A 144,179-nucleotide genomic window follows, 5' to 3' on the forward strand; every position below is an offset into this window, starting at 1 on the left:
TAAAGGCAAAATGCTCACTCTATATTCAATATCCAAAGTATTTACAAGGTGTGGTGCCTTGGGTATTTATAGGAGTGGAAGGCATCTAGGGTTGCATTAGGAGAGTGCATGGCCGAAATTCACAATGCCAAATGCACTCCAAATGAAATTCAAATTAACCCTAGATGCAACTTGGTGGCCAAGGATGGAATCTTTGGGTTTAGTTAGACTACATCTAGGTGCATGATAAAATCATGCAACCTTTGCCCTCCACTTGGGCCTAAGCCTTTCTAACACCAGAAATAGGTCCAATAGCCACAAAAAAATAAAATCCTATGATCTAAAGCACCCCATAATACAAGGGTAAAATGGGAAATATAAAAGAAAATAAATCCTATGACTAAAATACCCCAAAATACAAGGGTAAAAATGGAAATACAAGTAAAATAGATCCTATGTCTAAGATACCCCAAAATACAACGGTAAAAATGGAAAATTAAAGACAAGGGTAAAATAGGCATAAAAATAAATTCTAGGCTACCAAAGCTTAGGAGAGTAATTAGTGTATTTTAATCTTGAGAAGCATGTTTTCTAGGTTTTTGACTTTCCTATCCTCTTCCAATCTCCTAGCCATTAGCCTAGTGATGGGTCCCACATGAAGTTCCATGGATTGTCCTCCATCACGAAGCTCCCCTCAGCTGATCCATCAAATCATCAATCCTCGAAAGTGGATATTTATTCTTTATCGTCAACTTATTCAGTTGTCGATAATCTACAGACAAACGGGCCCCACCATCCTTCTTCTCCAACAAATCCTCAATCTACTTTTTCAGCTCTATCAACTCAACTAGAGTCATCCTATAAGAGGCTATTGATATTGGTCTTGCACCTGGCACCAGATCGATACTAAACTCTATATCACGCATAGGTGGTAATCCTGGCACATCATCTGGAAACACATCAGAAAACTCACTAACAACCTCAATCCCAGTGGCCCTCTTTGTCTCAACACTCAAGGCAGCAAACAACATGAAGTACTCGGCTCCATCCCTCATCAATTGCTCAGCCTGACCTGCTGACAACAACACCTCATCCTCCAACTGAGGAAATACCAACTCTCTGAGCACAATCTATAAGGATGTGATGGGCAGGTAACCAATCCATACCTAAGATTATGTCGATATCCACCATGGGCAACACAATCAGGTCCACTCGGAACCTCTTACCAAACACCTATATCGGTCATGTTACACACATATCCAACGTCACATAGAAACTGAAGCTAGAGTAGACACATACAAATCAACATGCAATGCAGATACCGATAAATCCAATCTCCTCACACAATTAATAAATATAAATGAATGTGTAGCACCAGAATCAAACAAGAAGAAAACCTCCTCACCTACTACCTTCCCCTTCCCCTTCACCAAGTCTGATGAAGTGGAAGCCTCTACACCTGACAAGGCAAACACTCTCCCCGCAACTATAGGCCTAGGTGGCCTCGGGGCACTCCTAGATGGACTCGGTGGCATCTGACAATCTCTAGAAAGGTGGCCTAGCTTGTCGCACCTGAAACAAACATTCCCCGAATGAGAACAATCTCTAACCACATGTGCTCCTCCATATCTGTAGCACCGCACTGGCTGTGATCCACCCTGAGGAGTAGCAGGACGAGTTCCCTTATTGATAGCATCACTCTAAGACTGAATAGGCCTATCATAGGATCCCCTCTATTGGCCTCCCCTCCTGGATCCTAATGATCCATCCTGAACTCTAGCAGCCTTACTGCTGCCACCACCATCCTTCAGTCTCTCAACCATCTTTTCCTTATCAACTAAGCCAAGAAACTCCACAATGGACATAGGAACAATGACCCTCTTCATCTCATGTCTCAACCCCTCTGCAAACTTCCTACATCTTCAAGCCTCAGATATGGCCTGAGAGTATAAACGAGCTAGATGTTCAAATCTCATAACATACTCTGAAACAGACATGCTCCCCTACTACAATCTCATGAACTCAACCTCCTTAGAGTATCTAACACTATCCGAGAAATACTTCCACAAAAAGACTCTCTTGAAGCAATCTCAATCGACAACTACACCTCTATTCTCTAACATCTGCCTGGTGCCTCTCCACCAGTCCTCAGCCTCACCCGCCAGCATATACACTACATAGGCCATCTTCCTCTCCTCAGAAGATCCCAAAATGCTAAATATATTCTCCATCTCACACAGCCAATGATCTGTCACATCAGGATCAGAATCCCCCTTTAACTAAGGAGGCTGACATCTCCTGAACTCTGCCAAATCTCTCTCATCCTAATAGACGACCGATCTAGCTACCTTAGTCGCAACTCTACCCGCCTTCATCTAAGCAAAGTGAGCACTTTGTTTCTGCATCACCATGGTCATCATCTCCATGGCCCTAACGATCTAATCATACTGAGGCCTCACCATACTACAGGAATTCAAACATTCTTTTAGTAACATTATACCACCATAATTCACCAAAACTAAACGCATATCAGAGATATGGCACAACAGAAACCTAGAGGGATCACTCCCCACAGAGTATCCAAAAGACTCGACCGGCTTTGATACCATAAAAGTGTAACGACCCACCAATGGTCCTTACACTTAGTGGAATCGCACTACTACCATTTGTAGACACCTAATTTCGTCTAGAGGCATACAAACAAGGAAAAAGAGCTCCCAAGTTGATGGAATCATGCTTTGGAGTGCAAGAGGTGACATACTCAAAGAACCAAGAGGAGTTGGCTAGACATGAAGGTTTGGGCCAGTCAGGGCCCAATGGGCCTGATGGGCCTGGGAAGGCCCAAGTTGAACTTTTCATGGGCCATATTTTGTTATAGCTATTTTCATATGTTTTGTATACATCATGTTAGTATAGGTATCATATATTTTGGTCTTGTATTTTGGACCACATAGAGTAGCATTTTAGGTTTTAGGCTAGTTGGGCCTAGTTTTGGGCTTCATGGGCCTTTGGGCTTTTGGTACCCAATATTGGGCTCATTTTCATTCTTGTAATTTTTCCTTTCCATTGTAATTGTTTGACCAATGTAATTAGGTCATTAGAATAGGAAAATACAAGGAATACTAAAGTATGCTAATTAGGTTAAATTAGGTTTAATTTGGAAGTCATTTAAGTTACATTTGAGTCACATGTTTAGCACCATGGGTGGCTGAACATGTGCCACTCAAATTAACCCTAAATGACTCTCAAATCACACCTAAATGCACCTTGGCACCTAAATTTTCGGACTTACACATGTGCACCAAAGTTTGAATTCAAAATTCAAATTTGAATTCAAACTTTAGGCGCCATTTTGTGAGGCTTTAGTTTAGGCACCTATGGGTCATAATTCCGTGCATACTTAAGCCATTCTTTCACCTTTTGTATTCACTTTTGATCATAATTGAAATTTGTGAGCCATTGGCCGAGTTTCCTCTCTCAAAAGTCCCTTAGAGTTCATCTTCAAAACCTTAGGATTTCACCTTAGAATCCTCCTCTTTGAAGTGTGCTCTCCATTGATGCTTGAGCTTGGATGCTTCCCTCCTAGTTCTAGGTTGAGTTCATCCGTGAGTTCTTAAGCTTCTAAGTGTTCTTGAGTTGAAGAATCAAGCCTCCATTGAAGAAGATCCGGCCTAAGCAAATCCGTGGAGAAGATCATCCATCACTTCTCCTAGTATTTCCATCATTTTTGGTATCAAGAGCAAGGTCTTCAAGGAGATAAGTGTTCTTGAGTTTTTGGTCCGAATAATTTGTGTTCTTTGTGTTGTTATGTTTGTCTTAATTGAGTTTCAATTCGGATCTATATTTTGATGCTATTGAGTTCATAGATCCATTGTTGATTGTCTTGAATTTTCTTCCATAATCAACTTGTAGGAACTTTTTGCTTTGTGCTAATTTTGAGTTTATTTTGAGTCTCTCCATTCCTTGTATGTGTCCGTGATTGGACCTCATGCATTGCATTTAGATTTTGTTTTTAAATCTTTGTTTTGTCTTAGAAGTTTGTGTTTAGTCCTTACTTGTTGCAAATTCCTTGAATAGCATGTTTAACCTAGTTTTATTTTGAGTTTTGTGTCCATATATTGTTTTCGGTTTACCTATTGTTCTTGCCTCCTATATGTGCTTTTTCTTTTGCCTTTTTGTGTTCATAACTTGCTATTAGTTCTAGTAAGTTTCCTTAGAGTTAGGTTTCCTTTATGTTCTTAAGTTTTCAAATCACCTTCCATTAAAAATCTTCTAAAAAAAAATTTCAAGTGTAATCCTATTTCTAGTGCACTTTCTTGTGGATTCAAATTTAATAAAAAAAAAAAAAATTAGAGGCTGAAAAACAGAGATAAAACAGAGCCTAAACAAAAGAAAAGACCTAAAGTTCAAAAGAAAAATAGTTCAAAAAGAATCCAAACCAAAACCTAAAACTAGTGCACTAGTTTATCATTCTCACTTGAAATTTGACCTAATTTTTGGCTGATTTGTATTCTCGGTTTCTATAGCTTGGAATCTCTAAAAATTTTGAAACAAAAGGCAAATATACTCTCTGGACTCTTAATTTGATACTGGAAAAAGAAAGAATTAAAAAAAAAATAGAGAAAGAAAATTAAAAGGAAAAAGCCGAGAGGTATACAAGTTGAAAAAACCTACTTGATTCCTTTGTTATTATTTTGGCTACTACTTTTGCTATACTTGTCCAATTGTCTTCAAATTTTTTTTGTTTTGTTCATCTATTCTAGTACCTATCTAGGAACTCTTCTCTCTGAGTGCTAGCTTTTATTTGGAGTCTTAATTTTCAGTTTTACTTGTTGAACTTCTTTGAGTCTTGTCATATACACATATTACTCTTACTTTTGGTATAAGCCTTTCAAATTGTGCTTCTATTGCTTGTCTAGTTTTCTTTCAATAATTTCCTGTGCTGGAAGTGGCCTTAAATCCTTGCTCAAGGATCAAGCATTGCTCAACAAAGAGTAGGAAAAATTTTGGACACTATAATCACCAAATTTGACCTAATTTAGTGACCAAAATCATCCTAAATCTCCTTCACTTGAGTGACCAATTCCTTCACCTTGTGAGGCAGCCACCTTAACCTCTTTGTTGTGTTTCTTTTGCAGGTCCAGGAGCAGCATATTGAAGGATTAGTGGTGGATTAAACACTTGGTTAAGTGTTAGAAAAGTTGAACACAAAACCGCCACTAATTGGTCACCAAAGCCGCCACTTTATTGCTTTTTAGGCTAGTTTAATTTTTGTCAATTCTCTTGTATTTTTAAACCAATTTGTAAAGCTTGGAGGGAGTATTAAGAAGCTGGTCAGGTATATCTACATCCTTGATAGACTCTCACGTGTAGTACTAGTGGAAGTGGCTTGGAAATTTCATATGTTTCAAGCTTCCACTTAGGATATCCGACTAGTTGCTTAACTTGCTTCTTTCAAGTTTTCTTGTACTTAATTGCTTTACTTTGTTGCCTATAAACGTCTAGAATTGTGTAGTTTTATTTGTTCACGTTTAGTTAAGTGTTAAAAACAAACCAATTGTGAAAAAGCATACAAAAAAAATTTTTGTGAAAAGTTTTGAGGAATTGGAAATACCACAAAGGAGTTTAGTGATTTCCACTTGAAAAGGCTTGGTTATTAAGTGGCTCTTTGTAGCTCACCTCCCTTGATAGTGCAACTTGTACACTTAGACTTCCAAGTGCTATTTTCATTCCTAGAAAATACTAAAAACATTTTATAACTTTTTGCATAGCATATAAAATCTTATTGCTTAATCATGAGTCTACATTCCCAAAATAGTAGTGACTTTGAATCTCCTAAAAGTTTTAAAAGAATTGTCAAGGAGGTTGAGGCACTAAAACTTTGGAAGCATGATGAAATACTTCAAAAACAAAAAGAAAAGCTTGAAAAGGAAGTACAAATCATGGCTTTAGAACAAGAGATTCAACAAATTAAGCAACGAGAAGAAAAACTTTTGAAAAGATTGAATAAAAATAAAAGTCCAAAAGGTTCTTCTAGGAGCTCAACCAAGAGCTCCAATGATTCTCAAAGCCAAGAATATGATGGTAGTTTGAACATGGATGCCTACTATCAACCTCATCCTAGGAGAGTCATTAAAGAACACAAAGTGAGGGAATCAAGGGTTGATCTCCCTTACTTTCATGGAAAAGAAGATGTGGATGCCTACTTGGATTGGGAAATGAAAGTGGAGCAAATCTTCACTTGTCACCAAGTAGGTGAAGAAAGAAAAGTTCCCTTGGCCACCTTAGCTTTCCAAGGACAAGCTATGTATTGGTGGACATCCTTAGAGAGAGAGAGAAGACTTCACAATGACCCTCCAATCACTTATTGGAATGAGTTGAGGAGTGCTATGAGAAGAAGGCACATACCTTCTTATTATAGTAGGGAGCTTATGGATAAGCTCCAAAGACTCCAACAAAAGAATATGAGTGTTGAGGAGTATAGACAAAAGATGGAGTTGTATCTCATGAGGGCTGGCATAAGGGAAGAGGAAAGATTGACCATTGCTAGGTTTTTGAGTGGTCTAAATTTTGACATAAGAGATAGAGTTGAGTTACTCCCTTATAGGGACCTTGATGATTTGGTCCAACTTTGTATAAGGGTGGAACAACAAAATTTGAGGAAAAATTCTTTAAAAGGAAAAACTCAAGCTAACTCTTATATCAAGAATGACTACAAGAGGGAGGGTCAATATGACTCTTCTAAAAGCTCTAGTAAAAGTCAAGAAAAAGAAAAAGAAAATGATAAAAATGTTGTCACTTCTAGTAGTAAAACTAGTGACATCAAATGCTTTAAATGTCTTGGGAGAGGCCATATAGCTTCTCAATGTCCAACTAAAAAGGTCATGATTTTGAGAGGACAAGACATTTATAGTAGTCTTGATGAATCTAGTTCTACCACTTCAAGTGGTAGTGAGACTAGTGAGGAAGATCCTAAAATTGAAAAGTTATATCCTGTGGATGGTGATCTTCTTATGATCAAAAGGCTTCTTGGAAGCCAACCTTGTCCCACTTCACTATCTCAAAGAGAGAACATCTTTCATACAAGATGTTTGGTTTCTAAAAGAACTTGTTCTCTCATTGTTGATAGTGGATCATGTTCTAATTGTTGTAGTACAAGGATGGTTAACAAGTTAGCCCTTACCACCATTCCTCACCCTCACCCTTATAAACTTCATTGGCTCAATGAAGGTGAGGAATTGGAGGTGAATCAACAAGTGAAGGTCAAGTTTTCTATAGGGGATTATAAAGACAAAGTTTTATGTGATGTGATCCCTATGGAAGCTTGTCATATTTTGCTTGGTAGGCCATGGCAATTTGATAAACAAACTATACATGATGGCCTCACTAACAAAATATCCTTCACTCATAAAAATAAGGAAATTGTTTTTAATCCTTTAACACCATCCCAAGTGTTTGAGGATCAAAAGCAAATGAAAAAGAAAAGAAACAAAGAAAAGAAAGAAGGAAAGAGTGTGGATAAATGGGACTCCACTAAGACCTTTATGACAAAAGAGAGTTATTTTATGACCAAACAAGACTTAAAAAGAACTTTCTTTATTCACAAAAGTCTTGACTCTTATCCTAATACTGCCACTTATCTTAAAGTTGAGAATGAGGAACAAAATGAATTTCAAGTAAAGAATTCTGCTCAACTTCGAGATATAGTGAAGAAGGAGTGGACTATACCTAGTGTTACTCCTTATACTACTTCCTTGAAGGTGCACAAGGAAGGAAGTATTTCTTTAGATTTCATAAAGCACCCAATTTTCGGTTTACATTGTTTAGTAGATATAACTTGTAATAATCTATATTCTATGTTTGATCTTATGGGAAGTTCTTATTTTTTTGAACTTAATATGTTTCCTTCCCTACAAGACAAAAATAGATTATATGACTATGAGTATCTAATAAACAATCAAATCCAAAATTGTTTAGGACGTTTTTTAGTAGTATTTTCTTTATATTTTAGGAAAAGCCTAGGATACCATTTAGGGTACTTTAGGCAAGATATTGTAGTGTTTAAAAATCAGTCTTTTCATTGTCTTAGTCATAGTGTTCTTACAATTTTAGGTTTTACTTCTAGGTTATGCTTAGAAGAGGAGCCTATTTCTAGAGAGTCTAATATTTTATCTTTCTTTGTTAGGTTAGATACTAGGACTCCTCTTAGGATCCATGATCTTTTATCTTATCATGTTACTTCTTATTCCTTGCATGTTTTATATGTAGGTGTTAATTTTTCTTCTTCCATTCATCCTCGAGATTTGAGGACAAATCCTTTTCAAGAGGGAGGGGATGATGGAATCATGCTTTGGAGTGCAAGAGGTGACATACTCAAAGAACCAAGAGGAGTTGGCTAGACATGAAGGTTTGGGCCAGTCAGGGCCCAATGGGCCTGATGGGCCTGGGAAGGCCCAAGTTGAACTTTTCATGGGCCATATTTTGTTATAGCTATTTTCATATGTTTTGTATACATCATGTTAGTATAGGTATCATATATTTTGGTCTTGTATTTTGGACCACATAGAGTAGCATTTTAGGTTTTAGGCTAGTTGGGCCTAGTTTTGGGCTTCATGGGCCTTTGGGCTTTTGGTACCCAATATTGGGCTCATTTTCATTCTTGTAATTTTTCCTTTCCATTGTAATTGTTTGACCAATGTAATTAGGTCATTAGAATAGGAAAATACAAGGAATACTAAAGTATGCTAATTAGGTTAAATTAGGTTTAATTTGGAAGTCATTTAAGTTACATTTGAGTCACATGTTTAGCACCATGGGTGGCTGAACATGTGCCACTCAAATTAACCCTAAATGACTCTCAAATCACACCTAAATGCACCTTGGCACCTAAATTTTCGGACTTACACATGTGCACCAAAGTTTGAATTCAAAATTCAAATTTGAATTCAAACTTTAGGCGCCATTTTGTGAGGCTTTAGTTTAGGCACCTATGGGTCATAATTCCGTGCATACTTAAGCCATTCTTTCACCTTTTGTATTCACTTTTGATCATAATTGAAATTTGTGAGCCATTGGCCGAGTTTCCTCTCTCAAAAGTCCCTTAGAGTTCATCTTCAAAACCTTAGGATTTCACCTTAGAATCCTCCTCTTTGAAGTGTGCTCTCCATTGATGCTTGAGCTTGGATGCTTCCCTCCTAGTTCTAGGTTGAGTTCATCCGTGAGTTCTTAAGCTTCTAAGTGTTCTTGAGTTGAAGAATCAAGCCTCCATTGAAGAAGATCCAGCCTAAGCAAATCCGTGGAGAAGATCATCCATCACTTCTCCTAAGTTTGCTATCACAAGTATAGAAACAACAGGACATGACATCAAAAGGCCTAAAGCCCAAACAAGCTGGTTTTAGTAGCCTAGAACATATCGTTCCAAAATTGAAATGGGTCGTTCCAAGTTCCTAAATAGGCCTAAAACCCTAGTTTTGAATGGGCCGTTCCAGCACAGTTTGTCATGAGTTAAATTTCAATCCAGAACAGGCCGTTCTGCTTCCAGAATGGGCCGTTCTAGATTCAAAATTTACTCTCCATAGACTAGTCTAGAACGGGCTGTTCCAAATCTAGAACAGGCCGTTCTAGCCATTTTTGATGTCTATAAAAACAATATTAGTTTCAAATTTCTTCACCAATTTTTTATTCATTTTGAGTTTTTCTACTTCTATTTTTTTATTTTTGGAATTTTGAGCTTTACTTGGAAAATTTGTGAAAATTTTCCAGCAACATAAACAAAAGAAAAATAGTCACAAATTTTCTCCAACATAAAAGAAAAGTAGAAGTGTAAAAAAAGAAATAGAAAAGGAAAATACAAGAAAAAGAAAATAAATATATGTGATATAAAAACATATATGAGGAGTATTTTGTGAAAGAGAAAATTCAAAAATATTTTTGTCACATTTCATTTAACTTGAAGTTGCATTGAATTTAGAAGTGGACTTGAACCTTTATTGATTTTGTAGTCCAATTCTAGAACCATTCCTAGAACTGTTCCTTTGATGTTCTAGCTTCCAAATTGTACCTTAATTTTTTCTTGTCTATTTTGTTTATATTCTTTGAGTTTTTTCACATCAAATTCCATTTGAGTTTACCTATATTATAATTGTACATTTATTGTTTGTCTTCCAAAAATTTCTCTAGTGTTGTTTTTAGTATTAAATTTTTCAGTGAAGGTAATCAAGACACTTGCCACAAGATAGCATCTTAGAATGTTGATAAAGGCCTAGGAGGACTTACTCCTTGGTTGAGGCTATCTTTTGGGAGAACTTGAAAACCAAACACTAAAGAGAAGAGTGAAAACACTAGAAGATCTCTTACACCAATAAATTTATTCATTGTGTAGGTGAAAACTTGGAAGACTTGAATACTTGTTTGCATTTTAATTTTAATATTAATTTTATTTTGATTTCTTTTTGTAAAGGTATTTTTCTTGGAAGTGATTTTGAGAAGTTCTAAGTGTTTACTCAAAAATTCCAATTTGTTTGTAATTTTGATAGTTATTTTCGTTAGTACTTGTGAAAGTGTGTTGGGAGACTCATAAATATCCACCCAAACATTCACCTAGGAACACATCTAGCTTACATCTTTTATTTTCTTTATTGTTTTCTTTTGTATTCCTTTCAAATGTTAAGGTGTTTAACATATTCCAAAGACTTATTTAAACACATTAGGTTTCACTTTTGTTTAGCTAAGAAAAATATCTTTTCTCCAATTTGCATCATGCCTAAGAACACATCATACACTTCTCAAAGTGGTAGTAAATTTAGTTCACCTCCAAATCCTGAAAACCTCATTGTGAACTAAAAGCACTATGTGAATATTGCATCTAAATTGTTAGTGCCTTGTTGAGAAGGTTTTGTTAACCAACATGGTTGCCTGCTCTATGGAAATTTTGTGACAAAAGCTCAAGTTGCTTAAAAAGGAGCTGAAACAATGGAATAGTGAGATATTTGATAATGTACATCTTCGAGTTCAAAATGCTACCAAGGCTTTGTTCGGTATTCAAGGGAGTCATGAGGTGTGCATGGCAAATGAAGCTCGTGCTTAATTGGAACTTCAACAGGCATTTGTGTATGAGGAAGGCTTTTGGGATGAAAAGGCTAGATTGAAGTTATTTGCTCATAGGTATAGGAACAATGTCTTGTTTTATAGAGTGGTGAAGAATCAACATGTGACACAACACATGAGAAATTTCTGTGATGGTGATTCCATTATTGAATCTCTTACACTTATTGAACAATGTGTGTGCTTGAATTTTATTTTGACTTGTTTGCCTCTGATAATGTATGTGTCCATAATGAGATGGTTTAGAAGGTAATTCCCTTTTTGGTTTTAGATTTAGATAATTTGATGTTGACTAATACTCCTATGAGGGAGAAAGTGAAGACAAAAGTGTTCTTCGTGAATAAAGATGGTGCGCCTAGTCTAGATGGCTTTGGAGGTAACTTCTATCATGCATTTTAGGATGTTACTGAACATGATGTCTTTGATTCTATGTTATAGTTCTTTCATCACAATTGGATTATGTTGGGCATGAATTTTAATTTAGTTGTACTCCATCAAAAGTTTAAGGGTGTTGATAAAATCTCTGACTAAAGGCCTATTGCCTTGGCCAACTTTCAACTCAAGATTATTACTAAGGTCGTGGCTGATAGGTTGGTGGCTTTGGCTCCTAAGATCTTGTCTTGCTAGCAAAGAGGCTTTGTCAATGGGCGTCACATTACGGATAACATTTGAATAACTTTTGAAGCCTTCAACATGTTGGACCACAACATCTTCAGTGGTAGCTTGGCTATTAAATTGGATATTAAAAAGGTTTTGACACCTTGGATTGAAATTTTTTTACTTCTCACAATGAAACCTTTTGGATTTAATGATCTTTTTAGCGAATTGGTTGAAACTATTCTTCATTCAGCTAGGTTATCCTTTGGAGTTAATGGATCTTTCATGGGCTATTTGGCTTGTAAGAAAAGAGTGTGGCAAGGGGATCCTCTTTCTCCTCTTTTATTTTTCATTTTTGTAGACATTTTGAGTAGAAGGATTTCTTTTTTGGCTAATCATGGGTTGTTATTGCATATGGCTAGTCCTCATGGTTTTCAATCACCAACTCATGTTTTCATTATTGGTGGTATTATGGTGTTTTCTAATGGATCTACAAAAACCTTAAAGAATCTCATGTTTCTTATTAAGCAATATGGTTAAGCTTCAAGCAAGTTTATTAGTCCATAAAAATGAAAGTTTTTTATGGTTCCATGTCTTCAGCTATAGCTACTAGATTATAGTCCATTTTGGGTTTTCTTGTTTGATAGAGTTCCTTTTACTTATTTAGGTGTTCCTATTTTCAAGGGTAAACCTCAAGGTAGCTATTTACAAGGCATATTGGACAAAATCAAGGATAGATTATCCTCATGAAAGGGTGCCTCGCTGTTTAAAATGGGATGAGTTCATCTTATTAATGTTTTTATCTCAAATATGCTTCTTTATAGCTTCTAGCTCTATACTTGGTCTAAGTTGGTGGTGAAACAAATGGAATAGCTCACTCGTAATTTTATTTGGTTTAGAAACATATATACATCTAATGTGGTTATGGTTGCATGGAAAAGTTTGTAGACCATTTGGCGAAGGGGGTCTTGGTGTTATTTCTATTTCAGCTATGAATAAGGCAGCTACGTTGAAATTATCTTGGAATTTCATGCATTCTTCTGAGCAATGGGTTGCATTTATGTGAGCTAGGCTTTTATGTCACAAGGTACCATGAGTGGGTTTTAAGTCATCTTTTGTTTGGCCCTCCATTTCTCACCATTTGTGTGATGTAAAGCATCATACATGTTGATTAATTTGTGATGGTAAAAATATTAATCTTGGAATGATGTTTGGTGTTTTGATGAGTCAATTGGGGATATTCTAGATTTTCTAGTTAAGATTCAGTGCTGACTTTGTTCAACTATTGGTTGTTTTGTTGAAAATGGCTTATGGTGTATATCGACCTTGTTATTACATAAGTTGCCTATTCTTTTTGTCGTTGTTGCACAAATTACTTTTCCCCTGGTTCAGAACCTAATCAATCTGTGTGGAGGCTACCCAAAAATGGAGTGTTGTCATTCAAAATGGCATGTCATCATGTCTTGCCACCTATGCAACATTTTTCTTAGAGGAAGCTCATCTGGGCCAACTTCTTACCACTTGCACATTCATGCATTTTGTGGAAATTGATTCATCATAAATTGCCAATAGATGATAACTTGATTTCTAGGGGTGTGATGGTCGTATCAATGTGTAGTTTATGTGGGGCTGTTGTGGATTATTCTAATCATTTGTTTTTGTAGTGCCCTTTTGCAAAATCATTTTGGTTGTGATGCATGTCGCCACCGGCCCGAAACGAGCTTTCGGCATTCGCGATGGATGGTTGGACTCTTTTATTTGTTTAAAAATATGGATTGCTAGAATGACTTATTCTCAAACTGAGACCTTGTCAAACGAGCAATTTTATTAAAAGGTTCACCAATCCATGTTAATCCCAAGCGGGACCCTCCATGGATTAGCGGTTTTCATAAAAAGGAAGGGTTCATGGAGTCGCCACCAATGTTTTACTCAAAACATTGGAAAAAGAAGTTTAAGGCAATCGATTCAAAAATCGACTTCGGCCATGACAACCAGAGTCGGGTAAGGGAGTCGGTTACGCGTGGGGAAGGTGTTAGCACCCCACAGCGCCCCTTTCGGGTTCCCTATGACAGATTATTTCTAAAAATAATAGTGCGAAATTACTAAATTACCCCTATTTATTCTAAACAATTATAATTTAACTATCTACATGATGACAGTTAAATATACAAACAGAAAGCAGTAAAAGGAAGGTCTTAAGAAGAAACCTTTGAAGCGTGCTTTTATATTCAAGTAAAACTGGGAAGCTTTTTGGCGTTCCCTCGCTCTACAAGCCCGCTCGCTCCCTCCTAGAAAATTTTAACTATGGAAATCCGGAGGATTTCCCTTCGACTCAGTTCGAGACTCAAGCAAAAAGCTCAGAACTCGAGAACTTTGTCGGATCAACTCTCCGAGTGATTTCTAGGCAGAGCACTGCTCAAAAAAACCCAGAATACTCAAGAAGAGGGTTAAAACTCAGTGTCCAAGTGTAGAATGACGTCCAAATGACGTCTTATTTATAGGGAACAGGCGCAATACGGGCCCTGGAGTCAATACGGCCCGTATTGAAGTTTTGAACTACAATACGGCCGTATTGAATTCAGTACGGCCGTATTGAAGTTCAAGAAACCTCAATACAGCCCTATTGAGTTCAGTGCGGCCGTATTGAAGTTCAAGAAACCTCAATACGGCCGTATTGAGTTCAGTACGGCCGTATTGTAGTTCAAAATGTTCAATACGGCCGTACTGAACTTTTGGGAGGCCGTATTGGGCTTCATTCCCTCCACTTCCTTATTTTGAGCTATTACAAGACCTCTAGACCTACAGAGAATCCTCCTAGGGCCTTCCATGAGTCCTTCTGGCTGACTTTCCTTCAGTCCTCAAGAGTCTTCAAGCTTTATTTCCGACCCGGACAATTTTAGGGGTCTACAGCTGCCCCCCCTTTACTTAGTCGGACGGCCTTTTGGTGTACCGGCTGACAAGTAAAGGAGTTGACCCAATTGTCCGGGTGATGTGCCAACCTTCTGACTTGTAGCGTCTTCCGGTGGAAAATTGTTGAGTAGCCTCTCCAGGTTGTTGCATACCTCGGCGCTTCTGACAACCTCGGTAGCTAAGTTTACCCTCTCCAGGGTCAACTTCACTCGACGCCCGAGCCGGAAGTTGAACACCAACGTGCCTCTGACGACGCTGATGGTTGAGTACTGTCTCTCCAGACTTTGAGTACCGTCTCTCCAGACCTTGAGTACCGTCTCTCCAGACTCTGAGTACCGTCTCTCCAGACTCTGAGTACCGTCTCTCCAGACTCTGAGTACCGTCTCTCCAGACTCTGAGTACCGTCTCTCCAGACTCTGAGTACCGTCTCTCCAGACTCTGAGTACCGTCTCTCCAGACTTTGAGTACCGTCTCTCCAGACTTTGAGTACCGTCTCTCCAGACTTTGAGTACCGTCTCTCCAGACTTTGAGTACCGTCTCTCCAGACTTTGAGTACCGTCTCTCCAGACTTTGAGTACCGTCTCTCCAGACTTTGAGTACCGTCTCTCCAGACTCTGAGTACCGTCTCTCCAGACTTTGAGTACCGTCTCTCCAGACTTTGAGTACCGTCTCTCCAGATTTTGAGTACCGTCTCTCCAGATTTTGAGTACCGTCTCTCCAGACTTTGAGTACCGTCTCTCCAGACTTTGCTTCGGTTGTCTCTGACGACCTAGGCAACTGAGTTTGCCCTTTCCAGGGTCTGCGTCCGTGTCTTCTGATCACTTCGGCAATGCGAATTTACCCTCTCCAGGGATCTGAGATGATTTTTTGTCTCCACAGTCCACTATGCTGCTTCGATGGTTTTTCTGATTTTGTGCCACTGAGGGCTGGATAACGCAGGGATCCGTCTAGGGGATGTGCAGTCATTCATAGGTTCTTGTGCCCCAACTTGCATTTGCATAGTTGGTACCCATGGGGAATTTCTGACTCCTTGGGGTGCAGACACAGATGCTCTTCTTGAATTGAGCGATGCCTTATGTTTGGCTGACGTCCTTTGACGTTGGTGGAGTATCCCGGTTATCCTTATTCGGGTATCTCTTTTGGATTTTCTGATTTTTGCTGCCTCTGTGTAGGCTGTTATCCGCTGTGGGATTCTGTCATTCAATTCTTGACTGGCCTCTTCTGTTAGGCAAATCATCTTGATGTTCGGTGTTTTGGCTGGATGCCGAATTCCGCTTGGGGAATATTTATTGATATTTTTTATTTTTCTCCTTTTGTAGGGGTGCCTCTTGAGTAGGCGACTGGGGATTTGGGGATCTTATGTATCCCAGAGTATTATTTAGGAAGCCTCTGCAGGCTTAGCCTCACTCAGCGCTTGAGTCAGAGAGCTATCTTCCACTGAGGAAGTTTCAAGTCCTTTGACTGAATATTTTGCTTGGATGATCGCGCTTCCATTGGGGATTTTGACGATCTTGCTTTGATAGCTCTCGCTGGGGATTTGTTCCATGAGCTTAAGCTGAGGTTTCTCTGGGGAGTATTATTTCTGCGAGCCTCTCCAGGCTCAGTTATTCTGAGAGAGTATTATTTCGGCGAGCCTCTCCAGGCTCAATTATTCTAAGAGGGAGTATTGTTTCGGCAAGCCTCTCCAGGCTCAATTATTCTGAGAGAGTATTATTTCGGCGAGCCTCTCCAGGCTCAGTTATTCTGAGAGAGTATTATTTCAGCAAGCCTCTCCATGCTCAGTTATTCTGTGAGAGTATTATTTCGGCAAGCCTCTCCAGGCTCAGTTATTCTGTACAATTGGAATCTTTGCCTTTTTTTTTGTCGAATTTTGACTTTTTCTGTATTTGATTGCTTTTTCTGTCGATTTGCGGCTTTTTTTGTTGACCGCTGCCATACACAAGCAATTTTTCCTTTTTTCTATTTTATGCAATTGCCTCATGATAAGGTCTTTGAATGTGCAACTAATGTGTGTGTGATGCACAAAAATGCAAGTTAATTTTGTTGATGTTTTTTTTAGAAAATGAATGGCTCTCCCTATCCTCTTCTTCTTTGGAGGAGTTTCTATCATAGACGCGAGGGAGGATTTTTGTGAGCCAATACGGCCGTTATTCATTTCAGTATGCCCGTATTGAATCGAAAATTTGTTCATAACCCTAATTTTGGTACGGGCATACTGAACATGATACGGGCGCATAGTTTTTTCTGAAGTTTGATTTTTTTTTTTTTTTTTTTTTTGAATAAACAGAGAATAAGTGATTTTCCATTACACCTATCATCTGTATGCATGTATGATGTATGATGCACCTAATTCTATTTGATTCATTTTTCAAAAGAATTAACCGATGCGTTTTTTCTGTTTGGATTTTTGCCATTCCTCTAGACGGGCTGTGCGCTGCCGATTTCTGTAACCGAGGAATGATGCGTGTTATATTGAGATTTGGTGTCATCAACCAAATGATCCTTCCCTTCCTTTAAAAGATATGTCAACCCTCCTATTGACCACTATATCTCCATGTTTCCACTGGATTATTCAAAAATCGTTTGGGACAAGAGAGAAAAGAAGGAAAGGATATTTTTTCGAAAGTTTGTGTTTTAGAGGGGATTATTTATTTTTTGAAAAATGGATTTTGTAAGAATGGCTTGGCCAATGGTAGGCTTAAGTGTTTAGGCTTGTTTGATTAAACACTTATGTAGTTAAGCACGTCTTGGTTATTAACGTTTGTGATTTGATAACTTGGATAGCTTTTCTTGAGCCCCTTTGTTGAATTCAGTTGGTGGTACCATCATGGATTTATTATGTTTTTCGATTGCCCTAACTTTTGCCTAAAACACCCATTTGTGGAGTTTTAGCGGGCTTTTGTTTTTGTTCATTATTTTGTAACCCTAATTTTTGCCTAGGTCACCCTTTTGTGGGATTCCTAGCGGGTCTTTTGCTCTTATTTTTGCGCAGTCCCCTTTTTGGGTTTCCTGCCGAGCTTTTTGTTTTTTAGGATTTTTGTCCTGAATGGATTTCTTTTTATCCATGACGACACTTATTGAGGCCAAGGAAAGGTGCTCCAAGTTGTCACACACTTCCACATAAAAAAAGATGCGGGTTTATTTTTATTAAGACGATTTTAACCTCATTTATGTTTATTCAAACAGGGTTAAATAATGCGGTCTAGAATTTTATTGTAAGCAAGAAAAGAAGCAATAAGAAATAATGAAGAATGATTTTATTATAATCATAGTGGAAACATGTGCCCTATCGAGGCTCGGGGGTCGGGCTGTCCCCGAGGAGTAATCTCTAATAGTCATCAGGTTTACACATCCCTATCGGAAGGAGGAGAGCACTTGATGACGACGACCGGCCTCGATGCTTGTGAACCGGCCTTCCTAAAGATCTGGCTTAAAGAACGTCGAGAAGGATCTTGATTCCTCTTCGTTCTTTGATCTTTAACAGGGTTGTATCCTAACCCTTGTTTCCCCGGATTATCCTTGATGATGGGTAGCTCCGGAATTCCTTGGGAGTCCTTGCCAAGTCCTTGTCCCGGCAAGTATCCATTCTTGGTGAGCATATGGGCTACCTTCTTCATTTCTCGGGGAAATGTCTCAACATTGGCGATCTCCAATGCTTGGAAGGCGGTTTCTAAAGCTTCCTCTGCTGCATCCACATAAGGTATGTTGGATGGCTTGCTGATGAGTATGTCATCTTCAGCTTGTACAGTCACCAGTTTGTCACCCACTATGAACTTGACTTTCTGGTGGAGCGTAGAGGGTACAGCTTTCGCATCATGAATCCAAGGTCGGCCAAGGAGACAGTTGTATGCCGGAGTAATGTCCATCACTTGAAATTCGACGTTGAAGATAGTGGGTCCAATTTGGATTGGAAGATTGATTTCTCCCACTACTTCTCTTTTAGATCCGTCGAAAGCTCGAACGATCATGTTGCTCGGGCGCATTTGGACTCCCTTGATTGACACTTGATCAAGCGTTCTTTTGGGCATCACATTCAAGGAAGATCCGTTGTCTACCAAGACTTTTGCGATGTGATACTCCTTGCACTTTACGGAGATGTGCAAGGGCTTGTTGTGATTAGGTCCCTCGGCGGGGATCTCTTCATCGGTGAAAGTGAGGTGATCATTAGCCGTGATGTGACTAACAATCCCCTCAAACTTGTCTTGGGAGATGGTATGCGACACATATGCCTCGTTCAAAACTTTCAACAGAGCTTGCCGATGCGGTTCGGAGCTTAGGATCAACGACAACAGCGTAATCTTTGCTGGCGTCCTATGAAGTTGATCCACGATGGAGTACTCGCTCTGTCGGATAAACTTTAACAGCTCGTCTGTCTCCTTCTCGGATTCTTTTTCCTCGGTTTTCTTTTCTTCTTTTTCTTTATTCTTGGGGGCTTTATCATGAAGATCTTCGGGAGTGTAGATCCTGCCACTCCTAGTCATGCCCCCAAGTCCAGCGATGTTGGAAATATCGCTGTCGGCAGAAGAATGGATGTCGTATATCCATGGCACAGCCTTATTTGATTCGTAGGGAAAAGGCCTTGGAGCGATGATCCTTAACGGCGTTGGACCTTCCCCTTTGTTTGTCTTGATTACCAACAACGGAGTTGACGTATGCTCGCTTGGCGCGGTTGTTGGCTTACACTTAATAACAAACGGCGTGCGATCCATCTTGAACATACGCATCGATTAATTCTTTCTTTTTATTAATGTTTATTAATGAATTACTAGAAGGGATGTATGAAATGCAAATCTAGATCCCTCCATGATCTTTGATAAGAATGCATGATATGAGATGATGACGTTGAATATGCATGCATTGTGTTTATTCAACTAAGCATTATCATGTTTTTAGGATGTCCCTAAGATGATGCATGATATTGCTTGGTTTGGATAAATATCATTTTTCTTTGTTTTTTGAATATATATTTTTTTTGTATTTTTAGGGTGAAAAGGGAAACTACCTATATGAATGTGATGAAGGTAGATGTTAACACCATGTAATGGAAGATTCTTATTTCTATTTATTCTTATTTAAAAAGGAATAGGAATGTTGTATGTTTAAAGAAATGCAATGTATGCTCAAACAATGTCACATAAACAATGCACAAACAATTCACTCATCCACGAACAGTCACGAGCGAATCACGAGGTAGGGGTATCCTGCAGAAAAGTGCATATTCAAGGTGGTTCTAACTGTTCTCACCGGTCTGAGGCCCCCAAGGTGCCCCCATTATAGGGACCCAATTCCTCTCGTCGTAAGTCGATGGAAAGTTCCAACGCACTGTCGGATTTGAGTTCATGGTTATCACCTTGAGTGATGTTTTCCGACAACGGTCTACGGGCACCTATAGACCCATTCGACAACCGGCCGTACTAACATCCACTCCCTATGGTTTTCCACTCATGCCCCCGGGTATAGAGGGAACTGTTGTGTGCAAAGGTTTGTGTGCAGTTTATATTTCAAACAATTGCGAGAATTTAAACATACAACAATTATTAAAGCCAAATAGATAAACATGTTATCATACAAGCAAGGGGTAATGAAGTAATTTTAAACTATTATTTGTTAAAAATAATCTGTCACTAAATGGGACTGACTCTCGAGGCTTCCCCAGTGGAGTCGCCATCTGTCGCCACCGGCCCGAAACGGGCTTTCGGCATTCGCGATGGATGGTTGGACTCTTTTATTTGTTTAAAAATATGGATTGCTAGAATGACTTATTCTCAAACTGAGACCTTGTCAAACGAGCAATTTTATTAAAAGGCTCACCAATCCATGTTAATCCCAAGCGGGACCCTCCATGGATTAGCAGTTTTCATAAAAAGGAAGGGTTCATGGAGTCGCCACCAATGTTTTACTCAAAACATTGGAAAAAGAAGTTTAAGGCAATCGATTCAAAAATCGACTTCGGCCATGACAACCAGAGTCGGGTAAGGGAGTCGGTTACGCGTGGGGAAGGTGTTAGCACCCCACAGCGCCCCTTTCGGGTTCCCTATGACAGATTATTTCTAAAAATAATAGTGCGAAATTACTAAATTACCCCTATTTATTCTAAACAATTATAATTTAACTATCTACATGATGACAGTTAAATATACAAACAGAAAGCAGTAAAAGGAAGGTCTTAAGAAGAAACCTTTGAAGCGTGCTTTTATATTCAAGTAAAACTGGGAAGCTTTTTGGCGTTCCCTCGCTCTACAAGCCCGCTCGCTCCCTCCTAGAAAATTTTAACTATGGAAATCCGGAGGATTTCCCTTCGACTCAGTTCGAGACTCAAGCAAAAAGCTCAGAACTCGAGAACTTTGTCGGATCAACTCTCCGAGTGATTTCTAGGCAGAGCACTGCTCAAAAAAACCCAGAATACTCAAGAAGAGGGTTAAAACTCAGTGTCCAAGTGTAGAATGACGTCCAAATGACGTCTTATTTATAGGGAACAGGCGCAATACGGGCCCTGGAGTCAATACGGCCCGTATTGAAGTTTTGAACTACAATACGGCCGTATTGAATTCAGTACGGCCGTATTGAAGTTCAAGAAACCTCAATACAGCCGTATTGAGTTCAGTGCGGCCGTATTGAAGTTCAAGAAACCTCAATACGGCCGTATTGAGTTCAGTGCGGCCGTATTGTAGTTCAAAATGTTCAATACGGCCGTACTGAACTTTTGGGAGGCCGTATTGGGCTTCATTCCCTCCACTTCCTTATTTTGAGCTATTACAAGACCTCTAGACCTACAGAGAATCCTCCTAGGGCCTTCCATGAGTCCTTCTGGCTGACTTTCCTTCAGTCCTCAAGAGTCTTCAAGCTTTATTTCCGACCCGGACAATTTTAGGGGTCTACAATGCAAAATATAATTCAACATCCTATTAATCTCTCATTTGTCCATACTATATTGGACTTTCTGGATTTAATTGGATCACGCAGGTTAGGGAGGTTCTTTGTTCAACATTAGTACATGTCATTTGGTTGATTTGGCTTTGTAAAAATAGTATGCACTTTCAAATTAGGGATTTTGGCTCTCAACATTCTAAATCTCTAATCATTTCAATAGTTGCATTATCTAGCCCATTTATGATAGGTTGTATTTCTCACTCTTGGAATGATGTTCATATACTTAAAGAATTTATGGTTGTTACTTGCCCTCCTAAACCCCTAGTGGTCAAGTAGGTAGATTGGCATCCTCCAACTTGTGGGTTTTAAAAATGTAATTTTGATGGTGGTAATAGAGGCTTTCTTGGCCCAATTGCTTGTGGTGGTCTTTTTCGGGATCCTTCAAGGGATTTTCTAGGGTTTCCTTAGTTTTTTAGGTATTCAAGATGCATTGTATGTTGAACTAGCAGTGGCTATATGGGTGATTGAGTATGCATTTGATGTAGGTTGGCATAATTTGTGGTTGGAATATGATTGAAAGTTGGTGTTGGCTACTTCTCATAATGTTTTTATTGTTCCTTAGCCTTTTCGGTTTCGATTGAAGAAGTGTCTACAATTATGTTCGCATATTCATTTCTTTTCTTTGCAATTTATAGGGAAGACAATGCTTGTGTTGATAAGCTTGTTGCTTATGGGTTAGATTATTAGTGTAATTTTTTTTGTGGGATTTCCTTCCTAGTCGTATTAAGGAGGATTTTTTTGCAATCATTGTGAGTCGCCTACTCTTCATTTCTGTTAGTGTTTCATGGGTTTTGATCTAGTTCCCTTATGATCTTTGTTATTTTATTTTCCCTTATTTGATATTGGGTATGTTGTAGATGATTGGTAGGCCTTAGGGTGCCAATGTTGTTGGGATGTCTTGGTTATATAGTGATGTTTTTTTATCCCTAACTTTATAAAAGAAAAAACAAAAGTCACTAAAACCTTGGAGAAAATAAGAAATCAAAGAAAAAGAACCAAAAAGGATAGAGAAGGAAGAGTTAGAAGCACGCTTAGAGCAAGAGCTTAAAAAAATTAAAGAAACATAAGCACTTCTAAAAAAAACATAAGAAAAAGGGAGAGGTCATATTGTCTCTTAATAGCCTAGCAAAAAGACCATACTCTGAAGAGGCATAGACCAATATAGTCGTAATGAGGAAATTATATGTTTTTCCTCCACTTCTAGTGGTAGTGAAGAAGAAGGGAGAGAGTGCTCAAGTGGAGAGGAAACTTATCCATGTGATGGTGATCTCTTGATGATTAGAAGGCTTCTTAGAAGCCAACTTTGTAATCTTTTGATGGTTAGAGGCTTAATTACCTCTACCACATCTAGTGGTAACATATCTGCTATTGTAGCTACATTTGTTGGACATGCAATGACAACACTAATCTCTACACATATAGCACATGTAAATGAATCATCACAAGTATAAACCAAATTAGTAAAATTAGAGAAGTCATCAAAATCAGAATATTCATCTATGCAATCATCAACTAGAAAATTAAGAACATCTAAATAGAAAACATAATGGTTATCTATATGATGCTTCATGGGCTCAAATACATTGAACTGCACAAGATTATCACAAAACTACTGTCGCCACCCGCCGAAACGGACGTTGGCATTCGCAACGATGGTCGGACTCTTTTAAAGTTTTGAAAAATGATGGATTGTTAGAGCGACTTATTCTCAAACTGAGACCTCATCGAACTAACAATATTTATTAAATGATTCTCACCAACCTATGTTAATCCCAAACGGGACCCTCCATAGATTAGCAGTTTTCGTAAAAAGAAGGGTTCTTGGAGTCGCCACCAATATTTTACTCAAAACATTGGAAAAAGATATAAGGCAATTGATTTTCGTAAATCAACTTTGGCCATTACAACCAGAGTCGGGTAAGGGAGTCGGTTACGTGCGAGGAAGGTGTTAGCACCCCACAGCGCCCCTTTCGGGTTCCCTATGACGGATTATTTCATAAATAACAGTATAAAGTTACTAAATTACCCCTATTTATTAGAAACGATTATAGATAAAATATTTACATGATGAAAGTTCTAAACATGCAATGCAATAATCAAAAAGCAATGAATAAAAGCAGTAAAAGAAAGGATTTAGAAAGAAACCTTCGAAGCGGGCTTTTATAAACGAAGTTTAGGAGGCTTTTTGGCGCTCCTTCCCACTACACGTCCGCTCGCTCCTTTCCCCTAAAGATAATTTTTACTATGGAAATCAAAGAGATTTCCCTTCGACTTGTTCGAATCTCAAGCTAATGGCTCATGACTCAAGAACTTCGTCGGATCGGCTCCCGGAGAGATATCTAGGGCAGAGAATAGCTCAAAAACCCAAGAATACTCAGCAGGAGGGTTGAGGAATGTGTAAAAGTGTGGGAGGACGTGCAAATGACGTCCTATTTATAGGATTGAGGCGCAATACGGCCTGGGAGGTCAATACGGCCCGTACTGGGTTTTTGAACTACAGTACGGCTGTATTGAATTTGGTACGGTCGTACTGAAGTTCAAAAACTTCAGTACGGCCGTATTGATTTCAATACGGCCCGTACTGAGCCATTTTGAACTACAGAACGGCCGTATTGAATTTGGTACGGCCGTACTGAAGTTCAAAAACTTCAGTACGGCCGTATTGATTTCACTACGGCCGTATTGTAGTTCAAATGGCTCAGTACGGCCGTACTGAACCTCTGGGAGGGCGTATTGGGCTCCAATCCTCACACACCCTTATTCTAGGCTACTCTAAGACTTCTAGACCTACAAAGAATCATCCTAGGGTCTTCCAGGAGTCCTTCCGGCTGAATTTCCTTCGGTCTTTGAGAGTCTTCGAGCTTTACTTCCGACCCGGACAATTTTAGGGGTCTACAGCTGCCCCCCTTTACTTAGTCAAACGGCTTTTTGGTGTACCGGTTGACAAGTAAAGGAGTTGACCCAATTGTCCGGGGAACAGGCCACCCTTCCGACTTGTAGTGTCTTCCGGTGGGAAAATTGTTGAGTGGCCTCTCCAGGTTGAGTATTAGTCGTCGCCTCTCCAGGCTCGTGCATACCTCGGTGTTTCTGACAACCTCGGTAGCGTGAGTTTGCCCTCTCCAGGGTCTGCATGCCTCCGTGTTTCTGACGACGTTGGCAGCTGCATACCTCCGTGTTTCTGACGACGTCGGTAGCTGAGTATTGGTCGTCGCCTCTCCAGGCTCGTGCATACCTCGGTGTTTCTGACAACCTCGGTAGCTGCATACCTCCGTGTTTCTGACGACGGGGTAGCTGAGTATTAGTCGTCGCCTCTCTAGGCTCGTGCATACCTCGGTGTTTCTGACAACCTCGGTAGCTGCATACCTCCGTGTTTCTGACGACGGGGTAGCTGAGTATTAGTCGTCGCCTCTCCAGGCTCGTGCATACCTCGGTGTTTCTGACAACCTCGGTAGCTGCATACCTCCGTGTTTCTGACGACGGGGTAGCTGAGTATTAGTCGTCGCCTCTCCAGGCTCGTGCATACCTCGGTGTTTCTGACGACCTCGGTAGCGTGAGTTTGCCCTCTCCAGGGTCTGCGGTTTGCCCTCCCCAGGGTTGCATACCTCCGTGCTTCTGGTCACTTTGGTAGCGTCAGTTTGCCCTCTCCAAGGATTGCATGCCTCCATGTTTCTGACGATGTTGGCAGCTGCATACCTTCGTGTTTCTGACGACGGGGTAGCTGAGTATTAGTCGCCGCCTCTCCAGGCTCGTGCATACCTTGGTATTTTTGACAACCTCGGCAGCTGCATACCTCTGTGTTTCTGACGACGGGGTAGCTGAGTATTAGTCGTCGCCTCTCCAGGCTCGTGCATACCTTGGTGTTTCTGACAACCTCGGCAGCTGCATACCTCCGTGTTTCTGACGACGGGGTAGCTGAGTATTAGTCGTCGCCTCTCCAGGCTCGTTGCATACCTCGGTGTTTCTGACAACCTCGGTAGCTGCATACCTCCGTGTTTCTGACGACGGGGTAGCTGAGTATTAGTCGTCGCCTCTCCAGGCTCGTGCATACCTCGGTGTTTCTGACAACCTCGGTAGCGTGAGTTTGCCCTCTCCAGGGTCTGCGGTTTGCCCTCCCTAGGGTTGCATACCTCCGTGCTTCTGGTCACTTTGGTAGCGTGAGTTTGCCCTCTCCAGGGATTTGTGATGATTTTGTCTCCACAGTCCACGATGCTGCTTCGACGGTTGTTTTTGATTTTGGTGCCGCTGAGGGCTGGATAGCGCAGGGATCCGTCTAGGGGATGTGCAGTTACTCATAGGTTCTTGTGTCCCAACTTTCCATTGCGTAGTTGGTGCCCACTGGGGAAATTCTGATTCCTTGGGGATGTAGACACAAAGATGCTCTTTCTGATGTGAGCGGTGCCTTATGGTTGGCTGACGTCCTTTCGACGGTGGTGGAGTATCCCGGTTATCCTTATTCGGGTGACTCTTTTGATTTTCTGGTTTTGTTGCCTCTGCGTAGGCTGTTATCCGCTGGGGGATTCTGTTGTGATGATTTTGTCTCCACAGTCCATGATGCTGCTTCGACGGTTGTTTTTTATTTTGGTGCCGCTGAGGGCTGGATAACGCAGGGATCCGTCTAGGGGATGTGCAGTTACTCATAGGTTCTTGTGTCCCAACTTTCCATTGCGTAGTTGGTGCCCACTGGGAAATTCTGATTCCGTGGCGATGCAGACACAAAGATGCTCTTCTTGAGGTGAGCGATGCCTTATGATTGGCTGACGTCCTTTCGACGTTGGTGGAGTATCCCGGTTATCCTTATTCGGGTGACTTTTTGATTTTTGGTTTTGTTGCCTCTGCGTAGGCTGTTATCCGCTGGGGGATTCTGTCGTATGATTTTGATTGGCCTCTTCTGTTAGGCGGATTATCTTGACGTTTGGTGTTTGGTTGAATACCGAATTCCGCTTGGGGAATGGGTATTGATCTTTTTGGATTTTCCTTTTTTTTGAGGAGTGCCTCTGAGTAGGCGAATGGGGATTGAGGATCTTGTGTATCCCAGAGTATTATTTAGAAAGCCTCTTCAGGCTTAGCTTCACTCGTCGCTTGAGTTGGAAAGCTATCTTCCATTGAGGAAGTCTAAGTCCTTTGACTCGGATATTTTCTTTGGATGATCATGCTTCCATTGGGGAATCTTGTTGATCTTGCTCTGATAGCTTTCACTGGGAATTCGGCCCAAGAGTGCAAGCTGAGATGTCTCTGGGGAGTATTATTTCGGCAAGCCTCTCCAGGCTCAGTTATTCTGTATGATTTGTTGGATTTTCTGAATTTTTTTTGCCTTTTTTGTCGATTTTCGGCTTTTTCTGTACGGAGGGATCTCAAACACACTCACAGACAAAGTATGCAGAGGAATGAAGATGTTGTTGATGTACAAAAGAATGGGCCAATACGGGCCGTATTGAATTCAATACGCCCGTATTGGTGTGGACGTTATGGCCAATGCTGCCGTATTCATTTCAGTACGCCCGTATTGAGTTGAAAATTTGTTCATAACCCTAATTTTAGTACGGGTGTACTGAACATGGTACGGGCGCTTTGTTTTTCTGAAGTTTATATGTTTTTTTGTTTTTTTGTTTTTTTGTCTTTTGTTTGTTTTTTTAATAAACAGAGAATAAGTGATCTTCCAGTACACCTATCATCTGTATGCATGTATGCGGTATGATGCACCTAATTCTATTTGATTTATTTTTCAAAAGAATTAACCGATGCGTTTCTTTGCTTGGATTTTGCCATTCCTCTTAGACGGGCTGTGCGCTGCCGATTTCTGTAACCGAGGAATGATGCGTGTTATATCGAGATTGGTGTCATCATCCCAGTGATCATTCCCTTCCTTTAGAAGATGTATTAACCTTCCTATTGACCACTATATCTCCATGTTTCCGCTAGATTACTCTAAAATCGTTTGGGACAAGAGAAAAGAAGGGAAAGATATTTTTTGTTCAGAAGTTTGTGTTTTAGAGGGGATTATTTTTTCGAAAATGGTTTTTGTAAGAATGGCTGGCCAAGGTAGGCTTATGTGTTTAGGCTTGTTTGATTAAACACTTATGAAGTTAAGGAAGTCTTGTTATTGACGTTGTGATTCGACAACTTAGATAGTTTCCTTGAACCTTTCTTTTTGAATTCAGCTCATGGTACCATCATGGATTTATTTTCGCTTTTTGATTGTCCTTATTTTTGCCTAAAACGCCCTTTTGTGGCGTCTTAGCGGACCTTTGTTTTTGTTTATTTTTGCAACCCTAACTTTTGCCTAGGTCACCCTTTCGTGGGATTCCTAGCAGGTCTTTTGCTCTTATTTTTGCGCAGCCCCCTTTTTGGGTTTCCTGCCGAGCTTTTTTTGTTTTTATGATTTTTGTTCTTTAAAGGATTCCTTTTTTATCCATGATGGCTCTTGTTGAGGCCAAGGAATGGTGCTCCAAGTTATCACACCCACTTTCGCATAAAAATGATGCGGGTTTATTGTTATTAAGACAATTTCAACTTCATTCATGCTTATTCAAACAGGGTTAAAAATAACGTGGTCTAGAAATTTATTGTAAGCAAGAAGAGAAGCAGTAAGAATTAATAAAGAATGATTTTATTATAATTCTAACGGAAACATGTGCCCTATCGAGGCTCGGGGGTCGGGCTGTCCCCGAGGAGTGATCTCTAACAGTCATCAGGTCTATACATCCCTATCAGAAGGAGAAGAGCACTTGATGACGACGACCGGCCTTGACGCTTGTGAACCGGCCTTCCTAAAGATCTGGCTTAAAGAACGTCGAGAAGGATCTTGGTTCCTCTTCGTCCTTTGATCTTTATCCTCGGATTCTTTATTTTCCTCGGTTTTTTTTTTTTTTTTTTTTGTTCTTGGGAGCCTTATCATGAAGATCTTCAGGAGTGTAGATCCTGCCACTCCTAGTCATGCCCCCAAGTCCAGCGATGTTAGAGATATCGCTGTCGGCAGAAGAATGGATGTCGTATATCCATGGCACAGCCTTATTCGATTCGTAGGGAAAAGGTCTTGGAGCGGTGATCTTCAACGGTATCGGACCTTCCCCTTTATTCGTCTTGATTACCAACAACGGAGTTGATGTGCGTTCGCTTGGCGCGGTTGTTGGCTTACACTTGATAACAAATGGCGTGCGATCCATTCTTTGAACATACGCATCGATTAATCCTTTCTTTTTATTAATGTTATTAATGAATTACTAGGAGAGATGTATGAAATGCAAACCTAGATCCCTCCATGATCTTCGATAAGAATGCATGATATGAGATGATGGCGTTGAATATGCATGCATTGTATTTATTCAGCTAAGCTTTATCATGTTTTCAGGATGTTCCTAGGATGATGCATGATATTGCTTGGTTTGGATAAATGACCCTTTTTTCTCTTTCTTGGGTATTTTGTTTTTGTATTTATTTATTTTTTGGGTGAAAATGGAAACTACCTATATGAATGTGATGAAGGTAGATGTTAACACCATGTAAGGGAAGATTCTTATTCCTATTTATTCTTATTTTTTTTTATTTTTTTAATAAAAAAAAAAGGGAATGTTGTATGTTTAAAGAATGCAATGTATGCTCAAACAATGTCACATAAACGATGCACAAACAATTCACCCATCCACAAACAGTCACGAGCGAATCACGAGGTAGGGGTATCCTGCAGAAAAGTGCATATTCAAGGAGGTTCTAACTGTTCTCACTGGTCTGAGGCCCCCAAGGTGCCCCATTATAGGGACCCAATTCCTGTCGTCGTAAGTCGATGGAAAGTTCCAACGCACTGTCGGATTCGAGTTCATGGTTTTCACCTTGAGTGATGTTTTCCGACAACGGTCTACGGGCACCTATAGACCCATTCGACAACCGGCCGTACTAACATCCACTCCCTATGGCTTTCCACTCATGCCCCCGGGTATAGAGGGAACTGTTGTGTGCAAAGGTTCGTGTGCAGTTTGTATTTCAAACAATTGCGAAAATTTAAACATTCAACAGTTATTAAGGCCAATTAGATAAAACATGTTATCATACAAGCGAGGGGTAACGAAGTAATTTTAAACTATTATTTTAGAAATAATCCATCACTAAATGGGACTGACTCTCGAGGCTTCCCCAGCGGAGTCGCCATCTGTCGCCACCCGCCGAAACGGACGTTGGCATTCGCGACGATGGTCGGACTCTTTTAAAGTTTTGAAAAATGATGGATTGTTAGAGCGACTTATTCTCAAACTGAGACCTCATCGAACTAACAATATTTATTAAATGATTCTCACCAACCTATGTTAATCCCAAACGGGACCCTCCATAGATTAGCAGTTTTCGTAAAAAGAAGGGTTCTTGGAGTCGCCACCAATATTTTACTCAAAACATTGGAAAAAGATATAAGGCAATTGATTTTCGTAAATCAACTTTGGCCATTACAACCAGAGTCGGGTAAGGGAGTCGGTTACGTGCGAGGAAGGTGTTAGCACCCCACAGCGCCCCTTTCGGGTTCCCTATGACGGATTATTTCATAAATAACAGTATAAAGTTACTAAATTACCCCTATTTATTAGAAACGATTATAGATAAAATATTTACATGATGAAAGTTCTAAACATGCAATGCAATAATCAAAAAGCAATGAATAAAAGCAGTAAAAGAAAGGATTTAGAAAGAAACCTTCGAAGCGGGCTTTTATATATTCAAAACGAAGTTTAGGAGGCTTTTTGGCGCTCCTTCCCACTACACGTCCGCTCGCTCCTTTCCCCTAAAGATAATTTTTACTATGGAAATCAAAGAGATTTCCCTTCGACTTGTTCGAATCTCAAGCTAATGGCTCATGACTCAAGAACTTCGTCGGATCGGCTCCCGGAGAGATATCTAGGGCAGAGAATAGCTCAAAAACCCAAGAATACTCAGCAGGAGGGTTGAGGAATGTGTAAAAGTGTGGGAGGACGTGCAAATGACGTCCTATTTATAGGATTGAGGCGCAATACGGCCTGGGAGGTCAATACGGCCCGTACTGGGTTTTTGAACTACAGTACGGCCGTATTGATTTCACTACGGCCCGTACTGAGCCATTTTGAACTACAGAACGGCCGTATTGAATTTGGTACGGCCGTACTGAAGTTCAAAAACTTCAGTACGGCCGTATTGATTTCACTACGGCCGTATTGTAGTTCAAATGGCTCAGTACGGCCGTACTGAACCTCTGGGAGGGCGTATTGGGCTCCAATCCTCACACACCCTTATTCTAAGCTACTCTAAGACTTCTAGACCTACAAAGAATCATCCTAGGGTCTTCCAGGAGTCCTTCCGGCTGAATTTCCTTCGGTCTTTGAGAGTCTTCGAGCTTTACTTCCGACCCGAACAATTTTAGGGGTCTACAGCTACATAGAAAGAATGTCTGCATGCACATCAATCTTGGTCCTAGCTTTCCTTAGAAATGGTCTCCCTATAATCAATGTGCTATGGCTAGATGACTTATCCTACACGTCTAAAATGTAGAAATTTGTAAGGAAGAGAAAATCCTCAACATTGACTCATCCTACACGTCATTGTGGTGTGGCTCGAGCTATGTGATATATGTTGTTGTCTGTTGATCCACATGCAACTTTCTTAGTGCAGGATAAAAGAGCTTGGCTTTTATCCAATTTAAAGTCAAATTGTGATATCAATAAAGTGGCTTTTTGACCAAAGTAGGGTTGTATGGAAACTTAATTACGTAAATGGGGCTGTTTCGAAATTATTTACGCCTTTGGGGCTGTTTACAACAGTGTCGCTGTGGGCCACAGCGACACCATTGCCACGTGGCATTTTTTACATTTAAGGATAGCCATGAGAGCCATATTTATAGTGTCGCTACAGCCGAAAGCGCTACAACACAGCTTAAGTAAGTCGCTTTAGCCTACAGCGACGAGTTTATAATAAAATATTTTTTAATTAAAAAGTGATAATAAAAAAATTGATTTATTAATTTTTTTTTTAAAATAAAAAAACAGTGACGCTGTAGGCCACAGCGTCACTTTTTTTACGAAAATAATTTGTAAAAATACAAAATGCAAATAAAAAATAAAAATATTAAATAAAAATTAGAAATAGGTAAATATTTATACGTATATATTTTTATGTATTGGTAAATAAAAAAAAATGTGATTAAAAACAATTAAATTATTAATTTATATAAAAAAAAATAATAATAAGGTAACGCTGTGGCCTACAGCGTCACTTTTTTTACGAAAATAATTTTAAAAAAAAAATGCAAATAAAAAATAAAAATATATAAAATAAATAAAAATGAGAAATAGGTAAATATTTATACGTATATATTTTTATGTATTGGTAAATAAAAAAATATAATAAAAAAAAATTAAATTATTAATTTATATATATTTAAAAAAAAAAAAAAAAAAAAAAAAAAAAAAAAAAAGGTGGCGCTGTGGCCTACAGCGACACCTGGGCGCTGTAGGCCACAGCGACACAGTTGGTGGTTGTGGTATTTATTACAGTGGCCACGTGTCAAATTACCGCTGATTCAGCCAGTAATAACGCGACACGTGGCAACAAACAGTGAAAAAAAAAAAACCTTTCCCTATATATACTCGTTTTTACCTTGATGGTCCCCTCCCCCCTTCCTTTTCGTTTCCACACCTGAGAGAGGTAAGTTTTTAAATTTTTTTTTATTTGTTTATAAATTATTTATTTTCTTTTAAATTTTGTTAATTTGTTTATTTAATTTCAGGGAAATTTTTATTTTGTGAATTTGTGGAAAGTTTGTTGAAGCTTCCATTCCAGGTATTTTAATGTTTATTATTTTCTTTAATTTTGAGTTTATTTAAATTTATTAATTTTTATAGTTATTGTAATTTAGTTAGAATTATTTATATTGGTTTTTTGTTATTATTTGAAAGTCGCTGTAGGGTACGTCAATTTTATAATTAGTATAATTTAGTTAGAGTTATTTATATATTTTTTGTGTAAATATTTTCTGTTTTAGTTAGAAGTATTTAGATATTTTTTGTGTAATAATTTTCTGTTGAATAATGTGTTATTTAAATTGTGTAAAATAAATGTATTTGAATATAAAATAGAATTAAATAATTTCTGTCTAAGTTTTATGTATTTTAAAAATAAAGATATTTAATTTTTAATTAATTTATTTGTATTCTGTTTAATTTATATTTTTGCAGAGATGAATTTAAATTAAAATAAAAATAAATTTAATTAATTAACGTGTTATTTAATATAATAACGTGTTATTTAAGTTTATTTAATAAAAATTTATTTAATTTTAAAATTGAATTTAATTATTTCTGTGTAACTTATATTTTTTAATAGAAAGTGATTTTTAAAATTTGAATTCATTTATTCTAATTTTGTGTAAATTGTATTTATTATGAAAATAATTTTTTTTAAAATATAAATTAATTTATTTTAATAACGGTGTAATTTAAATTTAATTTTAAAAAAATTTAAAATTTAAAATTGAATTTAATTATTTCTGTGTAACTTATATTTTTTAATAGAAAGTGATTTTAAAAATTTGAATTCATTTATTCTAATTTTGTGTAAATTGTATTTATTATGAAAATAATTTTTTTTAAAATATAAATTAATTTATTTTAATAACGTGTAATTTAAATTTAATTTTAAAAAATTTAAAATTTAAAAAAATTTAATTTAAGTTGTTATATTAGTTTTATTATGTTTTATATAATGGATGAAATAATGTGTTGTTAAATTTTGTTATAGATGGCATCATCTTCTACATCTATGCGTGTGAGTTGTGGACCCGTTGAGGATGATTTATTGTCATTGCAATCCATACATGTTTCACAACATGTTTGGAATAGAGAAGAAGATAGGAGATTATTAGCACGACGTGCTGCTCCGACACGTAACGGAATTGACGGAATTCCACATCAAATAGTTCCGTTAATAGACCAGGCTGGATTTGGATGGATTGCTCGGTTGAGTTATATCAAAATGACTCCTGGATTATTAACTGCTCTGGTGGAACGATGGAGACCAGAAACACACACATTTCATATGCCATTTGGAGAGTGCACAATTACTCTCCAAGATGTTGGTATGATTGTTGGTCTGCCAGTTGACGGTGAAGCACTGTTAAGTCGAGGCAGTGCTAATATATTTGAATTAGGTACTAAAATAATTATACTTTAACTTGTATTTTTTTGTCATAGTAATTGTGTTTTATAATATTAAAAATCAGTAAATAATTTGTTTTATTTTTTGCAGCTCATGATTTGTTAGGTGTTGTTCCACCTCAGTCAGAAATGAAAGGACATCGGGTGAAATTATCTTGGTTGGCAACATATTTTAATGACATTGCAGATGATGTACAGGAGGTACATCAGTTGCTTCCTTATGCTCGAGCCTGGATACTACGCTTTATAGGAGGGCTTCTGTTTTCTGATAGATCTTCCAGTTATGTCTCATTGAGGTGGTTGGCGTTCTTAGGTGACTTTCAGACCATTAAGACGTATGTGTGGGGTGCTGCTGTGCTTGGATATTTGTATCGCAACTTATGCACCTCAACTGATTACAAGATGCCAACTTGTGGGGGATTTACACTTTTATTGCAGTTATGGGCATGGGAACGATTCCCAACCATTCTGTCTTCTCCATTCCCGCCTATTCCTCCAGCCAGTCCCGTTGGTTTAAGGTATGATGAAATTCAAATATTTAGATTGTTAAAATTATTTAATAAATGTTAAAGAAATTAATTGTTTACGTTTTGATTTCAGGTGGTCCAACACAGCCACTAAAATAAGCATGAGCGATGATATTAAATTTTATCGCAAATTCTTTGATCGTTTGTCCAGAAAATCCGTAAGTAACTTTAAGGGTTTTCGGTTTTCATTGTGTAAGTTATTACTAATTTAATATAAACTAATTAAATTTTTTTATTTACAGATTATTTGGCAACCATATCCGCCTTTGGAACACATGCCCGAGGATTGTACACAGGGGATACGTATTTGGGGTTCTGTAATCCCCTTACTTTCTCTGTGTATTTGTGAATGGCATCAGCCTGATAGGGTGATGAGGCAGTTTGGACTCCAGCAACCAATTCCAAATGCTCCGATCACTCCTGCTCATGTGCATGCGTTGACCCTGCGGGGAAAAGCTGATGATGATTGGACTACAATATTAAGTCCAGCACTTGAGCACTGGGCCAATCGATATGCATACCACTTTCCAGTTACTCCTCCACAGGTTGGACTATTAGGTCCAAATTCTGAATACATGAGGTGGTATCGCAGAAAGGGGAAGTTGTACATTGATCCTGATGAAGTTAAAGACTTGATTGTGGTATGTGCATATTACAACTCATATTTTAATATGATATTTTGTTCAATTATTAAGTTGTAAACTAATTGTATTTTGTTTTCTATATGTAGGGAGACGTAACTGAATGCTTGGCATACTTGACATCTTCTCATGGCAGGGCAGAGTTTTCTATGGAAGCCGTCACAGAGCAGGCTAATCGATTATTATCGATATCTGATGACAATATGGCTAGATTCGTTGAGCCGGCTGAGGAAGCACCCCTTCCGGTTGGTTCATATGAGGCGGGGACTTTCAATGTTCCTCCACAGTCAAGGGAGGCTGCAGGGTTACCTAGACGACGAACCCCAGTTGAGGCGATGGATCAGGTGTACCCTACAGTGCCAGACAGAGCACCAGGGTTATATTATATTCCTTCGCAAGAGCCCACGTATCCTTCGCAATCTCAATATACATATTGGTACACTCCACCTCGGCCACCCGGTTTTGAGACATCAGTTCCAATGACTACAACACATATCTGTGAGTCACTTGGTTTGGACTCATCACCGGAACCAACTATGTCATCAGATATGATGGATCATATTTTTGGACACTCCCCTTTAATGACTCCACAGCCAAGTATGCCACAGGATGCCACTCAATCGAGTCAAGAAGCACCTTTTCATATTCCGTATGATCATGATTATATCAGTCGTGCTTATACATCAGGTCTACTCATTTTATTATTTTGTTATTCTTTTGTTCTTATAATTATTATCAATATTAATAATTTGTTTTAAATATGACGTTGCAGGTGTTGATTTGCGTCCACAATTTTCTGCGGAGGCTAGTCATCAACCATCACCGCCAGAACAAAGACGTGTTAGAAGAAATCCTCAAAGGGCTGCAAGGGAAAGACCACGACGGTGTATTCTAACTCCTGCCACTGATAGAGGGCATCATCATGAGGAAGATGAGGAAGACGATGATGAGTAGATTTTGTATAATTATGAATAGACAGTAGTAATTACATTATGTTATACAATGATCATCATGAATACCCATTAGTAATTACATTATGTTTACAAAATTCTTAACATCTTCAAAACTTATCGACTGATTATTAGACTTAGATGGACAATTGCGCCTGTTGTGACCCTCTTCTTTGCATATGCTACACTTTGGTCGTCGTTGTGAGCTCTCAACCCAATCCATTTCATTTCTAATTCTTGTGGATTTTGGTCTCCCTTTCCCGCGCACCGATGATGGATCTGGGACAAGTATCCAATCCTCATTACTTGGAGGGATTAAGTCTTCATTTCCGATTGGTTCCCACGGACCAGAGTAGGCTTTTAAAACATAATCACAGGTATAAACAGGATCTATAAACTGGTAGTAATCAATGCTAACAACACCACATGCAGCTATAACATGAGAACAAGGATAGTGAAATGCTGTAAACTTTCCGCATTGACAGTATCGTTGCTGTAAATTGACTACCCATTTCTTCCCTCCTGTTTGTGTTACTGGATCAAATGCCTCTTCAACCTCAAATTTTGAAGATTGAATATCGTATCTACAAACTTGATGGGAACAAGCCTCTTCTTGATTTTTTTGCAGAGCCTCAACCAACTTTGAAACGAAGACCTTCCCAGATGAAACATCGGCTAAAGCACGACTACCACGATTACTAAAATATTCAGCGCACCTGGTATAAGTAGACCGAACTAATGCAGTGATAGGCAGATTTCTACAATCCTTTAACACCTTGTTAACACATTCAGACAAATTTGTTGTCATATGACCATATCTTCGACCATCTGCATCATATGCCATGCTCCATTTGTCTTTTGATATCGCTCCTATCCACCTTTCAACATCAGGGCTAGATTCACAAAACTTTTGCAAATTGCGATCAAAAATGTGCTTACACGGTGTATACCCTACATACCAATTAAAAACAATACACAATATAAAAAATTTAAAATTATTAAAAAACATTTTGAAATAAATAAATAAATTGATATAAAAATACGTACCTAACTTCACAAGCTTTTGTTTAAGTTTCACATCCTTGAATCGAGTATTAAAATTACTTGCAATGTGCCTAATGCAGTACTTGTGATATGCATTTGGCGGTCTCCAACCAATTGCCTCATTCTCAATGGCCGATTTAATGCTACGATGTCGATCAGATATTAAACATATCCCTTCTTTGTTTGTAACATGTAACCGCAAATGAGACAAGAACCACGACCACGCAAGTAATGTTTCTCCTTCAACCACAGCAAATGCAAGAGGAAGAACGTTGTTATTACCATCTTGTGTTGTAGCAATTAACAATGTACCTCGATACTTGCCATATAGATGAGTGCCATCAACTTGTATCAACGGTTTACAAAAATTAAAGGCATCACAACACGGCTTGAATGTCCAGAATAATCTGTGAAATTGACGATAACCACGATGACAACGATTACCAACAAAAAACTCATCATGACACAGATCGTAAAATGACCCTGGAGCAATTTCTTTCATGTATTGCAGCCATCGAGGTAAATAAGCATACGATTCTTCCCAATCTCCAAAAACGTTAACAATTGCCTTTTGTTTCGCCATCCAAGCCTTTCTATACGATATTTTGAACCCAGTTTGAGATGTTATTCTCTCTTGGATAAGGCTAATCTTGATTGATGGATCTTGGTTAACCATTCCTACATATTACATATTAGTAAACACTAAGATAAATTATTATTGATATAAACTATAAAATTTGCAAAACTTACCTTGTATAAATGTTGCAATTAACTCAGAATCTAACTTAGCATGATCTTGCGACAAAGACATGTTCAAACACGTATGACGTCCACCCCACTGAGTCACTTTCCACTTATCAGATCTCTTTGACTCAATGGCTCTCATGTACCATCCACATCCATCATGTGCATTTGGACATTTAACAACCCACTTAGTCTTTTTTGACTCAACCACATAAAAACTTTGATGCATTCTCATTCAATTTTGCTTGACTGCATTTTTAACTGCATCTTTATTCTCAAACTCCAACCCGACATATAAATCTTGCCCAATTGACCAAGTACTACCGACATCCATCCCTGGGATATCTTCTTCATCAGGATGATTCCAATTGATGTTAGTGTAGTGGGGTAAATTACCCCAAAATTGACTTCCACCTATTTTCAAAATAATGAATTTAGTAATTTCAATAAAATCAATTTCAACAAATTATTTTAAACAAATAACAAATTATTAACATATTTAATTTTCAAATGTTACCTTCAGTAGATGGATACATTGAAATTGGTTGAACCATTGGACTATTAACAACAACATTTGGTTGCACCTCATCATCAGATGGTTCACAATTATCAATTTCATCTTCATTGGATTCATCAATGCTTTCATATGATGATGAAACATGATAGTCTTCATCATCTTCGTCATCTTCATCTTCGTCATCTTCATCTTCATCTCTTGTGATCAAAGGTGATCGTTCAATTGACAAATTTTCTAATGAAAAAGTAGAAGATTCTTGCATACCTATTTCAGCATATAATTCCATTATTGCCATCACATTCTGGCTCTGAAATGCTTCTATCATGCATTGTACATCATCATCGTCACTCAATTCCAATGAAGAATATATGTTGTTCTCACCTTGTGAAACTAAAAATCTGTAACTTACGGATAATATCACTTGATTTGAGTTAAGATTAAACTTGTTGTGAATTCTTCTTTTTAATATATCCAAAGTGATACCTCGTTTGATATACATTCCTTTTCTTGGTCCATCAAATGTTACACCTTCAGCACCTTCATACATCTTTCCAGTGTAAATATAAGCAATCATTTGATCCATAATATCTACAACCAAAAAAATTAATTAGTGCAAATACGTACTATTTATATCTTAAAAAAATAAATACTCACCGAATTACAAGCAAACGTAACTGGTTCAGAGAATTCACTCACACCAAAACGTAACTGATAAATATATAATTTGAACTGTGAAAAAGACGTAGCTGGGAAGTGGTATATATAGTGATAGTGGCGCTGTGGGCCATAGCGACACAGTGTCGCTGTAGGCCACAGCGCCTCTTTTAAATAATTTAAATAAAAAAATATATTCTGAAAATTAAAGAAATTACAGAAAAATAAACTTTATATTTATAAATTCATATTTAAATGGTTATATAAAATAAATAAATTTTCAAACAGAAAAACTAAATAATTTACAAAAAAAAAATAAAAATAAATACAGGCGCTGTGGCCTACAGCGACTTTAATGGCGCTGTAGGCTACAGCGCCTCTTTTAAATAATTTAAATTAAAAAAATATATTCTCAAAATAAAACAAATTACAGAAAAATAAAATTTATAATTATTTATAAATTCATATTTAAATGGTTATGATAAATAGAATTTTGCACACAAAAACTAAATAATTTACAAAAATAAAAAAAAATAAAAAAAAATTAAATTTGAGGCGCTGTGGCCTACAGCGACTTGGTGGCGCTGTAGGCCACAGCGCCACTTGCATAAAATATTTAAAAATTATTTTTTAAATTACGTTTATTAATAACTATTTTTTATTTTTATAAATAAATTATAAGTAAACTAAGTTGATCTTTTTAAGGTTACATTTAAATTATTTAAGTTTTTTTTTTTTTTCTTAGGTGGTGTCGCTGTGGGCTACACCATCTTTTTTGGTCCAGAAGTTGTGGTGGATCAGCCCATAGCGACACTTGTTTGGCTCATTCCAGCGCTAAAAAAAAAAAACCACGTGGCAGGGGTGTCGCTGTGGGCCACAGCGACACTGTTGAAAATAACCCCAAAGGCGTAAATACTTTTGAAATAGCCCCAATTGCGTAAATAAGTTGGTCAACCACCCCACTTTGGTCAAAAACCCATTAGTAAAGTTTCTTGGGCTCGTTTGTTTTTTTTTTTTTTTTTGCTTTGGATAAGTTATGGTGTAGAAGGGATAAATGTAATTTTGAAGATAATATGATTCAATCGAAGGAAATTGCATTTCATGTTCGGAATCAAGTTGCAACAATTGATTTGAATATTGTGAGTAAGAAATTGCTTAATTACTGACTGCATAAAAAGAACTAGTAAACACTAATATAAAGTGTATTCATCTTGAAGCTAGATTCTTCAAGCTTAATTGTGATGGCTCAGTGCAACATTTTGTGAAGAAAGTTACAGTAGGAGGGGTATTTAGGGATTATTGTGATCAATTACTCTTTTGTTTTGCTTCAAATATTAGTTTATGTTTAGTTATTCATGCTAAACTTTGGGTCAGATTGATTGGTATATCTACAGCTTGGAATTGAGGCTATAAACAGTTTATGGTTGAGACTGATTATCAAGTTGCAATTAATCTACTCACTAAAGGGTGTTCTTCATACCATCCTCCATTGAGCATTTGCAAAATATTAAAGAGATGGTAAACAAAGGAGGCACATTTCATTGGATGCATGTTTTGAGGAAAGCAAATCAAGTTCCAATTATACAAACTAATTTTGGTTTTTCATTAAATGGTCAATCGAAAATATTTGATGTTGTATCTTTTGTTGTTTGGAATGTTGTTTTGCAAATGTAAACTCTATTATGTTTTTTTGTGATTATTAATATTCTTGGACTTTTTAGCCCTTGTTTTCAACAAAAAAAAAAAAGAAGAAAAAGACATCTTTAATAACTTTAAAAATCAATGATTGTTAGTCATAATTAAGAATAAAGAAAAATTAATATGTTGCTTATAATTAAGATTAGAGATGGTATACTTTATTATAAAATTTAGTTATATATAATTAATATTTAACTTGTGAAATGTTTATGTTAGCTAAAAGTATTTAGTAAAATCTTAAACAGTTATACTATACAAAAAAAAAAAAAAAAACTCATCTTGTGTATTGTATTCCCAAGGATAAAATATATTAACATAAAACCAACAAACGTTTGAAAACTTATTTTACAAGACAAGGATGTTTTCTAAGCATACAAATTGAGCCTATAGTTATAAGGTTATTGGCAAGTTCGAGCCAGTGACTCATGCTTCATCATATTATTGTTTCACGATTGACGTTACTAACCCCAGTCCCCACGATCCCATATACCCAAAATAAGACACTGTTCACTACAAAAAATGTGTGATTTGTGGCGGTTATTTTGGCATTTTCTGGCGGTTAAAAACCGCCACAAATCGCATTACCGGCATCCTGCTAGGTCCACGGTCGCCAAAAACGATTTGTGGCGCAGATTTTGTAAACGCTGGTTTTAGGCGTCAGAAAATTCAATCATTTTGTGGCGGTTTAAAACCGCCACAAAGCTCATCTAAGTTTTTTACTTCATTTAACATTTCTGGGGGTTTTAACCGCCACAAAATTCGTCTAAAAATTGCTTGATTCAATATTTCTGGCATTTTAAAACCCCCATAAAATTCATCTAAACTTTGCTTGATTTAACATTTGTCGGTGTTTTAAACCGCCACAAAATTATTATCATTTTTTATTTTGAAATATATTTGGAATTATTTTAAAAGCGCATTTTTATTAGAAATTGATAAATAATAATATATATTTTTTAGGTATTTATCAAATTATTATTTAAAATTGTCACTAACCATATTAATCATTGAAAATTAATAATGACTATTATATTGTTATTTAATTCAAGTAACTTATAATTAAAATTTTACTTGTCGAATTTTAGGATCACTTATTGTTATTTTTGTTTTGTTGATCCCTCAAAAGCTTCCAAATATCTTGGAATTGGAAAAAGTGTGAATAATCAACTATATGTATTTAACTTTTTTTGGACAATCTGGACTTGCTGTTTTTACTATTGGTCTACATTTATTGTAAAGGAGAACTACAATGTTGATAGCCATATAAAATTAAGCAGATGACTTTGATTGTCCAAGTCTGGTTAGATTATGATCAGGAGAATATTGATAGACATGTAAAATACATACCATATATTTTCCAGATCAGATAAATCTATTAAAATAGTAACTAATACTGCAGGAAGTTGTTGTTTATGCTCACAATGGTAGGTCCTTATCATATACTACCTAATATCCACGTATCTCAATCTTGGTAAATTACTTTTTAAAATTGAAATAAAGCATGTATGTGCTTTAGAAGCCAGAAAAGCTGACACAGTAATTGAATTGAACTCGTAAGTTCAAATTTTGGATATATTTCCTTGCCGTTGCTTGCTGCTGTGATGTCTATGAAGTATATGATGCATACATCAATTTGGTTAATCTTGCTTCAAATATAAAAAAATAGGTTCAAATTCATGAGTTCATCATGTCTAACAAAAAAAAAACAATAATAATGTCAAACTCCATGAACATTACTATCTAATGAAGATCCTCCTTGTGGTGTTGGCATGTCATGTCCACTCCCTTCATCCTATAAAATACAAATTATTTAATGTTATCCTTAATAATAAAATATGCAAAAAAAAATATTAAACTTTAATTAAGTATTAATATAATTTAATTTAGTGCAAAAACATATAAAAACACTTACCGCTACATTACTACTACCACTACCAAACATAGCCTCTAACTCAGTAGGAATATGTCCTTCCTTCATTTGTATGTAAGCAAGCATGACATTTTTTAATGTCTTGACATTTTCTTGAGAATTTGCCAATTGACCCTTCAAACTAATTACTTCCTTTTTCAGTTGAGAATTTTCAGTGGAATCAGAATTTGAAGAACTGCACCCTACACCACTAAATCTTGTGGATGATTGAAATGCCACACTATGTAGACCTCCTAATCCCAAGCAACGTACACATCCAGCATGATCCTTTCCCAACACTTTACTAAGACTATCATTAGTTGAAATTTCATTAGAGTTGTCACTTTGACACATTTCTGTTGACATCTTCTCCTGAAAAAAACATGAATGAGTTCTTAAAATTCATACATTGACAAACTAGTCTGAGTCAATAATCTTGTTGTTTATATTTTATATTAAGAGAAACTAAAGCAATAATGATTTGCTTTGTTGGAGTTTATAACCTAGCTAGTGGAATCCTGCTGCAGGATATTGAAGTAAATAATAGAAGAGTTAAAATGCATAAAGGACATGGAACTTTTGAATATACTGAGTGGAAGAATCTGAAGGTAGGGCATATAGTGAAGATAATGAAGGATGAATTCTTCCCTGCAGACCTCCTATTACTTTCATCCTGTTATGAGGATGCAGTCTGCTATGTAGAGACTATGAACTTGGATGGAGAGACAAATTTGAAGTTAAAATAAGGGTTGGAAGTAACCTGTTCCTTTCACGAGGACTTTCATTTCGGTGATTTTAAAGCTACAGTCAAATGTGAAGATCCAAATGAAAATTTATTCATTTGTTGGGAGCATGGAGTATGAAGAACAACAATATCCCCTTTCTCTTCAACAACTTCTTTTGAGAGACTCTAAACTTCGTAACACAGACTATGTATTTGGAGTTGTCATCTTCACTGGTCATGACACGAAGGTCATTCAAAATTCCACTGACCCCCCTTCAAAGAGAAGAAAGGTTGAGAAGAAGATGGATAGGGTTATCTACTTCATGTTTTGCATTTTGTTTCTAATGGAAGTTGTTGGATCTATTTTCTTTGGCTTTACAACTAAAGATGACTTGGACAATGGAGTGATGAAAAGGTGGTATTTAAGACCAGATGATTCTACAATTTTCTTTGATCCTAAAAGAGCACCTGCTGCTGCTATATATCATTGTTTGACAGCCTTAATGTTATATGGTTTCTTCATTCCCATCTCATTATATGTTTCAATAGAAATTTTCAAAGTCCTTCAGAGCATCTTCATCAATCAAGATATCCATATGTACTATGAAGATGCAGACAAACCAGCCCATGCCCGTACTTCAAACTTGAATGAGGAACTTGGCCAAGTTGACACAATACTTTTTGATAAAACTGGAACTCTGACCTGCAACTCGATGGAGTTCATCAAATGTTCCATTGCTGGGGTAGCTTATGGTCGTGGTGTTACGGAGGTTGAGAGGACAATGAGTAGAAAAAATGGTCTTGCTTTGATTGACAACCTAGGGGAATCTCCCGACCGAAATGTACCCATCAAAGGTTTTAACTTTACAGATGAAAGAATAATGAATGGAAAATGGGTTAATGAGACTAATGCAAATATTATCAGGAATTTTTTTCGCTTGTTGGCTATCTGCCATACAGCCATACCAGAAGTTGATGAAGAGACAAGAAATGTCTCATATGACACTGAATCTCCAGATGAATCAGCATTCGTAATTGCAGCAAGAGAAATTGGATTTGAATTCTATAAAAGGACTCAGACTAGTTTGTCAATGTATGAAATTGTTTCTTCAATTTTAGAAGCCATCTAATCAAGAAGGCCAGCAGGGTAAGATATAATACTCAACAGTGTATTGCAGGCTCAAAATTCAGAAATTAGAAGAAAATTTAGGAAATGGTACAAAAGACATACTCAGATATCACTCGGATGGGGTTGACAAATTACACATAATTAATGCAGTAGAAAAAAATGTTTGGGATATATCAGATATGCTTCCCATTTTTTTTATTATAGTCAAATTGGGAACTACCTAGTAATTTAAATCATAATTCATGCACATCCATTTCATGTTCATATAAATTGCTCCAAACAAAACATACAATCTTGTAGAGATTTTTTAAGGGACCACGCTATGCATATACATGCCATATGAAATTCTGATCAGACAACTAAAATCCTCTCTTCAAAATTTCCTTTGCTATAGTGCAAACAACTAAAATGGAAAATGAAAACACATTCACAATTCATATAAGTTTAAAAACGTTTTTCAGAAAATACTCTTTATTTTTTATAAACACATTCTCAAAAGACTTCTATGTGTGTATTAAAAAAATTTAAATGAATTTTGATTTGGGAAAATGAATTATGAATATAAAGATACTATATGTAGATTAATTAATATTTCTCAACCAGCCAATTGTGTGTAAAAGGCGATTAATAATTAATATGTTCAATTCAAATTTACTTGCAACATACCCAATAGACTTTGCCTCCTCATTGACATAAGACCCATCTTTTTTCTTGTGAGTTGCAATGTATAGTTCACCTAGACCTACAACACGTCCAAGCTCTTGTTCCTAATAGAAATGACAATGTAACTCCAAATGAACAATATAAATAATTCTTTATTGAAGCTCAATAAATGAAGACCAAAATTTACCATCTCATGTTGTTTCATAGACAACATTTTTGCACCACCAGTATGTGGAATCGTTTGCTTTTTTCTTGCTTTAGTATTTTTTTTGCACAATTCCTATGAAAAAAAAATTATTTATTAAAATGTCAAGCTGAAAAAATAATTAATGATTATAAATATTTGTTAAAACTACCTGATAATTTGGCCTTAGATGATAGTCAACAAATGATGACCATTGATCTTTATGAATACCATCAGGAACTTTAGCAATTAACTGTTCTCTTGACAATGAAGGGTCATAAACACGGTTCCACATATTCATCTTTGCATTCCTATACTTTCTTGACATGGCAAGTGAACAATAACGCTTAGCAATCAACTCTGAAGCCTGAAAATGAAATAGATTCTTTAAACAAAAAGAAAAACACATGTTAGTATATCATAATTACAAAAAAAAAATGACCATAAAATTTGACTTAAGCATGTACCTTTAAAGTGTTAAAGCAATCATCCTTATATGATTTTGGAACTTTTATCCAACTATCAAAGTTAATGGGAATATTTTTGAATCAGTGCAAATACGCCCACAAGCTCCTAAAAGAAGTGTCGTTGCTTCTCCATAGGCTCGTTTTTGCCTATCAAATGGCACAACAATACGTTCACCACGTGGCATCTCAAATACTCCTGATTTTGTCAACTTAGTCTTTTTTGTATTTCCTTGCTCATCTGTCAAAATGTGACATAGCTTATATAAAAGTTTTCATAAGAGATATAATTGTTGTATAGTAAAATAGAAAAATAATGTTACCTATGACTTGTACAGTCCATACCCTACTTGACTCACGACCTACACGTGGTCGTTGAGTAGGTGCAAGTGGCTGCTCAGTGTAGACCCCTAAAATTGTCTGGGTCGGAAATAAAGCTTGAAGACTCTCGAAGACTGAAGGAAGATCAGCCAGAAGGACTCCTGGAAGGCCCTAGGAGGGTTCTCTGTAGGTCTAGAGGTCTTAGAATAGCTTAAAATAAGGAAGTGGAGGGAATGAAGCCCAATACGGCCGTACTAAACTTAATACGGCCGTATTGAAGCTTCAATATGGCCGCAGTGAACTCAATACGGCGTATTGAAGTTTCTGAAACTTCAATACGGCCGTACTGAAATCAATACGGCCGTATTGAAGCTTCAATACAGCCGCAGTGAACTCAATACGGCCGTATTGAAATTTCTGAGCTTCAATACGGCCGTATTGAACTCAATACGGCCGTATTGAAGTTCAAAAATTTCAATACGGTCGTATTGATTCTGTAGCCCGTATTGGGCCTGTTCCCTATAAATATGACGTCAATTGGACGTCATTCGACACTTTCACACTCAGTTTTGACTCCCTCCTTGAGTATTCTGGGGTTTTTGAGCAGTGTTCTGCCCTAGAAATCTCTCTGGGAGTCGATCCGACGAAGTTCTGGAATTCCGAGCACTTAGCTTGGAGATTCGAACCTAGTCGAAGGGAAATCCTCCGGATTTCCATAGTCAAAATTTTATAGGAGGGAGCGAGCGGGCTTGTAGAGCGAGGGAACGCCAAAAAGCTTCCCAGTTTTACGAAATATATAAAAGCACGCTTCAAAGGTTTCTTCTTAAATCCTTCCTTTTACTGCTTTCTGTGTGCATATTTAAACTGTCATCATGTAGATAGTTAATTTATAATTGCTTAGAATAAATAGGGGTAATTTAGTAATTTTACGCTATTATTTTAGAAATAATCTGTCATAGGGAACCCGAAAGGGGCGCTGTGGGGTGCTAACACCTTCCCCACGCGTAACCGACTCCCTTACCCGACTCTGGTTGTAATGGCCGAAGTCGATTTTTGAATCGATTGCCTTATCCCTTTTTCCAATGTTTTGAGTAAAACATTGGTGGCGACTCCAAAGAACCCTCCTTTTGCGAAAACCACTAATCCATGGAGGGTCCCGCTTGGGATTAATATGGATTGGTGAATCATTTAATAAAATTGTTCGTTTGACAAGGTCTCAGTTTGAGAATACGTCATTCTAGCAATCCATACTTTTCAAAACAAATAAAAGAGTCCAACCATCATTCGCGAATGCCGAAAGCCCGTTTCGGGCCGGTGGCGACACTCAGGAGGAACCATGAGAGGAATATGCAGCTGTTCAGGAGGAACCATGGGAGGAATATGCGACTGTTCAGGAGGAACCATGGGAAGAATATATGGCTGTTGAGGAGGAGCCATAGGTGTAATGTCTGGTTGTTGAAGAGGAGTTATAGGAGGAATATGTGGCTGTTGAGGAGGAGCCATAGGTGTAATGTATGGTTGTTGAAGAGGAGCTATAGGAGGAATATGTTGCTGTTGAGGAGGAGCCATAGGTGTAATGTGTGGTTCTTGAAAAGAAGTTATAAGAGGAATGTGCGAATGTTGAGTACGAGCCAAAGGAGGGATGAAAGAATGTCTTTGAGATGCTTCTTTTTTAAAATGCTTGAATTTAGGATGCATGACTACTATTGAGTACAACTTTGGACCTGTAATAAAAAGTAGGAATTAAAAGCATTCTTCTAAAGTCAACCATATTTGTTTAATAAGAATAGAAATTCACCTTTAAAAGAAATATTCAGCAAACAACTAGTATTAATAATAGGTAAAAACTAACAATTGTGACTCTTTAAGCACACCAAACAACTGCAATAAGTGTTTAACAAGAGAAATTAATGAGTAAAAATTAAAAACAAATCTACCAAAATCTAATTCTTACCATAAAATAAATTAGTTTGTGATATTTGTCTTAATTATTCAATTATATTTGCATCTCCTTGAAGTTGGTTTTCATCATCTACATCATCCCTTGCCAAGGTTATTGTATCTGTTTCATTTGTAAATAAATTGCTCAAGTCCTGCTCATGATACGACTCACTTTCAAATATAATATCTTCCCCAACTTCTCCCATATCATACAAATCTCTTGGCATCATGTGGACAACAACACTCCACCCTTTATTTACCTCATCATCAACATAATACACCATTTGTGCTTGTGAAGCTTCAATATAGGGGTCATGTTCTTCACGTTCACCTGTGTGAATACAGTGAGAAAAATTCACTGAAGTAAATTGCCAAGCATCCTTTCTAATTCCTCTTGGGCGTGTAGTATCTGCCCATTTGCATCTAAAGAGAACAACTCTAAGAAAACCATAATAATTAAGCTCAATTATGTCTTCCAACTTCCCATAATACGGCAAATCTGCTAGCCTTAAATTTGCATCAGAGCTACTTGCAACACATGATGTGTTTGAAGTTAGAAAAACTCCATTATTTTGAGTTTTTAAGCCTTCATCTCATTTTATGACTCTAAACTTGTACCCATTGATGTTGTATGCCGTATATCTTCTTGCAATTGGCATTGGGCCCCTAGCTAAATACTTTATTTCATCTGGCACTACATTTGTAATGTCTGGATTTGTAACCTAAATACATTGATGTTGTGTTAGTGCATTATAATTTTCACATGAAATTAGTTTTGAACATACCCGATGAAGAAACCAACTCGCAAATTCTTTACTAACTATCTTTTCCAACTCTATAGTTGAAAGCCTTCGATTTCTTGTCTTCCTCTTAGTAAATGTTTTGAAATCACTACCATAAAAGAATATCATGTTAAATCACTACCATAAAAGAATATCACATACAATATATTTAAATACTTACTCCACATATGACTGAACTTTTGGACAATTTAGTAATAAATATCGATGTGCTTGTATTTTTTCCAATGGGGTAAGAGTGAAAGTTGATGAGCTTCCCACCGGTCTACCTAACTGAGGATAAATGATTTGAGATGTTTCATTATCATTAGGACGATCATCAACACGTCGACTTCTATTCAACCTTGACTCAACTTCTTCATATAGTGAGTAAATATTAAGAGTCTCTTCGGCCAAATAAGCTTCACTTATAGAACCTTCTGGTTGTGCCCTATTTCGTACAAAGGACTTCAAATGTCCCAACATCCTATCATAAAGGAAACAATAATTATTTAAAATACTCTTTAAAAACGTTAGATAAGCATAACAAAACACATTTACCTCTCAATTGGATACATCCAACGATAATACACTAGCCCTCCCAATTTCACTTCTTCAACAAGATGACAAGTTAAATGGACCATCACTGTAAAGAATGATGGGGGTAATAGTATTTCCAAATGACAAAGAGTGAGCACAATCCGATATTGTAGCCTGTCAAGATTTAATATATTCAATCTTTTACAACATAACTCCTTGAAAAATGAGCAAAACTCTACCAACACTGTAGTCACACTATCAGGTAAAACATTACGTATAGCTAGTGGAAGTAAATGTTGCATGAGGATGTGACAATCGTGACTCTTCAACCTAAATATCTTAGAGTTTTGATCATCAATGCAACGAGATATGTTACTAGAGTAACCATCTGGCATTTTTACGTTCCTTAATGTAGTTAGAAATATCTTCTTTTTTTCTTTTGTCATTGAAAACAATAAAGGAAGATATTTTCCATTTTCATCTAGCCAAAAATCCTCTTTTATTCCCATATCTTGTAGATCTTGACGAGCTTCAAGGTGATCTTTTGATTTTTCATCTTTAATCAATGTATACAACACATTGTCACAAACGTTTTTCTCAATATGCATGACATCAAGATTATTACGTAAAAGATTATCCTTCCAGTAAGGCAAATTAAAGAATATGCTTTTCTTTTTCCATTGCTTTGGTATATTTTCTTCATGATTTCGCTTCCCTTTACTATTTAACTCAACGTCTTTTAAATAATTATCAATTTGCTTCAAAATTTCTGACCCAGATAATAATCTTGGTGCATCCCTTTCTTCAATTGTTCCATCAAAATGATTTTTCATCAATCTAAACTTATGACCCCTCTCCAAAAATCGTCGATGTCCCATAAAACACCATTTATAACTACCTCTTAATCGAAGAGAAAAAGTATCAAAATTACAAGTCGGACATGCATACCCAGTATAAGTATTCCACCCAGATAAAGTACAAAGCCCAGGGAAGTCACTGATTGTCCACATGAGAGCTGCTCGCATAGTGAACCTTTCTTTTAGAGAAGAATCATAAGTTTCCACACCTTCAACCCATAGCTCATTTATCTCTTTGATTAAAGGTTGTAGGTACACATCAATCTTATCCCCAGGCATTTTTTTACCTGGGATGATCATAGAAAGAATCAAAGAAGTTTGCTTCATGCATTCCCAAGGAGGTCGATTGTATGGAATTAGAATTACCGGCCATATACTATAGCTATTACCCAAGGTTCTATTTGGATTGAAACCATCAGTTGCAAGACCAAGGCGAACATTTCTAGGTTCTAAAGCAAATTCAGGGTGAAATTGATCAAAATACTTCCATGCTTTGCCATCTCTTGGATGCCTCAATAATCCATCTGGGTTATTATTTAAAGCATGCCATCTCATGGACTTTACTGTTTTAGAACACATAAATAACCTTTGCAACCTTGGTTTTAAGGGAAAGTATCGTAAGACCTTTGCTGGTAGTTTCTTTTTACCATTATTACCTTTTTGTTTCCATCGAGATTTTTTACAATGTTTGCAAGTCTCCAAATTTTTATCTTCCCCCCAATACAACATGCAATTTCTTGGGCAAGCATCTATCTTAGTATAATTGAGACCAAGCTTGTAAATCACCTTCTTAGCCTCATAAAATGAATTAGGAATGTTTGCATATTCAAATGCATCTTTCAATAACTCTAAAATCATTGTCATCGCTTTGTCAATCACACCACATAAACATTTTATATGATATAGCCTTAATAGAAAAGACAACTTTGAGTACCGTTGACACCCTTGATACAATTGTTGGTTACAATCTCTAAGAAAATCATCAACTTTCTCATTTTCTTCATCAATTGTAGTGTCTACAAACTCAGATGGTCCTTCATACATATCATGTTCAACTTCAGTGTGTCTATTGATCCCAAATGCATCATTTATCATATTTAACACTGGATTTTCATTTTCCAACTGTTCGTCTATTACTTCAGTGTCCCTTGAAGCCATTGTTTCATATGCCACCATGCCATATCCAAACTTTGTAATTTTTTGGAAATTGCTTACAAATCAAGTGGTCAAACACAACATCTCTAGTTTTCCATTTACTAAAATGACATTTAGGACATGGACACCTTATTGCACCATTGACAGATTGATTTTCAAAAGCAAAATTTAAGAATTTATTTAATCCATGTAGATATTCTATTGTATTCCTTGGCATATCAATCCATGATTTATCCATTACTACATTCATCTGACTAGGTTCAAGAAGAAGAAAAAACTAGATAAGTAAATTAATTTAAAAAGTGGCATATATAAAAATGAAAACTAGATAAGTAAATTAATTTAAAAAATGGCATATATAAAAATGAAAACTAGATAAGTAATTTAAAATATATATATAAAAAAGGAATTAGATAAGTAATTTTAAAACAAATCATGGTTACCTGAGGTGTGTAGACCCCTAAAATTGTCCGGGTCGGAAATAAGACTCGAAGACTCTCAAAGATCAAAGGAAAGTCAGCCAGAAGGACTCCCAGAAGACCATAGGATGACTATCTGTAGGTTTAGAGGTCTTAGAGTAGCCAAAAATAAGAAAGTGGGAGGTTTGGAGCTCAATACGGCCTCCTTGGAGTTCAGTACGGTCGTACTGCACATTTTGTACTACAATACGGCCGTACTGAAACCAATACGGCCGTATTGAAGTTTCTGTATTTCAATACGGTCGTACTGAATTCAATACGGCCGTATTGAAGTACAAAAACTCAATACGGGCCGTATTGAACCCAGGGGCCGTACTGCGCCTCATCCCTATAAATAGGACGTCATTTGGACGTCATTCCACACTTTTCCACACAGTTTTGACTCCCTCCTTGAGTATTCTGGGGTTTTTGAGCAGTGTTCTGCCCTAGAAATCTCTCTGGGAGTCGATCCGACGAAGTTCTGGAATTCCGAGCATTTAGCTTGGAGATTCGAACTTAGTCGAAGGGAAATCTTTTGGATTTCCATAGTCAAAAATTATTTTTAGGAAGGAGCGAGCGAGCTTGTAGAGGGAGGGAGTGCCAAAAAGCCTCCTAGACTTCATTGATATATAAAAAGCACGCTTCAAGAGGTTTCTTTTCTAAAAATCCCTTCTTTTACCGCTTTCTGATTGTTGCATATTTAAATTTATCATCATGTAGATATTTAATTTACAATCGCTTATAATAAATAGGGGTAATTTAGTAATTTTGCGCTATTATTTAATAAATAATCCGTCATAGGGAACCCTAATGGGGCGCTGTGGGGGTGCTAACACCTTCCCCACACGTAACCGACTCCCTTACCCAACTCTGGTTGTAATGGCCAAAGTTGATTTATAAAATCAATTGCCTTAAATCTTTTTCCAATGTTTTGAGTAAAATATTGGTGGCGACTCCAAGAACCCTAATTTTTGCGAAAACCACTAATCCATAGAGGGTCCCGCTTGGGATTAATATGGATTGGTGAATCATTTAATAAAATTGGTAGCTCGACAAGGTCTAAGTTTGAGAATAAGTCGTTCTATCAATCCACCACTTTTCAAAACTTTAAAAAGAGTCCAACCATCGTCGCGATTGCCAAGGTCCGTTTCGGCGGGTGGCGACAAGGTGAAGCACTTAGGTAATGCAAGTGAAGTAAATTTGGAGAAGCTTTTTAGTTAATCCAAGAGAACAAGAACCTGCTTTAGTTTAAATTTGTATACAAATAAATTAATTAAAAATTGACATACTGAATTAAATAGATAAATGATATTTGATGTTGTGTATTTTACTCGTATTTTAGCACTTTAATTCACAAGAATTCATAGCATAATCATGCATATCTTTCATGTTTTTAATAAATTTTTATATCATTTTCCTATTTTATGCTTTTCTTGGTATGTGTTGTGTTTTCTCTGAGCAGGATCAAGATTTAAGAATTAAAGAGGAAATGCTGAGCTACAGGGAAAATCACGGCCGTGATTCTAAATCACGCCCGTGATTCACCAGAGAAAATCACGGCCGTGATTCCCAATCACTCCCGTGAACGCCACTGACCCTTCATAGATGTGCTCCAGAGAAGATCACGGTCGTGATTCTCAGTCACGGCCGTGATTCACTTCGCGTCCCAGCTTTTTAAGTTTTATGTTTTATTTTTATTTTATCTTTGTAATTTTTATCTTGGTAGTTTTACCTTTTTACCCTTTTAGGTTATAAATTAGATGAGGTTAGCCTCTGAGAACTACTATGAACTCCTGTGAGTAGTTTCCCTTTTTCTGGGATCAGGGCTTAGCCTCTGAGAACCTCTTTATTAATGCATTATTCAGTTTCTTAATTTTATTCCAATTCTTGATCTGTTCTTTTATATTGTATATATGAACTTTAATATTATTGTTTTCATAATAACATTAATTAAGGATGAACTGAGAGGAGAACTTGATTATAATTATGATAAACAATTAATCTTAATTTTCATAATCATAGATAATTAGGGATGAACTGAGAGGAGAACCTAATTATCGGAACCTAAAGGAACAGACTTGAGTGTTAAATCACGAGAGTTGATTTAAGCTTTCGAGGAGCAATAGATTAACAAAGATCTTAATGGGTTTAATTGAACGTAATTACCACGAGAGTAGAGATTAATTTTAATTAAATACGTCCTCGTAGCCTGAGAAGGTGCAAGGATTAAATTAGGTTAAGACTACCTTCAAGATGGAATAGAATTAATTAATGAAAATAATAATTCAATAATGTTGGAACTCTTTGTGCGAACCCTAGATTCCCGGAAATCTCCTTATCTTATCTTAAAGTTTTATCTTATTCATTAATTGCATTACTATCTCTTTTACCATCGAATCTGATCTTATCATCTCAAAACAAAAATTCCATCTGTTTTAAAATTCAAATTAAAATACTAGTAATTCTAGGTCAAACACGTAGTCCCTGTGATTCGATATTTATTACTTGACGACAACCGTACACTTGCGGTTTTCCATACATCAAGTTTTTGGCGCCGTTGCCGGGGACTACGTCTCTTGATTTAAATTACAATTATTTTAATTCGAATTTTTTAAAAAAAAAAAATTAAATAAATAAATAATTTATTTTTTTAGTGTTTACTTCTCCAATTCAGATTTCACGGGTCACTTTCTTTTTTTTTTTTTTGCAGTGCCTTAGGGTTAATGCAAAAGAGATCTCTACGTCTTGGGAAACCAACACCACTTGATCCTGAGATTGAAAGAACTCTCCTGAGAAGGAAAAGAAACCTTTCTAGAGAATTTGACATGGCTGCACAACGAGATAATTTACCGCTTCGGGATTACTCTGCACCCGTAGCTCGTGGGATACCTGGAGGGGAGATGCAAACTGGAGCTACTGTACCAGCTTCTCTGGTGAGTATGCTCAAACAGAACACCTTTGGAGGACTACCATCAGAAGATCCTAATGACCACTTAGAGGGGTTCTTGGAAATCTGTGAGACCCAGCAATTTGATGATGAAGTTTCTGATGGAATGCGACTCCGCTTATTCTCACTCACCTTGAGAGATAAGGCAAAGGTGTGGCTAAGAACAGTGCCTAGAGAAAAGATAGCAACTTGGGAATTATGTGAAAGAGCTTTTCTAGAGAAATTATTTCCTCCTTCTAAAACTAAAGAATTGAGGAAGAAAATCACTAATTTCCAACAAGGCACTGGAGAGACTATTTATGAAGCATGGGAGCGGTTCAAAGGATATCTTCAAGCATGCCCACAACATGGCTTCAACCGTTGGCTTACCATCCAATTTTTCTTTGAAGGATTGGACCAACAAAGCACCATGATATTAGACTCAGCAGCTGGAGGATCTTTCATGGGGAAACCTATTAATGACTGCATGATTATTTTGGAAAATGTAGCCTCAAATCACAGCCAATACAGTGAAAGAGAAGTCACAGCAAGGAAAGGAACTCCGGGACGATATGAAGTGAACAATATTGAGTTACTCTTAGCAAAATTTGATACTCTTAATCAAAGATTAGACAAGATGGAAAAAGCTAAGGTTAATTCAGTGGCTACAAATCAAGTATGTGACCTTTGTAGGGAACAAGGGCACACTGCAGTAGATTGTACCTCAATTTTTACTGGAGAAAAAGAAGATACTACTGAACAAGTGGCAGCTTCTCATAATTTCTATGACACTCCTCGAAGAGAGAAGAGTAATCCATATTCCAACACATACAACCCTGGTTGGAAGAATCATCCTAACTTTTCTTGGAAGAATAACCCAGTTCAAGGAAGTAGCAATCAGCAACCTAATTTCCGTCCGTCCAATCACTTCATTAATGGGCAAGGAAATCCAGTACAGACACCCTCAATTCAACAAAGTGTTTCAAGATTAGAAAACCTTATGGAGAATTTTGTCACTAATCAAAAACAGACCAATGATTCAATGGCAAATTCTATTCAAAACCTTGCTGTCGAGGTTGAGAATATTACTCTCCACAACAAGATGCTGGAAAATCAAATTGCACAGTTGATGCCTAGTTCAAACAATTCTCCAGGTAAGTTCCCAGGTAAAACAGTTGCAAACCCAGCTGAAAATGTTAATGCTGTTACTTTAAGGAGTGGGAAGAAATTAGACAGACCTGTGTCTAATCAAAATGATAATATTGAGATTGATGAAGACGCTTCTCCTATGGTTGAAAAACCTGAAAAAGAGAGATTAGAAAAAGAAAAAGTATCTTCATCAAAGCCTCAAACTGTTTATCACCCTCCAATTCCTTTTCCTCAAAGGTTAGCAAGGACTAAACTTGATAGACAATTTGAAAAATTTTTAAATATGATCAAACAAGTGTATGTAAACATTCCATTTGTAGAAGCTCTACAACAGATGCCTACATATGCTAAATTTCTTAAGGATCTTTTAGCTAACCGAAGGAAATTGGATGATAGAGAGACTGTTACATTGATCCATCATAATTTGCCCAAAAAACTTAAGGATCCTGGTAGTTTCTCTATACCTTGTCTCATTGGAAATCTAAGGTTTGAAAAAGCCTTATGTGACCTTGGGGCAAGTATCAGTTTAATGCCTTTATCAATTTGCAAGAAATTAGATATGGGAGAATTAAAGCCTACAGCAATGTCAATCCAGTTAGCAGATAGATCTATAAAATATCCCATAGGAATTTTAGAAGATGTTCCAGTTAAGATAGGTAAATTTTTAATTCCGGGAGATTTTGTTGTTTTAGAAATGGAAGAGGACAAACAAATACCAATCATACTAGGTAGACCATTTTTGGCTACAGCAGGCGTGATAGTAGACGTCAAACATGGAAAATTGTCCTTATCCATTAATGATGAAACAATGGAATTTAATATTGCTAAATCTGTTAGACAACCTTCTCTTGAAAATATTTGCTGCAGGGTTGATATATTGCCTAAAGACATGGAGGAAGAAGTCATGAGATCTATTTTGAGGGATCCCTTGGAGAATTTTCTAGTTGGAGGAAAGCACATAGATCTTGAGGGGATTCAACCTAATTATGCTTACTTGATCGATTCAAGTCCCCCGTGTAAAGAAAAAGATCCTCTAGTAGAAAGTCTTCTTGAGTCTTCAACAGATTGGCAAGAAGAAAACTCTCCAAAGTTAGAACTTAAACCACTTCCTTCATCTTTAAGGTATGAGTTTTTGGGGGCTAATTCCACTTATCCAGTCATAGTAAATTCAGCTTTAAATGAAAAAGAAACTGAAAAACTTCTCAATGAGTTGAGAAAATTTAGAAAAGTTATTGGATATACTATGGCTGATATAAAGGGAATTAGTTCTTCATTTTTTATGCATCGCATCTTCTTGGAGGAAGGATCCAAACCTTCTGTTGAAGCTCAAAGAAGACTAAATCCCAAGATGAAAGAAGAGGTAAAGAAAGAAATTTTGAAATTATTGGATGCTAAGGTAATTTATGTTATATCTGATAGTCCTTGGGTAAGTCCAGTTCATGTGGTTCCTAAGAAAGGTGGGATGACAGTAGTTAAAAATGATAATAATGAATTAATTCCCACAAGAACTGTGACTGGGTGGCGTATGTGTGTTGATTATAGAAAATTAAATAATGCCACTAGAAAGGATCACTTTCCCTTACCTTTTATTGATCAAATGCTTGAAAGGTTAGCAATGCATTCATACTTTTGTTATTTGGACGGATACTCCGGTTTTCATCAAATCCCTATTCATCCATTAGACCAAGAGAAAACTACTTTTACATGTCCCTATGGTACTTTTGCTTATAGGAGAATGCCTTTTGGCCTATGTAATGCACCTGCTACCTTTCAAAGATGTATGACTGCAATCTTTAGTGATTTATTAGAAAAAGAGATGGAAGTTTTCATGGATGACTTTTCAGTTTATGGTATTTCCTTTGATGACTGTCTATTAAATCTAACTAAAGTATTGCAGCGTTGCTCTGAAGTGAATTTAGTCTTAAATTGGGAAAAATGTCATTTTATGGTACAAGAAGGAATTGTCTTAGGACACCTAATATCTGGGAGAGGAATTGAGGTAGATAGAGCAAAAATAGAAGTAATTGATAAATTGCCTCTTCCAATTGATGTTAAAGGTGTTAGAAGTTTCTTAGGGCATGCCGGTTTCTACCGAAGGTTTATTAAAGATTTTTCAAAAATCTCTAAACCATTATCTAATCTACTTGTGAAAGAGGTACCTTTTAACTTTGATGTTTTTTGTAAGAATGCATTCTACAGGTTGAAAGAAGCTCTCACTACAGCTCCTATTCTGCAAACTCCTGACTGGAGCCTTCCTTTTGAAATCATGTGTGATGCAAGTGACTATGCTATAGGAGCTGTATTGGGACAAAGAAAGGACAAGAAGGTTCATGCTATATACTATGCCAGCAAGACTCTTGATGAAGCCCAAGCCAATTATGCAACAACAGAAAAAGAATTGTTAGCAGTCGTCTATGCTTTTGAAAAGTTCAGATCTTATCTTGTGGGGTCTAAGGTTATTGTTTACACAGATCACTCTGCCCTAAAGTATCTTTTTAATAAAAAGGATGCTAAACCTAGGCTCCTCAGATGGATTCTCCTTTTACAAGAATTTGATTTAGAGATTGTGGACAGAAAGGGAGTAGAAAATGTAGTAGCTGATCATCTCTCTCGACTTCCACAAGACCAAGCAACAAAGGAGGAACTCCCTATTAATGACAGCTTCCCAGACGAAAAGCTTTTAGCAGTTGTTGTGAAAAACAGTCCCTGGTATGCAGATTATGTGAATTACTTAGCATGTGGAGTCCTTCCTGACGACTTTAATTATCAACAAAAGAAGAAATTCTTTAGTGACCTTAACAGCTTTATTTGGGATGAACCTTACCTATATAAGAGGTGTAGAGATGGTATCTACAGAAGGTGTATCTCAGAAGAAGCAGCTCCTCACATCATTCACTCATGTCATTCTTCCGCATATGGAGGGCATGCTAGTACGTCAAAAACTGCAGCTAAAATTCTACAATCTGGTTTTTACTGGCCAAACTTATTTAAGGATACTTGGAAGATGGTAAATTCTTGTGACCAATGCCAAAGATCAGGGAATATATCCAGGAAACATGAAATGCCATTAAATGGGATTTTAGAAGTAGAAATTTTTTATGTATGGGGAGTAGATTACATGGGACCATTCCCAAGTTCTAAAGGTTACAAGTTCATATTAGTTGCAGTTGATTATGTGTCCAAGTGGGTAGAAGCGATTCCTGCTCAAACGAGTGATTCAAATACTGTCATTAAACTCTTCAAAAGAATTATATTTCCAAGATTTGGGGTCCCAAGAGCTGTGATCAGTGATGGAGGCTCACATTTTATTGAAAGAAAGTTTGAATCTCTCTTAAAAAAGTATGGAGTCACTCACAAGGTTGGTACACCTTATCACCCTCAAACAAGTGGACAGGTAGAAATATCCAACAGAGAAATCAAAAAGATTCTTGAGAAGACTGTATCTACAACAAGAAAGGACTGGTCTTTAAGATTAGATGAAGCTCTTTGGGCCTACAGGACTGCTTACAAAACACCTATTGGCATGTCTCCATTTAGGCTGATTTATGGCAAATCTTGCCATCTTCCTGTAGAGCTAGAACACAAGGCTTTGTGGGCAATAAAATACTTCAACTATGACCTAAAGGATGCTGGAGAAAAAAGGAAATTGGAACTCAATGAGCTTGATGAAATCAGATTAGACTCATATGAAAATGCTAAGATTTACAAAGAAAGAACAAAGAGGTGGCATGACAAGCATATACATAGAAGAGAATTCAAGCAAGGGGACTCGGTGCTATTATTTAATTCCAAACTCAGATTGTTTCCTGGAAAATTGAAGTCAAGATGGTCAGGGCCTTTTACAGTTCAAAAAGTATATCCCTATGGAGCTGTAGAAATCAGAAACGATAAAGGCGACATATTCAAGGTCAATGCACAGAGATTGAAGTTATATTTCCATGGGGAACACTTAGAAAAATTATACTCTATGGTTCTTCAGGAACCTACTCAAGCATCATGAAAAAAAAAATAATAATAATAATAATAATAATAATAAAATAATAATAAAAAAATAATAATAATAATAATAATAAAATAATAAAATAAAATTTCAGAGTTCCAGAGAGAATCACAACCGTGATTCTAAATCACGGGCGTGATCTTCTCTGGAAAATTTTTGGAAAACCCCAGAGAGAATCACGACCGTGATTATAAATCACGGGCGTGATCTCCTCTGTTTGAATTTTTGAAAACTCACAAAGAGAATCACGACCGTGATTTCCAATCACGCCCGTGATTCCCTGCTGACGCTCAACAGATACAACCCGTGATTTTTGAAATTCCCCTTTCCCTTATATATTTTTCCCCCTCCTTTTACATTCTCACTTCTCTCAAACTTACGAACTCTGCCCATTCTCTCTTTTCTTCTCTCCCAAACCCTAGCTTCTCACTTCTTCTTCCTCTTCTTCCCTCTTCCTCCCACATTCACTCCTTCCGTTCATCCATGGCTCCCAAGCGCACCCGTACCGTTGGTTCGTCCTCCACCGCTTCCGATACCCACAGTTACGAGGAAGAAGCAAGTGAAATTCCGCACCTTCCTCCGAGGTTCTATCGGAACGATGAACAGCGTGAGCGGAACGAGGTATTACGCTTCCGCACTATCCATCCTACCAGGTATCTCGACTTCCCATTTATTCGTAAGTTGGGTTTACGTGCTGATATCAATTTCATGTTAACTAACATTGGGTGGACAACCTTTGCTACCATGCATAATGATGTTGTTTATCCTCGACTAGTTCTTGAGTTCTTGAGCTCTCTCCACACGGAAATATTATCTGGGCCAAATTGTTCTGAAGGTTTGATTTCTTTCCGTATGTTTAACCAAGAACACGAATTAACCCTGGCTCAGTTCAATAATATTTTTGGATTTCCCACTGGAGGAAGCACGAGAACCCCAAGTTCTTTCAACCCTGGTTCTTTTTGGTATAGTTTGACAGGTACAAGTAATTGGGTCGCTGGAAAATGTAATTCCTCTGCTTTCCGCCATCCCGCCATCCGTATTATGCACCGCTTTATTGCCTCTACTGTTTTGGCCCGAGGTGATTCTGAAGGAAAGGTTCGTTTGAGCGACCTTTTACTTTTATGGGCTATGATGGAAAACAGAGAGGAGCCTATTGATTCTGGCAGTCATTTGGCACGACAGTTCCAGAGTATTTCCAATACCAGCCACGGTGCGATTGTGAATGGCGGCCTCATTACCACTATAGCCAAACACCTTGGCTATCACGCTTGGCTGGACCAGTTAGAACCACTCCCTAGAAGCCGTACTATTAATTTTGCTACCTGCTCTTCTATGAACTGCATTGCGAAAGATGAAGATGATAAATACTACTTTGTAGTAACCCAGTCGGGAGTGCACTACCAGTTACCAAATCCAACATACACCGTGAAGAACCGGGCTACACGGCAGTTTCCACTGGAGCCATTAGAGGACCTACCTCCAGCAGCTGAGGAAGCGGCTCCTGCAGATGAGGAAGCAGCTCCTGAACAACCCCCTCTACATCCTGGACCTGAGGTGGACAATGCTGCTATCCTAGCAGCTATTCAATCAATGGATAACCGGCTGAAACAAATGGATGAACGCCAGCAGCATTATAATTACATGGTTGATCAAATGTATCAATGGCACATTCAACGGTATCCAGATGATTTTCCACCACAGTGAGATCTTTCTTATTCCTTATTTTACTCTGATGCTTAGGGACAAGCATTCCTTTCTGTTGTGGGTTGGTTGCATATTCATGCATTTTATAATTTTGTCAAAATAATCTGTCATGCATTCATTAGCTCTTTGCTTCGGGACAAGCAAATCTTTAAGTTTGGGGTTAGGAGGATGTACGCATTTCATTCATTCATGCAAAAAAAAAATAAAAAAAATAAAAAAAATAAAAAAAAATAAAAGATAAAATAAAATAAAAAAAAAAAAATCATGCATATATACATATTCAGTTAATCCCAGCTTGAATTTGTGTTTGAAAAGTAAATATTTTTAATGAAATTGTTCGTCTTTGAAAACACTGAATGTGATGAATTGAATCTTGAAGTCTCAGAACAAAAGGTTGAAAAATTAGCTGGTTTTGTGGCTAGCACTTGGTTCTTAGTATTGAGGCTTGAAATGATCGAGAATTATAAAAATAGTCTCTTGAAGATAAATTCTTTTTAATTCGTGCTTAAAAGCTTTTGGGGGGTAAAAATAAAAAATAAAATAAAATAAAATAAATAAAATAAAATAAAAATAAAAAATAAAAATAAAAAAAAAATCACCTAGCACCCCTTTGAGGTCATAGGTTAGAGGGAGAATATTCTTAACCTTAGAAAACTAAGGGAACTAATTAGCTACTGGGGAATTGTTTAGTAAAATAGCTAGCCCCCCTTTGAGGCTACGTGTTCTTGAAATTATCATCCTCTCTACACTGATTGGCTACTGGGGAAATGTTTTAGGTGAGACAAAAACAAAAATAAAAATATTACCCCTATTTGTGTCACAAGCATTGAAAAATTATTTCTGTTAAATTATCTTCATTTGACTAATGAGCTTTACAAGATTTGACATCATGAAACTCTTAGAAACTAAGAGTTGGCGCTAGTAATGAAAGATTAAGATTCTAATTGGACCTTGTGAGACTAAGAGTGAAGATTTTAAATGCTCAGTTAATTCTTGATGATTTTTTTTTCTTTTTTCAAAGTGCTAATTATTGTTTGAGGACAAACAAAAGTTCAAGTTTGGGGTTATTTGATGTTATGTATTTTACTCGTATTTTAGCACTTTAATTCACAAGAATTCATAGCATAATCATGCATATCTTTCATGTTTTTAATAAATTTTTATATCATTTTCCTATTTTATGCTTTTCTTGGTATGTGTTGTGTTTTCTCTGAGCAGGATCAAGATTTAAGAATTAAAGAGGAAATGCTGAGCTACAGGGAAAATCACGGCCGTGATTCTAAATCACGCCCGTGATTCACCAGAGAAAATCACGGCCGTGATTCCCAATCACTCCCGTGAACGCCACTGACCCTTCATAGATGTGCTCCAGAGAAGATCACGGTCGTGATTCTCAGTCACGGCCGTGATTCACTTCGCGTCCCAGCTTTTTAAGTTTTATGTTTTATTTTTATTTTATCTTTGTAATTTTTATCTTGGTAGTTTTACCTTTTTACCCTTTTAGGTTATAAATTAGATGAGGTTAGCCTAGAACGGAGATTTTTGTTTCGGAGACAGTTTTTTAGTTTTTGACACTTGGAGAAGGTTGGATGCCTGTGCCATCGACTCTAAGGTTTGCTTTTCTTTTATTCTTTTTTTTTTCTTGGAGAACTACTATGAACTCCTGTGAGTAGTTTCCCTTTTTCTGGGATCAGGGCTTAGCCTCTGAGAACCTCTTTATTAATGCATTATTCAGTTTCTTAATTTTATTCCAATTCTTGATCTGTTCTTTTATATTGTATATATGAACTTTAATATTATTGTTTTCATAATAACATTAATTAAGGATGAACTGAGAGGAGAACTTGATTATAATTATGATAAACAATTAATCTTAATTTTCATAATCATAGATAATTAGGGATGAACTGAGAGGAGAACCTAATTATCGGAACCTAAAGGAACAGACTTGAGTGTTAAATCACGAGAGTTGATTTAAGCTTTCGAGGAGCAATAGATTAACAAAGATCTTAATGGGTTTAATTGAACGTAATTACCACGAGAGTAGAGATTAATTTTAATTAAACACGTCCTCGTAGCCTGAGAAGGTGCAAGGATTAAATTAGGTTAAGACTACCTTCAAGATGGAATAGAATTAATTAATGAAAATAATAATTCAATAATGTTGGAACTCTTTGTGCGAACCCTAGATTCCCGGAAATCTCCTTATCTTATCTTAAAGTTTTATCTTATTCATTAATTGCATTACTATCTCTTTTACCATCGAATCTGATCTTATCATCTCAAAACAAAAATTCCATCTGTTTTAAAATTCAAATTAAAATACTAGTAATTCTAGGTCAAACACGTAGTCCCTGTGATTCGATATTTATTACTTGACGACAACCGTACACTTGCGGTTTTCCATACATCAATATTTTACCTATAAAAAGAATAAAATGTATTTATGCTCATTTGTTTTAAATCACCCAAAATGATATTTCTGAAAGTCTTTCTAGAGTCTTACATCCTCATTATTCTTGGTCCTAACTGTCTTCTTACCAAGTTTATATTGATCTGTCATGTTCTGTGATCTAGGTAGTTGAGTATCCTTTAAAAACTGACATGCTGGATTCTTGTGGAAGCCTTGTGAAGGTAATTCAAGTAACCAATAGTACTGTGTCTGCATAACAAATAATATGTTGCACCATGTATGCACTAATTTCCAACCATTATATTTTCTTGAAATTCTTATAGCCTGATGGGGGTGCAGGACCTATATTTATGAATTTATGTTATACATGTGGATTTTAATGATATGCCCACCAAATTGAGCTGTCTAGTGGTGGTTTGAAACTACAGGTAACCGACAGACGGTTTGGACGGACGCTCTTGGAAATTTATGGACCAACATGGTCCCAGAAGAAGAGGAGATGACACATTCAAATTATCACAATTTCAGTAAAGGCTGTGAAACATGCTGGTGCAATTTTTTATCTGTTACAAGGGTCAACAGGGTTTAGTTTCTGAAACCTATCTCACTTCTTCAAAAGCTGTTATACAGAGTCTAGTGTTGGTCCCTGTGACAGGTCACCACATGTTATGTGATGTCTTGTGGTGAATTATGAAACCTTGGATTCTTTTCATATAAGATGAGAACCTCCTCAGCTGATAATTGATTTATTAAATGTATATTAAGGTTTCATTGTGGTTGGTCATAGTTGAAGTGAATTGTGATAGTAAAGGAACTTTATCTATAATATTAGGAGTGTGATGAATCTTGAAATCATCACTCTAATCATTCTAAGAAGGGCTTCACCTAACTATTGCACAGAGAGAGATAAAGGAAGCATGAAGGTGAATTAATTGAAAGAGGGAGAGTTTAAAGAGAGTTAAAGAGAGAAATTTTTCAGAGGAAGGGATCAGGTAAAGAGGTTTGACATTATGTTTTTTCTTCGTGGTTTTTTTTTGGTGATATTATACCTTTTATTGATACTTTGTTGATTTCATCACAACCACAACTCAAATCCCACGTTTTCATACTAAATATCTATAATTCACGTTATGTTATCCCCTTTAGTCTCTAGTTAGGATGTTGTTTGCAGGTGGTTGCCAACATTCCCTTTAATATCAGTACCGATGTGATCAAACTACTTCTTCCAATGGGTGACATTTTCTCAGAAGTGGTTCTGTTGCTCCAGGTTAGAATTCATAGGTCTAGTGTATATAATTTTTTGTCTAGTTTTACTTTTTCTCATAACCTTCTAACTTCTAAAGTTTCCATCCCTATCACTCAACCCCGTACCCACCATTTACTTAATCCGAAGTTCAAGTGCTTCTCATGTTCGTTGGTTTTGCTTAGAACCGTAACAGTGTGACAAATCCAAAATTGGCTTGGCATGCGACAAAAATGACAGTTAAACAATGAATAGCATCCAGGAATAATAAATACTTCAGGACAGGCATACTTACTCCAATCACTGCATGGTCACCTACCACATTTATGGCCGACAGAATGCCTCTGTATAAGAACGTGTACACAGCACCCAGTATTAGACCAAAAAATGAGAATAACACAAACTTCTAGATAGTATTTAGACTTAAATATGTTTTTAATCTCTCAAATTTGAAGTAAGTTTATTTTTTATCCAAAAACATTAAAATTAATCTTTTTAGTCTCTAACTGTAATTTCAAAATAAAAATTTTAGTCCTTTAGAAACACTTGTAGCATCATTAACATGGATAAATTGAGTCAATTGTACAAAATCAGTTGAGTCTCATGTGATGTTTTCACCAACAAGAAAACTAATTGGTGAGTTTTTTGTAACAAATTCATTAGTAAGTGGGCTTTGTGTGGCAAATTCACAAACTACATCTGAGTATAAGGACTAAATTAGACTTTTTTGAAATTATAGAGACTAAAAGGATTAATTTGGATTTTTAGAACCAAAAACAAACTTATTCTAAATTTAAAGGACTAAAAACCACATTTAAGACAAGTATTTATTATATCCCATAATTTATTACTGTCACAAACACAGCTACCAGTTTGACTTTCTTATTCATTTTAGGACCACTTAGATTTCATCTTGGGTAATTTAGATCTAGTATATTAATTACATGCATGTCCTAGGTTCAAGTCATGTTAAATTCTATAATTTATTTCATATATATTTATTTCCAACTGTGACGTTGGCTACATGGATCAAACAAAGCTACTGTAATCCGCCAAAGACTCGGTTTTTCAAAAGGCCATTAAAAACTCTCAAATTTCATATTACACAGGTAAAGCCATATATAAAACAATGAGGAATATGCAATATTTTCATGTTAATGAAGTGTACGTTAACATACGTCAGGGATTTTCCTTTGAAAACTATGGGAGGAGCAACTGCTACTAAGATACAGAATCCTAGATGAAGTTGCAAGCACGAAAAGAAATGATAATAATAAAATTTTGTTCGAAATGTGAAGCAAAACTTGCATGCATAAAATCAAAACCGTTAATTTACCAGGTAAAACAAGAAAAACCATCCAAAATTCAAAGCACTATCTGTCCTGCAAAAACAACAATGGAACAAATTCAAAATCAAGAGAGTAACCACGTTAGAATGATCAAAATATGCATACATATTTTGTTAGATTGGGCAGGATTGAACCGGGAGGAGGGAGAATAGCCAAACCCAATGAAGAGACATATTAGACCATAGGCCAAGTGATATAATACGCACGCTTATTGTTCTGGTGAACCCTTCATGTGCAATATTTGTCAGTATTCTACCACTTTCTTAAAGCCTCAAGGTTGCTCTTTTAAACCCCCATAATGCCCCAGTCTCCCAAGAACATTTTTTTATCTCATACAACTGGAACTATATAAAAGGAATGTTTGCAATTGTATATTAGTAGGCAAAAATTAAACAGCCAAATGCCAATTAAGTCTGGGAAGTAATTACCTAAAGGCACGATATAATGGGCGATACCACAAGACATATGCTCCAGGAATTCCTGCTATGAAGTAGATAATAGAAAGAAACCATATTTTCACACCTAATTTTTTATTATTTTGTCCCACCCTCATAAATTATATAAATGGAAGGCCTATGAGAAAATTGAAGACTTGATAGGTAGTGAAATGAATGAGAATAGGTAGCAAAATATTGATAAAGTGGTTTTGTTTGATTGATTTAAACCACTGACCTAACGTCCTAGCTGGTTGGAACTAACCTATTTTATTTAGTCAGATGAACTTATCTAGTTTTCATTTTTATATATGCACTAAGCTTCATAACAATTCAACCACCATATGAATAGACGAACCCTACTTGTGTATCCTTCGTACAAATCTGCATGATTAAGAAAATTACAAAGCGAGCATTACAAAACACAATCTAACCTGATAGCCAGGAAAAAGAATGATTAAAAGAAATCCTCGAAATGGAAGCTTCAGACCAATCTATGAGCTCAGATCGCATCGAACGATCACTTTTCACAGTACGATCGATTCCTTGCAGATTTTTTCCTAGGTTTTGCGTTTCTCTTCAAAATGAAATTAATGAAAATAGAGTAAACTCGATGCAATTAGATATTTCAAAACTCACCTTCAATGGATTTATGAACAAATGCACAAATGAATATTGAAAATGGAAGACTAGAAGCTATGTGTCTCGCTAGCGGATTCTCAATGGGTTTGTGTAGTTTCGTGTAAAAAGGAAGGAATGTGGGGGTTTCGTGTAAAAGGAAGGAATGCGTGCAGGGGTTGTAAAAATGCATTTCAATTTGGTTTATATTTTTTTAACAAAGAAAATTGTTTTTATATTATTTTATTTAAATTATTTTTATTAGTTTTCTTTTAATTTTTAAATCTAAGAAACACATTGGTCACCCACTGGGACGCGGAAGTAAAAGGAATTGAACATTTTGGCGGTTTCAAACCGCTAGAAAATGTCGTCACTTCTAGCAATTACTATTTATGCCACAAAAGTAATATTTTTTGGCGGTTTATTGAAACCGCCAAAAAAAAACCCCTGGTAATTACATTATTTTTTGTAGTGACTATATGGGTTGCTTTTATGTGAGCTAGGATTTTATGTAACAAGGTACCATGAGTGGGTTTTAAGTCATCTTTTGTTTGGCCCTCCATTTCTCACCATTTGTGTGATGTAAAGCATCATACATGTTGATTAATTCGTGATGGTAAAAATATTAATTTTGGAATGATGTTTGGTGTTTTGATGAGTCAATTGGGGATATTCTAGATTTTCTAGTTAAGATTCAGTGCTGACTTTGTTCAACTATTGGTTGTTTTGTTGAAAATGGCTTATGGTGTATATCGACCTTGTTATTACATAAGTTGCCTATTCTTTTTGTCGCTGTTGCACAAATTACTTTTCCCCTGGTTCAGAACCTAATCAATCTGTGTGGAGGCTACCCAAAAATGGAGTGTTGTCATTCAAAATGGCATGTCATCATGTCTTGCCACCTATGCAACATTTTTCTTAGAGGAAGCTCATCTGGGCCAACTTCTTACCACTTGCACATTCATGCATTTTGTGGAAATTGATTCATCATAAATTGCCAATAGATGATAACTTGATTTCTAGGGGTGTGATGGTCGTATCAATGTGTAGTTTATGTGGGGCTGTTGTGGATTATTCTAATCATTTGTTTTTGTAGTGCCCTTTTGCAAAATCATTTTGGTTGTGATGCAAAATATAATTCAACATCCTATTAATCTCTCATTTGTCCATACTATATTGGACTTTCTGGATTTAATTGGAGCACGCAGGTTAGGGAGGTTCTTTGTTCAACATTAGTACATGTCATTTGGTTGATTTGTCTTTGTAAAAATAATATGCACTTTCAAATTAGGGATTTTGGCTCTCAACATTCTAAATCTCTAATCATTTCAATAGTTGCATTATCTAGCCCATTTATGATAGGTTGTATTTCTCACTCTTGGAATGATGTTCATATACTTAAAGAATTTATGGTTGTTACTTGCCCTCCTAAACCCCTAGTGGTCAAGTAGGTAGATTGGCATCCTCCAACTTGTGGGTTTTAAAAATGTAATTTTGATGGTGGTAATAGAGGCTTTCTTGGCCCAATTGCTTGTGGTGGTCTTTTTCGGGATCCTTCAAGGGATTTTCTAGGGTTTCCTTAGTTTTTTAGGTATTCAAGATGCATTGTATGTTGAACTAGCAGTGGCTATATGGGTGATTGAGTATGCATTTGATGTAGGTTGGCATAATTTGTGGTTGGAATATGATTGAAAGTTGGTGTTGGCTACTTTTCATAATGTTTTTATTGTTCCTTAGCCTATTCGGTTTCGATTGAAGAAGTGTCTACAATTATGTTCGCATATTCATTTCTTTTCTTTGCACATTTATAGGGAAGACAATGCTTGTGTTGATAAGCTTGTTGCTTATGGGTTAGATTATTAGTGTAATTTTTTTTGTGGGATTTCCTTCCTAGTCGTATTAAGTAGGATTTTTTTGCAATCATTTTGAGTCGCCTATTCTTCATTTCTGTTAGTGTTTCATGGGTTTTGATCTAGTTCCCTTATGATCTTTGTTATTTTATTTTCCCTTATTTGATATTGGGTATGTTGTAGATGATTGGTAGGCCTTAGGGTGCCAATGTTGTTGGGATGTCTTGGTTATAAAGTGATGTTTTTTTATCCCTAACTTTATAAAAGAAAAAACAAAAGTCACTAAAACATTGGAGAAAATAAGAAATAAAAGAAAAAGAACCAAAAAGGATAGAGAAGGAAGAGTTAGAAGCACGCTTAGAGCAAGAGCTTAAAAAAATTAAAGAAACATAAGCACTTCTAAAAAAACATAAGAAAAAGGGAGAGGTCATATTGTCTCTTAATAGCCTAGCAAAAAGACCATACTCTGAAGAGGCATAGACCAATATAGTCGTAATGAGGAAATTATATGTTTTTCCTCCACTTCTAGTGGTAGTGAAGAAGAAGGGAGAGAGTGCTCAAGTGGAGAGGAAACTTATCCATGTGATGGTGATCTCTTGATGATTAGAAGGCTTCTTAGAAGCCAACTTTGTAATCTTTTGATGGTTATAGGCTTAATTACCTCTACAACATCTAGTGGTAACATATCTGCTATTGTAGCTACATTTGTTGGACATGCAATGACAACACTAATCTCTACACATATAGCACATGTAAATGAATCATCACAAGTATAAACCAAATTAGTAAAATTAGAGAAGTCATCAAAATCAGAATATTCATCTATGCAATCTTCAACTAGAAAATTAAGAATATCTAAATAGAAAACATAATGGTTCTCTATATGATGCTTCATGGGCTCAAATACATTGAACTGCACAAGATTATCACAAAACTACATAGAAAGAATGTCTGCATGCACATCAATCTTGGTCCTAGCTTTCCTTAGAAATGGTCTCCCTATAATCAATGTGCTATGGCTAGATGACTTATCCTACACGTCTAAAATGTAGAAATTTGTAAGGAAGAGAAAATCCTCAACATTGACTCATCCTACACGTCATTGTGGTGTGGCTCGAGCTATGTGATATATGTTGTTGTCTGTTGATCCACATGCAACTTTCTTTGTGCAGGATAAAAGAGCTTGGCTTTTATCCAATTTAAAGTCAAATTGTGATATCAATAAAGTTTCTTGGGCTCGTTTGTTTTTTTTTTTGCTTTGGATAAGTTATGGTGTAGAAGGGATAAATGTAATTTTGAAGATAATATGATTCAATCGAAGGAAATTGCATTTCATGTTCGGAATCAAGTTGCAACAATTGATTTGAATATTGTGAGTAAGAAATTGCTTAATTACTGACTGCATAAAAAGAACTAGTAAACACTAATATAAAGTGTATTCATCCTGAAGCTAGATTCTTCAAGCTTAATTGTGATGGCTCAGTGCAACATTTTGTGAAGAAAGTTACAGTAGGAGGGGTATTTAGGGATTATTGTGATCAATTACTCTTGTTTTGCTTCAAATATTAGTTTATGTTTAGTTATTCATGCTAAACTTTGGGTCAGATTGATTGGTATATCTACAGCTTGGAATTGAGGCTATAAACAGTTTATGGTTGAGACTGATTATCAAGTTGCAATTAATCTACTCACTAAAGGGTGTTCTTCATACCATCCCCCATTGAGCATTTGCAAAATATTAAAGAGATGGTAAACAAAGGAGGCGCATTTCATTGGATGCATGTTTTGAGGAAAGTAAATCAAGTTGCAATTATACAAACTAATTTTGCTTTTTCATTAAATGGTCAATTGAAAATATTTGATGTTGTACCTTTTGTTGTTTGGAATGTTGTTTTGCAGATGTAAACTCTATTATGTTTTTTTTTATTATTAATATTCTTGGACTTTTTAGCCCTTGTTTTCAACAACAACAAAAAAAGAAGAAAAAGACATCTTTGATAACTTTAAAAATCAATGATTGTTAGTCATAATTAAGAATAAAGAAAAATTAATATGTTGCTTATAATTAAGATTAGAGATGGTATACTTTATTATAAAATTTAGTTATATATAATCAATATTTAACTTGTGAAATGTTTATGTTAGCTAAAAGTATTTAGTAAAATCTTAAACAGTTATACTATAAAATAAAATAAAATAAAATAAAAACTCATCTTGTGTATTGTATTCCCAAGGATAAAATATATTAACATAAAACCAACAAACGTTTGAAAACTTATTTTACAAGACAAGGATGTTTTCTAAGCATACAAATTGAGCCTGTAGTTATAAGGTTATTGGCAAGTCCGAGCCAGTGACTCATGCTTCATCATATTACTGTTTCACGAATGAAGTTACTAACCCCAGTCCCCACGATCGCATATACCCAAAATAAGACACTGTTGTAGACCTAAAACAAAAGACAGTATCTGGTTTGTAAATAATTTCCAAGTCCTTTGTTATATAATCAAGCTGCTAATGGACTTAATCAAGGCTTCTATCGAAACAAAGTGAAACTTCAAAGATTCATTAATATATTTATTTTTTGACAAGTCAAAGATTCAATTATAAGATGCATCGATTGGGATTTTTTTTTATAAAAAAAATGATTTTGATACCCATAAGTATAGTTTATATTATCAACTAAATACTTTGTAACATAACATAATTATAAAAGAAAAAAAATACTGATATTAATTAATTAAAAACCATCCATGATATGAATTAAAATAATTATTACAAAACTTAACAATTTTCAATTACATGGTAATACATGATTAGATGAAGGTATAAATAATTTTTACATAATCAGCGTATTTCAATTAAATTCTTATAAAAATATATTTCAATCAGACAATCACATAACTAAAAACTCCCCCCTGTACAAGGATATTTAGCCTACAGCTGCGGGTTTGCAATGACTATTAAGACCAATTGTCAAATTTATAAAAACTACCCTTTTCCTTATACATACAATTTCAAGCCCCAAAATGAGGCGCTCTCCCAATTTCATGAAACCAAAATCAAATCCCTTTGACAATTAATGTGTCTCAAGTGTCTTCAGAGGGCAATGTTCCAAAGCATGAAGGGCTACTGCAAAAGCATGGCAATCCATTAGGCCTTTTCCTGATTTCTCCATAGCTAAAAGTAAGTTCTTCATCTACTTGGATATCTTTTGAAGCAAAAAAGCAGAGGCGTGGGAACAACGCTCCTGAACTTCTAACTAGCTTTGTGCTTAAATTACCACCGTCACATGAATGATTTACAAACCGTGCAACATTTCCTATTCTTGTGGCATCTATGTTTAGTCTCAGACATGCCTTGCCAGAAGGAAGATGTTCCCTCACAACTAAAAGAGCAGAAGAGAAACGACCCTGTGAAGCAAGTTCATCATAGTATTGATGTCTCCTCTGTGCTTCCTTGGTTGTCAAGAGTTCACCTTTTATTACACAGGAAACCATGATTTAATTTTACACAAATGCATAGGGGGATTAAAAAAGACATGCATAATAAAAGCAAGCTAAAAGAATCAGGCAAATATCAATGACATTCCCCTTAACCTTAGCAAACACTAGAAAGTTGTTTCTACTAATCTTCATACAATTAATTCTTTAACTCACATATATGTACTTCAGCACCATACATTCTATATATCTCTTCAAAAGAAAGAACCATTCTGTTCCTTAATTTAGTAAATATATCAATATCAAAGGGGACCCTTGAGTATCCAGTAAAACATGCAAATTATTTTGTAGTACTCTACTTACTCCATATACCATATATTAAGTTTGCAAATCACCCACCTCTCCCACCACACCATTCTATCAGGCACTTAACTTGCAACAATTCCATCAACTCATCCTTGGATTTCATAAACATTCCTACTCAACATAACCTACTAAGTGGGTTATCACATGCAAAGACCTCTTGATACTTCAGAGTATCGACAAAGAGATTCCTTAACCAGAAATATTAGATCAAGACAGCACCTCACCCATTGCCCATTTCACACAGTCTAAGCTCTATTCCCCTTTCAAAACTCATTCTTGGTGGCTAACAATTGCCCTCATTAATTAGTCTTCTATTGCTTAAAGATAAAAAAAAGAAATTAAAAAAAAAAAAAAAGGGGGGGCTGGGGGCAGGTCAAAATTTTTGCGGGCTTCAAGCTAGCGGTACCCTAGTCATCACTTTTATGTGGTAGAAGATGATTCCAAATGTTTCATATTTATTTCTTAGCAATCTAATTCCCCACACCCCACAACTACAACAGGATGAGTTTCAAAATCTACATCCACATTCATAGTCTTATACACAAACTTCATGACAATCTTTTAATTTCTACAAAGTCGATAAAAATATAGTAAAATCAACATGTAAAAATCTATATCAAGATTCATGTAATTATTTCTGATGTGATTTTAACAGACTCTGAATTTGAGGACAGAGGGTCTCCTAAAAGAGAATAATAGGGAAGAAAATGACTGAATTCTCATTGCCTGTGTCAAACATACAACACTACATAGAAACCTCACAATGCTCACGCATAACCCATAACAAACAGTAAAGCAATAACAGAATTGTAACAAATTGTTTCTGGAAGCTGCTGAATCATTTGATTTTCCTTTATATTTATAAAAGATAAAATCTGACCACTTCTTGGGTTTGTTGGTAACTCTCTTGGGCCTAGCATTAGTGGAAATAGCTTGTATTGGATGAGCTTGGGCATATCAGTTTCTCTATTTTTCAAATCAGAAAAGTTCTTAAGCTTCCTCACTATACACACTCTGTTATTTAGTAAATGATGTTTTATTTAGTAATTTGAGCACTAAGATGTTAACTTTGTACTCAAATAAAACATCATTTTCTTCCCGTCCTTTACTTAAAAAAATACAACAAAATGCAACCAACCGCTCCAACAAATACAATGACAATCAAGGTCGTCAAACACAAGGTCCAACTTAGTACCACAAGTGTAAGTAACACGAGTAACAAAATTCAAACACACAGGTTGATAGGCCCCCCGTAACAGTAAAAACAAGAAGTAACAAAGAAAATAAATAACAGAAGATAGAATCAGAGTTTATTGCTCTGCCAAGGGAAGAGTCCCCTTCAAACAACTTTAAAACAGTTCTCATACAATCACTTCTCATGCCTTTCAATCTACTCCAAATCATCTATTTATAGGTCCCACTAAAACAATAACTAGCATTTACTTGAACTCAAACTGAAATTGCACAAGTAACAATCACAATTTTGTCTAACAGTTACTTACATTGTTCACTTTCATTGAAAATACAAAAAGAAAAAAGAGTCTCATGTTCTTCCGGTATGAAAAAATGCACTAGAAAAGAACTAACCATCCAAGTCCAAAACATTCAAAAAATGTGTTTTTCACCGTATTAAATCTCCTAATTCATTAAATATCTAACAACCCTTAATTATGGAATGCTAGCTTGAGCCTTATACAATGCGTAAATCTCTTAGAATATTTATCAAATAATACACTTGCCCTCTAGTCTTAATCACAAGACGCATAAAGATTATAAGCCACCCTCTATAATTTTTCTGATTAATGAAGGCCTCTCGGAATATTTTCGTGACGATACACATACAAATCAGGAGAAAACTATGCAACTCTCTACATTTTGCTAGTATTGTGCTCTCACAAGAATTTGGAATTTCTCGTCACAAATTTGCCTAACTACTCACAATGTCAAGGATGCCAATTTAAAACCTTGGTTTTGTCATACAAATTAACTATGGACCCGTTTGATTAGACTTCTACTAAGCACAGAAAAAATTAAATAAACTTTTCGTAAATTGATTTATAGAAATTTTTACCAAATCTTATAAATCTTATTTTAAAATTTTATGTATAAGTTAAAAGAAAAGTTTATTTAAATATACATGTATGATTATTAACATCGTAAATAACTACCTGCATACTCAAACACGAACTCCCCTTTCGCAATGAACTGGTCCGAGTGCAACCCCCATCCTTTTCTCTCACCCCTCACAATCTTCACCCTCGCCGCAACCCCATTCTGGGTCGCCCGATTCCCGCAGTGGGGCCCACACGAGCAACCCGGCCCGCACTCTCTCCCCACGTGGTCGAGCCCACGGAGGCCCGCACAGGGGCACGCGGGGCCGCCGCAGGCCCGGCATTCGCAGGCCGAGGCGCCGACGAGGCCCACGGACTGGGCGCGATGGGAAGCGGGCGCGGCGGGGGAGACGGCGGAAGAGCCGCCCCAGGGCTGACGCAAGGAGGGGAGGAGGAGGAGGAGGGAAGGGGTGTAGAGGAAGTGCGCGTAGGGGTGGTGGGGCTCGGCGGCGGTGCTGAGGAACGGGACTGGAAGGGTCTCGAAGGTTCTAGAAGCGTCGGAGGAGCGGCGGAGGGTGATGGAGCGAGAGAGTTTGAGGAGGGACTTGCAGGTCAAGGAGACGTTCGCGAGTTCCGAGGGGGTTAGGTAGGGTAACACCAGCTCCGCGCATTCCACCAGACCACCCTCTTTCCCGTTCCTACGCTGCATCGTCCAAACACTTTACCTATTACCATTGGTTCAATGTCGAAGCTAATGGAATGTATAGTAAAAAATGATTTTTTTTTTTTTATCAAAATTTATTTTCATTTTTTATCTTTTCAGAAATTTGTTATGTTTTTGGTTGGATGTAATATTATTCATCCAAAACAGCGGTTCTTTTCACCATGGAACACAATTTTGATCTAAAAAGAATTTAATATTAGTTTTTGGATTTTTAATGAAATCTTTATTTGTTTCAATTTATATTTATTGTTGAATTAAATTTTAATTTTGAATGAATTATTCATAATTAAAAATAACTTTATATTATAACACAAATTATTTATTATAAATATAAATATTGAGAGGTCAAATTATGCTGGACAGCCCGAATTTTTTAAAAGTAATATAAAAATGTTTTTATTAATTAAATGGTATTTATAAAATAATTAAGTGTTTTTTATATAATGAAGAAAGACTTTTAAAAATAATTAAAATACGATTTAGGAAGTGATTTTCTGAAAGATATATTAATTATATTATATGAGGATTGCATATAATCAATTTTATTTGGCTATTATTAAAAACAAAATAAAAGAAAATAAATGGAGATATTATGAGGATTTGGTCTTAAAAAAAATAGAGTGGTTAACTAAAATGAAGGAAGTGAAAATAGTGAGGAGAGGTGGTTAAAAAAAAACTTAATCACTTATACACTGTGAGTGTAAAGTTTTTTACACTAGCAACTAATCATATCTTTTAATAGTGTTATGTCAATTACTTATTTAATGAAATAATAATAAAAAGATATGATTAGTTGTCAGTGTAAAAAGTTTTACACTAAACTTTATACTGACAGTGCATAGAAGATTAACTCTAAAAAATTTTTAAAAAAAAACTCTTACAAAATACCGATATTAGAAAGGGGGATTGGAAACCAAACCAATGAGAGAACGAAGAAAAAAAATTGAAACTGCAGCAGAAAGAAGGAGTACAAAAGGGTTCTTCAAGGAATCGGAAAGAAGAAAAATTTGACTCTTTGTAAGTATATTTACTATTTTCACTTGTTTATAATTTTGATAAATGTAGAATAGCTATAAAGCGTAATGTTTCTACGTTTTATTTCAACCATATTATTATTTATTATGCTTTATTTACATAGATTTTGATATATTACTATTTATTTATAATTCAGATCAATGTCTTTCAAATGTCCAATATTAGTATGCTTTATTTACATGGTTGGAGAAAAGTGTTTATTTTTAATTTCTGTTCAACCATATATTTAACTTATATTTTCAATCTTTAACTCATCTCAAAATAAAAGTTAACAGAGTTTATGCGTTTATTTACTTCTCTTATTTTCGATTTTTTTTATTTTTGTTTATTTGTTCAAATATCCAGTACAATAATAAAGATAAAATAAATGCTAATTTTTTTTTACTGTAACGTGTACATCTACCTTTTTAAAATATTTAAAAAATAATTTTTTTAAATTATATAATTGTTTTCCTAAAAGAAAATTACTCTCTAGAAATTATCTAAATATTACATAATCAATAATGTCAATAGAATAATAGTTTTATCTTTGATGTCGTTTGATTGTAAGAATTTAATGACTAATCATTTGTTAGTTTAAATCTTATTTTAAAATAAAATAGATAGCAATCAATAGTGTTAATTGAATAATAATTTTATCTTTGATATTATTGGACTATGATAATTTAATGACTAGTCATTTGTTAGTTTAAATTCTTGTGCAATGTTTTCTTAAAAAACATAAATTTAGAGAGTTATTATTTTAATTAATATAAAGTTTGATAACATTAATTGAATAACAATTCTATCTTTAATGTTATTGTAAGGATTTATTGATTAGTCATTAGCTAGCTTAGATTTTTTTGCAAAGTTTTTTTTTGTACTCCATATCGTATCCCGTCACATAAATGCACATGATGCATGCCACACATTCACAAACTCATGGACTCGTCACTTCTCTTGTCTAGGTGATGGAGGAAGCCCATGGGCCAAGGGCCCAACTACTAGGGCTATGGCAAGGAGGATACATGAAGAGTGGGCCCAAGCCCAAGAAAAGCTCATCTCTTTGTTTAGTTGGGCTTTGACTCAAGCCCAAATAGATTAGGGTTAGTGTAGGATTGGGCCTTAGTGCCTTGTATTTCTTTTTGGGCCTTGTATTCACGGCCATGTAGCTTAGGAATTCATTTGGAGGTCATTTGAATTTAGGGTTATTTAAGTTGCATGTGTAGTAGCATTAGAATGTAATTAGATTCACATTTGGAGTGCATTTCGGCCATGTGCAACACTTGCACATGGTGTGATCCGAAATGCAACCCAAATGGAAGCCTAATGACATTCCAAATGCCTTGCACATGGGTGATCCGGTTTAAGCTCCAAAATTTGAATTTTGAATTCAAATTTTGGGCGCCTAGTGTTAAGTGAACCATACCATGGTTCCACTTAACCCTAGGCTAACCCATGGTTACCTTGACCTAATTTTCACCTATAAATCCTTATGACCCATCCGTGTAACTCACTTTGGATTATTGAATGAGTATTTCTCACATAGAATTCTCCTTCTCCGAAGTCACCTTACTCCTAGCCTCTACCCTACTTGAGAGCTTCTCCTTGTAGAGCTAGAACCTCATAACCTTCTCCAGACTTAGCTTTATGCAAGCCTAGGTGACATTGAAGCCTTGTGGAGTCTCCCTCCTTGAAGTTCTTCCAAGGAATTTCGTGAGGCTTGAAGCATTCCTTGAGATTTCCAAGAGGAATCTCATCAAGTGATATCAAGAGCATCCGGTTCTTCAAGAGATAAGTCTTTGTCCTTGTCATTTGAAGTTTGATCCGTGGCTATCTTCTTATTTTGTTCATCTTGTGTTCATCCTTGTTTTGAGTTTTTGTCACCGAGAGTTTCATATTTCCTAGATCTAATTTTGTCTCAAAAATTGATGGATCTAGTATCATATGCTTGAATGATTCATTTATGCTTTTATGTCAATATGCTTTCATGAATCATGCTCCATTCTTTGTACCTATTAGGAATTTTCTGGCTATGATCTTTTTACTTTCTTTGAGTCATATTTGAAATTTTATTCGATCAATTTTATGCTTGAGTCTTTTATTTTGAATCCATGTCTAGTAGGTTTGTGTAGTTCTTGTATGTTCATCTTTCTTAGCTATGCTTGTTGATCCGTTTGAATTTTGATTTGCATCTTGAAAACATTTTCTGGATTTGGCCGAGATCCATAGCTTTGGTATATGCTCATAATTTTGTTTTACTTTGAGTTCTTAAACTACTACTAGATCATTAGTAGTTTTCTTAGAAATTTTAGGTTTCCTAAATTTTAAAATGTCTTAAAAAAAATTTCCCTATCCGTGAGTGTTTGATCTTATTTGAGTAGAGGTGTGCTGAAAATTGTGTTTGTATCTCATTTTGAATTTGAATTTTGGAGCCTAAAACCGTGCATGTGCCATTCAAATTAGCAAGCATAAAAAGCATGTCACATGTTCATTGAATTTTAACCTAATTTGCTTGTCATTTGGCATCTCAAATTGAATCCGGTTTTGGTATTTTTTTAAGTGTGACCGAGACTAGCCTTATATGTATTGTGTTACATTTTGAAAAAGGCAACTCCTAAGACTTAAAATATATATATATATATATATATATATATATAGAAGAAAGATCAAAAGAAAATGCAAGAACAAATTGAATATAAAAAAAAAGTGCTAAAATCTAATTTGTAAAAGCAAAAGCCATTAAGGAGTTTTAGTGCACAAAATTTCTTCTCGGTTTGCATTTTGTCTTTGTTACATAATATTTTTTCAGCTTACATATTTTGAGTGCTTTGGTTTTGTGAATCCATTTTAGAACCTTTCTTAGGTTAATTCTTTCTTGTCCTAGCTATTTCTTACCTTGTGTCACCTATCTTGTCTACTTCTACTCTACTCTTGTCTTCTTTAATTTTTTTCAAATTCTCTTTGTTGTCCAATATCATTGTTTGAATTCAAATGTGACCTATGCTTGACCTAGCCTATCTCCCTAGAAGCTAGTTCTACAAGGGTCACCAAAAGAAGACTAAGAAAAGGAGGAGGAAGGAAAATTGGTGGCTCTCGGATTTGGATACTCCAAAACATACACCTAAACACTTGTGGCTGGAAAATTGTTGGTTACTGGACTTGATCAGCCGTGAAGACCTTTGGAGATTCAAATTGTTTTGTAATTGAATTTAAAAATATATATATATATATAAGCATTAGTGACGGATTTAGAGACCAACTTTTCATTACTAACTTGAAATTTTGTTACAAATTTGGTCACTAATCCCTCACTAATTCTTAGTGGCTGTTTTCTAATTTCTTTTTAAGCCACTTGTTCTTTGCTGTTTAGCTTTGTATATACCTTGTAATTGGCCATTTAAAGGAGTGTCTTGGGTGTGTCTTTGGTACACAACCATCTCTCCTTAGGTGTTCATTTTCGTTAGTACTTGGTGAGAGTGCACTAGTGCAAAAAAGGGTATTTACGTCACCCAATTTACGTCGCAAACCACAAACACCGACGTTGTAAAAATGCGGTGGCAGTTTCGTAAATAAGTGGAGACTAATTTACGTCGGACCTCTCTTAGACCGACGTAAATTAGGTAATTTACGTCGGGTACCTCCAATCCGACGTTAATTTACGTCGGGTACCACTATTCCGACGTAAATTTACGTCGGTTCCCTGTAGTCCGACGTAAATTTACGTCGGTCCCACCCAAATCCGACGTAAATTTACGTCGGAGTTCAACAAGGGCGACGTAAATTTACGTCGGCGACGCCTTATCCGACGTAATAGTTCTCCTATATTGCCCCCAAGGTCCCATTTTCATTCCCGCGCTCACAGTTTATACGAAATCCTCTGAATTACTTGAGTCTCCCTCTGCGTTTACGGCTACATTCAACGTATCCAAGTTTGTAAGTGTCAGCACGTTGGTCGTTTGAGGTTAGTTTGTTGTCCCCGTAATTTATTTGTTTTTTTTTTGCTATTTGTTCCTCTGGAACGGGCCGTTCTGCAAGGAGAACGGGCCGTTCTCCTTGCAGAACGGGCCGTTCTCCTTGCAGAACGGGCCGTTCTCCTTGCAGAACGGGCCGTTCTCCTTGCAGAACGGGCCGTTCTCCTTGCAGAACGGGTCGTTCTGCAAGCAGTACGGGTCGTTCCGCATGGAGAACGGCCCGTTCTGCTGGAATTTTTTTAGTTGTAATTTGTTGATCTGGAACGTCCCGTTCTAGTTTCAGTACGGCCGTTCCAGATGCATTAAAGAAGAGACTTTTTTAGGGTTGTAGTTTAGGTTAAAAAAATTATGAATAACTGAGTCAATAGTTAATTTGTGTTAATATATAGATAATGAATCGAAGTTGGATGAATGCAAGTCGCATTAGTCAAGAGTACAGAAATGGAGTTGAAGAGTTCTTACAATTTGCAAGAGAAAATGGGAAACCCATCAAAGGGGCATATTATTGTCCATGTGTTCGATGTTTGAATCAGATACGTCAAGAAGTTGGAGAAATACGTGATCACCTGTTTATATATGGTATTGTGAAGAGTTATACAGTATGGACATGGCACGGAGAAATATTAGACATTCCAACAATGTCAACAACTGAAAATTTTGAAGGGATGAACGATAACTTAGAAGAGATGATACGTGATGTTGGTGAAGAAAATTTTGAAAAAGCACATGTGTATGATACCTTAAAGTCTGATTTTGAGCAACCATTATACCCAGGATGCAGTATGTTTACAAGATTATCAGCAACTTTAAAATTGTTTAGTTTAAAAGCAAGAAATGGTTGGACTGATAAAAGTTTCACAGAATTGTTGGAGTTATTGAAGGAGATGCTTCCAGAAGATAACACGTTACCTAATCGCAACTATGAGGCAAAAAAGATACTATGTCCAATGGGTTTGGAGTATAAGAAGATACACGCGTGCCCTAATGATTGCATATTATATACAAATGATTTTGCTACACTGAAAGTGTGTCCCACATGTGGATTGTCGCGGTTCAAAAAGAAAACTGATGGAAGTAATGGTGAGGAAGAAATAGAGGGTCCCCCTGCTAAGGTCTTATGGTATTTGCCAATAATACCTAGGTTTAAAAGATTGTTTGCCATTAAAGAAGATGCAAAAAACCTAACATGGCATGAAAATGGTAGAAAATGTGACAACTTTCTTCGACATCCAGCTGATTCTCCGCAATGGAAGAGGATTGATGAAACATTTCCAGAATTTGGTGCAGAGTCAAGAAACTTGAGAATTGGTTTAGCTACAGATGGCATGAATCCTTATGGGAACTTAAGTAGTAAACACAGTTCATGGCCAGTTTTGTTGGTCATTTATAATTTGCCTCCTTGGCTATGCATGAAGAGAAAATATATTATGTTGTCTATGATGATATCAGGTCCCCGACAACCAGGAAATGACATAGATGTGTATCTTAGTCCATTGATTGATGACTTGAAAATGTTATGGGACACAGGAGTGGAGGTGTTTGATGCATATCGTGAAGAAAAATTTACCATGCGTGCAATGTTATTTTGCACAATAAATGATGTGATGCATGTTTGATGTTAGACACTGCATAGATGTGATGCATGTGGAGAAAAATGTTTGTGATAGTGTAATTGGGACATTGCTAAACATCAAAGGAAAGACTAAAGATGGAGTGAAAGCACGACAAGATTTGGTGGACATGGGTATACGTTATGAGTTGCATCCTCAGTCTATTGGAAGACGCACTTACTTGCCTCCAGCTTGTCATACTCTATCAAAGAAAGAAAAAAAAAGCTTTTGTGAGTGCTTAAGCAGTGTGAAAGTTCCACAAGGGTACTCCTCAAATGTTAAGAGTCTGGTGTCTATGCAAGATTTGAAGTTAATTGGTTTAAAGTCTCACGATTGTCATGTGTTAATGCAACAACTTTTGCCTGTGGCTATTCGTAACATTTTACCATCTTCTGTTAGAGTTGCTATTACTCGATTGTGTTTATTCTTCAATGCCATTTGCAACAAAGTAATTGACCCTATAAAGTTAGATGAGTTAGAAAATGAAGCAATCACAATCTTGTGTCAATTGGAAATGTATTTTCCACCTTCATTTTTTGATATCATGGTGCATTTGATAGTTCATTTGGTTAGGGAGATTCGATTGTGTGGCCCAGTTTATCTTAGATGGATGTACCCTGTTGAGAGATATATGAAGATCTTAAAAGGATATGTCAAGAATCAATACCGCCCAGAAGCCTCTATTGTGGAGAGGTACATTGCAGAAGAAGCCATTGAGTTTTGTTCTGGGTACATGTCGAAATCAGAACCAATAGGAATTCCCAAGACTCGACATGATGGGAAACAATTTGGTAAGGGTAGTCGAAGTTTAAAGATTAGAACTGTGAGTCGAACAGAAGTTGACCAAGCACATTTGTACATATTGAACAACACTGATGAAGTAATTCCTTACATATCAGAACACATAGATGAAATCAAGATAGCACACCCTCGGATGACTGAGAAATGGGTATTGAATGAACATAACAAGAGTTTTTTAGCTTGGTTTAAGAAAAAGGTTTATGGTGAGGTTAATGCTTCTGATACACTTTTGAGACTCGCGCGTGGGCCTAACAATGATGTCATTACATTTGGTGGGTATGACATTAACAAATATTGTTTCTATACAAAAACAGAAGATGACAAAAGTAGAGTACAAAATAGTGGGGTTACAATTCAGGCTGAGGCTGTGCACTTTGCTAGTTCAAAAGATAAAAATCCCATTACAGCATCCATGAGTTATTTCGGAGTCATAGAAGACATATGGGAAATTGATTATGTTACGTTTAGAGTGCCTGTGTTCAAGTGTAAATGGGTTGATGGCAATACAGGTGTGCGGACAGATGATTTAGGGTTTACTTTGGTTGATTTGAATAAGGTCGGCTATAAGGATGAACCTTTTATTATGGCATATCAAGCAAGACAAATTTTTTATGTAAATGATCCATGTAATGAGAAATGGTCAGTGGTCCTCGAAGGAAGAACCATGCATGGAACTCACGAAGATGAGTCTCTAGATATGCATGAGACACCGTCTTTTTCAAGCAGATCATTTGGTCCTATTGCGGACAATGAAATGGACGAAATACATGCTATTCGAAGTGATCATGCTGAAGGAATATGGGAAAACATTCCAACCTAATAGGTTTCTGTTTATGTATTATTTGTTTTTTTATTAGTTATTTTGTTGCTATATTGTTATTATCTTTTTTACTTTATTTGTCTATTCAATTAATTCATTGTTTTAATAATGACAGTTTAATTTTTTCAGGATTATGGAGGATTCTGGGTCTGGCAGTGGAAGGAGGGAAGGTAGATCTGTCACTCGATTGTCTGGGTTGACAGCTGGGCGCATTGCCAAGGAGAGGACATCGGTTGAGGTGGATCCTCGTTCTGGCAAGGCATCAGGCCCAAATGCTGCCAAGTTTAAGAGCTATTTGGGAGTCCTAGCTCGACGACATGTTTCTATTATCATTCCATCATGGGATGACGTTCAGGAGGTTGACAAGAACCTCATGTGGCAGGATATTCAGGTATATACTTTCACATCCTTTCAATATTATATAACTTAAATACATTATTTATTATTTGTTGTTATTTTCATAGCAAAATTTTGACATTCCCAACACTGAGGGCATGAGGAGGAAGATGTTATCTGCCCTTGCCAGCAGGTGGAGAGACTTCAAGACTTTCTTGACACGGGAGTATGTATTTGGAGAGCGCCAAAATGAGACTCCCTGTCTAAAGTACCAGATCACTGATGAGGAGTGGATGCAATTTTGTGCCACTCGATTGGACCCTTCGTGGCAGGTTAGTTATCGATAACTTTTACATTGACACAAATACTTAAGGTATATTTTAATTTATCTCATTTTTTTTTGTATTATTGCAGGCTAAAAGAATAGTTGCCCAAGAACGACAAGCCAAGAATGATGCACCCCATCTATTGTCAAGAGGGGGATATGAAAGAAAAAAAAAGCAAATGAAGAAGGCTAGGGCACAGGCAGCAGGGGTTGAGGATGCTGACCGTGTGGAGTCACCTCCCCGCCATGAGATGTGGATAGCAGCCCGGACAAAACCAGATGGGCAAATGACTTCTGAGTCTGCAAGGGTCATTGCTAATAAAATAGTAAGTAAAAATATACAAATTAAGACTCTTCATTTCAACTCATTTAATTCATAAGATTTTTTAATCTTCCTTATTGTTGCAGGAGGATTTAGTTGAGCAGAGCACCCAAGGCTCATTTGTTTCCGATGGTCGGAATGATATCCTCACAACGGCCATAGGAAAGCCAGAGCACGGAGGTCGTGTGCGTGGTGTTGGTGGTTCTTGGAGCCACCGAGATTTCTTTGGTGGCCGATCATCGAGGCGCACTGTCGACTCTTACAGTCAAGAGGTTATACAGAAATTGGAGCAGAGATTGGAGATGCAGTTTGAAGAGAAACTAAAGAATATTGAAAAACAGTTTGAAGAGAAGTTTGAACTTTTGGCTCGTTCTCAGCAACAAACTGCAGTTGCTCATGATGGTGTTCGAGTCAGCACTAAAGGGAGTTGTGCTGCTCCAAATTTCTCAGGGGAACATGCTCACACTGATGTACCAAACCAGTGCGAGTTATATGTTGAGGATGACCCCCCACGGTTAGTGGCTATTGGCCGAGTATTTGAGGGTGGCTCAACCATCCATGGTGTCCCTCTACAGCCAGACTGGACACGGGTTGTGGTTGACCAAGTTCAAGATGCTGCTGCTCCAGTGCCTTTGCCCAATACAGAGGTTCAACTAGTGGGGCAGGCAACCGGCACATTCTTAGCTTGGCCAAAATGTTTGGTCATGCCGCTTTCAGCACGGGCAAAGGTAATTATATTATTGCTCTTTTAGATTCTTATAATTCTATTATTGTTTAACTAATTTTCATTATTTCTTTAGGATTTTATCGATCGTGGTAAGGAGGTCATGAGAGAACCTCATGTTCATGATGCTAATATCGCAGAAGCTGAGGATGATCCCATATCTAAGCTTCTAATCAAATTACCACGATTAAAGAAGCAACCAATTCAATTGCAGTGGGACATTAGAGTTTTTGGAGTTGATAGCTCTGATGTTCCACTATACATATCTCTGCCTGATGCATTAGAGATTGTTGGGGGAACCTCCATGTTAAATATATCTATCATACAGTTGTGGGCCATGTAAGTCATATTTTCTTTTATGAGTCTAAATTTACAATAATTACATTTAACTTATAATAATTATTTGTGTTAGGTACATGGACAAATTGAGTGTGGAGCAAGCACAAGCAGAAGTATATGGATTTATTGAGCCTCAATCCATCCAAAAATCAGGAAACACTCAGGTCCAGATCCAACAATATATGCAAACATGGATGAGTGACTCAAGAAGACATATATACATGGCTCCATACATTGACGGGTTAGTTTTTTAATTGATTTTTTAATCATGGTAATTTTTTAACTGATTTGTTTGTCATACAATGTAGGTCTCATTGGCAGTTAATGGTAATCATTCCTAAGGAATATACCGTGGTGTGGTTTTGTTCACTTCATCGAAAACCAAGCCAGGAAATTAAAAGCCAATTACATGGGTAACTAAATTTTTTCATTATGTTTTAACACTGTAATTATATATATTGGCTAACATTTATTTTTATTTCAATTAATTAGAATCGTGTCTGGAGCTAATATATTAAGTGGAAGAGCCAGATCATCAAAGTCATTGCATTTCATATACCCTAAGGTTAGCAAATTAATTCATACAGTCAATAATATTTAAATTTATTGACTTTGGAATTAATAGTTATTTGTTTCTCATTTTAGTGTAATAAGCAACAAGACTCGTTTGAATGTGGCTATTACATCATGTATTGGATGAAAGCCATAGTTTCTGCGGGTATTATTGATTCTTGGGCGCAGGTAATTCATATCAAAATTTATTTAACTATATTTACCTTTAGAATAATTAACATTGCATATTAATGACACTTAAATTACCCTTTCAGGTCTTTCAAGATCCATCTCCATTGCCCGAAGATGAGATGCTCAAGATAAGAGAACAATGGGCAACTTTTTTTCTAAGTTTAGTTAGTTAGATATTATGTTTATAGTTTGATAGTTAGTTATTTAGATAGCATTGACAAACATGTTTTATAGCTTTTTTAGGATAATAGGATTTACATTGTCATAATTTATGTTTTTTAAGATTTATATATTATTTTCTTTTTGTCATTCAATTTTGAAATACAATTTGAATTTCTATTCTGGACTGCCTGGTTTAGATTTGGTATTCTGGATTATATTTATATGCAGGTGTTGGGTATATCAATTTACAAACGTTTTTAAAAAAAAAACTGCCACAATTTACGTCGGACATGGCGTTGTCCGACGTAAATTTACGTCGGGCCTTGCAATGACCGACGTAAATTTACGTCGGACAAGGCCACGTCCGACGTAAATTTGTGGCACGATTTTGACCCTTTTTACGTCGGTCTGCAAAAATTTCCCGACGTAAATTTACGTCGTCTTCCAGTGGCGACGTAAATTTACGACTCCCGTATTAACGTCGGACCCTTTTCCGACGTAAAAGGGTCAAAATACACGACGTAAAACACCCTTTGTGTACTAGTGGTGGTCCTTGATTGATCTTTGGTATCTCTCAAACTCTCACCCTAGGACACGTTTAGGTAGTTTATTTCTTGCTTTAATACTTGTTTTACTTGTTTTCATTCGTCTAGCATATAGTAAATCACAAATCATCCAAAATAATTTTCATTGAAAAAAAATTGGTAGAGATTAACTACAAAGGGGATTAGTAATTTTTACTTGAAGAGGCTTGGTTTTTAAGTGGCTCTTAGTAGCTCACCTCCCTCCAAAGTTCAATTTGTATACTTAATCCTCCAAGTACTTAGTCTTAACCTTGCATAAAAATTGCTTTTCAAACTTTTTTCATCAAAAAGAATCTTTCTCCTATAATGGAAGAATTTTCTACTCCTCAAAGTGATAGTAATTCAAGTGATTACAATGACATGTCAAAAGTAACACATGAATTAAGATCACTTAAGATTTGGAAAGAGCAAGAGTCCAAACAAAGACTTAAACAAAAACTTGAAAGAGAGGCTCAACTTGCTCTTTTGGAGGAAGAGATTCGTTTATTAAAGGAGAAAGAAGAAAAATTACACCACAAGCACCGTAGTAGACATAGCTCCCAAACTCATAGTTCAACTCTAGGAGATTCAATGCATGATGATAGCCTAGCTTTAGGAGATCATTATCAACAACCTCCTAGAAGAGTTCATAGGACCCCCAAGCCAAGGGAATCTAGGGTAGATCTCCCTTATTTTCATGGAAAAGATGATGTGGAGGGGTACCTAGATTGGGAGATGAAGGTGGAACAAATCTTCACTTGCCATCAAGTGAGTGAAGAAAGAAAAGTCTCCCTAGCCACTCTAAGCTTTCAAGGTCATGCCATGTATTGGTGGACTTCTCTTGTGAGAGATAGGCGTCTCCATAATGACCCTCCAATTCAATATTGGAATGAATTAAGGAGTGCCTTGAGGAGGAGGCATATTCCCTCTTATTACACTAGGGAGCTTATCAACAAGCTCTAAAGACTCCATCAAAAAAATATGATTGTGGAAGAGTATAGACAAACGATGGAGTTATACTTAATGAGGGCTGGTATTAGGGAGGAAGAAAACATTACCATTGCTAGATTTTTAAGTGGGTTAACTTTTGAGATAAGAGATAAGGTTGAGCTTCTTCCTTATAGAGATTTAAATGATTTGGTTCAACTTTGTATCAAGGTTGAACAACAAAATTTAAGAAAAGGTTTCAAAACAAGCTCATACTCATCTTCTTACTCTAAGGTTGACTACAAGAGGGAGGGCAAGAAAAATGATTTTGAAAAGAAAAATACTTTTCCCTCTAAAAGTCTAGACAAGGGTAAAGAAAAAGAAAAAGACAAAAAAACAAACACCTCACACACTAGCTCCAAGTCTAGTGATATAAAATGCTTTAAATGTCTTGGGAGAGGCCACATTGCTTCTCAATGCCCTAACAAAAAAGTGATCATTCTAAGGGGCCAAGACATTTATAGTAGCCATGATGAAGCTACTAATTCTTCATCTTCAAGTGAGGATGAAGAAGAAGCAAGTGAGGAAGAGTCATGTGAGGTCACTTATCCTTACAATGGGGAACTTCTTATGATGAGAAGGGTCCTCAACAACCAACCTAGTGATACACAATCACAACGAGAAAACATCTTTCATACAAGATGTAATATTTCAAATAAAGCTTGTTCTCTCATAGTGGATAGTGGATCATGGTTCAATTGTTGTAGCACTAGGATGGTTGAAAAGTTGGGCTTGACTACCACACCCCATCCCAAACCTTATCAACTTCATTGGCTTAATGATGATGGGGATATGGTGGTCAACCAACAAGTGGAAGTAGAGTTTTCTATTGTGAACTATCAAGATAAAGTTACATGTGATGTAGTTCCCATGGAAGCTTGTCATATTTTATTGGGTAGGCATGGCAATTTGATAAACAAACTCATCATGATGGCCTAACTAATAAAATAACTTTCACTCATAAGGGTAAGAAGTTTGTGCTTCATCCTCTTTCACCTTCACAAGTGAAGGAAGATCAAGTACAAATGAAGACCAAACGTGAGCAAGAAAAGGGAAAACAAAAAAAAATTGAAAAAAAAACTCCTAAAAATTAGTGAAAATGAGGATTCTAGAGAGACTAGTGTTCCCTCTCTAGTGATAGTTCAAGAAGAAATTTTTGATTCAAAACCTTTACACAAAACTTTTCTCTTTCTTGAACCATCTTCTCATATCCTCATGTGTAGAGGAACACTAACTTACACTGCCACAAGTTCTTTGGAAACTTCTCTACCTCTTGAGGTGAAAAATCTTTTGAAAGAATTTGGTGATGTGTTCCCTAGTGAAGGCCCAATGGGACTTCCACCTTTTAGGGGGATAGAACACCAAATAGATCTTGTGCCTGGAGCTAGTCTTCCAAATAGACCAGCCTATAGGACTAACCCACAAGAGACTAAAGAGATAGAGAAGCAAGTACAAGAGTTGTTGGATAAGGGTTGGATTCAAAAGAGTCTAAGCCCTTGTGATGTACCTGTAATATTGGTGCCAAAAAAAGATGGAAAATGGAGGATGTGTTGTGACTGTAGAGCCATCAACAACATCACCATAAAATATAGGTACCCAATTCCTAGGCTTGATGACATGCTTGATGAATTGCATGGGTCATCCATATTTTCCAAAATTGATCTTAAAAGTGGATATCACCAAATTAAATCAAGGAAGGTGATGAGTGGAAAACCACTTTTAAGACTAAATTTGGATTATATGAATGGTTGGTAATGACTTTTGGGCTTACTAATGCACCTAGCACATTCATGAGGTTGATGAATCATGCCCTTAAGGATTGTATTGGTAGGTTTGTAGTTGTTTATTTTGATGATATCTTAATTTATAGCCAACGTCTAAGTGATCATGTGGATCACCTAAGACAAGTTCTACTTGTTCTTAGAGACAATCACTTGTTTGCCAATGTAGACAAGTGCACTTTTTGTGTGGATAATGTTATTTTTCTAGGGTTTGTGGTAAGCAAAAAGGGGGTTCATGTGGACCCCGAGAAAATCAAAGCCATCCAAGAATGGCCTATTCCTACTAATGTTAGTGAAGTTAGGAGCTTCCATGGTTTGGCAAGCTTTTATAGACGATTTGTTCCTAACTTCTCTACATTAGCTTCACCTCTCAATGAGTTGGTGAAGAAGGATGTGGTCTTTGAATGGCAAGAAAAACATAATTTAGCTCTTCAAGAGCTTAAGCATAAACTTACTCAAGAACTTGTTCTAGCTTTACCTTATTTTAACAAAACCTTTGAGCTAGAATGTGATGCTTCAGGTCTTAGCATAGGAGCTGTGTTGTTACAAGGTGGCCATCCCATAGCCTATTTTAGTGAAAAACTTCATGGGGCTGCCTTGAACTACCCTACCTATGACAAGAAGTTATATGCTTTGGTTCGTGCCCTTCAAACTTGGGAACATTACCTTGTGACCAATGAATTTGTTATCCATAGTGATCATGAATCACTTAAATATTTGAAGGGTCAACATAAATTAAATAAGAGGCATGCAAAATGGGTTGAGTACCTAGAGCAATTTCCTTATGTCATCAAATATAAAAAAGGCTCTACCAATGTAGTAGTTGATGCTTTGTCAAGAAGACATGTTTTATTGAACGTCCTAGGTTCTCAAATACTAGGGTTTGATGACATCAAGGAGTTGTATGAGAAAGACCTTGATTTTTCTAACTTTTATTCTTTATGTATTCAAAAACCTTATCAAGGGTACTATATTTCTGAAGGGTATCTTTTTAAAGAAAATAAACTTTGTGTACCCCAAGGATCTATCAGGAAGCTCTTGGTTAAGGAGAGCCATGAGGGTGGGCTCATGGGGCATTTTGGAGTTGAGAAAACTCTTTCACTTTTGAAAGAGAAACTCTTTTGGCCTCATATGAAAAGAGATGTCCAAAGGTTTTGTAGTAGTTGCATTGCTTGTTTACAAGCAAAGTCTACCACTAAACCTCATGGATTATACACCTCCTTGCCAATATCTTGGGTAGACATTTCCATGGATTTTATCCTTGGATTGCCTAGAACTCAAAGAGGAAAGGATTCCATTTTTGTGGTTGTGGACCGTTTTAGCAAAATGGCACACTTTATTCCATGCCACAAAGTGGATGATGCAAGTAACATTGCTAAATTATTCTTTCAAGAAATTGTGAGACTACATGGGTTACCCAAAACTATAATCTCAGATAGAGATGTTAAGTTCCTTAGCCATTTTTGGAAAACTCTTTGGGAAAGGCTAGGAACTAAACTTCTATTTTCTACCACATGTCATCCTCAAACTGATGGGCAAATTGAGGTAGTGAATAGGTCTCTAGGGACTATTTGAGGGCAATCCTCAAAGGCAATAAAAAGTCACGGGATGACTATCTCTCTCATGTGGAGTTTGCCTATAATAGAGTGGTTCACAAAACCATTAACATGTCTCCTTTTGAGATTGTTTATGGTTTCAATCCTCTTACCCCTTTGGATTTATTACCTCTACCCGATGTTGCTTCCTTTATTCACAAAGAAGGCACATCTAGGGCTGAGTTTGTCAAGAAATTACATGAGAGGGTTAGAGATCATATTCAATCCCAAACAGAAAAATACCAAAAATATAGTAATAAAGGAAGAAAGGAAGTTGTCTTCAAGGAAGGTGACTGGGTTTGGCTACACCTTAGGAAGGATAGGTTTCCTTCCAAAAGAAAGTCAAAACTTAATCCTAGAGGGGATTGACCCTTTCAAATCCTTAGGAAACTAAATAATAATGCCTATGTCCTAGATCTTCCTTCTGAATATGGTGTTAGTCCTAGTTTTAATGTTTCTGATCTATCTCTCTTTACAGGACTGGCTACCCAAGAGGAGGCTGCTTTGGATTTGAGGACAAATCCTCTTCAAGAGGGAGGGGATGATGGAGGAAGCCCATGGGCCCTTGGCCCAACTACTAGGGCTATGGCAAGGAGGATACACACTACAAGAAAATTACATATTAGCGAGGGACTATTCCCTCGCTATTTCGTCTCTAATCCCTCGCTAATCAGATTTGCGACGGAATAGTGATGAATTTGCGAGAGACCATTCCCTAGCTAAATACAGGTAGCTAATTAGCGAAGGATTAAATTCCTCGCTGATCTATAGCAAAATCCGTCGCCAATCCCTCGCTAAGTTCCTCGCTAATTATATTAAGGATGCTTACTATTTGCTCACTAATTTGTGGTCAAGCTTCCCCGCTATTCCCTCGCTAAGGGGTCGCAAAATATCCCTCTCTAATTTGTAGCTAATCCCTCGCTAATGTTCCCTCACAAACCCTTCTCTATTCCCTTGCTACATTTCTTAACTAAGGCCTTGCAATTCCCTCGCTGAAATCCCTCGCAGACCCTTCTCTATTCCCTCGCAATATTTCCCTAGCATTTATCTCACTATTCCCTCGCAATATTTCCCTAGCAATTGTCTCACTATTCCCTCGCAATATTTCCCTAGCAATTGTCTCGCTATTCCCTCGCAATATTTTCCTAGCAATTCCCTCGCTATTCCCTCGCAATACTTCCCTAGCAATTATCTCGCTATTCCCTCGCAATATTTCCCTAGTAATTGTCTCGCTATTCCTTCGCTATATTTTCCTAGCTATTTGCTCTTTTTTCCCTCGCTATTTTGTCTTTCACATGATATGCCTCGCTATTTCCTAGCAGATCCCTTACTGTTATGTTTTGGTTATCATCGCTAATCCCTCACTATTTTGTCGCAATTTTATTTTTAATATTCATTTATTCATCTTTACCTGCATTTTTATACTATAACTATCATAATTGTTTTATTTTGATATCAAGATTATAGTACCTGTATTTTGCATATCAAATACATTATTGTGTCATCAACTTGCATCAAATAAAATAAAAATACTAAAGGCTAACTAAAACAATTATGAATTACCAACATAATAAAAATATTCAGTACCAACTAACATAATAAAAATACTCAATACCAACTAATATAATAAAACTCTTCAAGTGAGTTAACAATGCTAATGTAAATAAAAAAAAAACTAGAATTCAACATTTTCATTCTTGATTCTTCCCAAGTTTTTTGACTGATGATGGTGATGGCATCTTTAAGGCAGGTAATATCTCTTTCCTCAAAAATTGCATTTGTGCTTGCATTTGTTCCTGCATTTTTTGTTGCAAAAGTGCTTGCATTTCTGCTTGTGCCTTCATTTGTGCCTGTATTTGTGCTTGCATATCAAAATAGAGCATAATAATTCAAATAGTCATGAGAGCATACCAGCCAAACACAAAACTGGAAGCTAACAATCAAGGAACCCGTATTTAGATACTTATGTCATAAGAATATTGAACTACTTCAAATTTACAACCCCTGCCCAAAACCCTCAGAGGCCCTTTAAAAATTTAAAAGAGAAAGAAAGAAATCTTCCTGCTAGGTGAGTGTTTAAAATTTATTTGACTAAATACAAAGAATGTTAATTCATCAGCCAAGGATACATTTTAAAGCAACAACGCATGTTATATTATGAAATATTGTTACATTTTTAAGACCAGATATTCTTCCATTTCCTACAGTAGAAATAGAATACACCATTGTGGAAAAGAACCCATCCAAGTATATATAAATAAAAATAACTAATTTTATATATAATAAAAAAAATCATTAAATATATCTAACTTCCATAATTTCACATAAAAAAATATACATTATAATTCATAATAAATTTTTAAAAGTAGTTTTAGATTGAAAATAGCTGAACATTGAAAAAATTATACATTATAATTCAGTCTAAAATGAATAGTGAAAATTATAATTGACTAGAATAAATGATACGCTAAAGTTCTAAAAGTGCAAATAGCTGAACATTAATAAACTAAATTAATAGTGGCTCAAATATAGCCAAAATGATATTGAATTCGAGATTCAAGAAAAATAATTTAAAATGGTGCAATTCTCAAGAAATCAAGGTGTTATTGCAAGACTGTGGTTCATGTATATCTATTATAAACAATATAAGCACGCCTGATTGCTTTCAAGTTGGATAAGCACATAACCAAAATAGGCCTATCATTACAACCAGTGGTAAAAGCACCTATCATTACAACCACAGTGGTACAAGCAAAGCCTCAGTTGCATCATGAACTTAGTTTTTAAATAGAATACACAATGTATATCCACACAGCAGAATAGTTTCGTAAACAACTTCAGATGAGTTTTCTCAAATATTAAATCGAATGACCTGAATTGATAGATAATTGAAATAATTAAGCAAATCACCACTTTTTATTACTTGTCTAAACATTGCCAACCAACAGTAGAAATTGAGGAACAAAATTCATTGTTCGCTTTTTCTTGTGATTATTATTTATAAGATGCAATGGAATTTGAAAGGAAACATTAGCATACATTGTTCATCTATATTGGATAAGGAAGATAAAATAGCTTCTACTCCCAGATTTCAAGCAGTTTGGTAAAAAAAAGACTCTGCCACATGAAATATTTAATGCTAGTTTTCTTTCAGCATTTCAGGGGCATAGTATATAAATTTCACAAACTCTTAAAAGAACTTCAAAAGCATGAAAACACAATCTCTAATAGAATTACAACTCAAGATGATAAAAATAACATGCAATTGTCGTCATATTCACGAATTTTCAGATAGTTCCTCCCCTTTGTCTTCTTCTTTTGAGAAGATTGGTCACCTTTGGCAAAATGAGCAAACAGTTCAGTTTGCTGTAGGAGATAGTTCAATCGGCCCTTTCCTCTATTATTCTACATTCAATATAAAAATCACTCAATTCAGCCATCAAATTATAATAATGCAAGGAAGAAAAACCATCCCGAGTACAGTGAATAATTAAAAGACGAACCATATCAGCATCAATGGATGCATTCTGCGCGTCCAATATCTCCTGAATTTTTTGTTTCTTCAATTGCTGCATTTCTCTCAATTTGGCCTTCTCACGCTTGTTAACTTCAGGATCAGCATTACTCTCCTTCTAAAACGAAACAGTAAAAAACCACAAATAAAATGAAAACCACACTCCAATGAACAAAAACAGTGCGAAAATCGAAATCCCAAGCGCAAACAAAACCACAAGCGAAAACACCAAAATGCTGCACACGAAGACACAAAGCAAAATCCAAACGAAGTAGCAAGCAAAAACATCAAAACGCGGCACACGAAATTTGACGTTTAGGGTTTCTTCAATTGCTGCATTTCTCTCAATCTGGCCACGTAACCCCTCGCTGCGTTTATGAGAACGGCGGTGAAAGGTGTAAGCTCTCAGCTCTGGAAGGGTGAAGCTAAAATTGGGAAGATGGAAGATTAGAATATTGAAGCAATTGAGAAGAAACTGGAATGAGATGACTTACACTGCGAAGGGAGGGTTACGTTGAAGCAGTGGCGGAGCTTGAGAAAACTAGTGGAGTGGAGGGACAAAATAATTTTAAAAGGTGGAAAAACACGATAATATTTTTTTTTAATTTGATTAATAATACTACACGTGGGTACTGTACATTGCCTAATGCCTATTATGTAACTGTGATGTTTTGCTGCGGTTTACAAGATCATAATTTGCGAACGATTTGCGAGGGATATACTTATAACTCATTAGCGAGGGATTTACGACAAGAAAAAACCCTCGCTAGATGAAAAATTCATTTTTTTTTATTTTGGGTCATAATTTGAAGAGGGATTTGCTAGGCATTTGTGAGGGCTTCAATTCCTCGCTAAATAAGCACTAACTTTAGCGTAGGATTTGCGAGGAGATAAAGGTTGGTCGCAAAATATTCCTATTTAGCGAGGGATATAAACCCAAGCTATTTCCTCGCTAAATTCCCTCGCTAATCCGCAAAATTCTTGTAGTGTTTACGAGGGATTAGCGAAAAAAAATTTCCCTCCCTAATTTGCGAAGGATTTGCGAGGAATTTGCGACAAGAAAACTCCCTCGCTAGATGATAAATTTATTTTTTTTTATTTTGGCTCATAATTTGGAGAGGGATTTGCTAGGCATTTGCGATGGACTAAGTTTCTCGCTAAAGAAGTACTAACTTTAGCGAAGGATTTGCGAGGAGACAAAGGTTGGTCGCAAAATAGCGAGGGAATTTAGCTAGGGATATAAATCCAAGTTATTTGCTCGCTAATTTGCGAGGGATTAGAGAGGAATTATATCCCTCGCTAAATTCCCTCGCTAATCCGCGAAAGTGACATGAAGAGTGGGCCCAAGCCCAAGGAAAGCCCATCTCTTTGTTTAGTTGGGCTTTGACTCAAGCCCAAGTAGATTAGGGTTAGTGTAGGATTGGGCCTTAGTGCCTTGTATTTCTTTTTGGGCCTTGTATTCACGGCCATGTAGCTTAGGAATTCATTTGGAGGTCATTTGAATTTAGGGTTATTTAGGTTGCATGTGTAGTAGCATTAGAATGCAATTAGATTCACATTTGGAGTGCATTTCAGCCATGTGCAACACTTGCACATGGTGTGATCCAAAATGCAACCTAAATGGAAGCCTAATGACATTCCAAATGCCTTGCACATGGGTGATCCGGTTTAAGCTCCAAAATTTGAATTTTGAATTCAAATTTTGGGCGCCTAGTGTTAAGTAAACCATACCATGGTTCCACTTAACCCTAGGCTAACCCATGGTTACCTTGACCTAATTTTCACCTATAAATCCTTATGACCCATCCGTGTAACTCGCTTTGGATTATTGAATGAGTATTTCTCACATAGAATTCTCCTTCTCCGAAGTCACCTTACTCCTAGCCTCTACCCTACTTAAGAGCTTCTCCTTGTAGAGCTAGGACCTCATAACCTTCTCCGGACTTAGCTTTATGCAAGCTTAGGTCACATTGAAGCCCTGTGGAGTCTCCCTCCTTGAAGTTCTTCCAAGGAATTCCGTGAGGCTTGAAGCATTCCTTGAGATTTCCAAGAGGAATCTCATCACTAGGGGTGGGCAAATTAAATTGCACTAAAATGAACTGTTAAAAACTATATTTAACTGAAAAGTAGTTTAATTAAACTGAACTGGACTGAAAATTAGATTACATAAACTGAACTAAACTATTTTTTATTCTATTAAAATGTACTGTACTAAACTATGCTGAACTATAATATGAACTAAACTGAATTGTTATGCACCTTAATCTGTTTCTGAACTGCACTATTTTCGAACTGAACTATTTATGAACTGCTTCTAAACTGTGCTAACTTTTCTTAATACCTTGAAAAAAAAAGATAGAAATACAATATAAACTGCAATTAACAAAAATTGTGTCAAAGATATTAATCATACTACTAAATACTAACAACTAAAACAATTGAGACGTAAGGCAATTTTGTGCACACTGAGCATGTGCATAGCATACCACCATTTTTTTTTGTAAATATGTAGATTAATCATGAGACAAAAAAACCATGAAATGAGCACTTAATTTTCTTGATAAAATTTTATAAGAGTACGAGTCATACAATTAGTAAATTATGATGCAAACCATTGAACCATCAAAATATTAAAAGGTTAAAGAAGCTATCCTCAAAAAGTGAAACATACGTGACAATTGGATATTTAGACTAATAGTAGCAAGGTTATCATCTTCCACACAAGCTAGTAACATATATTCATTATAACATTAGCAAGATGATAATAGTAATAACAAGGCGAATGCAAGAAGAGAACAATCAATCAAGAAAGAAAAAAAGAACAAAGCTTAGATATTATCCTTTATATGGTTCAGGTTTGTTTTGTCAATTAGAATTGGAGTTCCATCAGCATAATAAATATTTATATTAAAGGTAAAAACAAGTTTTTGAGATAAAACTTCATTTCTGATGAGAAAAACATTACCAGAAACACATAGAAAAACAATTAGAATGAACCAATTCTCTGGCAGATTATCCCATGTAAACCCTCCACTGAGACAAGGCCATTCAACACAACACAAGAGACAAGTTAGATAATGGACTCAACGCATTGCGTTCGAAGAATAAATAACGGATAAGGCATGAAACTTAGCAGCTAATAGAGTTTACCTTACCTGAATATACCCCAGAAGTGATGAGACAACAGTAGAGTAAGAATGCACATGCCCATTTGGTAAAAACAAGTCCCATCAAGAATGCAGGCTTCAAAAGTACCCATAGAGCAAAAATGTTGAATCCATCATGGGAAAAAGCTAAGCCCCAATTATGTACAAGAGAGAACTCAAAGCCAAAATAAAAAATTATATAGGTTTCTCATAAACAAAAAAAAAAAACTGTAATTTGTGAAGCATTTGTCTTGAGAGTCATTAAATGGAAATCAAGCTAAAATTATATAGGTTTCTCATAAACAAAAAAAAAACATAAAACTATAAGTTGTATGTTCAAATATGTAGGTTCTCCCATGAACAACAAAATCAAAAAATTAATACATCTTCAAATATAAGTTGTATCATAAAATAAAACTTATCAAGCACATCTTCAATCATCCAAATGAATAACACTTGAAGGTCCCACTTCATCTTGAGAGGTTATCTCTACAATATATATATATGTATATATTATATTCTATCATTTTCAAAATTTTAAAATATAAACTAAAAAATATATAGATTTTTAATATAAACTCACCTTGCTCAAATTTATCAAGCTCTTTAGGATCCTCATCAAAAAGTATAGAGAAAGGTGTTCCTTTCAACCAATCTTGGGTGCAAACAAGTACTTCTACTATTTTAGGCATTAGGCAACTACAATAAGGACTAACCACCCTTCCGCCTGTGCTGAATGCACTTTCTAATGCTACAGTACAGATGGGAATGGACAACACCTCGCGAACCATGTTTGTAAGGATAGGAAATCTAGTTAAGTTGACTTTCCACCAATGTAAAACATCAAGCTCAACTAACTTTGTATAAGGTTCAGGATCTTCTCTCAAATATTTATCAAGCTCTGATATATAATCAAATGTACATCCAGTAGCTCTTAGGTAGAAACTCATGCCATGAGGATCATCATCTTTATCATCTAGTTGTGATTCTTGTTGGCTACTTTGAGAACCCTCCTCAACACCTTGATATTGTTCATAAAGTGTTTTCAAAGATGACAACAATTTTGATTTCAATTTACTAGCCATATCAGATTCAAATATATAGTCAATGAAGTAATTAACAAAATCCAACTTACTCCTAGGATCAAGCATAACAGCAATCAATAATAAGATATTAATTCCATTAGGATTTCCCCAATATTTGTCATACTTTCCCTTCATCCTCAATGCCATCAACCTTATGCTCACATCACTACTCTCAGAATATTGTCGAATCTTTTTACCAATTCCAAACACCTCCTTCATGTACATATGACTGGTGACATATGAAGTACCAGAAATGTGCATGGTATAGAACATCTTTAAAAATGGTAGAACAGACCTCGCATATTCCCAATCTTCTTCTAGTGGCACACTACCATTACCTTTGGCCATTTCAACACCAAATTTCTTGTCTTGCATATCTAGCAAGACAAAGGCATCTTTGTACTTCAAGCTTGCCTCTAACATTAAGTAAGTTGAATTCCACCTGGTTTCAATATCAAGGCAAATAATACCTTTGTAAGAAATTCCCTCTTGCTCAACACAAGCCTTGAATCTAGCAAATCTAGCTGGAGAAGACTTCACATATTTAACTTCATTTCAAATTTTCAAAATTGAATCTTTGATCTCTTTTAAACCATCCTTCACAATCAAACTCAATATATGTGCACAACAACGCATATGGACATATTCTCCCTTTAAGACAAGACAATTCCATGATAACATCCTCTTTTTAAGATATTGGACGCCAACATCATTTGTTGTAGCATTATCCACAGTGATACTAAGGACTCGCTTCAACTCCCAATTATTCAAACAAGCCTCAACATGTTTAGCAATGAGCTCTCCTGAATGTCCTGTTGTTTGAGAAAAATTCAAAATTTTCTTTTGAAGCTTCCAGTCATTGTCAACAAAGTGCGCTGTCAAACTCATGTAGTTTAGATTTTGGATTGAAGTCCATGTGTCTGTAGTTAAGCAAACCCTCCCACATTGGTTTGATAGAAAAAATTTTAACTTTGCTTTTTCTTCTTCATAGAGTTCCCATATTTCACGCCTCAATGTGGTGCGGGATGGGACTTCAAATCGTGGTTGCAAGGACCATACAAAGTCACGAAAGTCATCATCTTCCACAAGTCGAAAAGGAAGCTCAGACTTCACAAACATCTTCACCAACTTCATTCGAGATGCATTTTGGTCAAATTTAGAAATAGTTGGCGAAGGGCCAACACTAACCCCTTCTATAGTTGATGATGAAAGTTTTTGCCTCTTGAATACTTTTCTATTAGGATTTTCTTTGCATCTCATCAAATGATTCCTCATGCCACTTGTCCCAACCAAATATTTAAACAAATCTCCACAGTAATTACATTTAGCCTTCTTCTCAGAATAAGGTTTTTGTTTAGTAAAATGTTCCCAGATGTTTGATCAACCTTTACTTTGCCCAGTCGATGATGAATCAATACAAGGGGGTACATCATTAATTCTAGAAACATCTGGTGTGAGAGTTTCTATGGTGTTTGGCAATGTAAATTCCATCTGATAACAAAAAACAAGGATGCAAGAAAAATATATTACTAATTACTACTATATAACACACAATATAAAGGAAAATATATTACCTTTTAATGTTTTGGGCTATATAGGCTGGGATCAAGACAACTTGTATACAAATTTAATCATTTTTATACATAAAATATATTTTTTAAGAAAAATATATTATCATTTTTATATCGACTAACTTTCTGCTTATATATAAAATAAAAATTAAACGCAAGTCAGTCAAAGCACAAACAGTGTCATGTTTCCAATACATCTTCAGTACCGGCTACAAAGACTACAACTTCGCAAAATGAACCAACACCCTTTAACCAAAAAACACAGAAAAGGATACAATTTTTAAAATAAATTTCCACTCCACCTAAAAAAAACCGCAGATATTCAGATAATTATTGGGAATCAACAAAGGAATAAAAAAAACAAATATTTTAGGGGAAAAGGGATACCCAGATGAAATTTTACATAGAAAAAGTGAACCTTTAAATTCAGATGCCTTCTCTGGAGTCAAGTAATCCCAAATATTCTCCAATGTTTTCCTAATCTTCAAATTGGTTTCACCATCCAAATTAGCAGTCTACCACCCAAAAATTTGAATTAATAAACCGCAGTAGCTGCTAAAGAATGTCAAGACCACTCATTTTTTCAAATTGAAATGAATGAATGAACCTCAATGTAGCAGACACCATTTACATTCGTACTAGCCAAGAAAAGCATATCTGCAGGGAAGAATCCATCTTGCTCAACCTGCAACAAAGAACAAAGTTGCACTTACAGTAAGTATCTGCATCATAAATTGAAACAGCCACAATGAAACCATCACAAGCATTTAAATTTCAGAGGTCCCCAGACTACATACATCTACAAACCATACCAAACTAACAAGTACAATTAAAAACTCATATTCGCAAAAAAAAAAATAATTGTTTAACATGAGAAGAATAAGTTGATTTCCCCAGTTGGTTTTCGTAAGAGCGATAAAAAAGATAAGTCTGAAAGAATATTTCAGCTCAGAAGGAAAAATGTTTCATAAAAAAAATTCTATTCACTCAGAAACAGTCACTTTGATATACAAATAAAATATTGCATAAGTGTATATGAGCAAGATTTCCAAAAACATTGCTCTATGGACTCTATCGATACTGCTGCAATCACATTCAAGCAAAAACAAAAAGGATAGATGAGACATAGGACACCATTTTATTCATATTTAATCACAAAAAACTGGAAAAACCATTGTTATCTGCCAACAGGTTAAAGATGATAAAAAGGAATTTCTCCTAAATGTATTAAGGTAATGTAGAAGGACAAATAACATTATTTTGAACAAGGGACTGTGAAGGAAGATTGCATTTTCGCATTTACCTTGCGGTGGGCGGTGGTTGGTGTGAGTTAGGGATTCCTATTAGCGTACAAGAGTCAACCCGTGCCATGCGTGCTTTTATTTTTTAATTTGTAGTTACTTATAGTTGACCGAACTGTAACTTAAATAAGTTCAATTTTTTAAAACTGAATTAAAAAATAGTTTAATTCAATTTTATTTTAAATAGTTTTAGTTTTTTAGTTTAAAATAATTTAGTTATTTAATAGTTTTAGTTTAGTTTAGTTAATTTTGCCCAACCCTACTTTGTCATAGAATTTCATGTCTTATCTCATTTCATCACGTTTCACATTCTCATAGTCATGGTGTTCACAATAGCACGTCATTCGCTTCATGTCTCATGTCGTTTGTTCACATTTCACATAGTCATACTCATAATTGTTTCTCATAGAGTTTCGCACAGGAACCCACATAGCACTTTAATTCATATCAAAACTTATCTAATTTTGAAATCAAATACATATTTACACTCTACATCACACAAGGTACGCAACAAAACATTCAGAAAGCAAAACAGAAAAAATTCATATTTTGGCTATTTCTCATAGGGTTCTCTTTAGAACTCACAAAGCATTCTAATTCATATCAAAACTTGTTTATTTTCAAAATTAATCACATATTCATACATCACATCCAACAAGGAACACAACAAAACAATCAGAAGGAAAAACAGAAAACATTCATATTTTGCCTATTCCTAGAAGCATGCACCAGGCAAAGGATTAGGGTCAATCCTGTTACTCAACAATTATTCCCACACTCCCGAGCGAGGTTTCTCACTCCCCCTTACCTGGATAAGTAGAAGGTGAAGCTAGAGCAGAATCTCGTTGATCTCCTTCCCTTGGTTTTCCTTGGTCTTCAAAGATGTGTCTAGGAGCAGTGCCAGAGTCTGCTATTTATAGATGTCAAAAGTGACCAGAACAACCTATTTTGGATCAGGAACAACCCGTTCTGGATCCTTTCATCATGTGTTAAATTCGCATCTAGAACGACCCATTCTAAAACCAGAACGACCCGTTCTAGAGTTGAGTTTAACTCATAACGACCATGTTTGGAACGGGCCATTCCTAACTAGGGTTTATAGGCCTTTTTATGTTAGAAAATAAATTTAATAGAACACAAAAAAAAATATTTAGATTTTCCAATAAAACCAATATAAACAACACAATGAATATTATAAAATTAAAACAGAGCAATCAGTAACAACTAATTAAACACAAAGAGCAAATTAGAATATTAAATAATAGCTTTAGAGTAGCCTGGGTTGAAGCACGTAGAGCGCTATCCTTAGAGAGAAAACGTCCCCACTACACTGATAATTTTGAGTCTTATAATGCGCTCCTCTCCCAAGATATGTCAACCCGTTAGATCGTTCGAATGCAATGAAAGATCCCTGAATCAAAGAACACCGCTTCAAAATTAATAGTAGAAAATAATTTATAAAGAATGATATGTGAGTTTTCAGTGTGCGTAGATAGCCCATTTTTTCTTGACGTACGTAAGTCATATATATATGCAGTATTAGTGTGTTGTATGCATAATAAGGAGTGCACCATGATACCTCAATTTTCAGTAATAGCAAGACCCAACAGTTAAAAACAAAAGGCATCGTGGTTAATAACCAATTTGAAAAAGAAGAGACTATTAGTTACGTGCATGTTGCAATTCAAATGGTTTTTCTTGTTTGTTTTTGAAACTTACAAATATTAAATAAAACAAAGATTAATTAAATTAAATATTTAACTTAAATTTTAAATTATAAAATAATTTCTCACAATCCCCCACTAATTTAAAATTTTAAATATGAAAAAAATGGTATGTAATTATATATATATATATATATATATATATATATATAAACTTAAATATTTTAATGGAGCATGATATATTATATTTTCAGTACAAGGAACCTTCTGGGTTTGAGCCTTATACCTAGTGTATATGAACTTTCATTTGAGAGAATATGGAGACATAATTGTCTTGAGCCATATCCATTTAACCAAATTTTAGAACGTAACACGTATAATAAAGGTGTTCATTTTAGTTCTAATCAGTGGAGCGCATTACGGCCTTGAGCATGTATCTTGTTTAGTGAGTGTCATTTAGAGATTGCCCATATATCTCACAATAACGGCCCCACCACCACACTCACTAGGTGAACCCTTCCAAGGGTGGTCTGTGAGACCCACCCCTACAACAATTGTCATTGGGTCCATTTAGAGGTATTTTTAATTTTAACACAATAAATATAAATATTTGAATACCTCAACCTTATTACTGTCACAGTTTACTTTAGAGTACACCTTGCCATAGGAATGGAACATGCAATAATTTTTCAATTTACAATGGTGTACTTAGTTAACAAACAATTTCGTTATTACCCATTGAACTCCATTTATGGGATCGCCATTTATGTGGAGATGGGTGTCCATTGTTGCAACTAGTTGATGGACTTTAGTCCCATTCCCCTCGACGATTCAAGTACTTGTTGACGCGTCAACCCTTTTTTGAGTGGATCTGCAAGATTATTTTCAGACCTGATAAAATTAACAAAAATAACACCATGAGTTATCAAATTTCTAATAGATTTGTGTCTTATTCTCAAGTGCCTTCTTTTTTCATTAAAGTTTTTGCTAGTAACTTTAGCAATGGAAACTTAACTATCACAATTCATTGAGATTGGACGTATAGGTTTATTTAATAATGGCAAGTCATATAGTAAATTTTTAAGAAATTCAGCCTCACTACTAGTAGTATCTAAGGCAATTATTTCAGCTTCCATAGTAGAACGAGAAATAATAGTTTGTTTTGCAGATTTCCAAGCTACTGCACCTCCAGTTAAAGTAAAGACATAACCACTGGTAGATTTAGTTTCATCAGAGTCAGAAATCCAATTTGCATCACAAAAACCTTCAATTACAGCAGGATAACATGCATAGTGAATGCCATAATTAACAGTTCCTTTGAGATATCTAAATAACCTTTCTAGAGCAAACCAATGTGAAGGATCAGGATTATGAGTATATCTTCCTAACCTACCAACGACATATGCAGTGTCCGGTCTTGAGAAATTAGACAAATGCAACAAGGAACCAATAATTTGAGAATATTTAAGAGGAGAGACACTTTCACCAATATTTTTCTTCAATTTAATACTAGGATCAAATGGGGTAGAAACTGGTTTCACATCAAAATAATTAAACTTTTTTAACAACTTTAATATAATGTGATTGTGTCAAAACAATACCATCATGATTCTTAATCAACTTAATACCTAAAATAACATCAACAAGACCAAGATCCTTCATTTCAAAATTACTAGACAAGAAAGACTTCACATCATTTATAACATGTAGATTACTACCAAAGATTAAAATATCATCCACATAGAGACATAAAATAACACATGAATTATCATCAAATTGTTTCACATAAACACATTTATCACTATTATTAAACTGAAATCCATATGAAGAAACAACTTGATCAAATTTATCATGCCATTGTTTGGGAGCCTATTTTAAACCATACAAGGAGTTAACAAGCTTGCAAACTTTATTTTCCATTCCAGGTTCTATAAAACCTTCAGGTTGATTCATGTAAATTTCTTCTTCCAAGTCACCATTTAAGAAGGCAGTTTTTACATCCATTTGATGAATTTCCAAATTAAAAACACATGCAAGTACAATTAAAACTCTAATAGTAGTAACTTTAGAAATAGGAGAGTATGTATCAAAGAAATCTACACCTTCTACTTATTTATAACCAATAATAACAAGTCTTGTCTTAAACTTATCTATGGAGCCATCTGTTCTCAATTTTTTCCAAAAAAACCCATTTACAACCTATACTCTTGCAACCAGGAGGAAGGTCAGTCAAAAACTAAGTTTTATTGATTTTAAGAGAATCTATTTCATCATTAATAGTTTCTTTCCAAAAAGGTGCATCAACAGATCTCATAGCTTCACTATAAGTTTTAAGATCATTTTCAAGTAAAAAAGAATAAAATTCAGGACCAAAATCTTTAGCTTTTCTAATTGTTTTACTAATTCTAGGTTCAAAATCCTTGTTAACAGTACTACTAGAAGGTAAAACAGAGCTAGAAGTATCATAAATAGGTTTAGACAATTTATTCTTCAAAGGAAAAATATTTTCAAAGAAAATAGCATCTCTAGATTCCATAATTATATTATTAGAAATTCCAGAAACTTCAGATTTAATAACTAAAAATCTATAAGTAGTACTATGTAAAGAGTATCCTAGAAAAACACAATCAACCGTCTTGGGACCAATTTTTCTTTTCTTATTAATAGGAATATTCACCTTTGCAAGACACCTCTACACTTTGAGATATTTCAAATTTGGTTTTCTATTTTTCCAAAGTTCATAAGGGGTTTTATCAGAATTTTTATAAGGATTTCTATTCAAAATGTGACATGCAGTAAACAAAGCTTCCCCCCACAAATTATCAGGCAAACCAGAACTTATAAGCATAGCGTTTATCATGTCTAATAAAGTACGATTTTTTCTTTCAGCAATTCCATTAGGTTGAGGAGCATAGGGAGGAGTGACTTCATGAATTATGCCATGTGTTTCAAAAAATTCACCCATTTCATTAGAAGAATATTCCCCTCCTCTATCAGAACGAAGAACTTTAATACTCCTTTCTAATTGATTTTCGACTTCTGCTTTATAAACCTTGAATTTTTCAAATAACTCACTTTTATGAATAATCAAGTATACATAGCAATATTTTGAGAAGTCATCAATGAAGGTAATAAAGTATTTCTTTCCACCACGAGTAATAACACCATTACTATCACATGTATCACTATAAATGAGTTCAAGCACACAAGTTTCCTTTTGGACAGAATTTTGAAAAGATTTTCTAGGTTGTTTGGCTTGAACACAACTTCACATTTTTGTTTCAATTCATTAAAAGATTTAGGAATAAGATCAAGTGTCATCATTCTTTTAATATAATTCAAGTTAACATGTCCAAGTTTACCATGCCAAATGTCACAACATAACATTTGAAATAGAATATGAAGAAATGCTAGAATTTTTATTAATAAAGGAAGACATGATACTAAGTTTAAATAAACCATCACAAATATATCCTTTCCCAACAAAAGAACCATGTCGAGAAATTACAACTCTATTGGATTCAAAAACAACTTTAAAACCTTGTTGAACTAACAAAGCAGCACTAATCAAATTTTTTCTAATTTCAGAAACATGAAAAACTTCATCTAAAACAAGATATTTTCCAGAAGATAATTCTAATTCTACTCAACCTAGACCAATGACGTGTGCTAGGCTCCCATTCCCCATGCTTACAGTACGTGTGCCACATTCTTGATATGAAGAAAATATTTTTTTATCAGCATACACATGAACATTAGCTCCAGAGTTAATCCACCAATCATTTGAGTTATAAATAAAATTTAACCCTGCTCTAGTGACATGATACCTGTTAGATGGGAAATCCGAGCTAGCATTAGCGATAATAACATTAGCTTGAGGCTGAGACGAAGATTTGGGATCAAATGTAATGTCTTTTGGTTGACGACGATGATGAAAACAATCTTTAGCAAAATGATTGTTTCTTCCACAAACAAAGCAGAAGGGCTCATTTCCTTGAATTTTACTCTTTGGTTTGTAGTTGTTATTAAAAGCCTTGTTTTTATTTTTAGAGAAATGAGAGCTTTGACCAAATTTATTATTATTGGAAAAACTAGATTTTTTGAAAATTTTTTGTTTAGGCTTATTAGCGTTTTCCACTAAATGAGCCTTAGCCTGAAAAGGGGTTTTATTAGAATCCTTTTGTGAAATACGATGTTTATCTTCAATTCGCAAGGTAACCAATAAATCAGATAAAGTGAAATGATCGGGTTTATGTTTAAGGCTTCTTGCAAATTCAGACAAAGAAGGAGGCAATTTAGAAATTAACAAACTAACAAGCATTATGTCAGGCAAAGTAATTTCTTTCATTTTCATTTCATAAATAATAATTTCAAATTCATGAACTTGGTCAGAGATAGGTTTTTCATCTTCCATTTGAAACTAAATCATTCTTTCACAAGAGTATTTTTCTTAAACCCTTTTCAGCAGAACCATACTTTAGTTCAAGAGCGTCTCATAACTCCAAAGCAGTTTTTGTATGACAAAATATTTTATAAATATTATCAGATAGAGCACTCAAAATATGACCATGACACAAAATATCTTTATCACTAGAAGAACTAGCTTCAAAAGGAACATTCAGGACAATTTTCAGATTTTCCATTTAAAATAACAAAATAAATTCAACTCTATAAGCCAAAATTTCATCTATTGTTGCCAACATAAAAAATTTTCACCAATAAATTTTTCTGGCTTACTACTCAAAGACTTTAAAATATCCATTGTAGACATGTTGATATGGAACAAGAAAAGAAAACTTTTCTCTCTAAGATTGTTAGAAAATAAATTTAATAGAACACAAAAAATATATATATAGATTTTCCAATAAAACCAATATCAACAATACAATGAATATTATAAAATTAAAACAGAGCAATCAGTAACAACTATCGCAACCCGAAAATTTTCGATTTCGCGACCTGTGGTTTAGACATCCATTTAAAAGTCTCATTAATTAAGGAATGTCGGACACCAGACTAATTCTCAATTAATGGTTTTGAATAGGTTCATGGAGTCGCCACCAATATTTTACTCAAAACATTGGAAAAAGAAAAGGTTTTTAAAGATCCAACAATGGTCTTGATAACCAGAATTGGGTTCGGGGGTCGATTACGTGTAGGGAAGGTATTAAGCACCGCTACAGCGCCCTCAATCGGTACCCTATGATGAAGTTAACATGATAAGAATTAATAAATTAAATATTGAATCCCCTTTATTAATATTTATTTACATATTTAAAATTTAAATTATACGACTAACCCTAAAATATCTACATGATTGCGTTTGTTATAAATAAAACATAGAGATAAAGATGAGAAATAAAAGATATAGAAGAAGATTGATTGAAATACCTCTTGAACGAGTTCTATTGAATTTTCAAATATGGAGAAGGTGCTTTGTGACAACCTTTCACACTATAGTATTCCTAAAAAATCTCAAGAAATACAATAGGAGGGAGAGAGAAGATAGAGATGCGACACAAATCTTAAGAAATACAATAGAGGAGAGAGATATAGAGAATTTCGTGCTCAAAGGAGTCTTATTCGAAATTTCTCTGGCCGCCCAGAGAACTGTGCCCGAGATTTTTATTTATAGGCATCAGATGTGGGCTAGAACGGCCCGTTCTGGATTTGGAACGGCTAGTTCCGGATCCCAACGTTACGTGTTAATTTTTCACCCTAGAACGGCCCGTTCTGAAATCAAAACAGTCCGTTCAGGAAACCATAATGGCCCGTTCTGAAATGAGAAAGGCCCATTCCAAACAAAGTTTTTTAGGCCCTTTGATTAGTTTGGAACGACCCGTTCTGGTCTGGAACGGCCCGTTCCAACCTACAATTTTTAGGCCTTTTAGGATCTTCGGAACGGCCTATTCCAATACAAGAACGGCCCGTTCCGGACTTGGGAATGACCCGTTCTGATTTTGGAACGGCCCGTTCCGATTTTGGAACGGCCCGTTCCGGGCCACTAAAAATAGTTGATTTGGGCTTTTGGGCCCTCTAATATCGTATCTTGTTGCTTGTATGCCCCCGGATGAAATTGGGTGTCTACAATTGCCCCTCTTTACTTGTCCTTTAGAATAGCTGTGTTGCTTTTCCAAAGGCAAGTAAAGACGTAGACATTTCGTCCGGGTCTTTTTCTCGTCTTTGTGTTGATGCTTCTACGTTGCTTCCCTTGGATAGGTGTATTTGCTCATATCATTACCCTTTAGAGTAGCTGAGTGTTGGGTTGCATACTCTATGGGGTAACACGGGTGACAAACTATACACCTGATCTTCAGTCTTCGAGTAGATGCTCCATTATTTTTCTTGTAATAGTGTGTCTCTTTATTTATAGCTTGTTTAAGAGGGAGTATTTTCGTAGCCTCTCCAGGCTGGACTGATATTTTAAGGCTTCAATCGGCCTCTTTTAAAAGTAGGTAATCCTCTTTGTTGTTGTAGTATTTTCATAACCTCTCCAGGCCATAGTATTTTTGTAGTCTCTACAGGCCGTAGTATTTTCGTAGCCTCTACAGGCCGTAGTATTTTCGTAGCCTCTCCAGGCTGTAGTATTTTCATAGCCTCTCCAGGCCGTAGTATTTTCATAGCCTCTCCAGGCTGTAGTATTTTCATAACCTCTTCAGGCCGTAGTATTTTCATAGCCTCTTCAGGCCGTCTGCTGGTGATGATGATGTGATTGCCCCTTTTCTTTGGGGAGGACGTCTGATGAAGACGAGGATTGCTAGTAGGTGGTGCCCTTGTGCTGGCGGGCAAAGAAGTAGATGGTTGACAGGGATTCTGGTGTTGCCCCTGCCATGTGAGTATTGTGATGCCTCTCCAGTCGTCTTCATTGTGGGATGGTTGGTAAGAGTTCGGTGTTGTTCTTGTCAAGGTGAGTATTGTAATGCCTCTCCACGCGTCTTCATATGGGAGGTTTTTTTTTTTAATTTTGTATCTTTGTTTAGCTTTGGCTTTTTCATATTTGAAGCTTGCCTTTCTCTGCTATTTTTTCTAAATGCTTCGGCTTCTTCAACATGTACGAAGCTTGCCTTTTTTCTATTTTATCTTTTGTTGTCATCATTGGTGGAGGGATCCCATCCCATGATGATGTTATTTGCTCAATCTTTATTGATGAGTATTATTTTGGAAGCCACTCCTGGCTTTGGTTAGGAAGTCATTCCTGGTCTTGGCATTCTCTTGGATCATCCTTCATTCAATTGAGGAGTAAGGCGCGAGGCCTCTTCATGCTTATGGGCTTGCTTATTCGGTCGATTCCATTCTATTCCACTATTGATATGTCTTTGCTTAGTGGACACATAGAATTACTTAGGGTTTCCATTTGACACCGCTTCAACTCATGCTTAGCTATTGAACTTTATGAGTGTTTTGTCTTGATGACTCCTTCTGACCCATAGCAAGTAGCATACATGGATGCATGGATGCATTGAAAATGCAAGACAGGAATGATTTTTTTTTTGTGTCACACCCTTCCATATGCCCCTAACTCATATGCATGCGATGCAGTTTATGCTCATGTGTTTAGTCCTAAACATGCAATTAATTTTTTTTTATGTCGGGAGATTAACCTGTGTGCGTTAAGGTTAAAGTTGACGATTCCTTTTTATTCGTGCCGTTTATGATTATTTCCAGGATATGTTCTTTTGAACTCAAGGTTTCAGTGGCTCCTCAATTATCAGTGTGTAGTCAAATGTCTCTAAACTCCGTTAAGGGACATCTTAGCCTTCCCTCTGCGAGTATTCACTGTGCATTTTTCATGTATCTTTTCGGTACCATTTTAATGTCATAAGTGTCAAGAGACAAGAAGAAAGGGGATGTTTGTATTTTTTTCGCAAAAGGTTTGTTAGAAGGGATTTTTTTTTCAAAAGGGGTTTTTAGAAGAATGGCTGGCCAAGGTGGGTTTTAGTGTTTATGGCTATTAAACAAAGCATATTTGCTATAAAGAAGCTATCATTGTGTTTTAGCTTTTTTGGAAAGTGGAGTGATGACTCGGGGTCGTACTTTGATTGGATGATTCCTTTGAGCCGCCTTTCGGTTTTCAACTCAGGTTGCTGCTTTAACATCCTAACTTTTTCCTAGGTCACTTGAGATGTGTTCCCTAGCGGACATTTTTCTTTTGATCTTTTCTTTTTCCTAGGTTAACCATTTTTACTTGTGGGTTTCCTAGCAGATCTTGCCTTAACTTTTGCGCAGCCCCCTTAGTGGGTTTCCTGCCAGGCCTTCATTTTTTGCAACGCTCGTGAGGTATGGGATGTCTTTATTTTTGTTAAAAACCCTAGTCATGTTTGAATTCCTGATTGTTTCTTTGTTATCCTTTCCATGCTATTATTGAGTAACATCTTTGTCGCAAATACATTTTATTAAGGGTTGATGGATGAGGTCTAGAGTGAATAATTAGAGGGAGAAGAGAAACGAATGAGTGTTATGGCATTTAAAATAGTACTTTCAATTTACACGTGCCCCTTTAACAAAGCTCGAAGGCCCGAGCATGCCCCGTGTTCGTGATTCATACACAGAGAGTCATGGATGATTTGATAATTTCAAAAAAGCATTCCACTTGCTTGGACGTCGGTGTTTCGAACTAGGAGTGAAATATTTATGAATTCTTGCTTTCGAAGGGAATACTCGAGCCACCTTTCGATTTCAACTCAGATAGACATTTTTATATATCCCTAACTTTTGCATAGGACGTATCCTATCGGGATTTTGATTCTTTTTCTTTACCCTAATTTTTGCCTAGGACGCCCTTTACGGGTTTTCATCCTAGCGGGTTTTTGTCGTGCAATGTCTTTTATTCCTCAATTGAATTTTGTCTTGTAATTCCCTAGAAGCAAGGATTCGTCCATTCATGATCATTCCTCCTATCCCGGTAATTGTCATTTCATCATGGGAAAGTCTTGCTGTTTGAATCGTCAATTTGGGTCTGTGATGCCCCCAATTACTGATAAGTGTTCCCCGATTTCATGTGTCGGGTTCGCATTTGATTACAGTAATTTCCCATTATCCGGCTAACACGCACAAATTAGATTTCCCTTTTTATTTTTGTTTATTATTTACAAGGAAGGCGTGTTATCTATATGAAACGTAAAATGGAATGCAAAGACACTTGAGAAATTCAACGAATATCATTCTCATTGATTCTTGTTTAGAGAACATCTTTGCATACTATTATATGTGCCTCCCATTTCTAATGAATGTATGCTAATGTACTATCCTACGAGATGCATGATATTTGTTTTCTGCCTAAATTTTATCATTTTTTTTACTAAAGGTTATGATGCATGATTTTTGCTATATATATATATATTTTTTTTTTTTTTTTTGAAACAAACTATCCTATATGATGCTTTAGAGTTAGGATATACAGAAGAGTGTTAGTTTTTTTTTTATGTTTATTTGTCTATAATTCCTCTCTATTTGAAATGAACAAAAAGAGAACACAACAAATGCAACACACATATGCTCAAACAAATGTACAGCCGCGAACAGTCACGTTTAAATCCTTGGTCTGTGGTCCCTGCAAGAAAAGTGCATTGTATAGGACAGTTCTAATCTCACTAGACTTAAGGCCCCCAAGGTGCCCCCATTATAGGGACCTAGTATCTCTATCGTCGTCACCTGGCAAACTCTAAGGTCTGTCGCAGTATTTCAGGCTAAAGTAACCGGTTATCACCTCGAGTGTGATTTCTGACAAGGCTCGCAGGCTCCAAGACCAAACTTGGGCCGGTCGTACGTAACCACTCCCTATGTTTATTACCCTCATGCCCCCGGGTGTAGGGGGAACTATTGTGTGCAAAGGATTGTGTACAATTTTTATTCAAACAAATGTAGAATTTAAACAGGCAAACAAATATTAAAGCCAAACAAATAAAGCAAACAAAGTAAAGGGGAAAAATATTTAAATTATTATTTTTATTTTATTAACTTTATCAATTAAATGGGTCTGACCCTCCTTAAACTTTCCAGTGAAGTCGCCATCTGTCGCAACCCAAAAATTTCCGATCTCGCGACCTATGGTTTAGACATCCTTTTAAAAGTCTCATTAATTAAGGATGCCCGGACACCAGACTAATTCTTAATTAATGGTTTTGAAAATAGGTTCATGGAGTCGCCACCAATATTTTATTCAAAACATTGGAAAAAGAAAAGGTTTTTAAAGATCCAACAATGGCCTTGATAACCAAAACTGGGTTCGGGGGTCGGTTATGTGTAGGGAAGGTATTAAGCACCCCTACAGCACCCTCAATCGGTACCCTATGATGAAGTTAACATGATAAGAATTAATAAATTAAATATTGAATCCCCTTTATTAATATTTATTTACATATTTAAAATTTAAATTATACGACTAACCCTAAAATATCTACATGATTGCATTTGTTATAAATAAAAGATAGAGATAAAGATGAGAAATAAAAGATATAGAAGAAGATTGATCGAAATACCTCTTGAATCTTCAAATATGGAGAAGGTGCTTTGTGGAGACCTTTCACACTACAGTATGCCTCACAAATCTCAAGAAATACAATAGGAGGGAGAGAGAAGATAGAGATGCGACAAAAATCTCAAGAAATACAATAGAGGGGAGAGATATAGAGAATTTTCGTACTCAAAGGAGTCTTATTCGCCAGAGAACTGTGCCCGAGATTTCTATTAATAGGCATCAGATGTGGGCCGGAACGGCTCGTTCTGGATTTGGAACGACCCGTTCTGAATCCCAACGTTACGTGTTAATTTTGCACCCTAGAACGGCCCATTCTGAAATCTGAACGGCCCATTCTAAAATCAGAACGGTCCATTCAGGAAACCAGAACGGGCCGTTCTGAAATGAGAACGACTCGTTCCAAACAAAGTTTTTTAGGCCCTTTGATTGGTTTGGAACAACCCGTTCTAGTCTAGAACGGCCCGTTCCAACCTACAACTTTTAGGCCTTTTAGGACCCTCGGAACGGCCCGTTCCAATTCAAGAACGGCTCGTTTCGGACTTGGGAACTGGCCGTTCCGATTTTGGAACGGCCCTTTCCGGGCCACTAAAAATAGTTGATTTGGGCTTTTGGGCCCTCTGATGTCCTATCTTGTTGTTTGTATGCCCCCGGACGAAATTGGGTGTCTACAACAACTAATTAAACATAAAGAGCAAATTAGAATATTAAATAATAGGTTTAGAGTAGCATGGATTGAAGCACGCAGAGTGTTATCCTTAGAGAGAAAACGCCCCCACTGCACTGATAATTTTGAGTCTTATAATGCGCTCCTCTCCCAAGATACGTCAACCTGTTAGATCGTTCGAATGTAGTGAAAGATCCCCGAATCAAAGAACACTGCTCCAAAATTAATAGTAGAAAATAATTTATAAAGAAGGATATGTGAGTTTTCTGTGTGCGTAGAGAGCCCATTTTTTCCTGACGTACTTAAGTCATATATATATGCAGTATTAGTGTGTTGTATGCATAATAAGGAGTGTACCATGATACCTCAGTTTTCGGTAATAGCAAGACCCAACGGTTAAAAACAAAAGACATCGTGGTTAATAACCAATTTGAAAAAGAAGAGACTATTGGTTACGTGCATGTTGCAATTCAAACGGTTTTTGTTTTTTGTTTTTGAAACTTACAAATATTAAATAAAATAAAGATTAATTAAATTAAATATTTAACTAAAAATTTAAATTATAAAATAATTTCTCAACATTTTAGTAGCCTTGAACGATCTATTCCAAATTGAGAACGACTCATTCTAGGCTACTAAATCACCCTTATTTAGACTTTGAGTCTTCATATAATTTGTAAAAATCGAGGTGTTACACTTACATTAGACAAATAAAGATATGAGAATAATAAACATGCAACACCATTCTAAAACCCTTAGAGGCTAAAACTTCAAGTTGTTTGTCATCATTTGTTGTGTTGCTATCAACAAGGATGTGCCAAATCCTCACCACTTTTTTGTCTTTCTTTTTGACCTTAGTTTATTCCCGAAAGTCTGAAACAATATTTGTGAAGGGAAGTTGACGTGTTAATGACAAACTCAAAAAAGACCAATTGAGAGTTTTAGTATGTACCTAAAAACATGCTCATACAATTGCTATATGCAGTTGTTTCACGTTCTGCAACAAGTTTTAGCTCAAGGAACAACTATATGGATGAAGACCTTTGGTAAAATATTTGGACTGTCTCCAGGTAAAACTTCTAATAAATTGATGGTTTTGAATCTTATTGGATTTAGCTTGTACAGTGAAAATCATGATACTTTGATGAATATTCTTAATCATTCATTAAACAATGGTCAAACTAGTGCAATACATCCAAAATAATGATGAAACAAGATTTTTAGTGGAAAAGACACAATATTCTAGAGAAATTCGACCAGCAGGGAGATTTACAATATGATTATGAGTTGTGGTGTGACTGTGATAAGTTTCAAAAAATTCACATCACATGCTCACATGTACTTACTTCATTATTATACGCATACCACAACTTTAACATCATATTTTTCGTCTAAACCTTACAACAAGTTTCAAAGGTATACGAAGGACAATTTGAAGAACTCAGACATAAAGACTATTGACCAACTTACACTGGCCCAACTTTTGCCCAAATCCAGAATTGAAAAGAACTTCCAAAGGTCGATCCAAGTCAAGCAGAATAAGAACAGAGATAGATATTAGAAAACAACAAAATCGTGTAAAAAATTATTCCTATTGTCACACCTCTGATCACACAAGAAAAACATGTCCAAACATTGTTCATGTATCTACTTCCCATCATTTATTTATGTTGCCTAAAACTTATTTTCTTCGATGTATCATGTCCAAAAGAATGTTAGTAATTAACTTTTATTTAACCACTTTCTTGCAACTTACAATTAGAATTTAATTATTAATTTTTATTTCAATCCATGATATAATTATTTGATCTAATTTTTAATAAACTTTTAAAATCAATTTAATGTTATTATCAATAATAATGTTTAAAAATTATTATTAAATATGTTTTAAATATTTTTATTTAATGTTTACATGAATTATTTTTTTGGTTATTATCAATAACAATGTTTCAAATCAATAACAATAATAATGTTATTTAATTTAATTTAATTTTTATAATTTTTTAATTAATTTTTATCAATAAAAATTAATATTTAATATAACATAATATATTTTTGCGAATTATGATTCATTTATATATATATATACATAATATTATTTAATAATATTATTAATATTAATAACAATTTTTATTAAAATATTAAAAATTTGATTTTAAAAAAATAATTAACTATAAATATTAATACACATTAATATTTAATATTATCTAACTTATTTTATTTAAATAAAATTTTATTCATAATTATTTTATCATATTAATATTATAAATTATTAACAAAAATTGACATATTTAAATAAATATATAAATATAATATTTTTTATTTTTTTACTAATTTTATATACAAATTTTATTTTATTATTTTAAAAAAAGTAAATTATCATTTTACAAAAAATTACATTTAAAAAAAATAAAAATAAATAAAACCCTGCTTGGAATTCAGCTCTCCGGGGACTGAATTTCAGGGCTCCGACCGAATTCTGGGAGGGTTTTGCAACCGGAGGGACCACCACGAATGTCAGAATTTGGCTCATTGGGGATCGTATTAATTTTGTAAATAAAGTGAGGGAGAATTTATTTTTATAAATTTATTTTTTAAAATATTATTTCAGAAGAAAAAAATTCGTGTTCTGTGTCTATTTTTATGTGTAAGTTGTGATTGAATATTTGAATATATGGATTTACCGATTACATGGAGATGCTTTGAAATCATGTTTTATTGAATATATAAGAATTTATCGATAACTTTTATTAGAATCTTGATTTTCGGAATCAATTTGTCAAGGAAGTTTTGTTTCCCCTGTTACAAGAGGATTTATTAGAGTTTTGATTGCCATTGTTTTGCCTATTATTTTCATTTATACAGTGCATCTCTTGTCATGAAATATGTCCTATTAGACATAATCAAATTTACATCTAGAAGGAAATTAATATATGATTACTGGTATTTGTCAACTTGCTAAAATAATTAATCATAATATAGTCATTAATAGTTTTAAATGATTAATATAATTAGTAACAATTTTAAATAATAATTTTATAAATATCTAAAATATATAGATTATTATTGTCAATTTATAAAAAGACCATGTTTTTAAAATAATTTCAAATATATTTTAAAATAATAAAATATGCATTATTTTAATGTAGAATGAAGTGCATTTTTTTGACAGTTTAAAACCGTTGGAAAATGTGAGACAAGTAAAAAAGATAAAGTAGAGAATTTTCTAGTGTTCTATCTAATTAATTAGGGATGAGAATATACTAGGTATGACATTTTTTAAGTCTAATATAATTTATTAGTCTATTTAAAAGTCTATTTATATTAATAATATTAATTAGGTCATTAAACTTAATTTTAAAATACTAACAAATTTATTTGTAATATATATATATATATAGTTCACTTAATATTATTAAAATTTTAATTTTAAAATAAATATAAAAAAAGTAAATATTTTTTTAAGAGAGAATTCATGCATAATCATATATATGTATATTGATTTACACACATGTATGTTGATGGTTTTAAATCTAATGATTTTGTTTTAACATGTAAAAGATAAAGATTTTTTTAACTAAAAAATATATAATGTCTTTTTTAAAGTAACTAGAATGCAATGATGTATGAATTAGTTGTGCATGAGGGATATTTTAAAATTATGTCAGTTGCAACCAGTAGTCATGCATAGAGTGGGGGCGAATTGTTGTTTTAACACTATAGATGCAGGTCAGTAGAATAAATTAATTCTAGTTTCTTCCATAAATTATTGTGTGTTTTAGGACAATATCCTTACCTTTAGTATATATATACGTTGAGATTATTAAATTTTTACTTCTTTTTTTTTTTGGTACATATATTTGATAGATATATGTGAAGATATCAATCAAGTATAATGATTGAATTAAGTCAACACTATTAATATTGTGAGGATCATAAACATTATTAAGAAGATATAGTATCTAAAGATTATTTTTACACATACTTATATCTAGAATAAGATAGAATTTTTATATTGCTTTGATTAGATTTTATAATATATGAGTAGAAATAGTTAATATATATTTTCATTGTATAATAAGAACTCATATTTTATATTTTATAATAACTATATATTTTAATAAGTTTGTAACTGAATGTTACACATCCTATTAGAAACCTACTTTAAAGATTGTCCACTGTAAAAGCGTTTAGAATTAGTACCTTTCCAAAAAAAAATGGCAACAAAATAAGTGGATTTTAAATATGTAATCAGAATGAATGTATTTTTTTTTTTTACACTTACCTATAAGTGTCCTAAAACATTAACGGATTTTTTTTGTTGGTGATTTCAAACAAAAAAAGAATGGAGTAGGAAATCTTTTAGTGTTTCATTTAATTAGGATAAAAATAGGTCAGGTCATATTAGACTTTAAATCTCTCAAACCATCCTTAAAGAAGTTTTCAACTTTCATTTTGCGAAGTCAAAGATGAGAGTTTCTGTTTTTTTTGTGGAAGTCTGAGTTGAATAGTTTTCTTTCCAAGTGTATGTAACTTGTGTTTCTCTTTTATATCAGTTTTATCTTCTTCTTTTTTTTTCTTTCAAAAATTTAATATCTTTTCCATTTTTGTCCACTAATTGAGTGTGTAGTTGAAGTAATAAGACGTTTTAAAATCTTTCTGTCATTTAGTTTTAGTTATCTTGAAAATCATACATTTATCATTATTTTTTTTTAATGACGGTTTGAATTTTATGAATAATTAAATTCTTTGATAGTAGTTATTGAATTTTATGATTGTTTTTACTTTATTAAATCTTTGAATTATCGAATATCTTATGGTACTTAGTGATTTTTTTAATATATTCTTACTTATATATATATATATATATATATATATATATATAATTAAAGCCGTTAATTAGAAATTCGATGATAATAAAAAAATTTATTTTCTATATTTTTGTAAATAAAAATTCTATATTATTTTAAAAAAATAAGGATGTAGATTGATTTGATAGATATGAAAAGTTGAAACAAATACAATATAATATAATATATATATATATTAAATTAATGTGTTGTTATCTTTTATTTTTGCTAACATTATCATTGAGATAGTTAAATTTGCATGTAGATAATGTGTAATATAAATGTAAAATTAAGAAAAACTCAACAACAAAAAGTGTAAAAAATTGTAAAACAAGAATATTTTAAGTGTTATTTTCTTCGGTTTTTGATGTTTCTTTTTTCACTTTTTCTTTCTCTTATATATATATATATTATTAAAATTTTATATAAATATATATTTTAAACATATAAATTATATTTTAGGTTTAAGATAAATAAGTTATTTTAAAATATTAAAATTTAATTCATAAATAATATAAATTGAATTATATAAGAATTTAAGAGAATTTCTAAAAATTCTCTTGTTAAAAAATAATCCTTACCTACAAGATAAATAACTATTCATATTTAATATATAATGGTTGAACTTTTTTCTATGGTACTTCATTTTAATTTATAATATGGATTTTTATCCATAAAATAATAGTCTATCATATTGCAACTTTATTACCAAAATTGATTAGTATAAAAAGTAACAACTTATGTCTTTTTAATTAAATTGTTTCGAGTTTAATTATCGTTGAAACTAGAAAAATATATTATAGATGACAAAAATTTATCACATAGAATGACTAATAAAATATCATGTCTCATGAAAATAGATATAATTAATTCTTTTTGTTGTTTGATGAGAAAGTGCAACTCCTTCCCATCAAGTCAATTCTTACATGGATAAAATAATATCTTTCAATCATGACTCTATGTCCATACCAATAATTGAATCCTAATTCTTAATTAAAGAATACAAGTATCAAGTTATACTAACAACTTTTAATAAATATAACTACTTTTGATGCTAAGAAAATAGAAAACCTTACGAGATATCAAAATTTTAGTATTCATTGATTCTAGTTGGATAAAATTCTTTATTTTTATATGATAAGTTTTTTTAAAAAAAAAACCAATAAATTAATCAATAATATTTAATATTTTAATAAATTTGTACATTTGTGAAATATTAAAATTTAAAATTAATATTTTACGATTTTTCTTCACAAAAGAAAAATCACAAGAAGGATTAGAATTGAAAGAGAATTGACTGACATTAGACTAAAATTTTAAAATAAAAACTTAAAAATTGTAATATGTAAGGTAAATATATTTTTTTTATAATTTTTTTTTAAAAGAGTAACATATTTTTTAAATCAGTAAAGCAATTTGTGTAAAGAATTTTAAATCTAAAGATTTTGTTTTAACATGCAAAAGATAAAGATTTTTTTTATCTAAAGAAATATATAATATATTTTTTAAAAGTAACTAGAATGCAACGGTGTAGGAGTTAGTTATGCACGAGGGATATTTTAAAATTATGTTAGTTAGTCGCAACCAGCAGTCATGCATAGAGCGTGGCAAATTGATCTTTCAAGACTATAGATGCAGGTGAATATAATATCTAAGGGGTAGCGAATCTGGCGGCGATAAACCCGTTACAACACCACAAGCAATTCATATTAATGTCATGATTAAAAATAAAATTAATTTTATTATAATTTTAAATATATATGCTGATATGCATCTATTATGATATTTCCGTGAGTGATTTTATTTATGTCATTAAATATTATAATAAATGTGAATATTAACTTATTAATATCTTACTTAAAATTGACTTTTATTTTGTGTATGTTTTGAGACTTTTATTTTTTTTTTCATTCCTGGAGTATTCACTGTCGATAGTAGTGATTAATCTTCTCGCTACGTTGGAGACACCTTAAAGGGTGAGGTAGGATAACTGACCCCAAGATTTAATGTGGCTGCATACACAAGGCAAGATTCGAACTCCTGACCTTGCTTAAACGTGGATCAACGAATATATTGAAATTTACTTAACTTTTTATATTTCGATACAATAAATACGTAAATATATTATTATTACAGTGTTAACATCAAATGTAATTATTCGAATGTTTTAATGGTTAATATTTTCTTTTATAGTTTTGTCATTATTATTATTTTTAATAATTTTTATAAGTGTCAACAAATATTCCATATTATATTATGCATTTTATTTGATAATAAAATTCATACATTTTAAAATTCCCGTGAGTGGACTGCTAGTTTTAGACAAATAAGGATATGAGAATAATAAACATTCGACACCTTTCTAAAACCCTTAGAGGCTAAAACTTCAAGTTGTTTGTCATCATTTGTTGTTTTGCTATCAACAAGGATGTGCCAAATCCTCACCACAATTTTTTTTTTTTCTTTTTGACCTTAGTTTATTCCCGAAAGTCTGAAACAGTATTTGTGAGGGGAAGTTGACGTGTTAATGACAAACTCAAAAAAGGCCAATTGAGAGTTTTAGTATGTACCTAACAACATGCTCATACAATTGCTATATGCAGTTGTTTCACGTTCTGCAACAAGTTTTAGCTCAAGGAACAACTATATGGATGAAGACCTTTGGTAAAATATTTGGAGTTCTGATAATGAATTAAGGAAGACCTTTAGTAAAACTTCTGATAAATTTATGGTTTTGATGAATCTTATTGGATTTAGCTTGTATAGTGAAATTCATGATACTTTGAGGAATATTCTTAATCATTCACTAAACAATAATCAAACTAGTGCAATACATCCAAAATAAGCTGAAAGACAAATATATCCATGAACGTGTGGTACAAACGTGGGGTGTGATCTAGTGGGAAGGGTAGATTAGGGAAGGAAGCACATTTAAAAATGTTAAATTAAATGGCAGTAATTTTTTTAGATTAAAATCATTTGACAGATGTCGAAAGAATTTTCGGTGGTTGAGAGGATAATTCGGAGGACATAGCAGTGTGACGGCGATGCTTGTATGCTTGGAAGCATGCACATAGAGAAATCACAGAACAATTTGCAGAGTAAGAAAAACAGAAACTTTGAATAATTGAAAGGGAGAATAGTAGCCACTGGGATTACCCTTGATCAAGGGTATGTGTCTTCTCCTTCCCATAAAAACCACAATCACAAGGAAAGGGAGAATTCAACTGTTTCTTATTTTTTTTTCTTCTTCTTTTGTTTCTATCTCTCTGACCCAAATTAATTGATTAACTAATTCCAAAGATGCCTTCTCTGCTACTAACCATTATTTCCCAGATATATAATAGTGTGCCTTGTTGAGCCAAGAGAAAAAGAAAAGGTTTGTTTCATGGGGATTTGGGTTGATTCAGAAGAGGGTCGTAAAACTGGAGGACTCTTTTCATGGAGGTTTTTAACCAGAAGGAAAAGGGTGGATTCTGCAGTTAAGAGCCACTCTCAAGGCCAACTTGCAAAGGAGTTAACGGTGCCTCATCTCATGGCAATTGGTACTTCAACCTTTTTTCTTCCATTTTTTTGTACCCTCCTTTTCCCATTTTTTTTCCTTGTGTTTTAGTTCATTTTCAATCAAGTTTTTCTTTTGGGTATGGATGTGTACACGGTTTTAAATTGTGACCCCGGTTTAGTCATGATCTTTGAGAAAAACCAAGTTTCACACCGACATCAGAAATTCAAGCAAGATTATATAAGTAGACAATAATTTAACTTTTGATCACTTTTTTAACATGATATCAAAACTTATTCTAGATCCTTTGGAAAAGAGCCACACTCCAGAATCCTTAATATTGTGGCCGAAATCATAGTAGCAGACAGTTTTTTAAGAACCTCTAGGTGTGGATCTATTCATGTTTTAGTTTCACGTTTCAACAGTTTGGTTTCACAGTACCAGAATATTCTGTGTTTGTTTCTTTTTTTTGTTTTTAATTTCGGTTATGAGTATTTTCTTTTAATAAGATCTAGGCAGTAGGATCACGTTGCTTGCTTTCCTGTTTCAATTTGTTCAGTTTGTGAGTCAAAAGTGAAAGAAAAAAAAAAACAGAATATAAGTGACCAGTTGAACTGAATTGATGTGTTGTTATATTTTGTCACAAAGTGTTTGATGAGTATTTAAAATTTTGTGGTGGTTTGACTCAGGCGTTGGTGCAACAATTGGTGCTGGTGTGTATGTTCTGGTTGGAACGGTGGCTCGGGAACACACTGGACCCGCTTTGCCACTCTCTTTTGTGGTGGCTGGATTTGCTGCTGCTCTTTCTGCTCTTTGCTATGCAGAGTTGGCTAGTCGCTGTCCTTCTGCTGGAAGTGCATATCACTACTCATACATTTGTGTTGGAGAAGGGTATACCTTTCATTAACTCACCTTCTTAGTTAGTGCTTTTCACTTTCTATTTGTTTTTATTCAACCTTCTAATTTTGATGCTGATTTGGCTTACTGAAGATTGAAGAGGGGTTATGAGTTAATGATATATATTCAGGGATGGTTTGGGGTGGTGGTTTTTTTTTGGGGGAGAATCTTGGGAACATGTATGAAGGGGCTAGGACTAGTGTTTCATTTTTTTGTGAATCCAGACTATTTCCCTATCCTAAAGTCAGAAGCTAAATATTTCATGTAAGGAGATTTATTCAAGAGATAATCTCCTTTAAGAAATGTTTTTCCATACACTTAAAAAAGTATGATTAGTAAGATATTTAAGAATATTATAATTTTTTCGAGTAATTTATAAGTTAATTTAATCACAATAAGTTTGTACTTTAAGAACCTATAGTTTAGTTTTTATAAGTTAGTTGAAGTAGCTTATAATTTGTAAGTTCTTACTTTTTTTTCTTTTGTTTTCTCATTGATATACTCGAAATCCATTTTTACCATTTTAATTTAAAAACTTTTCTACCTACATATCATTCTCCCTCTTGTCATCAAATAAATAAATATTCTATTTTACATAATTAGTTGAGTTAATTTTATCACATACTTTTAATTGAATTAATTATCTTATAAGTTTCTAGTTTTTCAACTTCTAACATAAAACATATAAGTTTTTAGCTGTCTTATTTTAACTAACTTATAAACTAGTTCTATTGAAGAAACTCTTGGTTTGAGATTGCAACATTTAATTTATGTGACTGTTAATTTACTAAAATAAAAAAGTTACATGATTGTCAATTGAAGGTTTTGTATATTTTGATTGATTGAGAATGTTTACTCTGCATTACAGAGTTGCTTGGTTGATTGGTTGGGCCTTAATACTGGAATACACAATTGGTGGAGCTGCGGTTGCTCGTGGCATAACGCCTAATTTGGTATGTTATTTTTTGTCTTAGAGGGTGTTGATTATATGATCCTGTTTTTTTATTTTCATTTTTCTTTGAAGATAAGAATTCCTGTGGATGTTTTCTCATTACTTAGTATATAGTAAATCTAGCAGATTTATTTGTTTGAATCACAAGTAAAAATCATGTGAAGCAATTGTTGGTGTTTCTCTGACTAGGCTGCACTTATCGGAGGAGAGGAAAATTTGCCCAGCTTCTTATCGCGTCATCTCATTCCAGGGATTAACATTGTGGTTGATCCATGTTCAGCAATTATAGTATTTATTATTACTGGGCTTCTATGTGTTGGGATTAAAGAGGTAACGTTTTTGTAAATAGGTTGTTGTGACCCTTTGTTTATGATTAGTGAAATTTAGTTTATTATAGTGTACATCTTTGCAAATAACTACCATGATTGATTTTAATAGTAGAAAGTTTGGATAGTATGTAAAGAGTTGAGTTTGAATTCTAGTGTCATCTTCGTAATTCACATGGATAAAGAAAAAATATATCATTTGGAACTGGGTTATGACCCTTGCCCCTATCTTCTTGAATCTATTCAAATATGAAAAAATATTTTTCTGAGAGCTAATTTCAATCAATGCTTGATGTATGCAGAGTACAGTGGTGCAAAGTATAATCACATCAGTGAACATATGTGCATTGATTTTTGTGATAGTGGCTGGTGGTTACTTGGGATTCAAATCTGGATGGGTTGGATATAAGCTTCCCACAGGGTATGCTATTAAATATAAATTGTTGCTTGGCTTTTGCACTTCCACTTTTCCTTTTGGTCTCTTAATGTTTTTGAATGAATACATGCCTCTTGGTTTGATAGGTATTTTCCCTTTGGGGTGGATGGCATGCTAGCTGGTTCTGCAACAGTCTTTTTCGCATACATAGGTTTTGATGCAGTTGCCAGCACTGCTGAAGAGGTATAAAACACAAATATTATCATCCTAAAAAGTACTATTTAGAGTGTGTTTCACATTGCATTTGAAAAGCTTATGTATTCCTTTAACTTGTTTATAATTTAGTTTGACCAACATAAGTTTTTTTTTAGTATGACATTTGTCAGTTTATAATTGTTTTTCATAAACTAATTAAAATACTTTATAATATTTTTTTTTATAAATATGATCCATATAACACTTTAACTAACAAATAATAATTAATTTATACTTGTGAGATGTAATTTTTGTAAGTCAAATATTATTTTAATATTAACAGAAATTAATACTAAGAACACCATGTCAACTACCGTAAAGTAGCATATACATTACAAGCTCTAGTTTATTTTTTTATTTTTTATTTTTCATTAATTTATTTGAAATTATTTGTTTATTATTTTAATTTAGAAACTCTTTTATCTATATTGTGATTATCTCATTCTCATTATTAAATGAATAAATGTCTTTTCCATATTGTTTTACATTTGCCCATTATTTTATCAATTAATTTTATCAAACACTTTCAAGTTTTATTTTATCAAACACTTTCAAGTTTTGGCTAGTTTTACTAAATAAATCCTTAGAAAAACAAAACTAGAAAATATTTTATTGAAAAGGTTAATATTAATTTAATGTTATCTATGCATCATTACCGTGAGTTTTTAAGTTATTATTTTTTTTTAACGATGTTTTACTATGATCAACAGGTGAAAAATCCTCAAAGAGATTTGCCACTGGGTATTGGTGCTTCATTGTTTCTATGTTGTGGATTGTACATGATGGTCTCCATTGTTATTGTGGGTTTAGTGCCTTATTATGTGATTAACCCTGACACCCCCATATCATCTGCATTTGCTGACAATGGAATGCAATGGGCAGCGTAAGTTAGCAATTATCTTGCTTCTGATTTTTCATGAAGTTTAGCTTGTTAAACAGAAGAATGTGATTGTTTTAAATAGTAATATGATTTATCTTGTTATCATAAATAGTAATATGATAAATATTATTAACACGTTCTCTTTTATATATATTTTTTATTATTAGTTGAAATTTATTTAAACTTTCATAATTTTATAAATTTCATTATTTATCTCACGAGTTTCAATTACAATTTCATATTTTTAATTAATAGACACCAATCGATAATAAACGTGTGTTAAAAAATGTATTATTTTTAAGAAATTGAGATTAAAAGTTGATTTATTTATGTTTGAATGATATTGGTTTTTTAAAGTCACTTTTTACTAACTGTGATTACAGATACGTTATAAATGCTGGGGCTTTTACAGCGTTATGCGCATCATTGATGGGTGGAATATTGCCTCAGGTAAGACTGTAAGTAAGAGTCTCAAATCTCAATGTTCTCTGTGTTATATATTAAGTTCTTTAAGTTGTAAGGGAGCAATTTTTGGTAAATTAAAAGTAGTCAAATATTTTGAGTGACTAAAAATAGAATTCACAAAAAATAAGGGATTAAAAGCAGAGCAGAATAATCTTTTAAGGATTAAAGTCGGTCAAATATTTTTTTAAAAATAAAAATAGAAATTGATAAAAAATAATAAGGGATTAAAAACACAATTAACCCAATAATTAATATATTAAGCTTGTCACAGTTTTATTTGATCAGGAGAAAACTAAATATATTTTTAAAAAATAGGGATGTTTTGAATTTTTTAAAAAACTTACTTTTAAAGTATAATTTTAAATTGTTTATTTAATTTATCATAAACAAAATAATCTAATCATTAAAAAAAGAGGTGAATGTTGGTTGTGGTTGAGTTTGTTTTTATTAGTTGGTGGGTATGTTTAGGAAGTTGTGTTGCTTGTTTGATAACTAGGTATGATGTCATTGTTGTGGGGGGAAGCTTCATGAATTGAATCTCATTTATACTTGTTTGTTTTTTCTTCTCTATTATTATATGTGGATACACTCAAAATGGGAGATTCCAAATCCATTGAGCCAGCAATTTGACATCTCATTTTTCTCCTTTTTAATTGTTCCTGCAAAACTCCCTCTTGAATCGTTTGATCATGACATATTCATCATTGTTTAGATATTGGGATGGATTATTTTCAAGGAAATAATTTTTAAAATTAATAAAAAAAATTATTTAAAAATAAATTAAATTAAAATTATGTTTTTTATACCTTAATATAACTTTAAAATTATTATTTTATTTAAAAAATGTATTATAGGCAAGTAATTTAGATAATGAAAGCAATTGTCTCAAAATTTAATCGGATAACAAATTTCATACTCCAAATATTTTATGTATATAAAATTATAATAACTATCTTAAAATTAAAACAATATTTTTGGCTTTCTTTCTTCATTTTCATGGATTTTTTTTAATAGAAGTGTTTTTACGAATTTTCTTTAATATTTTATCTCTTTTTGCCTATTTTTTTCATTTTTATATTAAATTATTTAATATTTTAGAAGAAGTTATTGATATTTAAAAATAATCTTATATGTCATAATATAAATAGTTTATTATGAATTTAAAATATAATTTACATTTTTTAAAAAAATTATTTATAATAAATTTTAATTATAATCAATTTTTTAATATTTTTATTTAAAAATTAAATTAAAATTAAATTTTTTAATATAAATTTACTATATCAGTGAGTTATAACTTAAATATACACTTTAGTTGACACGAATTACAATATCATATAATTAGGTGAGGGTCTATCACAAATATTATCTGTTGAAACCCAAAATTACAGCTTGATAAGACACTGCATGCATATCATTTACGTTGAACAAATGAGGAATTCACGTGATGCATCATAAATTCAATTTGTATATATTTCGATTATAATAAAATTGTCTAGACAAAAAAGTACAATGATACTTGCATTAAGTACACGAGTAGCAGGATTAATTCGAAATCGTGTAATTTGAGTATCACTATTATCCTAGCATTAACATTGGCCCATGCTTCAAATGTTATGTATCAAAAGAGCTAGATGTGAATTTAATTAAGATAATAATGTTTCAAATATATGTCACATTTTGTTCTGCCGGTTTATTGTTAGGGGTGGACTCTAATAAAAAAAGAATTATATTTGATAGACTTAAAATTGTATTTAGTTAACTAAGCTTTGAACATCGGAGTCAAATAAGGTTGAGAATAGATCATGTTAGGTTTTGAATATATAGACTATACCTTATTTATAAAATTAAAGCTTAAGTTTAGTCTATTATTTATTATAAACTTTTTTATATGCCTGATCTGACTTTTTTAGGGCCTAATCTGATTTATTAATCTATTTGAATTATTAATGTTAATTAAGTCAATAATTTAATTTTTAAAAATCAACAAAATTATTTTTAAAATATAGTTTATTCAATATTATTAAAATTTAAATTTTAAAAGAAATATAAGAGAAAAATTAAATCATTTTTTTGTTGAAAGGACAATTCATATATAATTATGTATGTTGGTGTGTACACATACACAAGTTGTAAGTTTATAAATTTATAATGAAAAGAAAATAATTGTATAAAAAAATATTTGTTTTATAAATTTATTTATATATTTATAATTTTAATAATTAATATATATATATATTAATTTTTTATTATATTATATAAATAAATAAATTGACTCATTAGATCTAACAAGTTTTTCTATAAACCTAAATCTGACCTTTTTATATTAATAGATTTTCTTAAAAACCTAAATCTAGCATTTTTTATTAAACAGGTCAGACTTTAAAGAGGTAAGCTATAAACTCTTGTTTAAAGTCTAATCTATTCTTATCCTAGAGTCAACATGATACTTTCAAATTCAATTCCTATTATGTTGAAGTCAGGTCCTACAAACACATATTAATGGTAGAAATATAAGAGTAGTATTAAAGTATAAATTTTCTTCTTATCATTTATACCGTGATAACCCGTAGCACATAGCACAAATTTTTATTTTATTTTATTCCTTTTTATTGAAGTTTTCTATGCCAGGTAAAATTATGAATGTGTTTTGTTTAATGTCTCAGCCAAGAATATTGATGGCTATGGCAAGGGATGGGTTGCTGCCACCGTTTTTTTTCTGACATAAACAAGCGCAGCCAGGTTCCTGTTAAGAGCACCATAGTTACTGGCCTTGTTGCTGCAGCCTTGGCATTTTCCTTGGAAGTCTCTGAACTCGCTGGGATGGTAAGTCTGCTTTTACTACATTCAGGATCCTTTTTGTTTTTGTAAGGATTGTGACCTTCAATGTTGTTTAAAAATAACTATATTCAAAAACTTTTGTGTGGTATATGATCATTATATACCACAAATTGAAATACCTGTGATTGTAAGTTTAGGCACTACATGAGAAATGCCAAGACCATTATATTATTCTTCTATTAAAAGTGTAAAATGAATTTGTATATAACGTTATATATAGAGAGAAAACTATATACACACCTTACGAGGTTTTGTGAAGTTGCACATACACCCCCTTTATTGTTTCTATTCCTACACTAATTTCTTCTGATAATTTGAAAAATATTATATTAATATTCCTTAAATATTACATTTGTTCCTCTTAATTATTTCAAAATTTTAAATTCTGATTCTTCAAGAGAAGTTACTATAAACGTTAAAAAAAAAAAAGCATAGGGGTTGTATTCAATTTCATAAAAATTTAAGAATAATATCTATATTGATTTGAGAAAGAAAAAAAATATTCATCGTTAGATCTTACCATTAATGAATTAATGATGAGGATTAAAACAAACAAGTCATGTGATTTTTTTTAAAAATAAAAAATCTAAAGAATTTCTTAAATCTTTTTCATTCATATATGGTTGTACTATTCATATTTACTCTTCTCATTTTTACACAAAAAATAGTCCAATGAGAGCATGTTTACATAAGATTACACATATACATGAAGAGGATCTAATAAAAACATGTTTTATTATGAAAGAAGAGAAGGAAAAATAATAAACATTAGATTATAAATAAAAATAATTGATAGTTGAGATTAAAACTTAATTATAATCATTCATTTATAAAATCATTATTATTGTTATTATCATTGTTACCATTGTTGCTGTCGACCATCATTATTGTCACTGTCATGTGATGACGACGACGATGATAATAATAATGGTGGCAACAGCAACAACAGTGATAATCATGACGACGGCAAATGATTGTGATAGTAGTAGTTGTAGGGATGACAATAATAATAATATAAGTGTATTTAATTATTTTATAATCTCAATTATCAATTATTTTTATATATAACTTAAAAGATTATTATTTAGTACTCTCATCTTTCAAAATAAAACATAATGCTAGAATTTTCATTAGAACTATAATCTTTATGTAATCATAATTTGTCTAGAACAATGAAACCAATTTGATGAAGCCATTGTCCTTGTCCAGACATTTTTTTTTCCCCCCTTTTTTTCTTTCTGTTCCCCTGCCCTTCAGAAATCATTAAAAAGCATTTCTGAGGTGTGCATGGATATGCCTTGTATCATCTTTAATTCTCAAATGCAAAAGGATGTTCCTAACTTTTTTGTATAGTACTGATGTGTATTTAGATTGTCTCCTGTTACCTGTAGGTCAGTGTGGGTACACTTCTTGCATTCACAATGGTGGCAATATCTGTGTTAATACTAAGATATATCCCACCAGATGAGGTTCCATTGCCCCCTTCTCTCCAGGAACCAATTGTTTCAACCTCAAGGCAATATATCTGGAGCAATTTGGAGGCAAATGAAGAAGATACAAAGGCAAATGTTGGTGCTTCTTGGAGCGAGAAACCTGTAATTGTTAAAGAAGATGAATCAATTGATTATCCCCTCATTGCTGAAGATCCTGTCATAGGCAAATGTGAGTTATGATTTACCTTTTCTGTCTAGCACTATCTATCTATCATACATAAATTCAATATATTGCTCGATATATGTGTTGAAGGTGCTGCATCTCCTCTCTCAATTCTCGGGATTCAATTTATATATCTATTGCGTAATTTTACTTAATAACAATTAATTTTAAGATAAAATCTAACATGATATTAAAGTTTATAGTCCATCTTTGTAAATCTCCTATTCTGGTAGGCTTGCTTGTTCTGGCAGGCATTTGTGGAAGGGGGAGGATGTTGGAAGGTTCTATATTGCCTGTCTCAATTCTTGAAATGCAACTTATATATGTGATTTAAGATAAAATCTAACAATATGAGATCAATGTTGCTTAAGTAACTTACATCAAAAGGCTGCCATTATAGTTTTTTGTTTTTTTTTTGCCTTTCCTTATATCATTTGACATCTGCTAATTTTTCTCCTCACTCCTATTTGTTTGTGGTGCAGATGTACACGAGGGTAATAGGAGAAAAGTTATTGGGTGGGTAATAGCATTGACATGCTTAGGGGTTTTAGTCCTCACATTTGCAGCTTCAAATAAAACTATTCTCAGGTTGGTTTAGTGGTAGAGTTCAGTTTTCAAGTTGCATATACAATGATTTTCTTTTTTATTTTTTATATATGAAACAAAGAATATCGTTTGAAACTAATTTATTTCGAAATATAGAAATTACTGAAATGATTTCTTCCTCTCTTGACTAAGTATTTTTTTTCTTCCATATATACGGTGAGGAAATTGAACCTAGCCAGCACAACAATTTGCATATAGAATGATAATGTATGAATGAATGTACATGCTCAAAAGCCTAAATACTTTATAAGCTGATTTGAAATGTTAATGAGTCTACTATATGGAGAGTTGGCCTTATCCCTGGGGCAGGGGATGGTTCTGCTACATTAAATTTATGCACTTTATCAATTCTTGTTATGCCATTTAGGTTTTCTTTTATGTTTGGCATTACCAGTTCTGTTCGCTTTGCATTATGTGGAGTTGGTGGCACTCTTCTTCTATGTGGTTTTGTCTTCCTGAACTGTATGGATCAAGATGATGCCAGACACAACTTTGGGCACTCTGGAGGTATGGTTTAGAATTATTATCTTACAGTAACAAACTTACATGGCCTGTGTGAGTGAGTGTCTTAGTGCGTGTTTGGTTTCGATTTATAAACGTAATTTTTCTTTCTCTCTCCACGTTTACAAATAAATTTACGTGAAAGTTTCAATTTTTTGCTTCCCACAAACGTGAATTTTCCCGTCTAAAAGCTGAAGCAAACACGCATTTAGTCTTTTAAGACTAATGGATGTCACATGTCACATGATCTTTAAAAGTCTTATATTGAGTGTATGTAAAACAAATTATGAAAATAGGTTGACCACAAATACAGTAGAATAAGATGATAGGATGATTTACACCAAAGTTACTATCGGAATAAGAATCGGTTTAGATAAAAGATTAGAAATGTTTTCCAGGACTTTTTTATTGGATATTTTTGCAATTGACCCATTTTAAAATGGGTAAAAACCGGCTAGTTAGGTAGTTGAACTGAGTGAGTGTTGTTTTTAAACCGATCCACAAACAACTCAAAATTTTCACCTGAAAATTCGGTTAAAATTGCCCATTTTGTTTTCAATGAGATTTGATTCTTGGTATTGGGCATAGGGTGACAGCTTCCTTACCACTAAACTAATAGGATTTACTTGTTAAATGCATAAGTTGAATAATATTAATACTCTATCTGTTTTGTAAAATTATATATTTAGTTATGTATTAATTTATTAATAAATATATTTATTTAATACTTTAATGAGTACTTAGTCAACATGTTTTATTATTATATAATTTATTTAAAATAATTTATATAGTATTTTTTTAATTTAAAATTATATATTAATATAAGTGATTTAATCAATTTATAATTTAGTTATTTTATAAATATATTATATTGACTACAGTTTATGTTGAAGGCTTCTTTAAAGTATGACATAAATTTTATTAAAACTTATAATAATATATATATATATATATATAACATGAATATATTTTTAAAAAATTAATTAAAACTGATTCATACGGTTTAATAAGTGATCTTTTGATTTAATCATTGATCCATTGATCTAATAGCTTGACCAATTTGATGATTGGTCTAATTTATAAAATATTAATGAGTTTTGATGTAAAATATAACTTAGTTTGATCCGTTTTCAGGTTTCACTTGCCCATTTGTTCCCCTGCTGCCCGTGGCTTGCATTCTTATCAATTCCTATTTACTTATTAATCTTGGGTAAGTATTTATATTCAATTCTGGAAATACACCGAAATTTCCCTTCAAATTATTTATAAGTATTAGTTAATCCTAGAAAATTGAGTTGACATTAATTTGGTTGACAAGATAAATTAGAATACTTTAACTTTTCAATATTAATGAAAAAAATGAGATCAATTTGGTTCCTTAATCGTTATTGGTTTGTAATTATCATGGAAATCTCTAGGTAAACTTCTTCGAAACAACTTCTAGAAGAAAAATAATAAGGAAAAATAAAATAAATTTTTTTATGATCTATGTATTATATAACCTTTTAACATTGCCATGTGTAGGGTTGTTACTTGATTGCACAACCTTACCTATTTTTGTGTTACTCTTTCAGGGCTTCTACTTGGGCACGTGTTTCTATATGGCTGGCAATAGGAGTTATTGTTTATGTATTTTATGGCCGAACCCATAGCACACTGAAAGATGCAGTTTATGTGCCACTGGCAACAACTCAAGTGGATGATACCTATCAAGCCTCCACAAGCTGTCTTGCGTAATCTCCATGAACTATGTGGAGCTTGCATGCAAAAAACAAAAATAGTGTCGCTTTACTAGTGATGTCGAGTCACTGGTTGTACATATGATGTACATATTGTAAGAAAAATGTACATCACCATGTGGAGCTTGCTCGCATAGAAAATAGAGCTGCTTTACTAATGATATATTTAGCTGTCACTAGTTGTATATCACCACAAGGATATGTATGTATTATAAGAAAAAATGTGGAGTTATAATTCAAATTTAGCTTTTGTACTAAATCAAGCAACTACGTTTCTTTTTTCCTCAAAGTCGTCAAATTCCTCCAAGAATATAATGGAGTTGGTTAAAGCAATGGATGAATTCTTGCTTCTTGTGACCTTCTCCGGAAACAATGACCTTATCCTTGAGGCTTCCGCCGAATGGATGATCAAAGAAGAAGAGTGATTCGAAAGGAGGAGATTCCTAAGCTATGGAGGGAAGCATCCAAGCTCAAGAACCAAAAGAAAACCCACTTTCAAGTGTAGGAAGAGGTGTGGATTCTCCTAGCTCTAGGTGAGTTTCGGTGACCTTTGAGAGAGAGAGAGTAGCTGAAGTCATTTTCAGAAAATTCTCTATTCATTCAAAAGTGTCTACAATATTGAAGGATGCAAACATATAAAGTCACGGATCAAGGAGCCACCCATGTGCACTAAGAGTGGCGCCAATTTTAAATTCAAATTCAAATTTGAATTTAAATTGGACGTCCACTTATCCTAACCCATGTGCAGCCTTTCCTTCTAGATTCTTAATTGTATTTAGAAGTAATTTAGGGTTCATTTGAATGTACACATGTGCAACCACCTTTGGCACAAAACATGTGACCCAAATGAAACTCTAATTACTCTTAAATGTAATTAACATTCTATGATTCATGCTTTAATACTTATTCCTTCTAAATTCATATTCTAATGGTCTAAATACAATGGCCAAACAAATACAATTGAAAGAAAAAATTACAAGAATGAAAATGAGCCCAATATTGGATACCAAAAGCCCAAAAGCTCATGAAGCCCAAAACTAGGCCCAATAAACCTATAGCCTAAAATGCTATCCTAAATGGTCAAAATACAAGACTCAAAATATAGGAAACCTATGCTAACATGATATATACAAGATATAAGGAAAATAGCTAAAACAAGATATGGCCCATGAGAAGCTCAACTTGGGCCTTCCAAGCCCATCGGGCCCATTGGGCCTTGACTGGCCTAAACCTTCATGTCTAGCTCATTCCTCTTGGTTCCTTTAATGTGTCACCCCTTGCCTTCCTAGGCATGATTCCATCATCCCCTCTCTCTTGAAAAGGATTTGTCCTCAAATCACGAGGATCCATGGAAGAAAAATCATTACCTACATGCACAACATACCATGTATAAGAGGTGAAATATTCATGGGAAGAAAAGGGAATGTGGATCCTAAGAGGAATCCTTCTATCGAGCCTAACAAAGAAAACTAAATTATTGAAATTAAACTCCCTAAAGGTAAAGATAGGATCCTCTTCTAAGCATAAACTAGAGTGAAATCCTAAAAATGTAATAACACTAAGACTAATTCCATTGAAAGAATGATTTTTACAGACTAAAACATCTTGCCTAAAGTACCGTAAATGGTAACCTAGGCATTTCCTAAAATATAAAGAAAAGACTACTAGAAAACTTCCTAAACAATTTTGGACTTGATTGTTTATTAGATACTCATAATCATATAAACTATATTTGTCTTGTAGGGAAGGAATCAAGTTAAATTCAAAGGAATAAGAACTTCCCATAGGAGCAAACATAGAATATAAATCACTACAAGTTGTATCCACTAAACAATGTAACCTAAAAATTGGGTGCTTTATTAAGACTACAGAAATACTTTCTTCCTTGTGCACCTTCAAAGAAGTAGTATAAGAAGTACAACTAGAACTAGTCCACTCCTTCTTCACTATATCTTGAAGTTGAAAATTCTTTGTTTGAAAATTGTGTTTTTCCTTATTCTCAGCTTCAAGATTAGTGGCAGCATTAGGATGAGAGTTAAGACTTTTATGAACAAAGAGATTACGTTTCAATGCTTGTTAGTTGATAAAATAACTCTCCTTGGTCACAAATTCTTGAGAGGAAACCCATTTTTCCTCACTCTTTCCTAATAATTTGTTTTCTTTTCATTCTTTCTTTCTTTTTCTTTTCATTTGTTTTTGATACTCAAACACTTGGGGTGGTGTTAAAGGATTAAAAACAATTTGTTTATCTTTATGAGTGAAGAATATTTTGTTAGTAAGGCTATCATGTATAGTATGTTTGTCAAATTACCATGGCCTACCTAGCAGAATATGACAAGCCTCCATAGGGATCACATCACATAAAACTTTATCTTTATAATCTCCTATAAAAAACTTGACCTTCACTTGTTGATTAACCTCTAATTCCTCACGTTCATTGAGCCAATGAAGTTTATAAGGTTGAGGGTGAGGAATGGTGGTAAGAGCTAACTTGTTAACCAACCTTGTACTACAACAATTAGAACATGATCCACCATCAACAATGAGAGAACAATGTCTTTTAGAAACTAAACATCTTGTGTGAAAAATGTTCTCTCTTTGTGATAATGAAGTGGGACAAGGTTGGCTTCCAAGAAGCCTTTTGACCATAAGAAGATCACCATCAACAGGATAAAGCTTTTCAGTTTCATGGTCACTAGTTTCTTCACTCTCACTAGAAGAGGAAGATGAGGAGGATTCTTCACTATAGATGTCTTTACCCCTTAAGATCATGATCTTTTTGGTGGGTCATTGAGAGGCAATGTGGCCTCTCCCTAGACACTTAAAACATTTGATCTCACTCGTCTTTGAACTAGTGTGTGAGGTGATCTTTTTCTTTTCCAGATCTTTGTCAATTTCTTGAGTTTTAGAGGGGTTTTCTTTAGCATTTTTAAATGAACTTCCCTGCCTCCTGTGTTGTTCCTTGTTATAAGATTTAGAGTTGGTATTTTTAAATGATTTTCTAAGAATTTTTTGCTCAACCCTTATACAAAGTTGGACCAAGTAATCAAGGTCCCTATAAGGGAGTAATTCAACTCTATCTCTTATTTCAAAGTTTAGACCACTCAAGAAACGAGCAATGGTCAATCTCTCTTCCTCCCTTATTCCAACCCTCACTAAGTACAACTCCATTCTTTGCCTATACTCCTCCACACTCATGTTCTTTTGTTGGAGACTTTGGAGCTTATCCATAAGCTCCCTACTATAATAAGAAGGTATGTGCCTTCTTCTCATAGCACTCCTCAAATCATTCCAATAGGCTATAGGAGGGTCATTATGAAGTCGCCTTTCTCTTACCAAGGCTGTCCACCAATACATAGTTTGTCCTTGGAAAACTAAGGTAGCCAAGGGAACTTTTCTTTCCTCACCTACTTGATGACAAGTGAAGATTTGCTCCACTTTCATTTCCCAGTCCAAGTAGGCATCTACATCCTCTTTTCCATGAAAGGGAGGGAGATCAACTCGTGATTCCCTAACCTTTGGTTCCTTAATGACTCTTCTAGGTGTAGGTTGATAGTGTTCATCCACATGCACACTACCTACATCTTCTTGGCTTGTAGAGCCATTGGAACTCTTATGACTTTTTTTCTTTTTAAGTTTTTCCAAAAGTTTTGCTTCTTGTTGCTTAATTTTGTTTATCTCTTCCTTAAGAGCAACAAGTTGTACTTCTCTTTCAATCTTTTCTTTTTTCTTTTTGAAGTACTTCTTGTTGTCTCCATAGTTTTAGTGCTTCAACCTCCTTAAAAATTTGAGAAAAACTTTTAGGAGATTCAATATCACTATCACTTTGAGAAAGGTTACTCATGATTAAGCAATAAGAAGTTTATATGCTATGCAAAAACAAAATATTTTTGGTCTTTTCTAGGAACAAGAGTAACACTTGGAAGTCTAAGTGTACAAATTGCACTATCAAGGGAGGTGAGCTACTAAGAGCCACTTAATAACCAAGCCTTTTCAAGTGGAAATCACTAAACTTCCTTGTGGTATTCTCAATTCCACAAAAATTTTCACAAAATTTTTATGTTGAATGTTTTTCACAATTGTTTTTGTTGAACACTAAACGTAAGCAAATTAACTTCTACACATGCTAGTCGAAATAAGGCAGCAAAGTATACAAATTAAAGACAAACAATTCAAAGGAAGCAATATCAAGCAACTAGTTGTTTTGCCCTAAGTGGAAGCTTGAAACATATGAAATTTCCAAGCCACTTCCACTAGTACTACACGTGAGTGATTACCAAGGGTTAGATATACCTGACCAGCTTCTTAATACTCCCTCCAAGCTTTACAAATTGATTGAAATTTAAATAAAATTGCAAGAAATTAAACTAATCCTAAAACAAAATTTGTGGCGGGTTTAGTGACCAAATTAGTGACGGATTTGTTTGTTCAAATTTTCCAGCACTTGTTTAAGTGCTCTAATCAGCCACTAACCCTGCTCCTTGATGTTCCTTGAACCTGCACAAATAACACAAACAATAGATGAAAGTAGGCTGCTCACAAGTGGAAAGGATTGATCACTCTTGTGAAGGTAATTTTAGGAGTTTCAGGTCACCAAATTTAGGTCAAATTTTAAGGTCCTTGTTTCAAAACTCCTTTCCTATCCTTGTTGAGTCAATGTTTGGTTCTTTAGCAAGGATTTGAGGCCACTTCCAGCACATAATTTTAATCAAAGAAAACTTAGACAAGCAACAGAAGCACAATTTAGAAAGCATATACCAAAAATTGAAGGAATAGGTGTTTTTTTTGACAAGACTCAAAGAAAGCCAAAGAATTAAAGCAAAAATTAAGACTCAAACAAGCTAGCACTCATTTAGGAATGCTCCTAGATAGGCACTAGAGTAGGTTAACAAAACCAAAAAATTTTTGGAAGCAATCAAAGATGAGGAACCAAACTAGTAGATCAATTATTTGTGAAATAAGTGTATTTTCTTCTAATTTTGTTCTTCTCGGCTTTTCTTGCTATAATATTTTTTAATATATTTTTTTTATCCTTTTGTTTTTCTGAATTCAAATTCCTTTTCCAGAGAAGATATTTGCCTTTTGTTTCAAAAAATTTCACAAATCAAAGAAGCAAGAAGTGGATCTATTAGAATAGTAAATTTTTAAGTGTCATGAAACTCAAGTTCTACTGTATTTCAATTTGAAAGTATTTTGGATCTTTTTTTTTTCTTTCTTTGCTTTCTTTTTCAATCTTTTTATATCAATATACTTTGTATTTCTCTATTTTTAACCACTTTTTTTTTTTTTAAATTTGGATCCAATTTAATCAATACACTAAAACACAAAGTATCACTTAAAATTTCAAATAAAAATATGATTGATTCACTATTTTGAAATGAAAGGTGAAATCTGAAAACTCATGTACATAAGAGAATCCTAACTCTAGGAATTCATCAATGATCTAATGATGAATATGAACTCAAAAAAATGCAAATAGAAAAGCAATCAAGCAAAGCACATGTGATTAGAATGAATCTCGACCAAATTCAAAAAGGACTCAAAATTTTCAGCATATGAACATAAGCACATCTTGAATATTTTTTTGACATTTTAAAGGACTAACATGACTTGACAAAACTTAAGATTCAAAAATCAAAATCAAACACATGCATAGACAATGAGATGACCGAATCAAACAAAGAAATAAGCAATGACTCAATCAAAGCAAAAATAAGCACAAGTAGAATGCCTAATTTGTAGTAATTGCTGGATTGTGTAACAACCCAATTTTCACTGGGCCAAGAGCCCAATTAAGGTGGTTTAGTAGCCCGGAACGGGCCGTTCAAAAATTAGAACGGGCTATTCCAAATTACTAAATAGACCTACTTTTGGTAGCCCGGAACGGGCCGTTCTGGATTTGGAACGGGCCGTTCCAAACCATTAAATTTGCCTACGATTCTTAGTTGAGAACGGGCCGTTCCAGAGGTGAGAATGGGCCATTCCAGAGGTGAGAACGGGCCGTTCCAAAATATGACCGTTGTGAGTATTAAATGCACCCCAGAACGGGCCGTTCTGGTTTGAGAACGGGCCATTCTGGATGTGATTTTTAGTCGTGATTTAAGGGTCTAGAATGGGCCGTTCCGGGTTTGGAACTGTCGCCACCCGGCCCGAAACGGGCTTTCGGCATTCGCGAAGGATGGTTGGACTCTTTTATTTGTTTAAAAATATGGATTGCTAGAATGACTTATTCTCAAACTGAGACCTTGTCAAACGAGCAATTTTATTAAAAGGCTCACCAATCCATGTTAATCCCAAGCGGGACCCTCCATGGATTAGCGGTTTTCATAAAAAGGAAGGGTTCATGGAGTCGCCACCAATGTTTTACTCAAAACATTGGAAAAAGAAGTTTAAGGCAATCGATTCAAAAATCGACTTCGGCCATGACAACCAGAGTCGGGTAAGGGAGTCGGTTATGCGTGGGGAAGGTGTTAGCACCCCACAGCGCCCCTTTCGGGTTCCCTATGACAGATTATTTCTAAAAATAATATTGCGAAATTACTAAATTACCCCTATTTATTCTAAACAATTATGACTTAACTATCTACATGATGACAGTTAAATATACACACAGAAAGCAGTAAAAGGAAGGTCTTAAGAAGAAACCTTTGAAGCGTGCTTTTATATTCAAGTAAAACTGGGAAGCTTTTTGGCGTTCCCTCGCTCTACAAGCCCGCTCGCTCCCTCCTAGAAAATTTTAACTATGGAAATCCGGAGGATTTCCCTTCGACTCAGTTCGAGACTCAAGCAAAAAGCTCAGAACTCGAGAACTTTGTCGGATCAACTCTCCGAGTGATTTCTAGGCAGAGCACTGCTAAAAAAAAAACCCAGAATACTCAAGAAGAGGGTTAAAACTCAGTGTAAAAGTGTAGAATGACGTCCAATTGACGTCATATTTATAGGGATGAGGCGCAATACGGCCTCTGGGGGTCAATACGGTCCGTATTGAAGTTTTGAACTACAATACGGCCGTATTGAATTCAGTACGGCCGTATTGAAGTTCAAAAAACCTCAATACGGCCGTATTGAGTTCAGTGCAGCCGTATTGAAGTTCAGTGCAGCCGTATTGAGTTCAGTGCAGCCGTATTGAAGTTCAGAAACTTCAATACGGCCGTATTGAGTTCAGTGCGGCCGTATTGTAGTTTAAAATGTTCAATACGGCCGTACTGAACTTTTGGGAGGCCGTATTGGGCTTCATTCCCTCCACTTTCTTATTTTTGCTACTCTAAGACCTCTAAACCTACAGATTGTCATCCCACGGTCTTCTAAGAGTCCCTTTGGCTGACTTTCCTTTGATCTTCGAGAGTCTTCAAGTCTTATTTCCGACCCGGACAATTTTAGGGGTCTACAGCTGCCCCCCCTTTACTTAGTCAAACGGCCTTTTAGTGTACCGGTTGATAAGTAAAGGAGTTGACCCAATTGTCCGGGGAATAAGGCCATCCTTCCGACTTGTAGTGTCTTCCGGTGGAAAATTGCTGAGTAGCCTCTCCAGGTTTTGCTTCGCTCGTCGCCCGAGCCGGAAGCTGCATACCTCCGTGCTTCTGAACACTCTGGTAGCGTGAGTACCGCCTCTCCAGGCTCAACTTCACTCGACGCCCGAGCTGGAAGTTGTGAGTACCGCCTCTCCAGGCTTAGCTTCGCTTGCCGCCCAAGCTGGAAGCTGTGAGTACCGCCTCTCCAGGCTCTGCTTCGGTGCTTCTGACATCCTAGGCAGTTGAGTTTGCCCTCTCCAGGGTTAGCTTCGCTTGCCGCCCAAGCTGGAAGCTGTGAGTACCCCGCCTCTCCAGGCTCAACTTCACTCGACGCCCGAGTTGGAAGTTGTGAGTACCGCCTCTCCAGGCTTTACCTCCGTGTTCTTGACAACCTCGGGGTAGTTGGATACCTCCGTGTTCCTGACAACCTCGGGGTAGCTGAGTACCGCCTCTCCAGGCTATACCTCCGTGTTCTTGACAACCTCGGGGTAGTTGCATACCTCCGTGTTCCTGACAACCTCGGGGTAGCTGAGTATTGCCTCTCCAGGCTTGTGCATACCTCGGTGCTCTGGACATCTGGGTAGCTAAGTATTGCCTCTCCAGGCTCTGTGCATACCTCGGTGCTCTGGACATCTGGGTAGCGTGAGGTTGCCCTCTCCAGGGATATGTGATGATTTTGTCTCCACAGTCCACGATGCTGTTTCGACGATTGTTTTTTGATTTTTGTGCCACTGAGGGCTGGATAACGCAGGGATCCGTCTAGGGGATGTGCAGTTACTCATAGGTTCTTGCGTCCCAACTTTCCATTGCGTAGTTGGTGCCCCTTGGGGAATTTCTGATTCCTTGGGGGTGCAGACACAAAGATGCTCTTTCTGATGTGAGCGGTGCCTTATGATTGGCTGTCGTCCTTTCGACGTTGTGGAGTATCCCGGTTATCCTTATTCGGGTGACTCTTTTGGATTTTCTGATTTTTGCTGCCTCTGTGTAGGCTGTTATCCGCTGGGGATTCTGGATGTTGATTTTTGATTGACCTCTTCTGTTAGGCAAATCATCTTGATGTTTAGTGGTTTGGCTAGATGCCGAATTCCGCTTGGGGAATATTTATTTTTTATTTTTCTCCTTTTGTAAGGGTGCCTCTTGAGTAGGCGACTGGGGATTTGGGGATCTTATGTATCCCAGAGTATTATTTAGAAAGCCTCTTCAGGCTTAGCTTCACTCTTTGTTTGAGTTGGAAAGCTATCTTCCACTGAAGAAGTTTAAGTCCTTTGACTTGGATATTTTGTTTGGATCATGCTTCCGTTGGGGAATTTCGATGATCTGGCCTTGATAGCTTTCACTGGGAAATTTGGTCCAAGGGTGAAAGCTAAAATATCTCTGGGGAGTATTATTTCGGCAAGCCTCTCCAGGCTCAGTTATTCTGTGGGAGTATTATTTCGGCAAGCCTCTCCAGG

General features: G+C 35.1%; 7 protein-coding genes, 1 non-coding gene and 2 pseudogenes across 16 annotated transcripts; 4 read left to right on the top strand and 6 right to left on the bottom strand.

Moving 5' to 3' along the window:
• Nucleotides 1-35,880: 35,880 nt before the first annotated feature.
• Nucleotides 35,881-37,818, bottom strand: LOC145955243 (uncharacterized). The gene is made up of 3 exons (XM_083069940.1): nucleotides 37,596-37,818; nucleotides 36,849-37,523; nucleotides 35,881-36,752 (listed from the first exon to the last, which is right to left on the bottom strand). The coding sequence occupies exons 1-3, from the start codon at nucleotides 37,816-37,818 to the stop codon at nucleotides 35,881-35,883; spliced, it is 1,770 nt and encodes a 589-aa protein (XP_082926066.1).
• Nucleotides 37,819-41,987: 4,169 nt separating this feature from the next.
• On the bottom strand, nucleotides 41,988-46,440 carry LOC109794110 (uncharacterized). 3 transcript variants are annotated; one of them, XM_083061531.1, is made up of 6 exons: nucleotides 45,855-46,439; nucleotides 45,535-45,772; nucleotides 45,240-45,434; nucleotides 45,071-45,163; nucleotides 42,371-42,739; nucleotides 41,988-42,250 (listed from the first exon to the last, which is right to left on the bottom strand). In XM_083061531.1, the coding sequence occupies exons 3-6, from the start codon at nucleotides 45,393-45,395 to the stop codon at nucleotides 42,176-42,178; spliced, it is 693 nt and encodes a 230-aa protein (XP_082917657.1). In that variant the 5' UTR covers nucleotides 45,396-45,434; nucleotides 45,535-45,772; nucleotides 45,855-46,439; the 3' UTR covers nucleotides 41,988-42,175. The 3 variants fall into 3 exon arrangements, with proteins under 3 accessions (XP_082917657.1, XP_082917654.1, XP_082917659.1); XM_083061528.1 differs by having other exon boundaries at nucleotides 45,240-45,452; nucleotides 45,855-46,435; XM_083061533.1 differs by lacking the exon at nucleotides 41,988-42,250 and adding an exon at nucleotides 44,887-44,987 and having other exon boundaries at nucleotides 42,599-42,739; nucleotides 45,240-45,452; nucleotides 45,855-46,440.
• LOC145950416 (putative phospholipid-transporting ATPase 9 pseudogene) lies at nucleotides 42,898-44,337 on the top strand (annotated as a pseudogene).
• A 1,142-nt stretch (nucleotides 46,441-47,582) lies between the features above and the next one.
• On the bottom strand, nucleotides 47,583-67,800 carry LOC109791422 (uncharacterized). Of its 7 annotated transcripts, XR_014428371.1 has the most exons (7): nucleotides 67,440-67,738; nucleotides 67,235-67,360; nucleotides 66,795-66,846; nucleotides 66,354-66,399; nucleotides 65,337-65,361; nucleotides 49,134-49,286; nucleotides 48,691-49,059 (listed from the first exon to the last, which is right to left on the bottom strand). XR_014428371.1 is itself a non-coding variant. In XM_083061508.1 (6 exons), the coding sequence occupies exons 2-6, from the start codon at nucleotides 65,339-65,341 to the stop codon at nucleotides 48,387-48,389; spliced, it is 696 nt and encodes a 231-aa protein (XP_082917634.1). In that variant the 5' UTR covers nucleotides 65,342-65,361; nucleotides 66,354-67,632; the 3' UTR covers nucleotides 47,583-48,386. The 7 variants fall into 7 exon arrangements, 2 of the variants coding, with proteins under 2 accessions (XP_082917634.1, XP_082917641.1); XM_083061508.1 differs by adding exons at nucleotides 47,583-48,515; nucleotides 48,579-48,684 and having other exon boundaries at nucleotides 48,757-49,059; nucleotides 66,354-67,632; XM_083061515.1 differs by having other exon boundaries at nucleotides 48,691-49,286; nucleotides 67,440-67,800.
• LOC145954002 (small nucleolar RNA R71) lies at nucleotides 54,777-54,883 on the bottom strand. The gene has a single exon (XR_014431214.1). It is a non-coding gene; the product is annotated as a small nucleolar RNA R71 (small nucleolar RNA).
• Nucleotides 67,801-72,004: 4,204 nt separating the features above from the next.
• Nucleotides 72,005-75,874, bottom strand: SDG20 (SET domain protein 20). Its single transcript, XM_020350721.3, has 2 exons — nucleotides 75,246-75,874; nucleotides 72,005-72,746 (listed from the first exon to the last, which is right to left on the bottom strand). Exons 1-2 carry the CDS (start codon nucleotides 75,835-75,837, stop codon nucleotides 72,358-72,360), a joined length of 981 nt encoding a protein of 326 aa, XP_020206310.1. The 5' UTR covers nucleotides 75,838-75,874; the 3' UTR covers nucleotides 72,005-72,357.
• A 6,599-nt stretch (nucleotides 75,875-82,473) lies between these two features.
• On the top strand, nucleotides 82,474-84,331 carry LOC145950451 (uncharacterized). The gene is made up of 2 exons (XM_083061542.1): nucleotides 82,474-84,074; nucleotides 84,201-84,331. Exon 1 carries the CDS (start codon nucleotides 82,479-82,481, stop codon nucleotides 84,069-84,071), a length of 1,593 nt encoding a protein of 530 aa, XP_082917668.1. The 5' UTR covers nucleotides 82,474-82,478; the 3' UTR covers nucleotides 84,072-84,074; nucleotides 84,201-84,331.
• On the top strand, nucleotides 84,205-87,570 carry LOC145950448 (uncharacterized). The gene is made up of 10 exons (XM_083061538.1): nucleotides 84,205-84,462; nucleotides 84,536-84,739; nucleotides 84,822-85,058; nucleotides 85,141-85,782; nucleotides 85,855-86,117; nucleotides 86,191-86,358; nucleotides 86,426-86,530; nucleotides 86,610-86,682; nucleotides 86,763-86,858; nucleotides 86,945-87,570. The coding sequence occupies exons 1-10, from the start codon at nucleotides 84,205-84,207 to the stop codon at nucleotides 87,032-87,034; spliced, it is 2,136 nt and encodes a 711-aa protein (XP_082917664.1). The 3' UTR covers nucleotides 87,035-87,570.
• Nucleotides 87,571-105,240: 17,670 nt separating this feature from the next.
• Nucleotides 105,241-106,234, bottom strand: LOC145955253 (secreted RxLR effector protein 161 pseudogene; annotated as a pseudogene).
• A 16,954-nt stretch (nucleotides 106,235-123,188) lies between these two features.
• Nucleotides 123,189-135,476, top strand: LOC109791423 (cationic amino acid transporter 2, vacuolar). The gene is given in 15 exon segments (XM_020350726.3): nucleotides 123,189-123,766; nucleotides 124,413-124,614; nucleotides 125,489-125,573; nucleotides 125,762-125,902; nucleotides 126,201-126,319; nucleotides 126,421-126,517; nucleotides 127,240-127,412; nucleotides 127,793-127,859; nucleotides 130,541-130,582; nucleotides 130,584-130,700; nucleotides 132,107-132,377; nucleotides 132,854-132,959; nucleotides 133,372-133,484; nucleotides 134,613-134,688; nucleotides 135,053-135,476. Coding segments are annotated over 15 exon segments (1,929 nt in total). The 5' UTR covers nucleotides 123,189-123,609; the 3' UTR covers nucleotides 135,216-135,476.
• Nucleotides 135,477-144,179: the final 8,703 nt, after the last annotated feature.

This window comes from Cajanus cajan, chromosome 1 (genome assembly GCF_000230855.2).
Source record: "Cajanus cajan strain Asha chromosome 1, NIPB_CcT2T_4, whole genome shotgun sequence".
NCBI classification, from domain to species: domain Eukaryota; kingdom Viridiplantae; phylum Streptophyta; class Magnoliopsida; order Fabales; family Fabaceae; genus Cajanus; species Cajanus cajan.

Bases quoted from the DNA above. Each gene is read 5' to 3' on its own strand.
- LOC145950448 (XM_083061538.1), top strand. From the start codon at position 84,205: ATGGAGGATTCTGGGTCTGGCAGTGGAAGGAGGGAAGGTAGATCTGTC. The intron at 85,059-85,140 runs GTAAGTAAAAAT...TTATTGTTGCAG, and splicing joins GGGTCATTGCTAATAAAATA to GAGGATTTAGTTGAGCAGAG. The intron at 86,359-86,425 runs GTTAGTTTTTTA...CATACAATGTAG, and splicing joins ATGGCTCCATACATTGACGG to GTCTCATTGGCAGTTAATGG.
- LOC109791422 (XM_083061508.1), bottom strand. The intron at 49,060-49,133 runs GTAAATGTGTTT...CCTTTATGATAG, and splicing joins TGGATGTATCCAATTGAGAG to GATGTTGGGACATTTGAAGT. The intron at 48,685-48,756 runs GTAAGTATTTAA...CTTTTATGGTAG, and splicing joins AAAGTTCAGTCATATGTGGA to TGATTTCAAAACATTTACTA.
- SDG20 (XM_020350721.3), bottom strand. From the start codon at position 75,837: ATGCAGCGTAGGAACGGGAAAGAGGGTGGTCTGGTGGAATGCGCGGAG. The intron at 72,747-75,245 runs GTAGTTATTTAC...GTGTAATAAAAG, and splicing joins GTTCGTGTTTGAGTATGCAG to GTGAACTCTTGACAACCAAG.
- LOC145950451 (XM_083061542.1), top strand. From the start codon at position 82,479: ATGCATGTGGAGAAAAATGTTTGTGATAGTGTAATTGGGACATTGCTA.
- LOC109794110 (XM_083061531.1), bottom strand. From the start codon at position 45,395: ATGTCAAGAAAGTATAGGAATGCAAAGATGAATATGTGGAACCGTGTT. The intron at 45,164-45,239 runs GTAGTTTTAACA...TTTTTTTCATAG, and splicing joins ATCTAAGGCCAAATTATCAG to GAATTGTGCAAAAAAAATAC. The intron at 42,251-42,370 runs GTAAGTGTTTTT...TGTATTTTATAG, and splicing joins GTGGTAGTAGTAATGTAGCG to GATGAAGGGAGTGGACATGA.
- LOC145955243 (XM_083069940.1), bottom strand. From the start codon at position 37,818: ATGCATCAAAGTTTTTATGTGGTTGAGTCAAAAAAGACTAAGTGGGTT. The intron at 37,524-37,595 runs GTAAGTTTTGCA...TGTAATATGTAG, and splicing joins AATTGCAACATTTATACAAG to GAATGGTTAACCAAGATCCA. The intron at 36,753-36,848 runs GTACGTATTTTT...ATTGGTATGTAG, and splicing joins ACAAAAGCTTGTGAAGTTAG to GGTATACACCGTGTAAGCAC.